Source organism: Podarcis gaigeae, assembly GCF_964106915.1.
Source record: "Podarcis gaigeae genome assembly, chromosome: 13".
Lineage (NCBI taxonomy): Eukaryota > Metazoa > Chordata > Lepidosauria > Squamata > Lacertidae > Podarcis > Podarcis gaigeae.
In genome coordinates, this window is record NC_139689.1 from 17,365,567 (window position 1) to 17,490,595 (window position 125,029).

General features: G+C 47.4%; 8 protein-coding genes and 1 long non-coding RNA gene across 13 annotated transcripts in view; 4 read left to right on the plus strand and 5 right to left on the minus strand.

Moving 5' to 3' along the window:
• MMP25 (matrix metallopeptidase 25) overlaps nucleotides 1-9,986 on the minus strand; it is a 21,871-nt gene extending 11,885 nt beyond the window's left edge. The window contains exon 1 of one of the 2 annotated variants that reach the window (XM_083707428.1): nucleotides 9,493-9,986. Coding sequence is in view for 1 of the 2 variants with exons in the window: in XM_083707427.1 (XP_083563553.1) it covers nucleotides 7,469-7,558 (90 nt within the window). In the remaining variant the exon portion in view is untranslated. Of the gene's footprint in view, nucleotides 1-7,468; nucleotides 7,639-9,492 lie in introns of those variants that run through there. The other variant, XM_083707427.1, reaches the window with a different exon arrangement.
• A 9,526-nt stretch (nucleotides 9,987-19,512) lies between these two features.
• Nucleotides 19,513-39,353, plus strand: BICDL2 (BICD family like cargo adaptor 2). The gene is made up of 9 exons (XM_083707444.1): nucleotides 19,513-20,349; nucleotides 24,875-25,090; nucleotides 28,373-28,489; nucleotides 29,385-29,531; nucleotides 30,034-30,216; nucleotides 32,120-32,296; nucleotides 32,392-32,522; nucleotides 34,975-35,095; nucleotides 36,048-39,353. Exons 1-9 carry the CDS (start codon nucleotides 20,041-20,043, stop codon nucleotides 36,219-36,221), a joined length of 1,575 nt encoding a protein of 524 aa, XP_083563570.1. The 5' UTR covers nucleotides 19,513-20,040; the 3' UTR covers nucleotides 36,222-39,353.
• A 2,884-nt stretch (nucleotides 39,354-42,237) lies between these two features.
• On the plus strand, nucleotides 42,238-57,508 carry LOC310829280 (ras-related protein Rab-35-like). Its single transcript, XM_083707577.1, has 6 exons — nucleotides 42,238-43,877; nucleotides 52,275-52,325; nucleotides 53,630-53,753; nucleotides 54,051-54,175; nucleotides 55,334-55,458; nucleotides 56,117-57,508. Exons 1-6 carry the CDS (start codon nucleotides 43,823-43,825, stop codon nucleotides 56,243-56,245), a joined length of 609 nt encoding a protein of 202 aa, XP_083563703.1. The 5' UTR covers nucleotides 42,238-43,822; the 3' UTR covers nucleotides 56,246-57,508.
• Nucleotides 57,502-61,992, minus strand: HCFC1R1 (host cell factor C1 regulator 1). Of its 2 annotated transcripts, none has more exons than XM_083707559.1 (6): nucleotides 61,867-61,992; nucleotides 60,280-60,473; nucleotides 59,173-59,223; nucleotides 58,595-58,759; nucleotides 58,336-58,509; nucleotides 57,502-58,248 (listed from the first exon to the last, which is right to left on the minus strand). In XM_083707559.1, exons 2-6 carry the CDS (start codon nucleotides 60,471-60,473, stop codon nucleotides 58,098-58,100), a joined length of 735 nt encoding a protein of 244 aa, XP_083563685.1. In that variant the 5' UTR covers nucleotides 61,867-61,992; the 3' UTR covers nucleotides 57,502-58,097. The 2 variants fall into 2 exon arrangements, with proteins under 2 accessions (XP_083563685.1, XP_083563686.1); XM_083707560.1 differs by lacking the exon at nucleotides 61,867-61,992 and adding an exon at nucleotides 60,578-61,481.
• Nucleotides 61,604-72,310, plus strand: THOC6 (THO complex subunit 6; the record flags this gene model as incomplete). 3 transcript variants are annotated; one of them, XM_083707486.1, is made up of 13 exons in its annotated part: nucleotides 61,604-61,750; nucleotides 64,132-64,247; nucleotides 64,343-64,407; nucleotides 66,526-66,629; nucleotides 66,724-66,761; nucleotides 66,858-66,906; nucleotides 66,992-67,063; nucleotides 67,449-67,551; nucleotides 68,558-68,607; nucleotides 69,337-69,399; nucleotides 69,936-70,046; nucleotides 70,493-70,621; nucleotides 71,879-72,310. In XM_083707486.1, 13 exons carry the CDS (start codon nucleotides 61,604-61,606, stop codon nucleotides 71,960-71,962), a joined length of 1,131 nt encoding a protein of 376 aa, XP_083563612.1. In that variant the 3' UTR covers nucleotides 71,963-72,310. The 3 variants fall into 3 exon arrangements, with proteins under 3 accessions (XP_083563612.1, XP_083563613.1, XP_083563614.1); XM_083707487.1 differs by having other exon boundaries at nucleotides 61,647-62,609; nucleotides 63,376-64,247; XM_083707488.1 differs by lacking the exon at nucleotides 61,604-61,750 and adding an exon at nucleotides 62,186-62,330.
• On the minus strand, nucleotides 72,184-78,168 carry LOC310829206 (uncharacterized protein). The gene is made up of 7 exons (XM_083707443.1): nucleotides 77,471-78,168; nucleotides 76,765-76,846; nucleotides 76,284-76,307; nucleotides 76,079-76,141; nucleotides 74,150-74,414; nucleotides 73,609-73,759; nucleotides 72,184-73,313 (listed from the first exon to the last, which is right to left on the minus strand). The coding sequence occupies exons 1-7, from the start codon at nucleotides 78,077-78,079 to the stop codon at nucleotides 72,900-72,902; spliced, it is 1,608 nt and encodes a 535-aa protein (XP_083563569.1). The 5' UTR covers nucleotides 78,080-78,168; the 3' UTR covers nucleotides 72,184-72,899.
• Nucleotides 78,169-79,047: 879 nt separating this feature from the next.
• LOC310829284 (zymogen granule membrane protein 16-like) lies at nucleotides 79,048-82,612 on the minus strand. The gene is made up of 4 exons (XM_083707584.1): nucleotides 82,349-82,612; nucleotides 81,562-81,627; nucleotides 80,948-81,080; nucleotides 79,048-79,814 (listed from the first exon to the last, which is right to left on the minus strand). The coding sequence occupies exons 2-4, from the start codon at nucleotides 81,617-81,619 to the stop codon at nucleotides 79,454-79,456; spliced, it is 552 nt and encodes a 183-aa protein (XP_083563710.1). The 5' UTR covers nucleotides 81,620-81,627; nucleotides 82,349-82,612; the 3' UTR covers nucleotides 79,048-79,453.
• Nucleotides 80,756-117,908, plus strand: LOC310829324. Its single transcript, XR_014557225.1, has 2 exons — nucleotides 80,756-80,796; nucleotides 117,707-117,908. It is a non-coding gene; the product is annotated as an uncharacterized lncRNA (long non-coding RNA).
• On the minus strand, nucleotides 94,729-100,541 carry TNFRSF12A (TNF receptor superfamily member 12A). The gene is made up of 5 exons (XM_083707612.1): nucleotides 100,345-100,541; nucleotides 97,872-97,973; nucleotides 96,849-96,983; nucleotides 96,677-96,731; nucleotides 94,729-95,578 (listed from the first exon to the last, which is right to left on the minus strand). The coding sequence occupies exons 1-4, from the start codon at nucleotides 100,421-100,423 to the stop codon at nucleotides 96,679-96,681; spliced, it is 369 nt and encodes a 122-aa protein (XP_083563738.1). The 5' UTR covers nucleotides 100,424-100,541; the 3' UTR covers nucleotides 94,729-95,578; nucleotides 96,677-96,678.
• Nucleotides 117,909-125,029: the final 7,121 nt, after the last annotated feature.

The window sequence follows — 125,029 nt, forward strand, 5'->3', positions numbered from 1 at the left end:
ACTGCCAGGAGATCCCAAACAGACAAAAGGACAGTTCTTCTTTCCCCAGGACATTATTATATTTACTATTTTTGGAACTTGCTGTCACAAGATTGTGGTGATGACCCCTTTCAAAGAGGACTAAACAAACTCACAGAAGATAGGTTTATAAATGGCTACTAGTCATGATGGCTAGGTACATGGGGCCAGCGTGGTGCCCAGAGGCACCCACGAGGCTCAGAGATAGTGTGACTCTGAGTATGAATTGCTGGGGCTTAACAGGGCAAGAGGCCTGCTCGCTTGCTTGTGGGGATACAGGATGCTGGGCTAGACGCTTTGCCCCCTTGTTGCACCTCCTTAGAGCACACACCGAAATTAATGGACTGAGGATAGTCATGCCCTTTGATTTAAATGGCCCTTCTCTGAGGAGAACTATAACACTGGGTACAACCCACAGTCTGCTCCAGCAAGGTTGTTCTTCAATTCTCAAAGAAAATTGTGGAAATGGCAGGCGTGAGACAGGGAGCTGGACACTTGACCAGCTTCCAAACTCTTGCAGCTTCCTAAAGGTAAAGGTAAAGGACCCCTGGACGGTTAAGTCCAGTCAAAGGTGACTCTGGGGTTGCGGCGATAATCTCGCTTTCAGGCTGAGGGGGCCAGCGTTTGTCAACAGACAGCTTTCAGGGACAAGTGGCCAGCATGACTAAACAGCTTCGGGAACAACGGAACACCGTGACGGAAACCAGAGCACACGGAAACGCCATTTACCTTCCCGCCACAGTGGTACCTATTTATCTACTTGCGCTGGCGTGCTTTCGAACTGCTGGGTTTTCAGGAGCTGGGACAGAGCAACGGGAGCTCACTCTGTTGTGGGGATTCGAACTGCCAACCTTCCGATCAGCAAGCTCAAGAGGCTCAGTGGTTTAGACCACAGCGCCACCCACGTCCCATGAAGCTTCCTAGGCTGTGTACACACTGTACCTATAAAGTACATTTGAGGTATGTTCTTTGTCCTCAAAGAATTCTGGGCACCTGTGGTTAACCCCTCGCAGCCTTGCAGTTCCCAGAAACCCTCAACAAACTACAGTGCCCACAATGCTTTGGGGGAAAGAATGTGCCTTAAAGGCATACACTTGTGTATGTAGCCTTTGTTCTGTGGTTTCCCTGAGGAAATGGAGGTCTCAAGGGGCTCTCAAGCCTCTATATGAATGCATGTGTATAAACTTAGTGAATGTGCCAAGAGTGTCCCTCGAGGAAGCTTTTCACTGCGGCTCTCAGAGTTCAAAACAAACTTTTAATCGCATAATTTGTCTCGTGGGCCTCTAAGAATGGATTTAGTTGAAGGTGTTGAGAGTATCTATTATGTTTTGCATGTTTATAGGGACTCTAATGCTTTGTATCCAAACTGGCTTTTGATGAAGTTTTCCTACAATGGGCTTCATGATCTGTCAAGCTTGTCTAAGTCTGTGCATACACACACACACACTCTGCTAGATACAGTATATATATAACAAGGAAAGGCTGGAGCCACACTGTAGTTTGTGTGGTTGCCAAACTCCATCACGATGGGAGAACGGCAGGCATGTGAGCGAGCGAACAGCATGGGTGGCAGATGGTCCAGGCAAGCTGTTTAATGGAGGGGAGAGGCACTTTGCAGAGCGCTTTGCCAAACCTCACTGTCGAGTGTGTCCCCTTCTCAGTTAAACGCTGCTGCCGTGAAGTTTAATGAAGGAGGGAGGTGCTTCAGAAAACCTGCTCTCTGAAAGTGGCTCTGCTCATCCTTAAAAAAGGCTCGAGGCCAGCAATATCAACATTCCATTGTCTTTCCTGGCATGGTCCTGAGCAGTTTCTCCCAGAAAACCTGCTCTTTAGCGCTAAATCGGAACAAACAGCAATCCATGGGAAACCCGTTTTGTTTCCATTCAGCGCTAAACCGCAGGTTTCCCAGGGAAAAGTAGCACGGCAAACAGGGATGTGGATAAGCCCATGGTATAAATTCAATACCTGACCCAGGTTTTCTGGGGCAAGTCTGCACAGAAAGCCTAAACTAATGGTGATGGCTTGCTGAACCCGTGCCCCTTGTTCACACAAGGAGCAAGTGATGTGATAACTGCTCTGGAATTGCACACCACTTCTGCCTGCTGTGGGACAGGGAGAGGATTCATGGATACACACAACAGAATGAAGCTTTCTTTTGTTTTCAGTTTGAAAGTTTGGGGGGGGGTTGTTTTTGTTTTTACTATATTGTGCATGCAAGGTTTATACAAGCTTTTGCTGCCTTTCAATATTAGCTGCCTACCCCATGGAAAGGTAATCTAGAAATATCGATATGCATAAACAAATCACAAGCAAGCAAACGCTGTCCTGTCCACAATGACATGCCCGCCAACATGTCATCGTGGAAAACCGGAATGCATGTCTCCTGGGATGTGCTCCTTGTGCAAGTCACGTGACCTGCGCAAGATTGTGGCCCCAAAACGGGATGTCCCAATTTAATCAGAGCAGTTGAGGGGTATGCAATGACTGGCAGTGGCTTTCTAGGGCAGGGGTCAGCAAACTAAGGCCCTGGGGCCGGATCCGGCCCAATCACCTTCTCAATCTGGCCCGCGGATGGCCTGGGAATCAGCGTGTTTTTACATGAGTAGAATGTGTCCTTTTATTTAAAATGCATCTCTGGGTTATTTGTGGGGCATAGGAATTGGTTCATTTCCCCCCTCAAAATATAGTCCGGCCCCCCACAAGGGCTGAGGGACAGTGGATCGGCCCCCTGCTCTAGGGTATCAGACTTGGGTCTCTCCTGGAGAAATCAGGGGTTGAACCTTGAATATTTTGCAAGGCTCTGTCACTGAGCTCCAGCCCTTGGAGGAAGAGTGATGGGAAAGGAAAGCCTTCTTCTCAACACTCTGCTGTCAGTCTGAGCTGACCGCACAAGGCTAAATGAATGGACAGCCTGCCTGGCTTGGTGTAAGGCTGTTTCCTACGTAGTCCTAGAAGGGGATGCTGCAAAGACTGAGTGCTGATCTCATGGGGGAGAGCTCCCAGCAACATCCTCTGGGCTGGAGGGTTGGCCTGAGTGAGCTTCACAGATTCCCGATTCACCACAGCCTCCTGCCCTCCTCAAAGGCCCCTTTGTTTCGTTCCCTGAAGGCTTCTGTGGAATCCAAGAGCCGCCCCCTAGTTTCTCTGGACCCCCATGACCTCCCCACAACCAGCCCTTTTGCACCAGTTTCCAGGATGGACCTTTCTCCTTCTGTGTATCTATCTATCTGCACAGAGGCGCGAACACACGCCCTGCTGTTTCCAGCTGGTGGGATATGGGTGAGTTGCCATTTTCTCTTAGAAAGGTCAAGCGGCTGGCGGAAATCATCTTCCCAGAGGAAGGACAAAATAGGTAGCCATGGGAACCAGTGGAAGGAGTCCAAACCGAGAGCGGCTAGATCCCCAGATCTACTAGTTGGAAGGGATCCCCCCTCTCCAAAGAAGTGGGGTGAGCATAAAAAAATGGTGCAAAGAGGAGGGAGGGTCTTATTGCCACATCCCACAACACCGCAAAACCGGCCTGAAAGTGTATTATGAATCATTTATAATAAAAGCGCTTTTGAAAATGTGCCGAACCCTCTGCAATATTAATTGTGTTCATCGTCACTAATGGAGCCCACAAGCAGGGAAAGGAGGAAATTGTTCCCCAGCAACTGGTACTGTTCAGTGGTAGACTGTCTCTGAACATGGATGCTCCATTGAGCCACAGCTGTTAGACCTGCCCTTTGCGAATTTTTCTGCTCCCCTTTTAAACCAGCAACCATCATCACATTTTGCAGCAGTTAATTTCACACGCCAATTATGCATTGTGTAAAGAAGCCAAAGAATCTTGGAGGAGGAAGAGAACAGAGCCCACCTAGTCTGTTTTGGTGTGTAAAGCTCTACCGCTAATCTAGAATATGATCCCACACAGCCAGAGATTATTGGAAGTGCAAACAGCAGAAATCATTCCGTTTGTGACTTAAGTGTTAATCCTATTGATGTTAAAGTCAAATGGTGTTGCTTAGCAACTATACAGGCATGATCCTTCCTGTATTCCGATTGGCTGTTTAGTTCTGAGGGAATTTTCCTCTATATTTGTTGTACAAGATCTGAACCAGGAAAGACAAAATCTCTTGTTCTTTTTATTATACACTATTTCTCTTTATTCTGCTCAGCAAACTGTTGTCAGGACTTTTCTCTCTAGACTGTTTGCATTATTTAAGTGGCTTTGCTAAGAGGGATTAGGCACACTGCAAAATGTAGTGGTCTGCAGGAAGGATAGCAGGAGGTTACTCAAGAAAGTGAGCCAAGCTGCATGTTGCAGGCATTAGCAGTAAAAACCCAGAGTCTCTAGCAAGTTTGATTTGGGGAAGATGGGGGAAGGGAAGTCTATTTCAATGGTCAGTTATGGCAATCACGCTCAGAACATGAGAGGCATGAGCATCCAACGGGTGCATTTTTATGTGGCCCTCAATTTTAGTTTCAGTTTTGAGTGTCTCGTGTGCTGCTTGAATGCCACAAAAAGTATTTTGAGAAAAGCACTCCTCCACAATCTGTTTAATGTGGTTTGTTCACCTGATTCATAGATGCAGGAAACCTAAATGTTGTTTGGGGGAGTCTAAACGCACCAAGTATGCCAAAAGGAAATGAATGGATATGATGCACACAGCCCCAAGCCTCCCACTATTATTCTATTATTTATTTATAAATTTACAAACCGCCCTATACCCCACAGGTCTCGGGGAGGTTCACAGATAAGATCCAACATTAAAACCACAATATATATATATATATATAAAAAATCAAAATAAAAACAACAACCCAGTAACACCCCTCCCCCAGAAAAAAAAAGATGCCACTAGAATCTTAATGGTTCACAATCCTACAGATACAAGCTTGTCTGTGCACTTGGCTCCCACTGGGACTACTCTTGGAAAAGAGGCTGACGCAGGAGAAAGATATTAAGACGGCACTGGACTTCTGAACTGATCCTGGCAGCTAGAGCCACGGCTGAGATGTTTCCACTTCATTAAAAGCCACAGAGACTTTCAAGTTTATGTCCCCACTTTTCCTGGCGAGGATCTTGTATCTTTAACAATTTACTCTGTTGAAGAGTTCTGCCTGGCACCGATCTATTCAAAATGCAGGAGTCTGCCCCCCAAATTTTGGTGGCAAACCCTTTCAATGAGCTAAACCCTGGCAACACTGGGGGAAACTGGGCCCTGGCTTTCCGTTCCAGGAAGGACAGGTGTACAGAGTGATAGTGGTGCGTTCAGGGTAGGACTTTGGGGCACAGAGGCAATGAGCAGGAAGACACCTCCCAAATTGCAAATCTGGCTTGTATTTTGGAGTAGCTCCTGGGAAAGAGCCATAGCTTATTGGCAGAGCATCTGCCTCGCTGGGGGTTGAACTTCTGCTTGCATCTGCAGGTAGAGCTGCCTGAAACCCTGGGGAGCTTCTGCCAGTCGGAGTAGACAGTACTGAGCTAGATGGACCAATGAGATGACCCAGGATAAGACACCTTCCTGCATCCCTAAGTGACACTCAAAAAAGGATATGTCCTTGAAGTTCGGAGAGTGAACGGCAATCCCACTCATGCCTTAATAGCAGAAGAACAATTATTTGGCAGCACGAGGAGTCCTATGTCTGGAAGCAACACCCTAAGGCACATTACCAGCTAAAGGGAGACCCCCTGCTCCAAATAATAAGTGCATTGCTGAACTGCAGCCCTGGGTCACAATGGTATACTGATTCATTCTAAGCAAAGCCTTCTATCCTGGGAGCAGTTTATCTAAGACAGGGGTAGGCAACCTAAGGCCCTGGGGCCAGATGCAGCCCAAACGCCTTCTCAATCCGGCCTGTGGACAGTCCAAGAATCAGCATGTTTTTACATGAGTAGAATGTGTCCTTTTATTTAAAATGCATTTCTGGGTTATTTGTGGGGCATAGGAATTTGTTCATTCCCCCCCCCCCCAAAAAAAAATATAGTCCGGCCCACCACATGGTCTGAGGGACCACGGCTGAAAATGGTTGCTGACCCCTGATCTAAGAGGATGCTAGCATTTTCTAGTCAGGTTTCTTCCAGGTGTGGGCTTATTACTGTAAAAACAGGTCATTATAATATTGAAAACAGGTCATTTGCAAAAGAACTGGCTTTTAAAATAAAAGCTTGCCAGCTTTTTCCTGGAAAGGGTCAATCCAGATTGAATGAGGCTGGGCAGGAAGAGAGGCTGGCATTTCGATGCCAATGACCGTTGTGCATGGAGAAGCATCCATCCCATAATTACCACCCATCTGAAAGCAGCCTTGTGCAGAAGCCTCTTTCGATGTGTTAGCCTAGAAGAGTGCAGGTGTCTCTGACAGTTCCTCTATCTGACTATATTATCAATTGTGCAATCCCCCCCCCCCCGCTGGATTTAGGAGTGTGAAGGGTGGGTGGCGATATCCTACCCTGCAACAGGAGCAGCGACAAGGAAATGTGATGGGCAGCTTCAGCCACCAGGACCCCTTGACTTTGTTAAGTGAGCTGATCAAGTCACAGGGACTTGGGGGTGAATCTGTGGGATGCAAAGTTAGAAAAATCTGCAGGATCCCAATGCACAGACTTATTGAGACACAGTCTGAGCACAGCAAGTGTACAGGCTCAAAGCTACAGAGGATAGCTACTCTTTGAACTTGCCTTGCATATTCAGAAAATGATTCAAAAATAAGCATATTCCAGGGGTTTGTCCCCCCCACCCCCACCCCGGGCAAAGGATGGTATGGGGGGGGTAGGGACCACTCAAAAAGGACAATTAAAGGCATCAAATGAGAAAGGACAGACAGATGGTGGCAGATCTCTCAGTTTTTCTCCAACAGAGGGCAGAGGACAGAATATACCCTTTTCCCTGGCTATAGATAAGGGGTGGGGGGACAGGATACAGAGGTCAGATTGCACATTACCAAGAGGCGAAAAATTATCCCTAGAGAACTGAGGCAGGGGACAGGAGGGAGAAAACAGGGACTAACTAAAGGGATCAATTATTTCCCAACAGCAGGCAATTTGAAACATGAAACCTCAAGGAAATGGATCGATTTTATCCCTCTTTCAGGGGCAAGAGATGAAGAGATAGGAGCTCCTCCTTCACCCCACTCCCAGAGACTTTGGGACAGAGTCCAGCTCCCACTTATTGCAAACTCCTGGGCATATTTATTTTTCCCACAAGCATCGACAAGTCCTTCCACACCCCTCTCTAATTCCAGGCACCAGCTTCTTCCCAAGGGGCTCCTGGCCAGCAGAACTCCTCCCCACCCCTGAACCCTAATGATCTCCTAGAGAATCCGCTGTCCCATCTCCTCTCTCCCCATAAACACTAGATTCTCCCCCCCCCCCAAAAAAAAAACCCTCAGGAGTCCTGACTCCTAGACCCTTACCCTAAACTCCCAGACCCCGCTCTTTCCTGAGAAAACCCAGGCATCTTGGACTCACCAGCCCTCTGGTCATCTCCTGGGTGCTAGATGGTGCTGCCCTGGTCTGGGGGAAAGTCCACAGGCAGAGAGATGCCCAGAGGAGCAGCATCTTTGCTTTCCTGTTGAGGCACTGATGCCTCCAGCTGCAGCTCTGGCCCTATACAGCAGCTCCTCTTTCCCCCGCCCCCTTCCTCTCTCACTTCTATTTCTCCACTCCTGCTGAGAAAATCCATCCCAGTCACAGAGCATCCCAGTTTCCCCCCAGGGGAAGCAGATTCAGAGGGGGATATGGAGGGAGGGGAGACAGGAACTCCTGGGTTTCCTAGAAGGGGGAGCAGGATGGGAAGTGGGGCTCTGTGGTTCTTGCAAGGTGAGTGTAGGCTACTCGGAAGAGTTACAGCAGCACAGGGTTGGAGTTAAGCAACTCTGCAGTCCTAAATACTCTGGGTCAAGGGCATAGTTGTCACCCCACTGGGAACAAGCCCCACTGAAATCAATAGGAGTAGGCATGGTTACGATTGCAATGTCCATCTTCTGCGGGTCTTCCTTCCCAGTCAACAAAAAAATTCCTTCCAGTAGCACCTTAAAGACCAACTAAGTAAGTAACCACCTCTTTAAGGTGCTACTGGAAGGAATTTTTTTGTTTTGACTATGGCAGACCAACACGGCTACCTATCTGTAACTTCTCAGTCAACATGAGACTTGAGGCTTTTCCAGCCTGGTTTTGGGGGTTGTTGTTCACAGAGAGGTTTCTGCAACATATCATTGACACGGTAAAAGTGCATAAGTGCTGGGTTTATACTGGACTGTCTACACATCATTGTGCTTTACAGTATTACTTGTTCTGACAGCTGCATATTCCCTCATTGCAACTCTATGATTCCATGATCTAGGACAGGCACGTCCAACAGGTAGATCATGAACTACCAGTAGATCACCAGACCTTGTGGTAGATCACAGCTGGATCACTGGCTCAATAACTCCCCTAAAAAAATAGGCCTTCCTTGTTCCTAAAAACCTCAACAACATTGACCTTCACCCCTAAAAACAGGGCTTTCCTTCCTAAAAAAAGCTTGACAAATTTGACCTGAACCCCCAGAAAGGAGGTAGATCACTGCCAGTTTTTAACTCTGTGAGTAGATTGCAGTCTCTTGGGAGTTGGCCACCCCTGATCTAGGACTTTTGATGCTTCCCAAAAGATACAGCATTATTGCTGTCCAGAGGGGCAATCTTGTGCTTTAGCACAAAAAATGCAAAACACTCATGTGCACATCTGTGGTATGAAAGTTACAGGATTTCAGCAGAAAGCTATGGGGCATGCCCTAGTTTTGAAAACGATGCTATACCTCCGGTTTGAAACTTTTTGCTAGCGCAAAACAATATTGAAAGCAGGGGCATGATTTACTACATTTATACCCAAGCCCTTCCTCCTGAAGGAAAACAGAAACGACAAAACATTCAGCTGACCTGACACCACCCTGAGCACAAATAATCATAAATGCAGAATAATAACAACAATAATAAGCCTGGAGGGGGCCTTATACTAAATGCTGGTTTGGTTAAATAAAAGTCAGGACACCTGGGTTCTGTTGTAGAGGAGGGGAGGAAACCGTCTAGACCAGCCTTTCACCAACTGAGTCAGATAACCAATTCACAAATTCCTGATTTCTCCCCCCACCCTCGTTATCACGCCCCCTCCCCGGTTTCGCTTTGCATCGTTTTGCAGAGGAAACTAACACATCACACTCTCACCTCCCTTTGCTCAATTTCTTCCTAAACTCGCTGTTTAATTTCCTGCTTCACACCTGGCTACCTCCTGATGGGACTCTAGGTCATCCTAATGGAGATAAGCTCAGAGGTGGGGGAGGAAGGCCGGGTCTGCAAGAATGGAAGCTGCAAGGGGTGAATGGGTTCGTGTACAAACACCGGATTTGAAAGGCAGGTGAGTCAAAAGTTGCAGGAGTTTGATCCAGCATCAGCAACTGCCCTCCAGTGACAAATATATTTTAGCACAAAGCAAAAAGGTCTTTACAAAATACTCACGTGGAAGGTTGCAGGAGGAACATTTAGAAGAACCGATTTCACCCCAGAAACAGCCGCGTTGCACTATTTGGGGAGAGGGCTCCGTCTACACAGACGCCCCGCGGATTCACACGTGCATGCAAATCGTTTTATCTCAGGGGCCGAAAACGCATGAACGGCCCGCAGTGAGAAGTACTGCGGTCTTGGAAGTGATAGAAACGCCCAGTCTGTCACCTCCTTTGGCTCTTCCCCACATTTCACGTTGCCTCCCTCGTGTAATTGAACGTGTGCACGTGGGCCACTTTCCCTTCTAGTGGGTCCTGGTAAGGCAACCTTTTCCTGAAACGCTCTCGCCTCCGGAAGGGCTGCATACGTTGTCTGTTCTGCCCTTATAGGACTTCTCCCGTCCCACCCCCCACTCCCAGTTTCACATATTGGGGCTTAGCTTTAGAAGCTGGGAAAGAGATGATGAGAAGCATGTGCAAAGTGCATGAGGGCACCCCCCCCCCGCGTGGAATTATGGGGCAGGGCTCTCAAGAAAGCTCCATCTCCGGCTGCTTTGTTTTGACTTTGGATAGGCTGCAGCCTGACAGGTCAAGTGCAAGGAGGAGTAAGCTGACGTTGCTCGGGTTACGAGGCAAAGGGGAGCCAAGCCATGGCGTCTTAGTCAAACATTAACAATGGCATTAAAAAAAGAAAAGAAATCTAATCTTGACAAAGCAAGGCAAATGAGTAAGCTAACTGCTTCCTCTTGCTCGGATGAGCCTCTTGTGTTTCCCAGAAGACATTCAGCAGATGGCCTTGGTTGTTTGTTGTTTAGGCTCCTTAGCCCTATTCAGGCATTATTCTCTCCTCATGAAAATGCTGCTCTGGTGAGAGAGCATATGCTGGTCTTTCCCCTGTTTGGGACTCTCCTATAGAGATGTCTTCTGGGACAGCATGCCCTGTTCAAACTCTTTCCAGGGTTTGAAGGTGTGGTGGTGGCCCAGCTATTTTTGGCTTATAACAAAGGGACTCGTGACAAAGATGAGCCAATGACCGGCCTCTCTACTCTCTAATTGGCATAAGGGCAGCTGGGGAAATTCCCCACAATGCCCTGGAGCAACATTATGTCAGGGGCATTGTGGGAAATCAACATGGCAGCTCCCAGGCTCTGCCACCTCCGTATGCGCCAGTGGTCAGCTGAGCTTAATGGCTGAGTCCCTGCAGGACAAACTCAATGGGTGTTGCTTATTCTAGAAAGAGAAAGTTTCACTTGTTGAGCTTTTGCCTCACGAACCTGCAAAAGGCAAAAGGAGTTTTGACAGAACAGAAAAGGTCATCGTAACGCAGGAGCCTTTTCTTACAGTCCATCTCTCCAGAGGTGGGTTTAGGGGAGTGTAACCAATTCTGCCGTGCTGTAGGGGGAGCCACAAAAAGGCAGTAGAATGGAGCGTAAGAGGGGGCGCGTGCCAGATTTTTGCGTCGCACGGGTCACCGCTGAAATTTGAGAGCCCAACATCCACCACTGCTCTCACTTTGCCTGCTGCCAACCCAGGTGCCCTGCTGCCCCCTAATTTAGAAACAACTGCGTTTTGCTTCTGGGTTAGAACTAGTTCTGAGGTATTTTGCATAATTTCCTTCCAGTTAAAGCATTTCATTTCTGAAACCGGATGTGGGGGGGGGGGCAGGAAAACAGCGCCTGCTTTCCCCATCACCTGAAAAGCTATCGTGGTAGATGTTGCGGCAGCGTTCTGTGGAGTCGGATGCGATTGCAAAATGAATCAAATCCATGGTGATAATGCCATTGTCTACTTTGCCATAGTGCACTGCTCAAAACTGTCGCAGGCTTCGAATCCTACTTGGAAATGCTGAAGATTGAACCTGTGTGCAAGGCAGGTGAAGTACCATTGAGCTACAGCTGGCACAGTATGAAATCCAAAAGGCAACAAGTGGTGCAGCCAGCAGTGGTGATGCTATTGACTACTTCCCTGTAGCTGCGGGTTCTAACTATTGCTGTACAAACAACTGCATATTTGTTGCACTGTAAAATAGAGAAGCTCAGATACTTGTGTATAAAGTAAATATCTTCTTGTTGTATATAGAGGAGAAGCAGAAACAGGAAGGAGCTTATAGCGAATACCTAAATATGTGTATGATTAACCCACAAAAATATTGACTCCCTGACTTACCCGCATGCACCTGTTTTGTGTCCTACAAGGGAGAGAAAAACAACAACACCCAGTTTTTGTCACCACCCATCGCATGTTCGGTTGCTGATGTGACAGAGAGGGCAAGGCTCTTACAGCTTTTACTAGTTGTAGAAGAGGGAATTTCAGTGTGTCATGGAAGGTCCAGCTCCCTCTTCTATATAACTGGTAAGCTGCAGGAGACCTCGCCATATTGGCCAATGAGGCATCCTTCAGATGTTGTCGGACTACAACTCACACCATCTCTTACCATTGGCCATGCTGGCTGGGGCAGAAGAGAGCTGTAATCCAACATCATCTAGAGGGCACTGTGTTGGCTACCCCGACCTAGTCCTTTGGGGGGCAGGCCTCATTCACTATCTGCAACACCCCCAGGGCAGCAGTTCATCAATGTACTATAATTTTTGCTTGCTTCTGTATATAGCTGTTCAGACAGTTAAACTTTTTTTGGGGTGGGGGGTTGTATGCAGCCAAATTTTTCTTAGGGTTGACCTACTGAAATTAAAGGCCCTAACTTTGGCTGCATACGCACTATGCCTTTAAAGCATATTTCTCTGCCTCAAAGAATTCTGGGCTCTGTAGCCTGTTAAGGGTTGCTGGGACCTGCAGCTTTGTGAGAGACTACAATGCCCAGAATTCTTTGAGGGAAAGAATGTGTATGCAGCCTTGGTCATGTTCATTAATTTCAGTGGAGCTACTCGGAGTAAAACTTATTTAAACACCACCCTTTTGTGGGGGGAACCAAAAACTATTAAAAACAACAGTCTTCCCTGTTCCTGCCAATAGACAGACCATATGCCTCCAGTTCTTTTACAGATCTGAAAAGCGTATAGAATTATTTTCTGTTAAGTTTCCTTGATACCCCACCTTTCCCCAAAAGAACTCAAGGTGGCATGTGAGGTTCTCTCCCCTGCACAATTGCTGGACTGAGAAATGACTCTGGCTGAGGCAAGATCACCCAGTCAGCTTCATGGCTGAGAGGCAACTTGAGTGCTTGCGCTCCTAGGTGCTAGTCTAACGCTCTGTCCACTGCACCCTGCTGCCTTTCATTGCCAAGGAAAGCAGAGTGGCACTGTTAAGTTGTGGGTGAACATATCAGATGACACAGCAAATCTTCAAACAGCTCTTGTTTATTCACAGGCCAGAACAGAACTGAACTGAAGGGTTCAGCCAGCCTGATTCTATAGAGCTCCACTACAATGCAACTGTAACCATTTTCTGTAACTATCCAATCACTGAACGTCACTTTCAATCCCCTTTTTGCATATGTGGACCTGAGTGAAAACTATCTACAGTATCCCCCTGCTGGCCCAGGGTGAGAACTTCAGTACATAACAGGCACTGTGGCAAGTTGTTTATGGCAAGTGCACGTAGACTGCGGCCAGACCCTCCTCTGACTAAGATGATGCTCTCTGGCATTTGCTTGCCTGTCTTTCACCCTAAGGCCCTGGGTCCCAGAGCAGGTCACAACAATTTAAAATGCAGCATTAAAAAAAGAGTTTAAAACAAGTTGCAATCCCCAGAAGAGGGTGGCGACCAATGAAGTAGGGCTGGACCATTGAAAACTGGAGGCGCGTTGTTGAGAGGCCCTGGTTTAAACATCTGTAAAGTACTTTGTGCTCTTGTCTGTATTGCAGCAGATGAGTAAGATGGTCTCCGTCCGTACCTCCTACACACACATTTCGAAATATGTCTGTGTCAGAGACTTCCCAGTAGGCAATGTGAGTGGTGGGAATAGGGTCTAGGGAAAGGAACCAGCCCTCTTCCTGCATTGGAAAAACCTAATTGCTGAAGCAGGCCTTGTCTGGTCAATCAATGCAGCAGATTCCAGAGCTAGAGTTCCCCCTACAGGCTTATTAAGAAGCTACAGTTAGAACTGGATATGGAACAACTGATTGGTTCAAAATTGGGAAAGGAGTACAACAAGGCTGTATTTTGTCTCCCTCTTTATTTAACTTATATGCAGAATTCATCATGCAAAAGGCTGGGCTGGATGAATCCCTAGCCGGAATTAAGATTGCTGGAAGAAATATCAACAACCTCAGATATGCAGATGACACAACCTTGATGGCAGAAAGTGAGAAGGAATTAAATAACCTTTTAATGAGGGTGAAAGAGGAGAGAGCAAAATATGGTCTGAAGTTCAACATCAAAAAACGAAGATCATGGCCACTGGTCCCATCACCTCCTGGAAAATAGAAGGGGAAGAAATGAAGGCAGTAAGAGATTTTACTTTCTTGGGCTCCATGATCACTGCAGATGGTGACAGCAGCCACGAAATTAAGAGACGCCTGCTTCTTGGGAGGAAAGCAATGACAAACCTAGACAGCATCTTAAAAAGTAGAGACATCACCTTGCCAACAAAGGTCCGTATAGTAAAAGCTATGGTTTTCCCAGTAGTGATGTATGGAAGTGAGAGCTGGACCATAAAGAAGGCTGATCGCCGAAGAATGGATGCTTTTGAATTATGGTGCTGGAGGTGACTCTTGAGAGTCCCATGGACTGCAAGAAGATCAAACCTATCCATTCTTAAGGAAATCAGCCCTGAGTGCTCACTGGAAAGACAGATCCTGAAGCTGAGGCTCCAATACTTTGGCCACCTCATGAGAAGAGAAGACTCCCTGGAAAAGACCCTGATGTTGGGAAAGATGGAGGGCACAAGGAGAAGGGGACGACAGAGGATGAGATGGTTGGATAGTGTCTTCGAAGCTACAAACATGAGTCTGACCAAACTGCGGGAGGCAGTGGAAGACAGAAGTGCCTGGCGTGCTCTGGTCCATGGGGTCACGAAGAGTCGGACACGACTAAACGACTAAACAACAGCAACAAATATATATATACATACACACATACACACACACTGCATTATTTTTTAGCCTCTTATGTTAATTGTATTGTTGTACACCGCCTTGATATTTCATGTGAGTGGGCAGTTTATGAATATTTTTATTAATAAATAATGAGCAAACAGGCGGTTCTCCAGGCCTCTTCTCAAATACTTCCAGTATGGGATAATATGAATCTGGGAGAATTTGTTTGTTTGTTTTTTTTTAAAAAAACATTTATAACAATTTGTATGCAGGGAAACACGCCCATCCCCAGATTTGAGGGGAGAAAGTGTTGGTGTTTCACTGAGTGTGTGTTCTAGGATTGCCAGTTGATCAGAAAAGAATACGCATACCCTCCAACATTTCTCCGATGAAAATAGGGATGTCCCATTCCATAATGATAATTTTACTATTTATACCCCACACATCTTAATGGGTTGCCTCAGCATTCTGGTCAGCTTCCAACATATATAAAAACATAATAATACATTAAACATTTTTTTTAAACTTCCCTATACAAGATAGGGACTTCCTAAGGAAAAATGGGACATTCCAGGTTCAATTAAAAAAACCAGAATGGATTCTCTAAATCAGGGATGTCCCTGGAAAATAGGAACACTTGGAGGGTCTGGAATATGTTATGCCATTTTTTAATTTTTTTGCAGTTGGACGTGCAAAAATCAGGCAGTGTGGTGATTATCAGCATTTTACTTATGTACTTACTTACTTACTTACTTATTTACATATGTTGGTTGGCTTTGAATGTTGTCCTCTGCCACAGCTGCAGTCCCTGGTCAAAAAGTTGGCAACTCTAAGGTATTCCAGTATTAAGGAATATGAAATCACAAGAATTTATTTTTTCAAACATTGAAGGAGAGTGCTGCCCCTTCCTCAAAAATCCCACACATAAGAACAACACTTCAACCCAAAGTAGAAAATAATGTTGCCAACTTTTTTTTTTACCAGCCCTGCTCCTGTGCCTTTAATAACAGCTTGATCTCCAGACCTTAGCAGGTGTAAATGCCATGATTAAAATGTATTCTGTATTATTTAAACATAGTTCTAATTTGTTGGCAACCCTAATAAAGCAGAAGCACAAGGGACAACTTGTGTATTTGGCATCTTAGTGAGTCACTGCTTGTTAGAGACATTTAGGCTTGGGATATATCCGTCCTCAGGTGATAATGCTTATCTCCATGCCATAAAAAGGACTCACTAGCAGAAGAGGGGGCCCCTTTCCCCCCACCCTAGCCGGTTGGAAAACCCACAGGGGGAAGTAAGTTTACCAACATTTGTTGCCCTAGAAGAGAGCAGATCCCACTAAAATCCCTGCTTGCTGCCAAATTGATCTGAATAAAAAATTGGAAGGGCTTGTAAACATCTCGCACTGTGGCACGTATCTATCTTGTCAATGCATTCACGGAAATTATTTCTCTCATTCCCATCTTCTCCCTGGAGGAGGTGAAGTGGAAAGCCTGGAGCCATGACTATCGATCTATCTAGTGTGTGTTTTTACTGAGGTTTCCCCCCCCCCTTTTTTTAATACATCTTACATCTTGTTAAAGCTCTGGTGCCTTGAGCAAAATGGAAGGCCTGATGGAAATGTGCATTTTGCCTCTAGGGGGCGCTGTGCCATGCGGGGGTGGGGGCAGAGCAGGTGCTTTTATTCCAGAGGTCAGCAGACTTTTTCAGCAGGGGGCCAGTCCACTGTCTCTCAGACCTTGTGGGGAGCTGGACTATATTGTGGGGGGGGGGGGATGAATGAGTTCCTATGCTCCACAAATAACCCAGAGATGAATTTAAATAATAGGACACATTCTGCTCATGTAAAAACACGCTGATTCCCAGGCCGTGCGCATGTCGGATTGAGAAGGCAACTGGGCCGGATCCGGTCCCCAGGCCTTAGTTTGCCTTGTTGTTGTTGTTTAGTCGTTTAGTCGTGTCCGACTCTTCGTGACCCCATGGACCAGAGAACGCCAGGCACCTCTGTCCTCCACTGCCTCCCGCAGTTTGGTCAAACTCATGCTGGTAGTTTTATTCCATATGCACTATAAGCCGGACCTCCTGTCATAAGGGGAGCAAGGGTGTGATTGCCGGCACAAGGCTAAGCCTGTTTGCACTTGCTAGAAAATGTGCTTTTGTCTGTAAACGTAGGCTGCAATCCGATGCACACTTCCTAGGAATTTAACACAGTAGGGCTTACTCTAAAGTAAACATGCACAGGATTGCGCTGTTCGTGAGTTAGGAAAAGAACAGTGGTTGCTGGTTTCTCTGGGAAGGAAGTGAGAACTAGTGGGCTATGCATTTATTTTATTCACTCATTAATTCACGATCCGAACAAATATAATGCCCAAAACATTCTATGGCCTTTTCAGTGTGTTTGTGGGAGCAGAGGGATATTATTGGTTTGTTTTCATTTTGTATTTTGTGTTATTACTATGTATTTCAAGGTTGTGAACTGTCCTGTGATCTTCGGTGTACAAATAAAATAAGTAAAAAGCTCAGAGCCACTTCCTGAGTGCTGGCAGAGGGTGGGAATCAGCAAGGTTTGCTGTTGGATGTGGTCAAGATTAGATAGCCTCTTAAAAAGGATTTGCTGTGGCTGACTTTGAATAGCTCCAGTGATGTGTTCAACACAGGCCAGCCCTTCACGCATGCACACGCACACATTTTTTTTTAATCCAAAGGATTTGTGCCTTGCCGAGAAGTAATAGCACCTCTCTGTTCTGTGGTTGTCCACTTCTGGTTTCCATATCACCCTGATACTGAGAGAGGAGAGCGATTTGGATAGTGACAGATCTGGAAGCCAGCTCCTATGAGGAATGGCTTCAAGGAGCTGGGTATGTTTAGACTGGAGATTAAGGGGAAACATTATCGCCATATTGAAATACCTGAAGAGCTGTCGTGCGGAAGAAGCGGGCAGGCTGGTGCTCTGCTGCTACAGAAGGCAGAACCAATTTTGGTGGAAATGGCAGGGAAGCAGGTTTTTGCTAAACACCAGGAGAAACTTCCTAGCGGTTAATCACTGTTGGGCAGTGGAACAGATTGGCTAGGGAGCTGGTGGGCTGTCCTTCGTTGGTGGTATTTAAGCTGCAGGGGGCATGGGGTGTTAGGGGAGGGGTAGTATCTCTGGTGGGGGGCACATTGTGCTCTTTCTGGGGTGATTTGTCCACCTTTGGTCCCCACCCTGCACTCAGCTCTCTCACCTGTGGCTCCTCCAAGCTGTCGGCATGCGGCAGTGGCCACACCCTGGAAACAGTTTCGACTGGCCGGCTAAACCAGGTGAGGGCGGCCGATGGGTCTCAAGTTAGGGATTTCCCCTGCACTCAAAGACCGGCTCCAGTGGATCGGGCGGACAAGACCGATAGTGGGTCTAACAGCCAAGAAGGCGGTTTCTGCACATGCTGTAGAGGGAAATAAGGGGCAGATGGAGCTCACCAGCCTGGGAAAGTAGCCCATCTAGGAAAAGGAAAACTCTAATCCTACACCTCTGCTGCCTTGCAAGATATCTTTGGGAGAAGAAAGGGCTATGGAGTAAGCTCTACAATACAAATCAGGAGTGGAGTCCCTAGGATGGTTGAATGGCACCTTATATGCCTCCTTCTGGCAACTCCTGCAGCCAAACGTGTTGCTCTCCTTTCCTTTGGACCACATCAGTGACTACGACTCCCATGCTTCATGGCTATTGGCCACGCTTGCTGGGGTTGATGGGAGTTGTGGTTCAGCCACAATCTGGGGGGCCATAGGTTTTTCCCCAAACCTGCTCCAGAGGAAGAATGGCATGTGGTCTGAAACCTGAGGGAGATGCTCCTAGGCTCCGGGGTTCTGCAGAGACTTCTGTGCAGTTCTTGGCTGAATTAAATATATAGCATTTGTCTGCTGTTTGGGGCTGAAGGTCTGTTCCTCGTCCCTGATGACTGAGCTTCTGTTCTAGTGGCATCACATTGTCCCAGCACTCAAGCAACCATGTTTTTGTATCTTATCTGGGGAAAATGCAACCGTATTTTCCCACGCAGGATATTTTTATTTATTTATTATATTTATCCCTTCATCAAAAGACCTCAGAGCAGTTCACAAGATAAAGTATTCCTTGAGATTGCTGGAATGAGGAGACAGGTGTAGCTGCCCAAGTATCACAGGTGTTTTTTATTTCCCTCTTCTTCTTTTAAAACATATTTAGTTATGAACAATGGAACTCTTCCCCTTCAGCCTGGCTGATCACCCGTGTGTGTGTGTGAGAGAGAGAGATTTTGCCCACTTTATTTTTTCACTCAGGAAAAAACTATTCCAAGGCTATGCATTTATTTATTTTTTTCAACCTGCTTTATTATTATTATTGTATCTTAAATAGGGAAGGGTTTTTTGGGAAAGGGAAAATTTGAAGCTGGGATTGCTGGGTTTATACAGAAGACAATAAAGCTGGCTTGTTTTGAGAGCCAAAGTAGTCAACCTCAGTGGCGTAGCGTGGGTTGTCAGCACCCGGGGCAAGGCAAGTAATTTGTGCCCCCTAACCCGTGGATTTGCACCCCCTAACCCTAACCCCCAGATGTTGCGCCCGGTGCGGCTGGCCCCCCCTGCACCCCCCACGCTACGCCACTGATCAACCTCACAAGCCCTTTAGCCTCAGAGTTCAAATCCTAGTTTTGCTGTAAATATACAGGTGCCCTGAAGCATTCGCTTAAATTCTCTCATCCTCAGCCTCCATCCTGAAGCATAAAACTAGTAATGCTGCTCTCCCTTGCAGGGCTGCTGTAAGGATCACAGTCCCCCGGGATTTCCGAGAGGGTTTTCTCTCAGCCCCTCCTGGAGATGCCAAGGATTGAACCAGGAACCTTCTGCATGCCAAGCAGGTGCTCTGACAGCCACAGAGCAGAATAGTGAGACAATCCAATAATCTGATTCAGAGCAAGCTAACTTTGTAACGTTCATTTGTGATGGTGGGTGATCACTTAGGAAACAGGCTATATAAAGACACTGAGGCTTTCTCTTCTTTGTATCTGACTGGGAAGGGTTTGTAAGGGAGGCAGGAGGATTCCTGGACCAGGTCCCTGCTGGCCCTGTAAGCACAAGTCACTGAGTAGTTGGAAATTTCCCAGAGCGGAGGAGGAGGAGGAGGGAACAGGAGCGACAGGTGAGGGCGTGAATGAGAGGAGGAGGAGCCAGCCGAGTGGAAAACCTCACCTGTCACAACCTCTGGGAGGGTGGAGGCAGGAATCGGGAAATAAACAGCGAAACCCAACCGGGAGTCGAAGAAGAAGAAGCGGAGAACCCAGGGCAAGCTTGTTGCTTCTTCACTTCCCTCAGGAGCAGTTCAGGTTGCCTCTTCACACCTGGATACCTGGAGGAAACGACCTACCTGCTTCTCCCCCTCCCTCAGAAGGCATCTTCTCTCATGGGAGAAACTGGGCCCTAGTGCCCTGGTTGCTGACTGCCTTTCTCCCCTTCCTCGAAGCCACAGCCCTGCCAGCCAAGGTTTGCATCCTGGCTCCCCACTTCTCCCCACTCTAACCCTCTGCCCCCCTTTCCCTCCTCTTTCTCCCCAGCCCCACTCCATGGCAACCACCACAGCTCCCTCCATGTTCCCCGAGGAGGAGGCTGCCCTCCGGACCCCTTTCCCTCTGACCCCACCTGCCCTGGGGGACAAGTTCTATCCCTTTGGGGGCGAGCGGCAACAGACTTTTGGGGGCGATGTGGCTGCTGGGGACGGGGACCCCGAAGAGGCGGACTTGGGGGTACTGCTGCAGAGGAAGGAGCAGGACCTGCTGCTGGCAGCTGAGCTGGGAAAGATGCTCCTGGAACGCAATGAGGAGCTGGAAAGGCGCTTTGAGGAAGTGGCCAAGGAGCACATGGAGACCAAAGAGGTAAGGGGGCACAGCGGAGGGTGTGGTTTGGTGGGGAGAATGTCAGGCCTGGGCCGGGGAGTCCCTTCTCGGTCAGAAACCTTCCTGTGTGGTCTTGGGCCCCTCTCTTTTACTCAACTTAGCCTACCTTCAGGGTTGTTGTAAGGGCAAAATTGGATTGCCGTTGTTTCTGTCACTGCAAGTTCTCTAGAAGGAAGGTGGGGCAATACAGTGGTACCTCAGGTTAAGTACTTAATTCGTTCTGGAGGTCCGTACTTAACCTGAAACTGTTCTTAACCTGAAGCACCATTTTAGCTAATGGGGCCTCCTGCTGCCGCTGCACCACCGGAACACGATTTCTGTTCTCAGCCTGAAGCAAAGTTCTTAACCTGAAGCACTATTTCTGGGTTAGCGGAGTCTGTAACCTGAAGCGTATGTAAGCTGAGGTACCACTGTAGTGGCACCTGAGGTTGCAACAGCTGGCAGCTGTTGAACTCCAGCAGCTCTCTGCCCAAAGTAGTTCTGGCTTTCATTTTTTCTGTGGGTGTCCTGTCCTCTTTCCAAAGCAACACTGCTGCTGTTATAACATCCCTCGAAACCCAAACTCTGGGTTTCCTGACTCCCTTGCTTTACACATCACACACTGTTGGCCCGTGTAGGAAATCTCACATATCTCCTCTAGAGCATGGGGACAATCCTACATGCATGTGGGGACTGCTGTTGTGTGAACCTGCAACAGCATGCTGTTTATTACATAGAAGCTCTTTCGTAACATGTGAACCCTAGGGACAGAGGAAGCAGACTTGTACCGGGTTGGGCCATGGCACCATGTAGTTCTGTGTTGCACACACTGACTGGCAGCAGCTCTCCAAAGTTTCAGGCAGGGGGCCTTCCCATTCCTACCTGCCAGGGACTGAGCCTGAGACCTTCTCTGCCAGAGATCCTTCCGTTCTCTGTATTGCTGAGAAATTCCAGAGTTCAGTTTCATCCACCTCGCTCTAAACCCGTTTCGCCTCTCAAGTAATCCCCAAGGTCCTGGCCTAGGGTGAAGTTGGCACAGGCAACCTCTGGGCATGATACTTGTGGCAGCTAGTCGAACCAGTCTGGCACAGAGCAGGAGGGCACTGAGGAGGCGAGGTGGAGTTTGTGGTGACAGAGTGGGTATAATTAGCCAGCTAGAGGGAAGGAAGAACAGAGAGTGACCAAATGGAACTGAGGAGGAGGAGGAGGAATAGAAAGCGCCCAGCATGAATCACCCACAAAGAACCTCACCCACCAGCTGTACCCTCCCGAGGCCCATATATTTCTGTGTTGCTTACAGAAACTGGGTGGAAGGATGCCAGCCACTTGCATTATTTATTTATTTTGCCTCAAGGGTGGAGGCCCAGGGTTGAAATTGGGCAATTGGGCTGAAAAGCGAAGCCAGAAATTGTCCCAAGCCTGTTAACACGACCCTGTCATTAATAAGAGTTGCCATCCATATCCGCAGCGGAATCCAAGGTGTGTCCAAATGGAAAAGCTTTCTCTTTTTTGGGTGTAGGCACCTGTCACTGGGGGCACTTTCTCTAGGAACTTTCTGAAGCAGGACTGGCTTGCTCCAGGAGGGGAGTTTACGCACAGGGCTTGTGGATTGTGAACATGTGAATTGCCTTGGCTTTCTGGATCAGACCAGACTGTTCTGTTTACAGTATCAATCTGCAAGAGGTCTCTGGGTTCCCTCAAGCAAGATATGCAGGTGCCTTCCCCTGGTGCCCAGAGGTAGACTGCACCTGAACATTGAAGCTCCATTTAGTTACCTTGACCAATAGCCTTTTGCATCAAGGATTAGGGTCTGAGGTTTGAGGTCAGAGGGGTGTGGATTCCAGGAAGCCGTGAGCCTAGGCAACACTCTTTTCTTAAGACTTTACTGTGTCATCTGTTCATGCATATGACTGTAGGTGTCCTTATGTCTTATATGGATAGCTTTTGGATATTGAGGGAAATGCAATTAAGGATTTGGATCATCAGGTAGACAATATGCAAGAGATGAAATAATAGTTATACTTTCCTTCATAATAGGCAGCTCGGGGGTGGGAATGGTGGCATACAATTTTATTTGCATGTGGATGTTACAGAAGCAAATAAGCTGGAGCAGAATAGTTACCACCAGAACCAGGAGTTTCAAAAAGGGACTTGAAATCATTGGAGGGGGCCTGCACACTGTCTCAATCAATATCCACCTAGGTAAATGCAGAGCTAGATGGTCTACCAGTAGTGGCTGCATCCAGTTGTTGGTCCCTTCTAAGGGACACTATTTGTGACTCACATCTTGGCTGGTGGTGGAGAGATGGTTTTGCATGGAAGGGGGGCTTCCAGTTCATTTTTATTGTTCAGCCATCACGGCATACAATGCATCACAAATTTCTTCTTCTTCTACTACTACTTCTGGAATTTCTAATCCAGATTTATATTTTAGCCATTAGCTACAATACAGCACTCCTGCCAACCTAGCAGTTTGAAAGCAAGTGCAAGTAGATAAATAGGTACCGCTCTGGCGGGAAGGTAAACGGCATTTCTGTGTGCTGCTCTGGTTTGCCAGAAGCAGCTTAGTCATGCTGGCCACATGACCCAGAAGCTGTACGCTGGCTCCCTCGGCCAATAAAGTGAGATGAGCACCGCAACCCCAGAGTCAGTCATGACTGGACCTAATGGTCAGGGTTCCCTTTACCTTTACCTGACAATACAGCATAAAGTTGCTGTTATGTAATTTAAAATATTGTTGCAGGCCACCCCCATCTCCAAGCCACATTCCAGGGGTTCCGTGCACTTATCCAGGGTTTGTGTTTCATTTGAGAATGAGGCACAGTGGAGACTGTGGTGTTTTTATGATATGCGGTTTATTTCCGCATATATAGAACCTGAGCCTACAATGGAGGGGCCCACAGCATCAACACCCCAAAAGGGTCTTGTTACTGCCATGGCCTTGGATTCAAGCAGAAATCAAACAGCATGTTCTCTCTCTGCTTTTTCCAACCTACAACCTTTTCCCCCTAGGTCACAACACAGCCAACCCTAAAAACTCTGGCTTTTGTCCTTCCAACTATCTTAAGAGCTGAAGGAGGGGCCCCACCCTCTCTTTGCTTTCTTAACGGCTCATCGCCTTTCATTTGTTTTCTTAATGGCTCCTCTCCCAGGCGATTACCTGAGGGTGAAACTAGCCCGGTTCAGCTTTTAACACTTGTTGGGTCCAGGAATTTTGGGGAGTTCTGGACCCACCAACCCATATAGATATCTTTAGACTACCTTCAAGGGCCCAAGTCCTCTCGAGGAGGCTTACAAGATAAAAAACAGAGTACGGTATAGCACAATGTATTTTATAAATAAAACCAGCGATAAAGTATGAAGCAACAATCGGTCCCAAAATGTTAAACCCAGTAACAAGATATGCCTATCAATCCAACAAGTACACTCTGTGAGAAGGCCAAAGAAAAAAGAAGTATCTTCAGAGCTTTCCAAAAAGTCCTGCACTGAAGGGGTCTGTGGGACCCCAAAACCACCTCCAGACACCAGTTCAAGTGCTTTCCTGGGATTAGCAGAAGGAAAAGCAAAGTAAAGCTGAGTGTCCTCTGGATTAGTGACTTCAGCTAAAGTCCTGGGTAACTTTCCTTAGCCTTTTCATGCAAAAAAAAGCATATGGAACAAGAAAGAACCTCGTGACACTCCAAAGTATTGGCTTTATATTGGCCAATCACCCCCCTAAAAGTAGAACACACTAAATTTCTATATCACCACTTATATAATGTGATGGCAAGCAAATAAAGCCTCAGTTAAATATATTGCTAAAGCCAGGAGAAATAAAGCCAACTTTATGAGTTACGTCAATGTTACTGCTAGCAATTAAAAATGTTATAAAGGTAAATCAGTATTTTTAGTTCTTCAGTTTGCTTGGGAGAGATCCCTCCCTCTCCTTCCATGACCGGTGGAGCAAGGGAGGTTTTCAGTTGATGGTTACCACAAGAGCAGAAGTGAGGCTTCTCTGGTATCTTTCAAAACTTGGCTTTCTAACCAAAGATAGCATCAGTTGCCATCGAGTCAAGAAGGGTGGAGGAACCTGTCTGTTTCAAGTTCTTTCCATTTCTCATCCCTGCCACAATCTTAAATTCAGTTCTTCTCATGTCTACATTAAAAAATCAAAATCAAATGAAAATTCACCTGAATTTTACATGTGACCTGAAGAAGGATTGGTTGTGAAACCACTCTGGGAATTGTAGCTCTGTGAGGAAAATAGGGGTTCCCCCAAAAAACTCTCAGCATCCTTAACAAACTACAATTCCCAGGATCCTTTGGAGGAAGCCGTGACTGTTTAAAGTGGTGTGATACTGCTTTAAATGTACAATTTAGCTGTGGCCACTGTGTTTTTATTGCATATGAATAATTTTATCCCTGCTTTTTGGACGCTGCCCTGGGGCCCTTGCATGAAAGGCATTTTAGAAATGTTTGCACTCAATAATGAATTCACAGCTCCCTGTTATATTTGGCCCTGACTCTTTTCTCTGGCCTCTCCCAGCGACTGGAGCAAGAGAAGCACGAACTCCGCCTGCACCTTGAATCCAGAAGTGCTGAATTTGAGACTCGCGTGGCGGAGCTGGAGACTGACCTGGCCACAGTCCGCGCCCAGCTGGGGCAGAAGCGCATGGAGCAGCAGGACACTAGCCGGGAGAGTTCACAGGCCGTCCTGGACCTCTCGGAGCAGAACCAGCGCCTGGTGGAGCAGCTCAGTCAGGTAAGGGGAAAGGAGACGCAGCTCACAGAGATTCCTCAAGTCTGTGAGGGGAAGAGAGGCAAGAGGGATCAGCTGGGAAGTCGGCCGGTACTTCCCCTTTTCCTTACCTAAGGGAAACCGGTGCTTTTTAGCATTTGTGTGACGGGCAGGAATTCCGCAGGTGTAGCTCTCGTCAACTGCTTCTCCATGCTGGGAAGTGCTGTGTTTGTTGAATTCACATAGCATACCCTGCAACATTTCTCCGATGAAAATAGGGATATCCTATTCCATACTACTACTACTAATAATTTTATTATTTAAACCCCACCCATCTGACCTCCACATGCAACTGCTGGGTGACCTTGGGCTAGTCACACTTCTCTGAAGTCTCTCAGCCTCACTCACCTCACACAGTGTTTGTTGTGGGGGAGGAAGGGAAAGGAGATTGTTAGCCGCTTTGAGACTCCTTCGGGTAGTGATAAAGCGGGATAACAAATCCAAACTCCTCTTCCTCCTCCTCCTCCTCCTCCTTCTGTGTTGCCCCAGTCACTCTGGGTGGCTTCCAACATATATAAAAACATAATTAAACATTAGGGAAAAAACGTCCTTATACAAGGCTGCTTTCAGGTGTCTTCTAAAGGTTTTCTAGTTACTTATCTCCTTGGCTTGGGGGTCGCATAACTCCATACCCTCCAACATTAATACATTAATCCAAAGAAAATAGGGATGTCCTCCTCGAGATGGGGTGAGCTCCCATTGCTTGGTCCCTGCTCCTGCCAACCTAGCAGTTCGAAAGCACATCAAAGTGCAAGTAGATAAATAGGTACCACTCCAGCGGGAAGGTAAACGGTGTTTCTGTGTGCTGTTCTGGTTTGCCAGAAGTGGCTTAGTCATGCTGGCCACATGACCTGGAAGTTGTATGCTGGCTCCCTCCGCCAATAAAGCGAGATGAGCGCCGCAATCCCAGAGTCGGCCACGACTGGACCTAATGGTCAGGGGTCCCTTTACCTTTACCTAAGGAAAAGCAGGACATTCTGGGATCAAATCAGAAACTGGGGCAGCTTCTGTAAATCCGGGGCTGCCCCTGGGAAATAGGGACACTTGGAGGGTCTGACATTGCACAGCATACCTTAGCCAACCTGGTGCCTTCTGGATGTTTTGGAACAGGACTTCCATGGGAGCCCTTGTTCAAGACACCTGCAGGGCACTGGGTTAGAAGACGCTAATTTGGCAGTTACGTTGAATGCTTCACCCAACATGCCACTGATAAAAGCTTGGGAACATGGTCACCAGTCCAGATTTATGGCTGCAGTTTGTGTGGGCGTGGTCTTGTATGCAAATTACTAGTGGGGATTGAAGCCAAATATTTGTGGGGGCCTGGAATATGTTTGAGTGTGTGGGGTGGTGGTCCTGTGAAAAGCTGGGGCAGACAGGAGGCTGGATTGCCATCTTGTGTACATTCAGAAAAAAGCATGTGTCACAGCCTTACCGGGAGCTGCACAATCTCAGCATGCAGGCAGGTGTTTGTGTGTGGTGCAGATTGGACACTTCTGCAAAACCAATGACTCCCTTCCTGCAGAGATCTAGTCTGCGAGGAAGAAGTGGTCTGTCTTAGCGTTGTACGCTTCCTGCTATTGCTGATGTTCTGTGAGCAGAGAGGGGTTCTTTTGTTATTGTTTCGGAGGGGGTGAGAATATAAGGCAGCTTCCTGCTTCCATGCAAATACTAGCTCACCAGCGCCACGGAAGGAGGGACAGAGGCACACGCCATGCTTGAACTCCGAAAATAGAACAAGGAATTCATTGAGTCAAACAAGCCATGTGGGCTGAGATCACAGTGCCATAGCATCATCACCCAGACTGGCAGGTTTCCAGGAATGTAGGAAACTAACTGCAGGGAGGAGCTGCTAATGAGGTCAAATAAATTAGACAAACCTTACGAAGTGTTCCATTTGCTGCAAAAGTCGGATACGTGCATAATAATGAATCCAGATTAGACTTTTTAAAAGTCACTGGGTCTGTTCCCTAAAAGGATGTTCCCTTATGGGCTCTGGATTGGTCACTCTCTTGACTTTGATGCTTACTGGAACTTGCAGAACCAGTTAGGGCACCTACAGACAGGTGTTTGTGGTGGGGTGTCTGTTCCTCAGGTATGCGGGGCTATTTTCCCCCCATGGTCCACATGACTTAATTGGCACCAAAACACCTCACCCCCAGCCCCCAGTTAATTTACTATTGAACCAAGTTGTATTAATTTACAAAACCCTGAACAATTTGGGTCCAGGGTACCTCAGGGACCAAATGAACTCTTTCACACCAGCTTAATGCCTGATGCAGACAGGACTAATCTGGATTGACCACTGGTCTGACTCAGCGTGAGGCAGCTTCTGGCGTTCTATTTCCTGTTGTGTGAAACAAACAATTAAAAGCACAATACTAACTATGTCTGATCAGAAGTTAGTCCAATTGAATGCAACCGAGGCTTATTCCCAGCTGTGTAGGGTTAGGAAAGCAGCCTACATTGTTCTGGCAACTGGCTCCCAGGAAACATCATCACCAAATCTGGTAGCTCTTCTTTGTTTTTAAAGGTATAGGCTACGTTTCTCATACCCTCCAACACTTTGAAGCCCAAATCCCTGACTCCATCTTCCTGGACACCATCTTCCGTTTTTTATCATGAGAGCACAGCTGCCATTTTGGTTGCTGTGATCTCACATGATTTCGGGCCACAGTTTCCCCTTTTAAAAGGTGCTTTTTGGGGGCACTGCAACCAAAATAATGCATTTTGGAGCAGTGTACAATAAAAAAAGGGATGTCTCAGTTTTCCCCAGGACACTTGTGGGGTATGGTTTTTTGCCATTATTGGTATCTAAGGCAGCTTGCAAAATACAAGAAAACTTCATTATAATAAAATACATTTCTACAACTTCAAGGATGTGTTTTCCTTTAAACTTCAGGTCTCTCATCCTCAGCACGCTTAGGGGAACCTGGGCAGAGGAGAATATAGTGCACAGGTCACAGAGGTGTGGGGCTTTGCTGCAAACTTCATACCAGAAGAAAAAGAGCTCTTAGCCCGAAGGGAAGGCACTCTGCATATGTTCAGTGGCATTCTCTTCTCTCATGTCACTGTATACATACCACTCAGACTGAATATTTGGTGGTGAAGGTGAATGTGTGCCATACATAGGCTCAGATGCAGATTCTACTTCATCACAGCCGAGGACTGAGGTCTAGTGCCGAAAAACAGGTTGAAGTGTCAGTTTTTTGCCAAACCAAAACCTAACACCTGTCAACCACTCCACAGATCACACACCTGGAGCAGCAGCTGCAGGAAGAACTGGGCTTGTTACGCGGGGAGCATCGGACTTTGTCCCTTAGCAGCGCTGAACACGCGGCCCAGGCACAAAGCCTGCAGGCAGAGGTAAGACAGGAGATCTTCAAACTGGCAGATGGGGCAAGGAAGGCACTGGGGAACAGGGAAATACTATGTTTTCCCCTCTAGCCCTCTTCAAGAAGCTGTCTCTGAAGCTGACTTGTGGCTTTACCATGGAATAAGACAATGGTGACCAAATTCCCAGTCCTTAGTTTTTGAAGTGATGCTGGGCCTTGTTGTTCACAGAAGCCCTCCTCGATTTCCCACACCTGAGTCCTAGTTGTGCAGGGGGCTAGCTGTGGCTGCTTGTGGCTACCTGGGTCACCTGAGCAAAAGGACGTTCTGCATACACTCACAGAAAGCGGGTGGCATCCAATTATTGACCCATTGAAACTAATGGGCAGTTACCTCCACTTGTTTCAATGGATCTGCTCAGCATACCATTAATGTTGGAGGCAACCCCTTGCTTTGGAGTTACATGCTGCCACCCAGCCTCACCCTGCCATTAGGATAGCAAAATGGCTGCCTTGAGATGTGGGCCATTTTGTGTGCCATTAAGGGTGGGCATTTATATGATTTGCTGTTATTATGTGTTTTTTTCTAAGGATAGGGAATGGGATGGATAGATAGCTCAGTTGGTAAAACATGAAACCCTTAATCCCAGAGTTGTGGGTTCAAGCCCCTCGTTGGGTGAAAGATTCCCTCATTGCAGGCAGCTAGACTAGATGACCCTTGTGGTCCCTCCCAGCTCCACAAATCTTTTATTTTTATATCCCTTCTTTGGCAGGAAAATGCCCTGCTTACCTGGCCCAACAGAAAAGGACACGGGAACCCCCTGGGAGGTGCTAGCTCTGAACCACAACCACTTGATGGATCTGGGAATGAAGATCGGGGGCATAGCTCCAACCATTTATTTGCTTTCATGCACATTCCTTTCCCCTAGAACCTTATGTTACAAGATCGGAAGCGAGATCTGGAGAAGCAGACCCATCAGCTGCGGGAGGAGAACGAATCGATCCAGGCGCTGGTAGACACACTGCACAACAACCTCCTCCTCCTTCGTAACGAGAGCCGAGAGAAGGAGCTGCGGGTAACTACTAAGCAAGGGGCTCATTGAGGCTCAAGGGTGAAAATGGGAGATGTGGGGCAGGGGTGGCCCCTGGAATTCTCCTCCAACCACACCCTGATGGTTTCCACCCTATGCTTGCCCTGGTAATGCCTCTCCCTTGTCTGGATGGAGGCTAGAGTGAGTGTGAGTGTGAGCTGAAAAAATCCTAGTGCACAAAGGTTGACGTAGACATTCATTGCCCCACTGACTTTTGCTCCAGGCCCCTTGTCCTCCACTGGCCTGTGGCCCTCAGGAGATTGCCTAAAAAGGAAAGGCGGCTCTCTGGCTGGGGAAATTTCCTCCCCCTTGGGGTCAACTGAAAACAAAGACGAGGGACACGTGGCTTGTGTGTAAGAGAATGAGGAAGGCGTTTTTGTGGTTAATGCAGAGAATGAGGAAGGGAAGGACTCATTGGTAGGTGCCCCTCACAGAAGCACATTGTTTTCGTGCTCCTCCGTACCCACTTCCTGTTTCTCCTCCCAAGATGCAGCAGGTTGAAGTGGAAGCTGAGGAGCTCCGGGCCTCCAACCGTCGCCTCCAGCATCAGGTCAAGGAGATGAAGGAGGAGATCCGCCTGCACGATTTGGACACTTCCGTCACCTCCATCCAGTCTGAGATCGAAAGTAGCTTGGAGGATGCCCCTGGAGCGCCTGGGAAGGCCCCTAAGGTACGGGAGGAAGGAAGCGGTGGTGGAGGGGCATCTAAGTTCACCTGTTTGTGTCACGGGCAAAGTTTCCAATGCCAAAAGAAGATTGCTGTCCATGTGCCAATTTGGGAAATGTACACTGCTGGGCATACCTGATTCTCCACCAGTCTTTCCCACACAGTGCAAATTCAAAAATATGTATTTTTGGAAAGACTGAAGCATACTATCTTTTCTCTTTTTTGTACTAAGTTGGGGGGGGGGGATAATGCTTGCAATCCAGAACGAAGCTGAGTTGTTGTTTTTTAAGTGGGTGGGAGGAGGAATTCACATTTAAGTGCAAATTATATCCTCCCCCTCCACTCCAAAATGCTTAATTAAGGATGCTGTTAGATTTATAAGTGGGGAGGAAGGCTGTGTTTTCGTAGCATGATAATACACAGTTTATGGGCTCAGTGGAACGTGTACAGAATTACATTGCGTAATATCTTTTTAAAAAACAACGAGAGTTGTAGCTAATGCTGGTTCTCCTCAAAGTAGACCCATTAAAACCAATGACTCTAAGTTAGCCATGTTCATTAACTTGTGTTCTAGTAGGACTAGAACTGGATATAGCCCTATCCCTCTGAATACTAGTTTCTGGAAACTGCAGGAGGGGAGAGAGAGCTCTCTTGTGCTCAAGTCCTGCTTATGGCTACTGTGAGCTCAGGATTTTGGACTAAATGAGCCTTTGGTCTGATCTAGCGGAGCTGTTCTTGTGTTCTTAAACAAATCTCCCACTTCACAGCTCCCTTCTAGCCAGTGATCCTTGGCTTAGCTTTAGGTCCAACCTGTAGGGGTTGTGGTTTGTTGAGCCAAGAACAAACTTTGGCTTCAGACTGTGGTTTGTTTCAAGCAAAACAAACCATGAAACCAGCACCTCCCCCGCCTTGGTTTGGACATAGAGGTAAGCCAATAATTATGGCTTGCTGCTCCCACTCACTGCTGGAGAAGAGTATTTATAGTACACCTTTATGTCTTACCACAAGTAGGGATGTAAGCGCTGTTTCTTTTTCACTGCAGTTCGACTTCCAACAAAACCCAGGTTATTCATCTTGCTGTTGGCTATGGCAGAATTTTGCATAATGGATTACTTTATTTTTACGTTATTCCACACCATTCCTTTCAGGGCAAAGGAAATGCATCACATGGGGGGGGAGTGTTTTCAATTGCATATAGTTTGTGGATTGAAAACAACAGCCAGTGGTCTTCACTGAATTCATTTCTGTTGTGGACATGGGATGAATGAGCAAACATTGGCAATTTCTGCTCCCATTTCTGCCAGAATTCTCTGACATTCCTCACTATGACACAAGACTACAAGCAATATGTAAAGTTTATCTCATGGCTGGAAAAATTGAAAAAAACTAAAAAAGAAGGTGTTTTTTTTAAAAAAAACCCACAAATGTGTAAAAGCATTGTGTTCATGAATCAGTTCACCAGTGATTTAAGGGTACAAACCTATGCACACTTACCTGGGAGTAAGTCCTGTTGAATTCAATGAGATTGAATTCAATGAATAGACGTGTATAGAACTGTGCTGCACAATGCACTTCAAAAACATTTCTCAATTCTAAATATGTACATGGCTTCTGTTTTGCAGTGCTGCAATTAAGCTCAGTTACACTGCAATCCACTGAACATGTGTACAACTTACTCTCAGTGAAACCTGCATAGGTTTTCAACCTTAAGTCACATGTCCAGAGTCACACAGATGGGAGGTTTGTGCTATATGAAGAATTTCCATGAAAATATGTTCTGGGCATTTGAAGACTTACTGTCCTGCATAAGCAACTGCTGTGACTCACCTTAGAGTCAGCTGCGTCTTAGTGTCATTGAGATCTCGTTGGTTTATGGGTATGTGTTTGGCTTTCTTTGTCTGCTTTAGCTGATGGCCAACGGCACCTGCAATGGCTCCTGTCATATCCCCACAGCAGCAAAACACCCCTCAAAGAGGCTGGAAGAGGAAGGAATTGACTATGCCAAACGGGTGTCAGCCTTGAATCACCAGGAACAGGATCTGCTGAGGCAGAAAGAAGCAGAGATCATGAAACTTCAGGATCAGGTAGCTGTGCTTTCTCCACCAGAGGATGCTACATTGTGGAGTGGCATGATTTTCCTTCTAAAAAGCATTTTTTAAATTTCTTTCCCCATTTTCAGATTACACTACAGTATGTAGAACTCTGCAATTTAAAGACTGAGATCGAGAGGCAGAGGCGCCTGTATCAAGAGAGCAACCGGGACGAAGTACTGAAATTAGCCATAGTAGATCGAGATGAGGCTATAATAAAGTGAGTTGATTGCATATTTATTCTCTCTGTGTGTGTATAAATGTATATATGGACACACACATATACATGCCTACTAGGCGCTGTACCCCTGCTCACTTTGCCCCTCATCCTGCCCCACTTGCCAATCTCCCCCATCTCTTAAATCTTGCCAAAACCACCTCCCTCCATTTATGCCTGCTTGCTTCCATCTCCCTCCATCACGGGCCTGGCAACTCTCAGAAGTCTGTCATCAGATCGCAGTGCTACCTGTTGGCAGACACGTGAACTGCCACGTGATGACAGCCTTACCTTTTTATTATATGTAAGATATATATTTATCTCTGCTGCTTTTTTGAACCACAGTACCAGCCACAGAACATCTTATTCATAATGGCTTCTTCCTTCATCAGTGATCAAATTACTCTCCAGTTTCTGTCAGATTGTCTCTCCCAAACACTCAGTTCTCTTCTAAAAACCTTTAAAGGGATGGTCACAAAAAATAAGAAAACCGGACAAGTTACCCTATAATTCAAAGTAGCATAGGAAGCTGTTTTCTATTGAGTCAGACCACAGGCTCATCTAGTTCAGTATCATCTACTTCAGGGCCTCCAGCTGTTTTTGGACTACAACTCCCATCATCCCTAGTTAGCAGGACCAGTGGTCAGGGATGATAGGAATTGTAGTCCTAAAACAGCTGGAGACCCAAATTTGGGAAACCTTGGTCTACTATGACTGTCAGAAGCCCTCTGTCTAGAGGAATTAGATATTGCCTTCTGCACACAAGGCAGATCCTCAGTCTTTCAAGCACCGCCACCTGTTTTTTGGGCAGTGTAATTCAGGGCGTTTCCAGACTGGTGCTATTGATTTGGTGCTCTTGCATAGCAAACCTGCTTCGCTATAAATTTGGATTTTTTTTGTGATAAAGGAAGTGATGGGAAATTGCACTCGAAAGTGTGGGATAATAACACAACATCACATAACCTCCTTGCAAACAAATCAGAGCAAATGCTCAAAAAGCAGCAGTTTCGGTCCCGGAGTAAACCTGACGCCTTCGTTAAATATCCTCAAAATACCTACTGTTGTTTGAGAGGCTGCAATGTTTACTCCCGCAGGTTAATGAGTAACCTTAAAGGCAGGGAATTAACTCAAATGATCTTAATCAGTTCACAGCTGTATGCATTTCTCTTCTGCAGTGTTTTAAAGCGAATGTTCTAGCTCCAGGAAACCCTTTCTGCATTGAGCTGTCTTCAGAGGAAAACCCTGTATGTCTGCCAGTGGCGTAGCATGGGGGGTGCAGGGGGGGCCGGCCGCACTGGGCGCAACATCTGGGGGGGGGGCGCTCGCACTGGCTCACTCAGGGTTAGGGGGTGCAAATTACTTGCCTTGCCCCGGGTGCTGACAACCCACGCTACGCCACTGATGTCTGCTATTGTAACCCCTGTGAGCCAGAGAGGATTCTGGGAACCTCCTAGAACACTCATTCCGATTATGCAGGGTCCCTCCATTCCTCGTGTAATTTGAGAATCTGCCTTGGAGCACTAAGAACACTCCTTTACAGCTGCCCAGTTTAAGGGCTGATCGTAAATGGCAGCAGAGTCAGGAAAGTCCAGTCTGGCAGCCATTGATGAAGGGCTCCATGGATTACCCCCACCCCCTCTGCAGGCAACAGGGAAGGGGGAAGTTTTTAAACCATGGAATTGTGACATCTTCAGGCTGAACTGGGAACTGCATGTAAAACTGTTCCTTAATTACTGAGCCTTCATCCTGATTTGCTTGCACAAAGCTTGCGTAGAGGTTCGATAGTATATCCAGTCCTTATTGAGCATTTATCCTGATTTGTTTATGGGGTGATTATTCGACAATGAACGTGCTTTCTGGTTTGCTTGTGGGATGTTTACACGTCTTCCTGTTAGTTGATCCTTCATTCATCCCACACTTCTCAGTGAATTTCTCTGTCACTTTCCAAACCGCAAAAAGTTTAATTCTTATTTTAAACTGGATTGCTTGTGCTGTGGGTGGCGAGGTCCTTTAACCCACTTTAGCTAGGCAGATGTATGGTATGTGCTTGAATCCCTCCCATGAAACAGTGCCAACCTGGAGGACCTTGTAATGTCTGTGATCCTAACCCCACTTACCTGGGAGTAAGGGCATTTCCAGACAGTCACTATTTTGGGGTGGGATTCAATCACTTAACTGGGAAATTCCAAGGTGATTGGAAGGGCTTGCACAACAAACTCACTTCCCGAAAATGTCAGGGCATTTGCAATCCGGTAAGCGAAGGGAAAATGAGCTGGAAATTGTGGGATAACACTTGCTGTGATGCAACATTGTCTAACCTCCCCCAAAACAAATCAGAATGAATGATAAGTAAACAGACCATCTGAAAGCACCCAGTGAATTCACTGAGTAGACGTGGTCAGGCTTGCAGCCTTATTTATCTTTTCGTGTATGTCTCTATCTGCTGCCTTATCAGGAAAGGCGAGATGGAGTTGGAACTGGCAAAAGTCTCCCTGGAACGGGATTCCATGAGCCAGCAGCTATTGCGTGTCATTCGCCAGAAGATGGCCCTTTCCCAGGAGCTGGAAGCTTGGCAAGTGAGTAAGAAAAAACACCAGAATATGTGTGTGTGTGTGTGTGTGAGAGAGAGAGAGAGAGAGAAATTTAACCCGGAACATTTTAAACTGCGCCAATTGTCATTTCAGTTTATATGCTGGAAGCCGAAGGAAGCAGCCAAAAGGGCCCAGGGAACTTCATAGTAGCAAACGCAACATTTTTTAAATCCCAAACTGCAAGTCAGACAACAGCTTTTTGGCTCCTGCCATGCTTAATAAATTCCAGATCTGCGCAGTGACACAAATGGGATGAGCGTGAGAATTTCTGATTCTCTCCCTGCATTCACAATTTGTTCCAAGTTTGCTTTATGGATTCATTCCAGTTCTGAACAGGGACCGAAAAGAAAGGAAGGGAAAGAGACCATGACAGGGTAAGATGAGGAGGAGAAGTAGCAGCAGCAGCAGCAGCAGCTGGGAGATGACGAATAAAAAGAAGAGGGTAGCAAACACAAAAATGTATTTATTTAATTGTTTATGGGGTCCTTGTCCCATTTTTTCAGACGATTGTCTCCCAAAGCAGCTCACATCAATTAAAAGAGGGGAAGAGCCTCTACTGTCATCAGGCTCACAAACCTGATCACCTCGCCTCGAAAAAGATATTGTAGAGCCGGAAAAGGGCAACCGAGAGGCTGAAGCTGCTGCCCCTATGAGGAAAAGTTAAAACGTATGGGGCTCTTTAAGCTTAGAAGAAAGGAGAGGCGTTTTTCTTCCTCTCTCATAATGTTAGAACTTGAGGCCATCTGATGAGGCTGCACAGTGGGAGATTCAGGGCAGGAAAAAAGGAAGCATTTCTTCATACAGCGCCTAGCGAAGCTGTGGAATGATGTAAGGAAGGCCACCAATTTGCATGGCTTTAAAAGAGGAATAGACAAATTCACAATTTAGGAGCACTGTTGTGGTTACATCCTCTTTTCTTTTCTTTCCTGCCACACAGGATGATATTCAGTATATCATTCACCAGCAACTGCTGCAGAAGCACCAGGAAGAGACCCACCCCATCGCTTCGTCGCCTAGAAGCCCGGCAGAAGGCAAGAACCCTCCTTTCTATCGCCGTGGCACCAGCATCCCCAACGGCACTGGCTTCTTCTCACTCTTCCGGAAAAGCTGAGGAGCTGAACAGGTGGTGGAGGGAATATCAACGCCAGAACTCCTTGGTGGCGGAAGTGGCAGCTGTTGATGAGACCAAGGCTTGAGGTGGCCAGGGCTGAAATGGCTTCTGGGCCTCTTAGCAGCTTGTCAACTAACTCCAGGCCAAAGGAATTTGTTCTCCGATTCCATTACATTGCTCATACCTGACCCACTGTTCATACTCTATACACACAGAGGATACTAGCACGTGTTGTAATAGGAGCAGAGCCACACTGCCGGTCCCAGTAGCAGAGCATTGAGCGCGGAGATCTGTGAGTGTACAGGAACCAGCATGCAAGACACACAGGGGTCCATGCTCCTTGCACGGATCTTGTGGGCAGGGCTAGCCCGGAACATGATGTCAGGGGTGGGCCCAGGAGTTTGGTTTACAAGCATGCACACTCGATGTGTGGATCCCACATGCGTATGGTTAGCCTGGGGCCACGATGTCAGGGGTAGGGTTGGGGGTCCCTTTGTACTGGAGATGCGCTTTACAGGTGAGAGAAAGGGAGAGAGAAAGACGGAGAGATTGGAATGTCCATTGCAGTAGGGCAGAAAGCCCTATGTACAGCCGCTTCAGGTTGTGTATTTTCGTGTTCCAGACCGCCGAAACCCAGAAGTACCGAAACAGGTTACTTCCAGGTTTCAGTGGTTGTGCATGTGCAGAAGCTCTAAATTGCGCTTTGCGCATGTGCAGAAGCACCAAATCGCAACCTGCACATGCGCAGACGCGAGCGTGGGTTGCGAGCATGCACCCCGCACGGATCACGTTCGCAACCCGAGCGTCCACTGTATTAGGAAGGAGGGGGAGAGAAAGAGAATAAGGAATATGGGAAGGGAGTAAGAAAGAAAGTTGGTAAGAGTAAGTTGATAAGAAGGAAGGGGTGGAAAGGAATAAAAGGTAATTAATAATGGCAAGAAGTTTGGGGTTCTGCTACACCCCACTTTTGCCCTTTGGGCATGCCCACTTTGACATGTGGCCCCTGGAATGCTGGCCTTTGGGCAATGTGGCCCTCAGCCAGAAAAAGGTCAGCTGCCTCTGTTTTACAGACTTCTGTGCTTGGTGCGCAGGCAGGAGGTACAGGATGTGATGCTGGGAGCTGGCCCAGCGGTGCAACTCTGTTCCTATTGCAACACGTGAGTTGGGTTCCTAAGAACTTTGGAAGAGCTCTGCTGGATCAGGCCAAAGGCCCCTGTTGCCCAATGTTTTGTTTTCCCGACAGCCAGCCAGATGCCTGTGGGAAGGGTGCAAGTACTACTACTCTCCCTGCTTGAGGACGTGGTATTCAGAGGCCTCGTGTCTCCAGCAATGGAGGGAGGTTTCATGGCATTTCTCCGTCAGCGAGACTGACACACTGAGCTGTCCATCTGAGTTCTAATGATAGACCAATTCGAGCACTAATGTGACTAATGCGGTGACAAGATATTTCCTTGCATTTTAATAGTCTGCTTGGAACAACTGTGGGTTCCAAGTTACACCCTCAGATCAGCCGGTCCTGTCAGTCAGGGCCCCAAGTACCTAACAAAATGATTCATCTGAAATCGGGGCACTTGTATCCAACTGGCGATAAAAGTTACCACAGGCTACCACCACCGATTGGGGGCATCAGCTGGCCACATAGCTACAGTGGGGCAACTAAAAACAATCACATGGTTGGTGCAATTTCCAGTGCCAGTGGAATTACTCGCCATATAAATAAACTAGCTTATTTTGCACCTCTCTTCTTTTTTAAAAAATATACCTTTAGCCTTCCAATGCCAGCTGGCCTGTCTGTGTTCCAGCAAATGTTCCAAGTTTGCCCAGCAAGAGCCATGATTCAGCTAAGTGGATTTTTCTAGAGGATGTTGCAGATGCAAACCTGCAATGTCAACATCATCCAAATTTCCCCATAAAAAAAATAAAATAAATCACTGGTCTTTTACTCCCTTTCATACTGTGGGGCTGGCTAGAATAATCATCTTTCCCTCCGTAGTGAGTGGGGAAGAATTTATGCTGACTTCTTAGAAGTCTGGGGAGATATGGCTGACAAACTGTGAGCCACGGGAGATTAGCGGTACTGGAAGCTGCACATGCTCTAGCTGTACTACCACTTTACTTCCCTGCGAAAACCTGGTTTGCTGTTTTGGGAGCAGCTTCCCATGCTTTCCTGTGCACTGACAGCAAGTCCACACCCATCCCATACATTTAAAGCACATGGCAACCCCCCAAGAATCCTGGAATCTCAGTTTGTTAAGGGAGCTGGGTAGTATAGTTCTGCCTGTGGGTGGGCAAACTACAATACCCAGGATTCTTTGGGGGAAAGCTCAGTCAGTCAAGCTTAATCTCAGGGTCGTCTGTTCGAGTCCCACATTAGGCAAAAAATTCCTGCATTGCAGAGGGTTGGACTAAATGACCCTCTGGGGTGTCTTCTAACGCTACAGTTCTCTGTTTCTATAATTGTAATGTTCTTTAAATGTATATTCTGAACATGACTGAAAATGAGAGGTTCTGAAGGCGTGCCTTCCTCTGAGCTTGGGCTTTGCTAAATGGGGGGCACCCTCTGTATTGGGTAGTGGAGCCAGTTGCTATGAGGAGGAGGCATAAGGTGGAGCCTTGCAAATATTCCTCACGAACTTTGCACACCAGCAGGGGCAGAATGACCCCCTTCAGTAGGCGGCAGTATTACTACCCACCGAGCATTAGGGGCCTCGCTTTATCTAGATTTTCCTTGCTGTTCATTTTGCGGGGGGGGGGGGTGATGAATAATCTGTGCTCGGTAGTGGGTGACTTGTGTATACATTTATGCAAATGAACAATGATTACTTTGTCACATGGGCACCGCCAGCAGAGGGTACTGCCCTACTTTCATCTCCTTCCGCCCTTTCCCCTTACTGTTGCAAAAAAAGGGGGGAACCCCCAAAACCGATACTATTTTGCCAGTGTGTCACTTTTCAGCTGCTTAGGACAGGCAACAATTTACAAAGCCAAGCTGCTGGGAAGAGCCAAGAAAGAGAAAATATTTATCTACAAAGCTGAAGATGTATATTGTTATAGAATATTTTTGGTTGTATATTTTGTTAATACAGATTTAATACTATTCTGTTTATTAAATAAAGAAGTATGGTTCTTAAACCTCACGCCTCCCTCACTGTCTGCTCTTGGGAAGCAGGTTGTTTGGGAGGAAGGTTGCGGCCTACTCACACAGAGCAGGGAATGCTGGGAAGGCTGGGCACCTCTTAGTGGAACCAATAATTCTAGGAAATTCTAAGGAAACGGTGCTTAAGTTTGCAAAGCTTTGTCACAGCCAACTTGTAATCAGGGCCTTGGATGTTGCCTGGAAGCTGCACATGCTCAAAGTTGTGAGCTGGTGACACGCTGCAACATTTTGTTATGGGGGGGGGGGGGAGCCCTCACTTGTACCTTCTGAAAGCCATCCTGGAAAGATTAACAAAAATGCTGTTTCTGTTTTAATAGACAGGCTGCTTTTTCCACCATCCCTCAGCAGTGGAGGTGGGGAATAACTATATTTCCTGTTACCATCAGATCAAATTTTGAACCAATCTGATCAGAGTATTATTCTTTGGTGGTCACTCAAAGCCGAGAAAGATTGTCTTCCATGAACACGGTTTTAACAGTGAATCTGTAAGTGGTGGATCTACATGTCCTTCCACAGTGGAGACCTAGGTTTCCGGATCGGAGTTGATCATGGTGAGGGTTTGCTAAATGTGCCTCCCTCTTAGCACATTTCTCCCTTTCATCCTGAGTTTGAGTGTCCAAAGGCTATTCTCCAACTGGAGCGCTCGCACGCCAGTGTTTCCCAATTGTCGATGTTTTACTACATTTGCCTTGAGAGTGTCTTTAAATCTCTTTTATTGACCACCAGCATTACGCTTTCCATTTTAAAGTTTGGAATAGAGTAGTTGCTTTGGAAGATGGTAATTAGGCATCCGAACAACATGACCACTCCAACAAAGTTGATGTTGAAGAATCATTGCTTCTTCCAGTACACTGGCATTAGTTCGTCTATCTTCCCAGGGGATGTGTAAAATTTTTCGGAGACACTGATGGTGGAATGTTTCGAAGAGTTGGAGATGGCATTTATAAGTGGTCCGTGTTCCACAAGCATACAGTAAGGTTGGTAGTAGAATAACTTTGTAAACAAGCATTTTTTAAATTAAAATGTCCCGGTCTTCAAACACTCTGCACTTCAGTTGGGAAAAGGCTGCACTTGCAGAGCTCAGGCAATGCTGGATTTCGGCATCAATGTCGCTTTTGTGGAAAGATAACTGCCCAGGTAGGAGAAGTCATTGACACTTTCAAACGTTACAACATTGAGTTGGATTTGTGGCACTGCAGAGGGGTTGTTTTGATCAGAGTATACTTTCATTTTAATAGGACTTGAATCCTGGGTCATGAACTATTTTAATTTGCATTCACTTAAACTAACATGAGCAAAGTTTTTTTTTTTTTATTCTGCCAGGGAGAGATGGAGCCCCTTGTTCTAGCAAAGAGGATCCCTTGGCCTTTTCCGTTCATGCCCTCCCCACTGCACACCAGCCGTGCCCATCTGGGTGGCATTTTTCTACCCGCAAGTGGGCCTAACAAGAGAACAATATGAACATTTCTTGCAGCGCTGAGGGGGTGGCTGCAGTTGGCATCTCAACCTTGCAGAGAGGAATGCAGAACAGACAGATGAGGCAGATGGACAAAGTAAACAGAGGACGCAGCTGTCAATCTTCCAGCCTCCCCCCCCCCCCGGTGGAACAGCAGCTTACAAAGGAGTCCTGGGCCCTCTGAGAGGAGATGTGGTTAACTAGTGGGCAAGAAGAAGTGGCTGGAAGCTTAAGAGTCCTTCCAAGACCATTACTCCAAAAGAGCGGAGCACCTATCTCCCAGTCACTGCTCCCAAGATAGTGGAGAGAGTTGCATCACTACATCACCATGCAAGGAAAAGCTGAACCTGTTGAATTTCTGCCTGCTGTGCAGCTGCTTTTAAACACAGGGGCCTTGTAAGGAAAAGAGAAACCACAACAAGCAAACAGAAGCACCACCCCAATTGCAATCCTACTTTCCCATTGCTAACTGATGCCCCTCCTACTGGACTTCAAACCCTCCACACACACACACCCTTTATCCTCCTCACTGCGCTTTGTTTCCCATCAGCGCCGGCATTATTTAAGCCATATATTACCTGTATGGGACCGGCTTTATTTATACGCACAGGGTTGTTGCTGGTGTGAACATTAAATTTATTAGACTCGTTCGTTGCTTGTTACACGGAGGTCTCCCAGCTGCATATTACCAAATATTCGTCATAATTATGAATTGAATCATGAATTGTAATTAATTTAAATCACTGAGTTAATTATCATTAACTTAGTAATCGCCATCCCCCGTCTCCTTTGATCCTTAGTGCTAAATGCAGCACAGCTCTTGGCACTTTTCTGCTCGGAATTTAGCCCCCCCTGCTTCGTTAGGTCTTTATTTCCCGGGCGCGGGGCGGAGTTGAACGTGCTCATTCCCTGGCAAGCCGATCCTATGCCCGATCGGCGATTGCTAGAAATAAATATGCATTCCGCGGGATTTGCTTCCCCGAGTGCACCGGGATGCAGCCTTCACGGACTATTTTCAGGCGGTAATCCTGTTGGGGCACTCGCCTCCGCAGAAACGGGCCCTAATTAAATTACGCCCGGCTTACTCCCGAGTAAACCTGCTGAAGGCTCTCGGGTTGCTGCACTGACCCGCCCACGTATATTTACATTTCTGCTTTACGTCTAACTGCATATCAGCATAAATGTCCTTAACCCCGAGGACTGAGTTAAATTCTAATATAATAATGATAATAATAATAAATAATAATAAAGGTTGCTTAAATTGGCTTCGATGGAACTCAGATCCCCAGCCCCGCCCTGTCGCGTTTAAGCCCCGCCCATTCTTTATTGCCGCCTCGCCTCACTTGGAAGCCCCGCCCACCCACCGGACCGCCCATTATAAGTCGGGCCCCGCCCCCAGGCCCGCCCCCTCCCGGCTGATTCCAATCGCGCCTTGGCGTTCCATCGGCCCGAGCGGGCGCGAGAGGCGGCGGCTGCTGCGCCTGGGAAGGAGGCGGAGGAAGCGGCGGCAGCAGCAGCAGCAGGAGGGGAGAGGCAGGAAGGAAGCGGCCGCCTGCGAGCTCCGCGGTCATCTGATTCCAGCCCAGCGTCCGGCCGGGAGAGGGACGGAGGGCGACAGCCGCGAGACCCGCCTGGCCTCCCTCCCCTTGCAGATGCGCTCCGCGCCCCTTGCCCAGCCTGAGCCTCCCCTTCCCCCGATCCTTCATTGATTCCCGAGATCCGGGGTTTCCTCGTGCTTCCAGACCCGGCACATCTCTCCCTCTCCTCTCCCTCCTTTCCTCCTTCCCTTTCTCGCCTGTTTTCGTGGCTCTCCTCCTCCTCTCTCTACCCCGCCCCAGCGAATGTTAGGAAAAGAAAAGGCTGCCAGGTCATTTGGAGAGAAACTTTAAGGTCCTTCCGATTGGCTTAGATCCCTTAGGTGGGGGCGAAACTCCCTGCTTTATTTGACCCTCGTTCTCCCCCCCACCCCTTTCTCTTATTTCACTAACCTCCTCTCTCTTCTTCCCCACCCCAATTGAAAGTATCGGTCAATGTCTGGTTGTCACCCCTCTGTTTTACCATTTATTTTTGGATACAGGAAGGCTTTTGGAAGGACTTAAATTCCCCTTCTTTTCTGGATATATATATATTTAAATAATTTCTCTGGTCCTTAATCAGTTCGTTCCTTTTTCCTTTTTTTTGGCAAAACCACAAATTTTGGTCTGAGGATTCGTGTTTCCCCCTCTGTGTTTCCTTTTTTTAATTTTAAAAGCCACCTTTTGGAATAAATCTTCTGTCCTGTATTTTTTTCTGAAAGTTCTGAATTACTTATTTCCTTTGGAGACCTCAGCGTCAAGCTCTTTGTAAACTGCAACACCCTTTGGCACCCCGCTTCTGAATGTGGGAAAAACAGCTCCTTTGGAAAAATATATATATATTCTGTCATTTCCTGATGCTTTTTTCACCTTCCTAATCTTTTTGCTCTGTCCCATCCCATCAGAGGAAGCTTGAGGTCTTAATAAACTGTGGATCTGTGCTACATCTGTGGACTGCCCTCTCTTTTAAAAATCCAAAAACGGCGGATACGCTTTCGACACTGCATTCTACAGATTGTTGACATAGGAAGAAACTCTCTTGGCAGGCTCCAGCGGGTTCCTTTTTGTCATTTGACTTTAAGGAAGCAAAGATCTGGAAAGAGAAGTTTGTAACATCTGCGCTCCAGAAAAAAACAACCCTGGAGGGACTTTTGGCAGAAAGGCAGCCTTAAACTTTCTCATTTCCGAGGAAACAACTGCGTTTGTCAAATCGACCTGATCTTGCATTTGGAAGTTTTTCAGGATCTTCTGGACACGGGAGGAAAAGAGACTGGCATGCTCAACACCGTGTCCTGATTAACTGCAATGGGGCACTGAGGCAGAACAAATTTCCCACTGGAAAGTGTGGGAGTGAGTGGAGAATCCCTGCAGGGAGCGTGAAAGACACAGGAGGAGGAGCTGACCCAGCACATGAATGGCTGCCAAGGATTATGACCACTTGTTCAAACTACTCATCATTGGGGACTCTGGTAAGCATTGGCTGTTTTCCCCTTGTTCCCCAAGTCTTCCATTTTCTCTCTCTTCCCCCCAAACCCACTTTTTCATCTTATTATATTTGGCTGTTCTGTCTCCTGCTGTCTTTTTCATTCCTCTTAAACTATGCTCCTCTCTCTAAACTCATCTCATTCTTTTCAGTTTTCATTCCAGACTCTTAACACATTTCTTCTTATCTGATTTTTTAAATAGCCTTGGTTCCTTGCATCTTTTCCCTCCTTTGGTCTTCCACCTTGTTTCATATATTCCAATTGGTTATCGGTTCAGCATCCCCTCCGCCCCCACTTAAGCCTATTCCTTGTCATTCTTCCTCTTTGTACTCTTGTTTTTTGTTGTTATTCCCACAGCTCTTTCCTTGTTTCTCTTTCATACCTGCAAACATCCTCATGCAATATAAATGTGCACAAGGTAATAAAAAGGTTACTTTTTAATGAATTTGGAAGTAACTGTGATAGGACTGATAGCGCTCTCTTGCCTTGTAACTTTACCCCGTTAGTATCTGGATTTATATTGCCTTCTCTCACTGTTTTAGCATCCCATAATCCCATGGAGATTTATCTTGTGGGAAGCTTACTCACAGTGTACCAAGAGCTTATTCTGGCTGCATGGCAAGCGTGCAGAAGCAGTTTTTTCCACGAGTCTCCCTTGTGCTAATTTCTAGGATTCCCAGCATCCTTTGGGGCCTAGTTGCGCCAACCTGTGAGGGTTGCCACCTAGAAACATTCACACATAGTTTTTTTCGGGGGGGGGGGGGAGAGAAAAACAAGGTGTATGAGTTTGCCTGAGCTGCTACTTGGTAGGAGGAAATTATAGTACTTATACTAAAGCTAACCAAGAATGATACTTCTCAAAATGGCTTCCCAGAATGCTCCTGACTAAGTCATTCTATATACCTGGGTATGTTTCCAATACTGTTCACATTCATTCAAATTTAGCCTGCTATACTTCAGGCCCTGGTCAGCAACTTGCTCTCTTTGCATCTTTCTTAAGACATTCATACATTTAAAGCACTGTGATACCACTTTAAACAGTTATGGCTTCCCCCAGAGAATTCTGGGAGCGGTAGTTTGTTAAGCATGCTGAGAGCTACAAGTCCCAGAGTTCCATGGGAAGAGGCATTAAAACACTCCTGAGAATTATAGCCCTGGGAGGGGAATAGGGGGCCTCCTAACAACTCTCGGCGTGCTTAACAGAGACCCTCTATTCCAGGCACCCCCAACCTCCAGCCCTCCAGATGTTTTGGACTACAGTTCCCATCATCCTTGACCACTGGTCCTGTTAGCTAGGGATCATGGGAGTTGTAGGCCAAAAACATCTGGAGGGCCGCAGGTTGGGGATGCCTGCTCTATTCCCTGGGGGGGGTACAATTCTCAGAGTGGTTTAACAGGCAATACCTCTTCCCAAGGAACTCTGGGAATTTTAATTTGGGGGAGAGGAATAAAAGGTCTCCTAACAACTCTCAGCAGTCTTAAACTACAGATCCCAGAATTCTCTGGGGGAAGCCATGGCTGTTTAAAGTGGCATCACAGCCTTTTAAATGATAGACTCATAGAATTGGAAGGGACCACAAGGGTCATATAGTCCAACCCCCTACAATGCAGGAATCTTTCACCCAATGTGGGGCTTGAACCCACAACCCCGAGATTAAGAGTCTCATGCTCTGTCAACTGAGCTATTGCAGCCCAAGTTGGAATGCACCCCCATTAAAAGAATGGACCTCAGTTAGTCTTTCCATACTCTTAGTATACGACTGGATACAACCCTTAGTAGCTTGGTGCAGGGAGGGAGGGAGGGGAGGGCTCCTAGTTGCTAAGCCATTGTTTAAAATGGGGGTGGGAAGCCTGTGTCCTCCCCAGATATGGTTGGACTCCATCTCCCATAAGCCAGAGCTTTCATGGCCAATGGTCAGGAATGATGGGAGTTGTAGTCCAGCAACATATGAAGGCCCTCAGGTTAGCCAGCCATGGTTTTAAAGCAGTACCTATTCGCCAAATGCATACACAACATGGTTAAGAAAGTCTTTTGGACTTCAGTGCTACACCTACATATCTAGGAGTAAGCCCAACGTGATTCATGGGACTGACTTCTGAGAAATGTTACCTTAATTTTTAAATCTCCTCCAAAAAAATGTGGCAAACCATTCTGTTCAACCCATTGCAGTTCCCCTGCAGTGTTTTTGAGCCCTGATCTCCTGCCATCAGTTCCAAAAAAATAATTGGAACCAAAACTCATAAACTTTGCTACCGAGTCCTGTGTGTCTCATATCACATTTTTTGAGGCGGTCTTGTGAATGCCGACTTCTTCCACAGAAATAGAAACAGCTACTAGCAAATAATATCTACATTTCTAGTTCCCCAAGTGGCTTGCTGTCACTCAAATTCAACACACGAGGTTGCTTGTGGGTGTTTTGTACACAGATGAAAATGAGAGAGAAGCCCTGTCCTCGGGGTTACAAGACTTTGGTGAGGGAAGTGGAAGAAAAAGGTGGAAGAGGAAGGGGATCAGTTTGACAGTGAGCGAAGAGATGAATTACGATCAGGCTGGGGCTTGGCTGATTCCCCCCCCCCCCCCATTGACGGTATTCTTTGCTTGGAAAGGAGTTGTGCAGTCCTTGTTCCTTGAATGGGGTGAGGTGGAGAGGGCCCTTCCCCCTTTGCCTCTGCAGTCACAGGTCCACTGATAGCTGGAACAGAGCTCTTTCTGAGGCACTGGGTTGGGGGAAGAGAAGCCAGCTCCTTGCAGCTGTTCTCTGATGGCTGGAGCCAGGCCTGTCTCCTTGCTGTGGTGGTTTTCCTGCAAAGGGGTGGATGCAATTCTCTTCTCTCTCTCCCTTCTGATCTTGCCTCCCCAGCCTTCTCTCCTTCAGGTTGCACACAAAGAGCTCCGCCAATCATTCCTGTGCAGCTTCTTGGCATTTAAAGTCCTCTATTGCTTCCTGCCGCGAGGCCTTGTCTCGTTTGATATTTATCTTTGTTTCATTTTTCATGCAGTTCCAGACTGGATGTGAATACACATGTGGGAAGCTGCCTTTCCCTGCCTCTGAGCAGTGCTGGCTCTCAGTCAGTATTGGTTGCACTGGCTGGCAGCGGCTTTTTGGGGTTTCAGGCGGGAGCCCTTCCCAGCCCTGTGTGTTTCAGGGTTGAGCCTAGGGCTTCCCAAATTCCAAGCGCGTGCTGAGATTTAAAATGCATCAAAAGCCCAAAGTGGTTGAAGGAAAGAAGCAAGGAGGTGGCGGCTCTGGAATGAATCCTGTTGTTGTAGCAGTTTGCTGTGCAGAGGGGAAAAAGGATTTGCACGATTCCCTGCCCCAGCCTGCTTACAGTCACACGTGGCAATGAAACAGGAGGTAGAAGTGACTTGGAATTAAACCAGCACCTCTGTCTACTGGTTCGTTAAGGCAGACATAATTTACTAGCCATAGCATCTGGCTGTACAACTGGCAGGTCTGGTTGCTGGGGAGGGGGCTTCCCCCCATGGAATAAATTCGGAAATCAGGTGAAATTCTGGGGCTCAGAGATAGGGTTAAAAGGGGTTAGTGTGGCCCCTGCATTCTTGAGGCCTTTATGTCTCCTGCGTGCACCTGCTGATGTAATGAAATACCTGAAGGTAGTTAGAGCTTTCCCAGCTGATCAGGGCTGGCAGGCAGAAGGCCTGATTCGATCAGAAAGGGGGAAAGGGATTCACCAGCCAGGAGTGTTCCCATGTATGCGTGGTACTTCTGAGGTATCCTGATGGAACCAGAGAACTACAATTCCAATCCCTGGAAAATGTTCTGGATTTTTCCCGGAAGTCCCAAATTGCAATCTGGTTTAGTAAACAAAAGCCATGGGGCTCACCTGCAGAGAGCTATTCACAACACGGAAGCTGCCTTGGACTGGCGTTCTACCCCATTCCTTAGGCTCCTACTTTTTTTCTTTTTCAAGGAAACAATTATTTTAATTAACGACACTTTTCCGGGGACAGAAATACCTAATAGGTAATTTTCTACCCCACATGGTGATGTCAATATTGATGGACAACCGCCAAGGGGGGTTCAGGTGGAATACGCAACTTTTTGCCTCTAGCAAGAGCCTGGCTACTCTTATTATACAAATTGCATGAAAAGTAAGCCTGCTTTGGTTTGATCATGAGCATCTTTGAGAATCGCTTGGAGACATGCGGGGAAGGATGAAAGAGGGGGGGTAGTACAGCTTCCTTGTTTCCCATCTTCTACTGCTCCAAATCCCTAGGAAAATCCTCCTCCTCTGAAGGTGATGAGAATACAAGTGCATAGATGCTGAGCAGTGGCTCTGATCCCCTCCAGCTTTCTCTGGGGAACCTTTGGAGCTGCCTTTGGAGACACACAACTGGTAGCTACTTCTCTCTCCCCCTCCTCCTGCCCCAGTTTCCATTCCCTTCTACACATAGTCAGTGGGAGCACTGAGCATGCTCTGTCCCTATTGGGTTGCCTTTGTAGGTGTTTTCCCCTAAATGGCTGCTGTTCTAATTTTGGTACTTCTGCAAACTTTTGAATTCTCCTGTACCTGCTGATATATCATTTTTTAAATGGCCTTGTTTTGGCTACAGCCCTGTTGGCACCCACCAGCCAAGTTTGCCACTCAGTGATGCTTCCCAAGTGATCTCCATCACCTACTGATGCTAACCCTGGGTTAACTACGCATTCTACCCTTGCTCACCTCCATCTCCTCCTCCTTTCTCTGTGGCCACTTCTTTGCCAAGTTGCAAATTTTAAGCTTCTCTGGGCAGAGACTTCCTGTTTTGTGTTTCTTTGTAAAACCCTAGGTGCAGGGATGGCAGTATAACAAGCCCACCATGGAAGCCTTAAAAGGCTTAAAAGGCCGTCTCCTCCCATACAAGCCTGTTTATGGGTTAAGATAGGGATACCTTTAAAGCCCTAAATGGCCTCAGTCCAGTATACCTGAAGAAGCATCTCCACCCCCATCGTTCTGCCCGGACGCTGAGGTCCACTGCCAAGGGCCTTCTGGCGGTTCCCTCACTGCAAGAAGCCAAGTTACAGGGAACCAGGCAGAGGGCCTTCTTGGTAGTGGCACCCTCCCTGTGGAACGCCCTCCCACCAGATGTCAAAGAGAACAACAACTACCAGACTTTTAGAAGACATCTGAAGGCAGCCCTGTTCAGGGAAGTTTTTAATGTGTGACATTTTAATGTATTTTTTAATCTTTGTTGGAAGCCGCCCAGAGTAGCTGGGGAAATTCAGCCAGATGGGCGGGGTACAAATAATAATTATCTCCAGATCTTCTCTGTTTCATCTTTAGAGGTGCATTCAGTGGGACAATACTTTTAAAGCTCTCTTATACCACTTTGACAGTCATGGAGGATCCTGGGAACTGTAGTTTAAGGGTGCTCTGAATTGTAGGTCTCTGGGGGAAGCCATGACTGTAATGGTGTAAGAGTTTAAATGAATGGTGTGGATGTGACCTGATATTTTCATCTCATGAAGATCTTTTTGTAAAAAAAGAATTGGGAACCTTTTGGTTTTGGGCATTCCCTAATGGTTGGTGCAGAGTTTAGGGTTCTTGGGCTGTTTCTAGACAGGTGTTCCTTGTGGGATCAGTGCTCCTCATTGCAGCATCCATACATCAAAATGCCAGTCCGTATTTCCCCCCCTTTTAATCTGGATTAGAAAGGTTCAGAAAAGGGCAGTCAAAATGATGGGGGGGGGGGGCAGAATAGAACAACTCTCCAACAAATAAAGGTTGCAGCATTTCAGACTTTTTGGTTTAGAGAAACAGTGTGTAAGAGTTGACAGAAGTTGACGAAATTATGCATAGCATGAAGAAAAAGGATAGACAAATGTTTTTCTCAGTCTCTCCACGTTAGAATTTGTGGACATTCAGTGAAACTAATGTTGCAAGATTCCGGAAAGAGAAGAGAAAGCACTGAGTTGCTTTGTAAGACACAATGTGTATTTGTATGAGAGAAACAAAGGTAGGGATATATATTTTCTATATAAAAATGTGTAACATGTAACCAGGCACAAAATAGTTTAAAAGTTATTTGTATGCAGTAATGGCAGGCCAAAAAAAAAGAAAAGAAAAAAGACAGAACACCAGGTGCTAGAAGTAAGATTTACTCCAGGTCTGATGTATTTTGTAAAAAACAAAACCAAAAACCTTCCTCAGGAGCGCTGTAAATATATGAGTAACATAACACAGGAAATCGGCTATTAAGTACTGTACAAAATACTGTATAATAATGAGTTCCAGCTGATACAAATGGTTTGATATTGGGTTTGTTGGTTACTTTTGAGCCTCACTAATGGGAATTTTTGGTAGTTCTCAATATTTAGGAGTTGGCTCATTTGTATGTTTTCTGCTTTCAAAAAGGTTTTGTTATACGTTTTGTTTACATACCTTCAATTCCTCCACTAACTTTTTCTTTTTACAAGGGTTAGATTGAAAACTTTTGTCTGTCATATATTCTGTATGTGATTGTGTGAATGGAGGTCTCTTCAGGCATTCAGCTGAACATGGGAATGCCAAACTGTGTAGGGTGTGTGTGTGCGCGCACGTATGCATGCATGCATGCCAGGTCTGACTTTGGTTTGGTTGTTCTGGCTCTCCCCTTGCTCAGCCACCGTGTTCTGCTTTGTAAGTCGCTTTGAGCTGCTTTTGGGGGGGGGGGGGAAAGTTAAGTAAATTTAATTGATAATAATGTTTCATGGGGAAACTCTGCATAGGGATTTGATTTGCATTTGCTTAAACGCGAGGAAAACTGCGCGGTCGAGAACTCTGATAACGGCACCTGAACACACATAAGTGTTGGTTTTTTTAAAAGTAATATTTATTAAGGCTTTGAAAGATTGCAAAATTAAAGAAAAAGAAAAGAAAAAAAGAGCAAAAACACAGAGAAATAAAAACAATTAAGAGAAAAAAGAAAAAAACAAATCAATCCTTTCATAACTTATCTTTCATTTGCTTGTTTCCTTGACCTCCTCACACCTCCCTTTTTTGTATTCTAGTTCAATTAGCTATTTCAGCAAATCCTTTCCATCTTTGTTTTTATCCTAATAATTTATCTTAATATAATGTAACTTTACATTCTCACCAATTAACAATCTATTTTTACTTAATCTTTTATAACATTTCTGCTAAAACCACGTAACTTCATTCCAACATCCTTCTAACATTCCTTAATTTTACAATGTTTCTGTAGATAAACTTTAAATTTCTTCCAATCTTCTTCCACCGACTCTGAACACACATAAGTGTTACGTATTATATTTTGGACTTGCTATCCCTGGGCCTGGAATAAATTTCTGGCACTTGGGATTCTTTCTTCCCTTACTGCCTGCTGTTGGCGCCACCTGGCCTTTGCGCGTAGCAAAATGGCAACCGCGAGGGCGTCCTTCCATTTTGGAGTGGCGCAGGGAGGCCTCTGTATCTCCTTGAGGGCCCAAAGGCGTCACTCTGTGTACGAAGGGGGCCTGCTGAATTTGCAACCGCTTTGCAGGGAGGCCGGCGTGCATCAGGAGCTTTAAAGTATGGCTGTGACTCCGCTGAAGAAAGGGTGGCGGCGGAGTGGGCTTGCAAAGCTGAGTGGACAAGCCAGTGTGGTGTAGTGGTTAAGAGCGGTGAACTCGTAATCTGGTGAACCGGGTTCGCTTCCCCGCTCCTCCACATGCAGCTGCTGGGTGACCTTGGGCTAGTCACACTTCTCTGAAGTCTCTCAGCCCCATACACCTCACAGAGTGTTTGTTGTGGAGGAGGAAGGGAAAGGAGAATGTTAGCTGCTCTGAGACTCCTCAGGGTAGTGATAAAGCGGGATATCAAATCCAAACTCTTCTTCTTCTACCCTTTTGGGGTCATGTCAGCAGGTGACACCATGCATTAGAAGGGTTGGGTTTGTCAGGTGGAGGTGGCTCTGCCCAGTTATGCCACATGAGGTAATATTGACACGGCTACAACTGCAGCCTTGAGAGACGCCTCCCTGTCATTCAATTTCCTCCTCGGAGCACTCCCTCCCACTCCATATCCCAGTGTGCTCAGTGACTCCCCACAAATAAATTCACTTGTATATATCCCATTTTCTCTCTCTGCCCCACCTCCCCCCAATGCAGATTGTGTTCCCTGAAGTCATGTGACCTAATCCAGAGTCCTCATGCCTCCCCACCCCCCATAATCCCTTGCTGCTCTCTGCCCTTGAATGGGATACAATAGCTTTGGGTGGGAGTGGCCGTCTTGAGCAAATATGCTAGTTAGGTGTGTTTGCTTTGGGTGGGGAGCTGGCAACCTTTGCTGAGGTGATTATGTTTGCATCAGAGGCCATCGAAAACAAAGCTGGGAGGATGTTAAAGATCCATCCTATATAAAGTTTGTGCAACCTGTTTCTTTTTTTCTTTTCCTGTCCAGGGGTGGGGAAAAGCAGTCTTCTACTTCGCTTTGCGGACAACACCTTCTCTGGTAAGTGCTGCCCTTTGTTCTCACTCATTAGATAGCCGGGGTCGGACTCGGACCCAAGAGCGACCAGGGTTCGAATCCCCGCTCAGCTATGAAACTCACTGGGTCACTGTGGGCCAGTCACAGTCTCAGCCTAACCTACCTTTCAGGGTTCTTGGGTGAATAAAATGGGGAGGAAGAGAACCGCAGAGTGTTTGAAATTTGCCAGGCACATTTTGTGCCTGGCTATCGGCCACTTGCGACCAAGTGAAGATGCCCTGGCGCCAGGATGGCACCTGACATCTCCACCATCTGGAGGTGCATGACTAGGGATCCTTGGATATTGACTGTTTTCACACACCAGCAACATGTCCTGTAGAATTCTATCTGTTCTATTTTCATCTGCACCATCATAATGAATTTCAGGAGCCAAAAAGTCATATTGAAAAATAGGACTTTTGAACTGTCTGCCCCCAAAATGGCAACTTAGGCACTCCATTTTTGCGACTGTAACCCTGGTTTAAGCAGCCATTTGGCACCTAGCGTATAGATCTGAGTTTCTAATGCTGGAGCCACATATGCCGCCTTGAGCGCTTTGGAAGAGAATGGGATAAATAAAGAGCTGTTCTCAACACACAGATCAGGTAGGAGCCAAGACTGCCAACCTATCAAGCATATTGCAACAGCGGCCATATTCTCTCATTATTTCAACCCCTTCCTCAGGTCTTATGAAAGGGAGAGCAGGGACGAGCCCATTGCTCCCACTGCCTCTTGCACATTCCCATTCATGCAGCCCCTCTCCCATGTGTTGGGGGGCAGAATGTCGGCAGAAGGGGCTACTGGAAAAGGCTCCCCATGTAATGTAGAACCCAGATCTTCCTGCAGTCTTAAACCACGCAGAGAGTCTGCTTGAGTAGAGCAGAGTCCTCACTGCAGGTATTCAGATGAAGATGAGACACTTGCCCAAAGCCACCCTGTGAATCTGTTGCTAAAGGTGGGATTATCCCCTAGACCCAACCTGCATCTCATCCCAGTTTTATCCACTGTGATGACTGCAATGTCCTTTGGTGTTTCAGCCACCACAGTGTAAGTGCCCTTTGACTCCAAGAATTATGAGTTGCCTGTTTTATGGTCACCTGTTTCTATCTCTGTGTTGTACATATTTTTATCTTCCTGTTATCTGTAGTTCCCCATATAATTTTTTTTTTTTGGGGGGGTGATTTCCCACTGGAAAATTTCTAGTTTTGTTAAATCTCCGTGCCAGTATTTTTCTCCTCCTGTCCTCTGACCTCCTGCTCTAACTTTTCCCTTCCGCATGTCTCTCCCAGGCAGCTATATCACAACCATTGGGGTAGATTTCAAGATTCGGACGCTAGTGATAAATGGAGAGCGAGTGAAACTGCAGATCTGGGACACTGCTGGACAGGAACGGTTCCGAACCATCACTTCCACGTAAGCATGGCATAGATGTGGGGTATGCCTGGGTATTCTGGGGGCAGGATGGAGGGTGGAGGTTATTTTGAACTCTTTTTGAGGGATGTGGATTGGCTCTGATGCACGTATATGGGGAGCAAGCTGCCTTGAAACTTAGTTAACAGGTGGGATAAAATCCACAATGAAAAGATGTGGAAAGTTTGGGATTTCTGGTTTCAGAGCAAATAACCCTTTTTTAATGTTTTCTGGGAGAGGTGCAGAGGTTTATTCTAGGATAGGGAACCCATTTTATGATCTCTCTTTCTGCTGTGACAGGTATTACCGTAACACGCATGGTGTCATCATCGTCTATGATGTGACGAATGCGGAGTCTTTTGTCAATGTCAAGCGTTGGCTGCACGAGATTGGGCAGAACTGTGACAGCGTCTGCAAGATCTTGGGTGAGTGAATCAGAGTTGAAATCCTAGCTTCTCACATTCAGTCGTCTAGTGTTTAACGGACATGTGTTCACAGCATACTGAAACCTAGTTATCTAAGCTGAAGGCCAAAAGATTTTCCCAAGATGCAGTGCTCTTATTCATGCTGGGTCAGGTGGATGCATTAATACCCCAGATAAGTATGACTTGTATTTTAACTTTGGGATGTACCAGTAGGTTTGGGGAACAGGAAACCTAAGCCCTGAGGTTTAGGCTAGAATCACACATAGTGCATTCTGGTTAATATAGGAGCAAATATGCACTTCTGAGCCATCAGTGGAAGTTCTTTCTGGACTACTGTGGATTCATTTGTGGATGGAACAGGCTGTGGAGGTGATGATTTAACCCCCTTTAGAAATGTTAGAAATTACCTAACATTTTCTAAGTGTTGCACATATATTAAGAGGCAAGATGCTCTGCCCGCAGGCTCACAAGCAAATAGACATGACACAAAAGTGAAAGGAATGGAGATCAAAGCAAATGCTGGCGCAGCCAAAGGATGGTCTCCCCGCCCCCAATGTTCTTTCTGGGAGGCAGCAGAGGGTATAGCCTTCAAGCAGCCCTAAGTCACCTGGCTGGTGGTGCTCTATGTTCCTTCATGTCGGGAGAAGGGAAGCACTGCATCCTGTGTGCAGTTGCTTGGAGTGGGGTTCAGACCATGTGCACTTAATGGGTAGCAGGGTCTTGGGCAGATAATTTTTTCCCCATAACCTCCTTCCTGATCCTTTAAAAAAAAGAAAACCTTAAGGTACCAGGGCTTGACCTTGGACTTTCCATGTGGGAAGCATGTGCTGCACAACTGAGCTAAGGTCACAGGTGGCTTTAAAGCTTTTTCTAGGGAAAGTTGTTCCTAACAACTTAAATTGGTGCAATAAATGGCTCTCTGATCTAACTTGACAATCTGGTTTCTGTTGAGCGGTTGTACTGCCTCAGCTTGGTAGCTTATGGGGCAATTTTCCTTTGAATACTCTGGTTTGGGAATTCGCCGTACTCTTTTTGTCTACACCGCTGGTACTCTTACAGTATTTCCTCTGGTAATAATTAAGGCTGTTGGATCCCTCTTTGTTGCATTTGATTCCGCTTCTGATTCCTCCTCCTTCCTCTCCCCCAAATTGTCATCAGTGGGTAACAAATGCGAGGACCCATCGCGGAAGCAAGTGGAGACAGCCGACGCCCGGAGGTTCAGTGAGCAAATGGGAGTCCGCCTCTTTGAAACCAGCGCCAAGGAAAACCTCAATGTGGAAGAGGTATTGGACTGACTGTGTGTGTGTGTGTGTGTGTGTGGAGACGGGAAGAATGAAAACACACAGTACTTATACAACAGGGATGGGGAACCAATTTGGCCCCCAAATTACACCCCTTGCCCATCAGTGAGGTCAACTGATGGGTAGGAGGATAGGGTTTAATCCTGCATTGGTTGTGAACAGGACTGCGTAGCCTAGTCGGCAGGATTTAATTTTCAGTCATCAGTGAATTAAATATCGGAACCTTAAATGGGAAGTGGGGTGGGCCTCTTCCTTTTTACGTTCCTGATCTTGGGGACTTGAAAGAGAAGAGGGAGGTTTGCAAAAAGCCTTTGCAAGCCTCTTTGCTCCCCTTTCAGCTCCAGAGCTTGTTCCGATCTTGAGCGTGTGGGAGAAGAGGCTTGCAAAAGGGGTTTTGACTGGTGGGTGCCCCTGCTGCATGTCAGTCACGAGGCACAATAATGTGATTGACAGGTAGGTGCTCTCTCAGCCACCCATCCACTTTATCCTGCGAGGTAGATCCTGATAAGGATTTGGCCTGTGAGCCAAGAATACCCCCCACTCCCTATTAAAATGTCTCTGTGCCTAATGGGTGTGTGTGCGCGCGTGCATTGTTGGTAGGGAAAGGCAGGCCCATCACTCTATTTTTCCTCCGCTACAGATGTTCAATGCCATCACAGCCATGGTGCTCCGGACTAAACAGGAAAATCTGGCACGGCTCCAGCAGCAGAATGAGGTTGTCAAAATCAACAAGCCCAAAAAGAAACCGTCTGTCAAGAAATGCTGCTGAAGGGACACCCCCTGTGTTCTCCTCTTCCTCCCTGCCCCAAAATCCTGAGAATGACTGACTGGACTGTGGAAGGGCTGGGTGGGTGGGTAAAAATAGCTGCCGTTATGTGCGCATGTGTGGTGGGGGAGGGGGGTCCTGGAATCCTGGTGGGAGGGCACGGGCGTCTGTGTGAATGAATGCCCACAGCACTGGAATGGCACTCCCCTCCCGACAACCCTTGGAGAGGTTGAGTTGCTGGAATGGAAAAATCTATATACTGGCGCTGAAATCCCTTCTTGCATTGGGGATAGAGGCGGGGGAACATTGAAGAGCATTAAAAACAAACAATGCTGAAACAAATTGCATAAAGGTGATGAATAGGAGGATGAGGGGCATTCTCTACTTCCAGAAAACAAAAATGACCTCTGCAGTGTTGCCTATAAACTCTTCTCATGTATTTTACTTCTCGTCTTCCTCTGACCTCCATTCCCACCCTGTGTTGCCATGGCGCAGTGCAGCTCGAGTATCCATTGTTGGGTCACTGTGATACGTGTGTGTGTGTTGCGGGAGAAATATGTGTATTTCTTTTTAAGGGGGAGGACAATACAGTTGTACCTGTGACTAATGAGGGGTAGGATGAAACTGGGGGAATCCAGTGCCTCAATTCACAATACTTCACCTAGCAATAGTGGGGATTGCCCCAATTTTCTTCTTGGCTTGCGTTTGCTAAGAAATGTGGTCAGAATACTGTCCTGAGGCCTGGGTTAAAATCCAGGATGCAAACCTCTCCTACTTGGGTTTGGAATAGGATTGTTCATCTCTTCCCAATAACCCCTCTCCAGTCTCAGAGCAAATTGTCATGTATATTCATATTCAAAACAAGGTTGGGGTTGGAAAGGTCTCTTTGAAACCTCCCTGCCTTGTATTAGCAATTGGGGTACCATCCTGTCAGCCCAGCCTCCCTCCTGAAACTGAGGAACTAATCAGAAGGTGTGTATATGCCAAACTTGGAATATGAAACACTGTTTGGATCTGGGAGGTGGGTCTCCACCCCACAACTCCAAAATGGTGGGTACAACAGGGTTGAAATTGTATCTGCCCTCCCACCTCTGTCTTTAAATATGGGGACCTTCTGACTGTGCAATACGTCTGCTTCATGAATTATTTTATATACACAAAAATGAATTATGTACATAATTAAAACATCTTGTGTTAACCCACTGCTAATGGCATTAAACCTGTCAAGGAGACACCACTGTTCAATAAAGAAATTTAGATATGAAACCACCTCTTATTCTTTTATTTCTCCAAAATGTGGCTACCCATCCTTTGGTGGATTTTTTGGTCATATTTCCATCTGTTGATACCCTCTGGAATAACATCTTGTTTTCAGCTCTCTGGAAGTAAAAGGTCAAGATGCTGCTCCCGCAAGGAAAGAGAAAATGTTAGTTGATCTTCACACAAACATTTTTTTTTTGTAGGGTGGGGTATCAGCTCTCTGATAAAATAAAAAGGAGAAGTTCAGAAAGCTCATTTTGAAACTGCTTCTAAAAAGCAATATTAACATTCTAAGTCATAGCACCTTGAGACACCACAGTTGCACTTTTTCCTAAGTACTGGCATCTTCCCTATTGGAAAAGAAAATAGCAATATGCACACACACCAGAAAAGACCACACACACATTTTTACATCTAGTAGAGGGGAGAGGATCAGATTATTGCAGTCGGTTGAAAAATGATGGGTGTTCCTATGTTGCTGTAAAAAAAATTGCAATCAAATGTGTTGATGCTGGATAATGATGTCATTTGTTGAAAGTCTGACAGGCCAACCGGAAAAAAAGAGTTTTGGCTTTAGACCAAGATGGGTGAAAGCTCATATTTCCATTTCCTCTTGTATTGCCGCTGCTGCTTGCTGAGGCTGTGCAGGAGAGCTGAGGGCAGATGGGATAGCCATCAATGTCCGGATACTGTGAAAGCCTGAGTTACTAGGAGGGCTCCAAAGGACCACTTCTGTACAAGGATTCCTGTAAGAATGAAGGAGGATGCTAGTTACTGATGCAAATGATTTTGCTTTCTAGTGTTCCTCTTCCCAAGTCTTATGCTATACTTACAGAGAAAGAAATACCTCTTCAGGCACAAGGCTGACTTCTCCAACAGGCTCTTGTAGGAAGGATAGATGTGCCAGTATGGGGCAATCTGCCATAATGAATTCCCCATCCACAAGTACACTGTTGTGCTCATCCTCGTCTGAACTAGCTTCTTCACTTGCTCCATCTTGGGACAGCCTGAGAGAGAGAAAATCTCACACAATGAAGCCTTGTTATTCTGCTTCTCTGACTGCCCCCCTCACAAAGCAGTGGTCCCCAGTACCTCTGCTGCAGTTCTTTCAGGCGTGCATATGCTTCCTGCCACTTGGGATCTTCATCGTAGAGAGGGAAACCGTTGGAGCTGTAGACATGGTCATTGTCCAGGCTAAGAGAGTTGAAGCGGGCAGCCATCTTGTCCTCTGAGAGGAAGTGTTTGGAACTGGGTTCCCTGTTGGGGCACAGAGAGCAATGGCAAGGAGCCCAGGGTCCAGTGACACCAACCCTGTCCCGTACCAATTCATGCCAAGCACGCTTTCCCCACTCTGCCCTTCAGCATGGCCCATCATGCACTGCAGCACATTAAGGCAAACAGGAGAGCTTTCCAAATTCATTTGGCATTTTTAGTGTCGGATACAAAAAGCACACACTTACTTAAATGAAAATTGTATGTTCAATAGTTTATTCATTGTTCTCAGAAAACTACAATGGAATATATTTAATCAGCAAAAAAAAAGCTTTCAAGAAAACATGATGCAATTGTAACCTGTATATGGAAGAAGAAAGTGGAATATGAAGATAGAAGTTTCTAGCCCCACTCACTTCATGCACCAGCCATAACTCCTCATCTCACGTCACACTTACTGATCTCTATGCTCCAGATGGCGTTTGAAAGCGAAGGATGTTGACCGGCACCTAAAACAAAAAGCTACAGTTGTACTCGAGACCCAAAGATCTCCCCACGCTGGTTGCTCCTCTCCCACTGGTCCCTCTTTTACTGTAATTATAAAAGCTGTGCTTCTTCCTCTTCGCAGACCCCAAAGTCCATGGGTTTGCAGGGCCCCTCCTTCCTTCCCCACAGCACTGAATTAGGTTTTTTCTCTTCTCCCCACCCACACCCACTCAGGGCCATAGCTGGGGGGGGGGTGAGGTAGGGCCCTGTAAGGGGCGAAGGCAAGGAGTGGGCGCAAAATGGGTTAAAAACATGTACATAAATAGGTCTATAAATAAAAGTTTTTAAATATGAGTGTGAATTGAATTGGTTGGGGGGTAGAGTTGGAGGAGAGGCAGAAAGAAGAGCTAATTTGTCCGTGGCTAGGGGGCGCAATCTGGACGGTTCTGCCAGGGGCGCAAGATCACCTAGCTACGGCTCTGTACCCACCCCATATTCTTTAAAGCCCTTTACAGAACCAGAATGCTTGAAGGACTGCATACTTCTATTTATACTTTAAAATATTTAGCCAAGAATCTTCTACAAGTGTGCCAGCCATATGAGACAAGGTATGAGACAGCAGGAGTGAAATACCTCCCCCAGGGAGGCTTGCCTAGTGCCTACTTTGCTGGCAAGTAAATACATTTTACATGTTTTACACTGCTGAGTTTCACTGTCTTGTTACAGTTATTTTACCTAAATTGTGTGTGAACTGTATTGCAAAGTGCCTTCAGAATATATAAAGTCCTGTAATCAATTAAGTAAGTTCCCTGCAAGTTTATGACTGTTTCCCACTGTCTGCCCTTTTGCCTCTTTCCTCCAGAACTAAGCTGCAAAATAAAAAGCCCAACAAAATGGCTGCATTTTCCTTCCCTGGCATGTTTTTTAAACCTTCCAGCAGGTGGGTCACCTTTTTGCCTGTGAATAAATGCCAGAGAGGTGGGCGCTATCAAAATCCACTTTTCTCTCCCTCAACCCATCCTCAAAATGTATCCTTTCCTCTTCACCCAAGCAAAAAGCCTCATTGTAAACATGCTTACCGGGACTGTTGTATTTTATTGAAGTTCACCAAGCCCTGGCTTTGCCTTATCCATGGCATTCTGCGTGCTGTGTGCCGCTGCCTGCCGGAGGACATGGTGTGGCTCCAACCCCTGCTCCCAGCCAAGAAGGAGCAGCACGTAGATGGGCTGGATGGAATAATTGTTGGCGATTGCTGGCCAGTTGTCTCATCCATCTGTGAGGTAAAACATGAAGGAGGTTAAACTGAGACTCTCCTCTGTAGCACCAATCCTGCCCTGAAACACTGTTAGTGCAAGGGAGCTGTTGAATCACACTCACCTATGAAAAAGTTGTCTATTTTTAAAGGATTGTTCTGGAGCCTTCAGCCCAATGCAAAGTGGAGCTTGTATATTGATGGAAGTGGGTTATTGTGTGTTAGAAAGGATTTGAGAGAGCATCCTAGGTTTTATACTTGGTTCAGGCAGAACACTGACCAGGCCTGAAGAGCCTTCTCGTTACCCTGTATATGACTGAGCATGGCCGATGATCCTCTGAAGCTGTGCACTTTAGGGGGCAATTGATATGAGCAAGGAAGCTGGTCTCATGTGATCGTTTTATTAAGTGGGCCCTTTGCATACTGTTAAATCCTATTTGTTCCTATTTTGTCTGTAAGCCGCCTCAAGTCTCTGCCAGGGAAAAGGGGTGGTGCATAAATAAATAAAATCCTTCGGAAAAGCCACTGCATTAGATGTTGCATCTGTTGTCTTCAGGTGCTTTTCAAGCTGCTCATTTTGAGATGTAAGGCTGAGTCCCACATACAAAGCTCCTTCCTGTCTCTTATCAGGTAAGGTCTTATCAGATGCTGTTTAGGTTTCCAACACCTTAATCAAGCAAAGTGTTTCCATCAGATAGCGGTGGTCTTTATACTGGATAACTCTTGGAAGTTGTGCATAAATCTAGAACGCAGTGTGTCTGTTCAAAGTACGTAATACCTGATGTAAGGTTACCCTGGATTCATTGGAAAAAATCTGGTAACCTTAACCTGATGGTTGTGTAGGATTCAGCTCTACCATCCTTAAAAGTGTTATGTGTGTTTTTGATGTTGAGTTGCTAATGTGTTAGTGATAACTCTGCAACTGCCCCTTTTTGTCCTAAAGACTCATGATCTAAAAAGGGCAGCAGGTCCCTCTCCCGTGATCCTTAAGGCCACTTCAGGATAAAGGAAGTTTGCTTTGACCCGACTGGCGCTTAGCTCTGCCTGCCAAGGTTTGGGAATCCCAGCAGTCTTTGCGCTCACAGGCAGCCATTTAAAAACGCTCCCATGGTGCCTTGCTATAGGGCTAACCGAAATAACGGAATCCCAAGATGCTTTGCGCTCGCCTCAACCTGGTGGGCGTGTCCACTGCACAGGAAAGGGCGTGGTTATATTCAAGGTGGGGCTGGGTGCCCCTTGATTCTCTGAGGCACGTGCGGCTGCCGCTGTGCGGTGGAAGGAACGTGACGCCAGTAACGGTCGGTGTAGACAGGCACGCGCGAGGGGGGGCAGGTTAGAATGTGGGTCTGGAGATAGCGTCTGCGCATGCGCCGTTAATATAGCGGCAGGGGATTTAAAAATATATACCTCTTACCGTTCGGAAGTCTGTTCCTCACGCTGCTCTTCACGGCGGCGGCGCTTCTACAGCAGCCTGGGGAACCAGCAGGGTGTAAACCAGCGACCAAATTTCGTTTTCACGTGACGAGCGAGGAGGGGGGAACCCTCCGATACTCGCGCGAAGTGTGCCGGGAAACGTAGTTCCTTTTTACACTCTCGAGCCATGTTGCTTTGACCGCGGAGCTTCCGAATCCCGTCGTGCCTTGCGCTTTCTCGTCGCTCTGGCTCTTCGTAATCATAGAGACGAGACGAAGTCTCAAGGGTTCGTGCGCGCGCCCCCTAGTGTCCGACTTTGGCATTGGCCTCGTTAAGTGAAGGAAAAAGGAAAGCGCATCGCTTCTGCACGGAATGAATGGAGCGCGGGCGCCTCTGGCTTTCACTGACCGGGGCGGGTTTGGATGAGCAATTTAACATCGCGGTCGCTTGCGTGCTTACTCAGAAGTAAATCCCACTGTGTTCAATGGGTTTACTCCTCGGACAGTGTGCATAGGGAGTGCGCTTTGCCTGGACTAACGTTTGCTGCAATGCGGCTCCTCTTTTTGCTCCGCGCTCAGCATTATCAAGTGATTTCTTATTTTATTTTAAAAGGAACTCTGCATTTCTGTTAAGCTGTTTTTCTTATAAAATGAAACTCAAGGTAGCTTGATAGAGAAAAACATATAAGTATCGCAGCAAAATTAAAACTCAAAACCAAGGCAGCTTACCATCAGAATAGAAATCGTGACTGTCAGGGGTTCAGAAGGAGAGACACAGGAGGGGGAGCAAATGGAGAGTGAGGAGGAGGAGTACGAGGGGGGCGCAGGCAGTGACAGTGGCCAGAGTTATTCCACAAGCCTCTCTAGCGAATCGGAGGACTCACAGAAGGGAGCGCCGGTGGCCAGAGCGAAGGGGGGTCCAGGGGGGAAGCCCCAGGAGGAAGGGGCCAGCGGGGAGTCCCTGAGCAGCAGCTGGAGATCAGGACCAGCGTCTCCACCAGAGCGCAGTGGGGAGGGGGAGTCCCAGGAGTCGGGACCAGTGTCCTCACCACCAGAGGGAGGAGAGGAGTCAGGTTTGGCAACACCCACATCAGGAAGCGGGGAAACGGTCAGAAGGAAAGTCACCGGCTGGGCGCGCGCGCCAAGTTCAAATGTACAGGAGCGCGGCACAGCGGGGAGCCCGGGAAGGGAGCCAGGTCCTAAAGCCCGCCGGAGGGAGGGGCAAGACTCAGGAGGCTCAGCGTCAGAGGAGTCCAGGAAGGAGGGAACCCCAGAGGGCAGAAGGACCCAGTGCAGGAAAGAGCAGCGCAAGAGGTGGAGCCGGGCTAGAATCTTAAACTGGTGTGGGTGGAGCAGTGAGTCAGAGGGGACTTAGCCGGTCTAGCGTTAAGACGTGGGTCTGCGCGCCCAGAGCTTGGAAATGGAAACTAAACTTTAATAAAGACTTTTGTATATAACATCCACTGGGCGTTGGTCCTCTGTGAGCTGGGACCTAGCGGCAGTCCTGACAGTGACCAAATTCAACAAGCAGTAGCAAAACAAAAGCGTTATGTTGACCCATGGGGCATTTTAAAAACTCACATTAAATGCAGTGTTTCCATCTCCTTTTGAAGAGAGAGCCAGATGATTTGCAGCCTGCATTGTGTGGGTAGGGAACTGGTGGCCCTGCTGATGTTTCTGGACTACAACTCCCATCACCTCTGATCGTTGGCCATACTCGCTGGAGCTGATGGGAGCTGAAATACCCCCCCCCCCAAACATCTGGTGAGCCACAGGTTCCCTATTCCTGGTGTATCCTATTTTGCCTTGCTGGAAACTCCACGTGCTTTAGGATCATTTGTCACACCCCTGTGTGAGGCTCATTGGACATGGGGAGCATATAACATGGCAGCCTGTTCTGTGGTTCCATGTACTGCACTGGGATGCTGGTGAGACCAGTGTGTCATACTGGAGAGATCTTGCTCCCATCTTACCTATTGACATCCAAGGCCAGGCTGCCTAGATCTACGCTTTGGTATATTGCAGGAATTAGCAGAATTGGGCTGTACAAAAAATTGAGTTTGGTCAAGCTCCGCAGCAGGTAAATCAACTACATAGGTGGGATTTTGTTTTGCCAAGGACGGAATCTGCTTATACTGTAGTGCAATCAAGGCTTGGGGTGGGACATGCCTGGGCAAATAAAACAGTATTTCTTAGCAAAGCAAGAACCAGTGTCCATCCAGGCAGCACTTGCTGCCTTGACCTCTCCCGCTTGTTCCTCTTGCCAGATGGATATTCAGCGATCCCTGGAACTCTTGCACATGACTGTCTACTCCCAGAGCGTCTCACCATGTGGCAAGTACTTGGCAGCTGGGAACAACTATGGAGAGATTGCCATCTTCAGGTAATCTGGCGCCTCTTAACAAAGACTGTCCTCTATTGGGAGAGGGAGCAATTATCTCTGCATTTTCTCACACCTCTGTGTTTCTTCCTCTCCAGCCTTTCTGCAGCACTGAGTTCAGAGGCTAAGGAGGAGAGCAAGAAGCCTGTGGTGTCCTTTGTAGGTAGGTGAAAAACACAGCCTCTACTGGAATTGTTTTTAAGGTGCTTTTATTGTTATTGTCAGGACTGCCGCTAGGTCCCAGCTCACAGAGGACCAACGCCCAGTGGATGTTATATACAAAAGTCTTTATTAAAGTTTAGTTTCCATTTCCAAGCTCTGGGCGCGCAGACCCACGTCTTGACGCTAGACCGGCTAAGTCCCCTCTGACTCACTGCTCCACCCACACCAGTTTAAGATTCTAGCCCGGCTCCACCTCCTACGCTGTTCTTTCCTTCGCTGGGTCTTTCTGCCCTCTGGGGTTCCCTCCTTCCTGGACTCCTCTGACGCTGAGCCTCCTGAGTCTTGCCCCTCCCTCCGGCGGGCTTTAGGACCTGGCTCCCTTTCCGGGCTCCCTGCTGTGCCGCGCTCCTGTACATTTGAACTTGGCGCGCGCGCCCAGCCGGTGACTTTCCTTCTGACCGTTTCCCCGCTTCCTGATGTGGGCGTTGCCAAACCTGACTCCTCTCCTCCCTCTGGTGGTGAGGACACTGGTCCCGACTCCTGGGACTCCCCCTCCCCACTGCGCTCCAACTGCTGCTCAGGGACTCCCCGCTGGCCCCTTCCTCCTGGGGCTTCCCCCCTGGACCCCCCTTCGCTCTGGCCACCGACGCTCCCTTCTGTGAGTCCTCCGATTCACTAGAGAGGCTTGTGGAATAACTCTGGCCACTGTCACTGCCTGCGCCCCCCTCGTACTCCTCCTCCTCACTCTCCATTTGCTCCCCCTTCTGTGTCTCTCCTTCTGAACCCCTGACAGTTATGTTGCCTGTTGTTGCTGCCCTGGACTCCTTCGGGAAGGCTAATGGGATATAAACAAATAACAACATTTGTTTATATCCCATTAGCATTCATTCCCATGCCAACCTGCTTGTTTTTTACGGTTGGCCACTTGTGGCAATGCCAGGAGTTCCCATAAAGCAGAACCCCAGGCCCAGTGTCAGCATGCAGCATTGGCTGGGCTCCAGGAGAGCCTGCTGTGGCTCATGCTGGCGTCATTAAATAAACAAATTAAGGGCCTGGCCCTGAGATGAGAAGCACTGGGCTGGGTGGCTCCACCTTCCACCCAAAAAAAGCCCACAGCCTTTGGGCCCTTACATAGGGCCTCTCCATATTTATTGTGCATTCATGATTATTTGTCTTTGGTGGTATCGGATGGTTATTCGCAGTCCTGCTTTCAATAATAATAATAATAATAATAATAATTTATTATTTATACCCCACCCATCTGGCTAGGTTCCCCCAGCCACTCTGGGTGGCTTCCAACAGAATATTAAAAAACACAATAAACCATCAAACATTAAAAACTTTCCTAAATAAGACTGCCTTCAGATTTTTTTTTCTAAAAGTCAGACAGTTGTTTATTTCCTTGACATCTGAAGGGCGTTCCACAGGGGGGGCGCCAGTACCGAGAAGGCCCTCTGTCTAGTTCCCTGTAACTTCACGTCTCGCGGGAGGGAACTGCTAAAAGGCCCTCAGAGCTGAACCTCAGTGTCTGGGCTCGATGGGGCACGATGGGGGTGGAGACGCTCCTTCAGGTATACTGGGCTGAGGCCTTTTATACAGTATCATTGGGGGGGGGGCACAGAAGAACTAATAAAGCAGAATGATGTGTGGATGGTCGTATAAATCCACCACCGACACACTATTACTGTGCCAATGATGCATTGCAGGCTACACCTGAAAAAAGCCCAACACCTCAGTCTGGAGGGGCCACCTTAGTTGGGTGCCTGCGTGATGATTTGCCGTGTTGACATACCTAATATGACTCCTTTAATTTTAAGGGCCCTTCAATGAGTGGAGCAGTGGGCCAAGTGGTCACAGTGGCCTCGCCTTGTCACAGTCCTGCCCCTGCTGATTGATAAGCTAACCAAGGGAGGGGGCTCTTCCTGGACTGTCCTTGCCCCCAAGGCCCCCTTGAATCCGGCCACGGGCTTGCAAGCCCTCTGCAAATGAGATGGAAATAAAATGCGTTCCTGGCAAAGTTAAACTCCGGAACTTCAGGGTGGCAAGCTGGGGATTTCCCAGAATGCACTTCACTGCCATGCCAAAATCCATCCATTTCAGGTGTTTTTTCTTCCCACAGGTCACGAAGGTCCCGTCTATGCCCTGGTTTCCACAGACCGGCAGCTGCTCAGTGCTGGCAATGGGGAAGTCAAGGCCTGGAACTGGAGTGAGATTGTGAAGAAGGTAAGGGTGGTTGGCTCATCGGTTCCTCTCCCACGTTTCTCCCGACTTCCTTTTGACTGTGTTCCTCTTAACCTTCTTCTGCCTTCTGCCGTAGGGTTGCAAAGAAGCCTGGAGCAGGAGGCCGCCTTATGGGTATAACTTTGATTTCCACCTTTCACCATTACCATCTTTTCTTCCTCTTCATGCATGTACAGATGGCAAAAATTCTCTCTTTTCTTTTCTGCTCAGGAGCAGCTTAGAGGTGCCAGAAATCAACAGCCTTCAGCTGAACCTCAAGGTACAGGCGCAGCGCAATATGGGGAGGGTTCAGCATGGTTCACTCATCTGCCTCGGCCTCATTCTTGCTGCTTTTCCTCCTTCAGGATAATAGTCTTCTAATGGCTGGGGGAGACTGTTCCATTCACATGATGGATCTGGAATCTGGCACCTTCACGGTGAGTCCTGCCTCTAGCATCATGGGGCTGATGAAATGCGGGGAGAGAGGAGGTTTATTTAAGGCAGTTCCTTCTCATCTCCTACAGGGGCTTCTCCTCATTAGAGTATCCCCAAATTGTTATTATAAACGGGAAATAAATCCTCTTAATCTGTCAAGTTCTCAATTTCGTCAATCAATTTCCAGACTCCAAGGCTTTCTCCCTTGCCTATGGTTACTGAAAACTTAATAAAAATAGCTTTTCACGATTCTGTGTTGTTCTGCAACAGCAATAGAGTATCATAATATAATTTCTCAGTTATTCTGTAGCATATCTTCAACCTCCAGAATGTGTCCTACCTCCATCCATTGCAAGTCATAGTCTGTTTCATCTCTCTCTGTCACAGCATGAATATCAAGGCCACACCGATTATATCCACTGCCTGGCCCTTCGAGACCAGCTCAGAGAGTGCCTGTCAGGGAGTGAGGATGGCACCGTGCGCCTTTGGGGTGAGATCTGCAGCCCCCTTGCTGCCTGCTGTTTCTCTTCTGTACCTCCCTCAGACTCGCTACATGCATTTGTTTCTCTGAGAGATCGTCTCCCCATATAATCCCCGCCCTGTGCTTTAAAACCAGTTGGGCAGATCCTGCAGCATGTCCCGTCTCCGAAGGAAGCCAAATCTGAACCCTGTCAGGGTAGGGCCTTCTCAGTGGTGGTGACCCCGCAATCCTGAAAGAGGCTCCTTGATTCAAATATGACTGGCAACATCCACACCATACATTTAAAGCACTATGATACCTCTAACAGATATAAGAAACCCTGTGAACTGTAGTTGGTCAACAGTGCAGGAAACTGTATCTATGTGAAGTCAGCACTCTGAGCAAACCACAGTTCGCAGGATTCTCCATGACTGTTAAAAGTGGTATCATCCTGCTTTAAATGTATGCTGTGGATGTAACCCATCTTTGGGTATCAATCTGTGCCTTTTAAACTTCTGTTCTCTGTTATATGGCTAATGGTCATAAGGCTTGTTTTAACTCTTCTTGGATTATATCTTGGATTCCATATTTGTTTGCTCTTAGAAGTTTCTTGAAAAACAGAGTGGATGTCACTTATTTAAAGCTGATACAGAGAATATCTTCAGAATGTTTTGGGATGAGCCAATGCCACAGGGATCCCACTGCTCCATTTTCTTCCAATCTCTTTAGATGATCAGTTGCTGACACCCTCTTTGGCTTGTATTCTAGGACTGGGATGGTGTATATGCAACATAGGAAGCGGCCTATACTGAGGCCTGTGGTCCATCTAGCAACATGTTGTCTATAGTTAATGGCAGTGGCTCTGTGGGGTTTCAGGTGGGGTCCCTCCCATCCCTTACTGGAGATGATGAGGATTGAACCTGGGTCTTTCTGAATGCAAACAGATGTTCTGCCACTGAGCTACAGTTGACTAGACAAACTACGGACTTTATTTCTCTCTCTCTCTCTCTCTCTCTCTCTCTCTCTCTCTCTTCAGATTTACGTACTGGAGGTCAGGTTCAATCAATTGAAGTACATAAATATGAGGTAATGTAATCATCATCATCAACATCTTTATTGTTTGATGCCTTCTTACATTAAAAATAGTCATAAAGGAAAACAAACAATAAAAGATTAGTTAGTTATAATAAAGCAAAATTAAGTATAGGACTGGATATTTTCCTGAGGTTTGTCATTCCAAAACATCATAAACAAACTGTTGTTCCATAGATTAGGTTGACTGTTGTTATTTATGCATTCTCCTGTAATATGTCAGTTTAGATAATGGAGCTATTATATTCCATGTTTTATGAAACCACTCGGATAAATACTGTAGTGGTCTAATTGGCCACTATACTGATCTTAGCAGCAATGAGAAAGATTAATAGCCCATTTCCAAATCACCATCCAGGATTAAACCCTTTTAGATAACCTTATGAGGTATTGCAGTTTTATCCTATTTCCCTCTGCCCCAGGGAACAGTGCCTTCCTATCCCTCCCCATTCTTCCATTCTCCATCTATCCAGAACATATTTTTAAAATTTAAAATTTAAAAGTAGACATGCAAACTAAGCTGCTGTTATTGTCAAACTGTTTGCAACTCCTCAAAACTATAAACCCTAAGAAAAACTAGGAACTACACTTGCGATCTCATATTTTATTGAAGAGAAACCTTTGAGGAAATGGAGCCCTTACTCATTTCCGATAACTAGCTTCACCACTTAACCCTTGCTTCCTTCGGCCACCTTCCCCTAATGCTCCCCTCAACTCCCTTAGGAATGCAACAGGCCGCAGAACGGGAAGTGGATCCGTTGCCTGGCAACCGAGTCCGACTGGATGGTGAGTTCCTTGACTCTTGGCTGCAGAAAGAGAACAGCTTAAATATCCCAAGATGTATTAAGCTGGGGTGCAGCGGTCTGGGAGGGAAGGAGGTTGTTGTTCACTGAGCCTTGCTGTTCTCGGATGTCGCATGGGACGTCCAGAGACGTTGGCTTGCCCTTTCTTTGGAGCTCCCTGTTCTGCCCATATTTTCTGAAACTGGCCTTGGAAGCAAGGGGGGCTGCTGACATTTGCAACGGACAAGTGTTTGGTGCACCGGGTGAGCAAAAGAGCTCTTGCAGAGAGCTTTTGTCATCGGCAGGTTGTGGGTTCCCTAAGGCAGCTGTCTTCCACTTTTTCAGATCTGGGACGCCCCTTTAACGTGAATTTGAGGGACCCATTTCTTAATGTTTCCCTTAGGTTTGCATGGTGGCTGCATCCTGCTGTTGTGACTCACCTTAGACCAGGCCCTGGCCCTAGTTTGGAGGGCCCTGACTTGCCGGTTTAAGATCCCTCCCCTCAGGTGTCCACTCCTTTTCCTGTTTCTCCTTCCACAGGTGTGTGGTGGAGGCCCAGCGCTCACTCTGTGGCACCTGCGGTCCGTCACACCTACCACGATATTCCCCGTGCCCCAGTGTCAGCAACAAGTCATGTTCTACCAGGACTTGGTGAGTCATTCCCCCTGGGGGTTGGGGGGCACATAGCCTCCCATCTCGCTGGCTTCCTCATTCCCTTGATTCCTGCATTTCTTCCCCCTGCTCCTTTGTTGTTATTCCTTCACCCAACCAGTCTTATTTTCCCTTCCTTTGCTCTTCCCTTTTGCACCAAATTTTTTATTCTTCATAAAAATGGTTTCATTGCCACCCGCCATAGCTGTCAACTTTCAGATTTGAAAATAAGGGATCAGCATCCTCGAAAATAAGGGACCAGCAGCCTCACCTGTCCCGGGGACAGTCTACAGGATATCTAACAATCCGGGATAGCAGCAGGAAGCAGCGGGAAACGGTGCTGGAATAAGGGAATTTCCCACCAAAAAAGGGAAGGTTGACAGCTATGCAACCCGCCCTTTCGCTCAGCACCCTCTTTCCCCGCCCTGATGATCTGTCTTCCGCAGATTCTTTCGGCTGGCCACAGCCCCACCATTAACCATTTACAAATCAGTGGGGAAGTGAAGGCTCAAATCCCTTGCATCCCACGTTGCATCCACTCTCTTTCCATCAACGAACACTCACCAGAGCACAAGGTAAGCTGGGCGGCAGGAGGGTGGCTGGCCTGCAAAGGGAGGCGGCTGGAATTCTGCTTGGAAGGGGCAGGGCTTAGCTTTGGTAGGTAGGACGGTGGATGTGGGGGAGGGGGCTGAAATAAGAATGTGCCAAGCTTCCAAGGAGCAAGGCGGGCTTGGGGAATGAGAGGCGGGTTGTCACTTGGGGTTGGATGTAGTGAAGTAGTGAATTTGGGCTTCAGTTTGTAGAAACCCAGAGGTCTGGACAGGCAAATGGCGAGTTTGTATGACCCTTGCCCCCGGTAAATTAAAGCAACTATATCCCTATAAAGTGGAAATCTCTCAAGGTAGCCGACAAACCAAATTTAAAACACAGCTATGAGTAAACGGCGAATTATATTGGGAAAAGTATGTAAAAAACAAACCTGAAGCGATATCCGTGGCACAGAAGCGAAAACCGCACTGGAGAACCAGACAATAATAAGGGGGTGGGCCATAGGCCCATTGAACCTAAGAGGTTGAATGGAGGTGTTGAAATAGCAACAGAAAGGGAGCCATATGTGCCCCATAAGAGGCAGAATTCTTCAGTCTGGGTGCCACAACCCAGAAGGCCCTGCCCTGCATACTTGCTAGTTCTGCGTTCCTCAGCCTCCATCAGAGATCTGACTGGAGGTAGGCAGAGGCATGTGGGAGAAGATGGTCTTTTACTAGGACTGGGGTGGGGGTGGGAACCTTTTGCAATCCAGGGGTCCCTTCTAAGCAACATTCGGAGGGTCATATGCAGGGAGGGGCAGGACTAGAGAGAAAAAGTTGGGGTGGGAGGCAAGGAATGTAAACGTTAGCTTAGTACCCTAGGCTAGTTCCTACACACCCTCACACTCCCCTCCAGGCAAACGAGGCATTGTCAGAGTTCTAGGACGCATCCCAGCCAGGCAATAAAATAAAATAAATCACTCAAGGAAGAGTGCAAAGCATGACCACTGAGGGCATGGCCTGGGAAGGTGTGTGGCCCGGGGAGAATCCCAAGGTTCAGAGACCTGGAGGACTGGATGTGGTCCCTGGCCCTGAGGTTCCCCAGCCCTGGGCTTGAGTACTTGCTGTTTTCTGCTGGGCAGAGCAATGGTTTTGTTTCCGTGGCTGGTGATGGCGGGGAGCAAAGCAAGAGAGAAGGGGTGGGCAAGGTTAGAAGCAGAGCGGGTGGGGCAGTGGGTGGGCCTTCCGCTGCTCCATACCTGATAAACCTCTTCCCTCTCATCTTCCCTTCCTCTTCGCCATCAGGTGCTGACAGCTGCCGGAAGCAGCCACCGCATCGACGTCTTCACCAACTTTGGTTACCGGGCCTTTTCCCTCACCTTTTCTTAAGGCTCGGCTGATTCCGTTTCCATAAACTGGTGCTGTTCAAGGAGTGCCTGGGCAGACAGGCAGCCCCACTCGACAGGCTGCTACGTTCAGGGATGAGTGAGCCACGGCTAGCTGGACTGTCAGTTGGGAAAAGGAGGCTCTTCACTAAGAAAAAAGAAACCCCTGGACCTGCTTGGGCATGAACTTCATGGGTTTTAAAGTTGTGGTAAAAAAATGAAAGGAATTGGGAACTGTGTTTATAGTTAACTAGCAACCCCCAATTCCACAGTCAGGATAAACCTTACATCACAGGCAAGAAGCTGTTAAATTCAAGTTAAATGCATTAAAACAATTTTTTTTAGACTGAAATATGGATGCCCTCGGAATGTTTGTTGCTATGTCTTTGTCCTATCCTTCATTTGAGGAAGCATACGGAGTTCCCTTCTTGTTCTCTCAAACATCTTGTGTAAGGTAGGTGAATCCGAGAGGCGATGGCTGGCACAATGTTCAGCTTTGGGGCAGAACTTGAACTTGGGTCTCTCCAGTCCAGCACTCAAGCCTGGGTGACAGGGATAATTTAAGGGCCCTCCAGTCAGGTGGACTACAACTCCCATCATCCCTGACCATTGGCAGTGCTGGCCTGGAGTGCTGGAAGTTTTAGTCCCAAAGCATATTGAAGGCTATAGGTTCCTCATCCTGGCAAGCCATCACACTGCAGTGACTCATATGGAGCTGATGGGAGCCAGTGGGCAAAAATGTCAAGGAGCGGTTCAGATGTCCATCTTGTTTGACACCCTTCTGTGATCTTTCGTCTGACTTTGCCCAAATGCTATTCAGTTTTTTACCTCTGTGGTCATGAGGTCTGGAATTGTGGGAAAGCTATGGCAGAATGGACAGCTCCATGCCACGTGGAACAACGCTTTTCTGGATTTCTAGTCCTTCACACAGGACTCGGCCTTTACGTTTCGGATATTTCCACCTCCTCATACATATGCTCATCCTGCATCTTCTTCAGCTCCTTCAGATCTTCCTGGTGACTTTCTTTAAACTCCCGGAGAGCTGCCATCTTCTCCTCAAACTCTCCACTGGCACAGTGGTCCTGCCGTTCAGGATCCGGCAGAAGGTATCCCACGGGGTCGGCCAGCATCACTTCGACCTCACAGCACAGGACCTCCAAGGCCAAGGGGCCATAGGTGGAGCTGCTGGATTTGTAGCGCCTGCTGAAGAGGTTGACGGACTGCAGGAAGTAGTGCGGGAGGTTTCTCTTGGCGAGGGTGTGGCGGAGGAGCCTCAGGAGGGCTTCCAGGGAGGAGAGGAGAGTCTCCCACTGTTCCTTCTGCGGGTAGATTTCACAGCACCACAGCAAAATGGTCTGGAAGAGGAAGAGAGAAGGGAAATGTTAGGTATTTGTGGCTCTTAGAAGTTCAACAGCACGGGCAGTTCTGGTTGGGAAAAAGAAATGTGGAGGGCATCATATTGCTGACTCCTTGGCTACGTTTTCCTCCATTTTGACTAGAAGCAAATATAAGGGCCTTGATATCAGGTTCCAGGTGTGTGAAAGAGGCCCCTGAGGGGATGGTAAACACTGGCCTGGTGATAGATAACACTGCTTGCATTTTGGTTATTTTACCTCACCAGTCGGTGCAGCATTTAATTAGGAGGTTCACCTTGAGATGGTAGGAAGTCAAGATTTTGCCGTACTCTGGCGTCCATTTTGTCACGTTGACAAACTTAAGCAGTCTCAAAGCTGCCGCCCTCTGTCCGCCATCAGCGTCAACGTCCTCAAGAATCACAGTCTCGGCATGGCTGAAAGAGAGCCTGGGCCCAGAGAGAGATTGGCTCCATTAGAACACAGTGTTTATGGAAAAGCAAACAGTTCCTTAGTTGGATGAACTCTTAATAGCCCTCTTAGCTCCTGTTGTTACTGCAGGAGGCAAAAATGAGATGGTATTAAAAAGAAAGGTTTATATTAAAAAGAAAGGTTTGATATTTCAGTGGAAGCTTAACATATCTTGCCTTAATATAAAAGGTCTTTTTTGGGGGGAGGGAACCCCTTTTATTAAACTTCAGAAATAAAAATTGAGCCAACTGGTCAACTTTTGACTACTGAAAAAGTTGCCTGTCTGAATGCATGCCAAGTGCTGCTTTCCCACCAGAGGGTAACCCGTTGTTCCTTCTCGGCTGCTAAGTTTGTTTACTTTCTTTTACCTCCAAAATCCTCCCTTGGCTATCAGCTCTGGTCCAACTTCCTGAACGACGGCTGCTTTCCGGAGAAAGCTTTTCTTTTCGTTGGCCAGGTCCCCATCCCACCAGTCAGAAAGGTGGGCCAGGTCTTCTCTCAGCCACTGGTTGGAGAGCTTGAAGGCTCCCTGGATGGCAGGGACCAGCTTCACTGGGACAGTTTCCGTCCCTTCAAGGAAAACCAATTGGATGGCAGGACTCTCCAAATTCAGGGCCTCCAGTGTGATGTTCTCTGCATAGGGCATAGACAAAGCATGATTGCCCGCAGGAATCAAGGGGAAAGAACAATAAAGTTACTACATTTTTCATTTCTTCAGTGCCTTTCTTGAGGGGTTGTGGGAATACCTGCAGCAGTGTGCAGCCTATAAATCTTAATGGTACCAGTCATGGCATTACAGCAGTAATAATAATAATAATAATAATAATAATAATAATAATAATAATAATTTTATTTATACCCCGCCCTCCCCAGCCAAGGCCGGGCTCAGAGCGGCTTACAAGCAATAATAAAAACAAGATGAATGATTACAACTTAAAAACAAAAATAAAATACAACATTAAAATAATGGAACATTAAAATATTAAAATGTAGCCTCATCGCAGGAGGAGAAGGAAAAGAAAGAAAAAGAGAGAGGGAGGGAATCAAATTGGCTCCAAGCCAAAGGCCAGGCGGAACAACTCTGTCTTACAGGCCCTGCGGAAAGAAATCAGATCCTGCAGGGCCCTGGTCTCATGAGGCAGAGCGTTCCACCAGGCCGGAGCCAGAGTTGAAAAGGCCCTGGCTCTGGTTGAAGCCAATCTAACTTCCTTAGGGCCCGGGACCACTAGGATGTTGCTATTTATGGACCTTGAGGTTCTCCGTGGGGCATACCAGGAGAGGCGGTCCCGTAGGTACGAGGGTCCTAGGCCGTGAAGGGCTTTAAAGGTCAAAAGCAGCACCTTAAATCTGACCCTGTACTCCACCGGGAGCCAGAGCAGCTTGAAAAGCACTGGGTGAATATGCTCCCATGGCAGAGACCCCGTGAGGAGCCTCGCTGCAGCATTCTGTACCCGCTGGAGTTTCTGGGACAGCTTCAAGGGCAGCCCCGCATAGAGCGAATTACAGTAGTCAAGCCTGGAGATGACCGTCGCATGGATCACTGTGGCCAGGTCGGGGCGGGAAAGGTAAGGGACCAACTGCTTGATGCGGCGAAGGTGGAAAAATGTCGCCTTGGCTGTTGCTGCAACTTGCGCCTCCATGGAAAGGGAGGCATCAAGGATTGCACCCAAACTCTTAACGGAAGGCAATGGCACTAATTGGGCCCCCGCAAGAGAAGGGAGTTGGTCCCTCATCCCCATGCCATCCCGACCTAGCCATAGGACCTCTGTCTTCGAAGGATTTAGTTTCAATCGGCTCCACGAAACCATCCAGCCACAGCTTCCAAGCATCTGGTCAGTGTGTTCGGGGCCGAGTCAGTGTGGCCATCCATCAGCAGATAGAGCTGAGTGTCATCAGCATATTGGTGACAGCCCAGCCCAAAGCTCCGGATAATCGGCAAGGGGGCGCATAAAGATGTTAAAAAGTGTTAATAGAAACACAAGCAAACATAATAGCAAGGCAGTCCTGTTACTCTCCCAAGAATCTAAAAGGCTAGGTGATCAGAAATATCTTTATTTAAGTATAAAGTCTGTCCCTTATACAGAAGGATAGGTGGCAGATCTGTGATGTGGTTACCTGCCTCCACTCCAGAAAAGAGGTCATATTCTGTCCACAGAGCTCTTCCAATGCAATTTTAAAATATATTCATATCTGACCGATTAATTATTGAAGGAATGTGTTGGCAAGGACAGAACTCACTCTGATGTTTTTACATTTGAGGGAATGCAATAAACATACGTCTCAAAAAATAGACTCACGTCTCATCCAGTTGTCTATCTTGGGTACGCGGGAGCGGAAGAGTTTTTGCTGGAAAACAGGATCTAATTGTCAAGGGGGAAATTCAAGAAATGCTGCTAAGTTCAATTATATATTTGGAAATAAGCAACTGTAGGCCAAATCCAGCCCCCCTTCCAAACGGCTTCTCCCAATGGGAAAATAATTTCTACGTCTTTTTGGACTTACCATTTTGCCGGGGATGCGTGCACTCTGGGAAGGCAGGAAAGAAAAGTTTGAGAAAATGAGTTAATGGAGAATTGCGAATGGCCTGACATTCAGGCTCCCAAACCCCTACTCCACTGTTTCCTAAAAAGGATTGTTCTGCTTTTAATTACATGACAAGTGGAAATTCATTATAACAGGTGCAGCTTTTCTCAGCATGGTGATAAGCCTGTTGAATTTCCTTCTGTTGCATAAATATAGGGTACCTGTTCAGAACAAAGGTGGCAACCTGAATTTCTTTAGGATGGCTGCCAGGTTCCTTAGAGGAAAAGCACCAGGTATCTGAGGAATTGGATTGTGAGGTTTACAGAATAGCATGCTATAACGGGGGCAGGGTGTGTGTGTGTGACTAAATCCAAGTTTGGGAGTTCAATTTGCCCCTCTCTCAAGCAACCCTCAGACCAAAGGAAATGTTAGCACACCACCTGCGCTGACATGGCTGTACCTGGGTCCAAAGCGATTTCTATATGTCGGTGAAAGTCCTCCAAGATTTGGACAGGGTCCAGTTGGTGGTGGCTGAGGCTCTCCTAGACAAAGAGAAAACAAAGCGGGTCACTGGGTTTTGCATCCTCTTGAGTTGGAGAAAAGGAACCCCAGATCCACCAGGAGGATGCGGTGTGGATTCAGCGGGTCTTAGCTGAGCTGGGGCTACACCAGTGTAAAACCCACACGCCCTGGCTGTGCTCACACCAGCATAAAGCGCAACCTCAGACTATACCAGGCTAACTTAAGGGGGCATCATTTAAGACAGTGGAAATTTTACCAGCTTCCCATAGCTCGGATTGTTCTGCCTGTCTCTAGGTGGCTTCACAGTATAAAAGGCACAATACAAATAAATCAAGTTGAACAAATCAGAAAACTGACTTAAAATGTGCGGTGAACATTCAGGTCTCAGAAGTTCCACCAAGTTAATGATACCTGCATGATAGTAGTTCTAGTTTATTTTGATATTTAGGAGGATTTTACTTAATTGTTTTGTACCACTTGAAAATGCTTATTTTTAGTTCTCTCTTTTTTTGTATTTGTGTGTGATACTTTTATAATGTCGTAAACTGCTTTAAAGTCTTTTTTTAAGTAGAAGTAGTATATAAACTACTTAATCATCATCATCAAAACAACCATGGTGATGATGCCGCTCTGTCGAAATCTACCTTGCACTCATCTAAGAAATCCAGGTCTTCCTCGTCATCCTCGTCCGCCAGGCGCTCCGCTTGCCGGTGGCAGTGAACTTCCACGTACATCTCCCCGAAAGCCTCGAGGTCCACAAGGACTCTGGTGCCCCAGCGAAACACGGGCAGCCCTTGCTCACGGAAAATGTAGGTGGGCAGCTTCTTTTCATAGCTGCCAGGCTCCTTGGCGATGCCCCCACTTGCGAGCGCCAGCTTGGGGTTATACCTCGCGGGGATGAGGAAGTCGAAACCGTTGGAACTCCCTTCCACTTGAAGGTGCAGCCCTTCCCTGTGGCTGCCGACCGGGATGGGGTCGTTGGGGTAGAGCCCGGTGCTGGATTCATAGGCCCATTTTACCATCTTCTCCACCATGCTTTTTACCACGAAGAAATTCTTCCCGACCCTCCAGTCTTTGTCCCCGGACAGGAAGACCCTGTCGGCGTAGAACTGCTGCAGGATCGCCTCTCGCTGGCCGGAAGGATCCCCCTCCCCGCTCATTGCCATGGTGGATCCCTCTGAAATCCTCCTCCTGCTGCCTGCCTCTCCTCCCCTCTCAGCTTTCACTTTCCCTTCCTGCCGAGGTCTGTTCATTCACAAAGACTATTGCTCCTGGCTGTGTCAGAGATGGGAAGGGGGTGGGACGCAAAAACCAGCTTTTAAACTCTCCTGCAAAGTGAAAGTGAGCAGAGATCTCCCCTCCTCCTCCTCTTCCCCGATAAACATTTTATGCAGATATTATTAGCCGAGCCGCGCTCCCACTCATTTTCCTTCCTGGGAGGGGAAACGTCAAGCAGGAAGAATTAGAAGCCACAGCAAAATTTCCTGGCTGGAAGCGATTCTCTAACATAGGAACCAGGCATCATGCCAGTGGAGTTTCTACCCATTTTGCTGCCTGAGGTGACAGATTAGTTGATTCTTTCCCCTCTTCCCTCTCCCTGGCCCATTCCAGACTGGCAATGGGACAGCATGCCTGAGGGCAGCAGGCTCAGCTTAGGGGGCAGAGAGGGCAGGTTGTGCGGCACACAACAGCTCCATCATCATTCTGCCCCCCATCACCCCCCCCCCATTGCCCACTGAAGGCCTTCTGGTGGTTCCCTCATGGCAAGATGTGAAGTTGCAGGGAACCAGGCGGACGGCCTTCTCAGTAGTTGCTCCTGCCCTATGGGACGCCCTCCCAGCTGATGTCAAAGATCTGGAAGTGGGGGGCAGGGGGTGTTCCTGCTGCCCTCACAAAATGGGAGGAGAAACCCACCCGTGGCCGCCTGGCAAGTGAGACATCTTTTTTTTGCCCCTTGCCCTCATCCCACCTGGGCTCTGGTCTGCCATGTCAATCATGTTCAGTTACCCCCCCCCCCTCATGAGCTTGGAAATGCTCCTTCAGGTATACAGGGCCGAAGCTGTTTAAGGCTTCAAAGTTCAACACCAACACTTTGAGATTGTGCTTAGAAACGTACCGGGAGCCAATGGAGATCTTTCAGGACCGGTGTAATACGAAATATGAACCATCATAGCAAATCCAGACTTTAAGTAAAACCGCTAAAACAAAGGACACATTCTGCAAGCGTTGGCAATGTTTTATTGTGTACGTAGCTGATAAGGAACATGACTGGCAACCGCTATCAATGCATGGACACAATGGGATGAGACGAAAAACAGGAACCTTTATTTACCACAATATGCTCCAGAATGGATAGGATACTAATGTTGAATAATATAGTCCTGTTATAAGAAGGGAGAAATACCATATGTATTGTGGTCCCTCTCTTTCCTTCTTCCTTCTTGGTTGATGTGTTCTACACATTTATATAGATAGATATAGCATGAACCTCCCTGCCACTTCACTTCCAGTTCTCTTGACTTCCAGCTTTACCTTCTCCCATAATCCCTCCAAGGAAGGCAAGAAAACTCAGCTGCTTTTATTGATACCCAAGGAGACGTTGAAGGCAGATGGATCAGAATTCTGTCCTATGGGCTGTTATTCTTGGTGTGTGGAGAGCCAGTGGATCGGTCCCACCCTCCAATTCCTTCTTCTTTGTCCCAGTGGAAGCCGACAGCGCTGACCAAAGGCCCTGCGCGGCCGCTGATGTAGCGCAAGATGGTGTTTGGGAACAAAGGCTCAGCGTCGAAGGTGACCCCCAAACCAGAGCCAGCCCCATAGTCAAAGACACGGCCGAGGTTGGTGCGGAAGGCAATATACTCCACAAAGCTTCCAAAGCGGCCCAGGACTTGCACGATGCCTTCTCCAGGAAACAGCGGCATCACAGATTGGCTCCCCGAGGGGTTCCCTTCAATCCTGGACCACAGGCCACCGTAGCGAACCTGGATGCTGCAGTGACAAGGGATGGATTGTGGTTAGTGAAGGCCGCCACCTTCTGAGGGACAGTGTTTAACAGCTGTATTTCAGATAGAAACCAACGGACAACCACTTTTAATTACCACCCAGGTTTCGCCACCATATCAGGCAATTTGTACATCATCAGTTCTCAGTCAGCAGAGAAATCGCACAGAAATTTCTGGGCCCAGTTCCACTAGTTGAGAGCCAGGGGCTTGCATAGGTTTGTGTGTGGCACTTTGCAAATCCTGACAACCAGGTGAATGGGTCACCTGATGTCACTGTGATCTGATGCCAGGTGACTGACAGCTCGGTGGCCCCCCCCCCCCCGCAAGGAGGTGGGGGAGATAAGTGTTCCGCCCACTGGCCGGATGCAGTACCCCCAGGGCTTCAGGGAGTTATGAGAATCCTGATAATCTGATCTTCCAGGTGAGTTGAAACAGGTCTCCTGAAATCATTGTGATATCAAGCGATTGACAAGTCGGCAGCCCCAACCTCCCTGTAAAACGTGGCTGGATCAAATTCCCCATTCCTGCTGTTTGTGGCTTGGGTCCTCTGCCCAACCCAAATCTAGCAGCAAGAACTACTCCTATTCCCGTAAAGCCTTTGCCCTATCACCACCAACAACCCAAAGAACTGAGCCTGGGTCAGATATAAATATTTGCCAAAAGCTGTTGTATATCCTGTGGGTTTATCCATGTGGGTTTATCCACCCTTATCCAGCCAGCCAGCCATTAATTAATTAATTAATTGCTTGCTGTATACAGTGGTACCTGTATACAGTGGAACTTAATTCATTCCGGAGATCCGTTCTTAACCTGAAACTGTTCTAAACCTGAGGTACCACTTTAGCTAATGGGGCCTCCTGCTGCTGCCGCGAAATTTCTGTTCTCATCCTGAAGCAAAGTTCTTAACCTGAGGGTTAGTGGTTAAGTGGAGTCTGTAACCTGAAGCGTCTGTAACCTGAGGTACGACTGTATACAGATGATCCCTGATCCTACCCGTGCTATTTACTCAGAAATGTGCGCCACTGTTTTCAGTGACACTGTGGCTCCCCAGTCACTGAAGATCCCCTCTGCTAACCTGAATCTGCCACACACAGGTAGCACCCCAAAAGACATACAAACCTCAGTATATACTTGTTGTTTGCCTGTATCCTCAGAGCTGTTATGGGGCCATCCAGCTGATTCCTGGACTGGTCAAAATGTTCCCCACTGCTGCCGCCATATTCTCCGGAGTAAGATGAGGAACTTGCCTGGGCTGGATCCACAAAGGGGGGTGAGCAACGGGTTCACGAATTAAAAGGCAGGTTGATTTAATCCATTATCGACCCTTTTCTCTAAACTCAAAAGTCCCAGAAGCTACAACCTTTCACTTCATCCCCTGGATAAATTTGCTTGCCGTTTTCTGAATCTTTTCCAACCTAGCGGCACAGGCTGTTGCTTCTTTTAAGCTGTGTGCATGCTATCCCTTGGAAGCCCATTCTTTGCCTCAAAGAATTCTGGGCCTTGTAGTTTGTTAAGGGTTGCTTGGAATTGCATTGCTGTGAGGGATAAACTACAGGGCCCAGAATTCTTTGAGGGAAGAATGGGCTTCAAATGAGATTTAAAGGCATACGCACAGCCTTAGTCCAGCGTTGCAGCCATCTCTCTCTCTCTCTCTCTCTCTCTCTCTCTCTCTCTCTCTCTCTCTCTCTCCTCCTCCTCCTCCTTGCAAATTATCACAACATTTGTGACCTTACCTGGACTACCAGACACAACATCACGGAGGAGGAGACTCAGAAGAATGAATACTGGCATCTTGGAAGCTGAAAAGGGGAAGAGACAAGGTTACAGCTCACATGGGCTTATCAATTTTTAACCAGATAGCAAAATGACTCGGCTGTCACCTCTTCTCATGGCAATGGTAGCCTGTGAGAATCTGTGGCATGGAATATAGAATTTATGCAAGTCAAATCCAGATTTTTTTATTTTAGGGGAGGGGACGAGGCAGAAGCCATTGAAGGAGGGAATCATTCGCTCCAAGAATAGTATTGAAAATAGCAAATACAATCCTCCAAGGTGTTTTTTTTTTAAATGCTCTCAAGCCACACTGTTCTTTTAGAATCAAATTCTCTGTTTTCGGATGACTAAGCTCTGTATACAGCCTTGGGTGTATCTAACTTCTATTTTAGATGCAAATGTCAGAAGAGTTTTCAAAGAAAAAAAATCATCTGAAGCTAAAGAATAAAACGCCATGTTAACGACAATGTATTAAAACACACTTTTTTTAAAAAAAGCACCTAGGTTCTTTAGGCTGCAATCCTTACCTGGGAGCAAGTCCTACTGATGTTAATGGGACTTACTTTTGAGTAGAGCTGTATTGGCTTTCGCTGTTACTGTTTCGAGGGGAAAAATATGGGATAAATAAATATCTCTTTTTTAATGTATTTATTTATCCCATATTTTTTTCCCTCGAAAAATATTGAGAGATGCTGCATTATGTATAGCTTCAGCCTTGCAATTTGTCGCTTTGGTGAGTCTACTTACAGCAATACTCGTTTCTCCAGCAAAACTCCAGCAAATTACCTTGTTCAGGCAAGAGAAGTGGGGTGGACCCCTCCTTGTGCCTCTGCTACATTAACGCCAAGAAGGCATTACAAGTTCTTGAAACCTTCCACTCCTGCAGAAAATACAACCTTCTCTTTGAGAAAAGTGGTTCCTATTGGTTTGGCACCAGGTTATCTTACTCAGTGAGTTTCGTTTTACCTGCTTGTAGGCACCTGGGCTACCAAACAGTCCCTCTATTGTGATCTAATAGCGAAGCTGGATTCCAGAAATCAGAACAGAAATGTAACCAAAGGCTTCAACATTCTTTTTAAAAACTGCTGCAACAAATAAAGATATGGGCATCTCCTTGCTGCCTAGGGTTAAAAATAAAATCTATTGCCGTGACATATTAGAAAATAAAGAGTCTTAAGATTTCCATGCATGCAACTTAAATAGCAATGAAGGCAACATAAATAACGGCACTCATCTCTGAACTTTGGAAACAGAAGGAATAATTTGCATTGAAATTTGCCAAATCTAAGGTTACCAATTTATCAAGAAGAACAAAGTGGTCTGGCCTGTTTGTGTGCTTTTAACAGCAGTTTGGGGCAACACAAAACCAGTCGCTGGAAGTTTTTCAGGGCATGCAAAAATGCACTTAAGCCCTTCTTAACTACTGAACAGGTCCTTTTCCAGAGGGCGAGGATTTGAAAACTGGCACCAACATCTGGCATCTCTCCTCCAAATCTATAAAGACAAAACAAGCACAGTCTTCATCCGTGAAATGTCTCTGGGTCTGGTTCAGAGGCGTAGGAAGGTCAGGTGGTACCTGGTGCGGAAAATTTCTTGTCACCCCCGCCCCACATTGATTTTTTTATTATTATTTTGCCTGCAAAAATGGTGTTAGTTACTTCATATTTTCTTACAAAGGAATGTGGATTCTGGGCCTCTGGTAACAAGTAGGCGACTATGGAGAGATACTTAAATCTACAGGATAGATTGTGTTCCTGCCTTTCTACTACTTTAGCAACTCCTCCGCAAATATGGCAATATTTGGTCCTTTTAAAAAAATATTATTATTCAGTTTTTAGCAATATATAACAATACATAACAGCATAGCTCTGAGTAAGCAGCGTCAAGAGTCAATTTTAGTATATGTGCTGCCATATTTTCTGCTCTTTTTATTTTTATTCCTTTCTTTTCTTTTTTCATTTTTGTAACTTTTTTTGAAACTTTAATAAATATTTTTTTTTTAAAAAAGAAACAGTTCTGATTGCGATACAGTGGTACCTCGGGTTACATACGCTTCAGGTTACAGACTCCGCTAACCCAGAAATAGTGCTTCAGGTTAAGAACTTTGCTTCAGGTTGAGAACAGAAATTTCTGGCATGGCGGCAGCAGGAGGCCCTATTAGCTAAAGTGGTGCTTCAGGTTAAGAACAGTTTCAGGTTAAGTATAGACCTCCGGAATGAATTAAGTACTTAACTCGAGGTACCACTGTATTATAATCCTATAGAAATTTAAGTATCAACAAGAAAAGAAAACCTAAAGGGGGAGGAATAGTGGGGGAACGGGGAAGGGGATATGTTTTTTGAAAGCCTTACAACATTTCTTAGATACATCAATTAACAATATTTGAGTGGCAGTTTTCCAGCTATAAAAACTTAGCGACTCCAATGAGTGTGGATCAGGGATGATTATTAATAGATTAAAGGTCTCCCTGATCTGCCCATCAGGGAGGGGTCATGCCGCACCCAGGTTTGCAGTGTGAGAAGCTGAAGCAGGACCTTAGCCTCTCTTCAGGCTGGTGGAATTTGCAGTGTAGTAACCATCCCTCCCTAGAAGACTGTATATACAGCATTAAACCCAACACAGATCTCGGTGACACTTTTCTGCAGAGGCACAGAAATGCCACAAGGTGGCAGCAGACACTGCAGAGCTGCCATATAACCTGGGTGGCAGAGCCTGTGTCTATATTACCGGTATAGTTATATTAGCTACTTCATAGACATAATATCTGAATAGCAGCAGCCTTTTAAGAATTTGAAACGACCTTATGGTGACTTTACTACCACCACAACCCCATTGCTGATTTACATCACCTGGGTTGATTTACAGATAAGTCATCTTCTGCTGTAGGGGACGCAGGTGGCGCTGTGGGTTAAAGCCTCAGCGCCTAGGACTTGCCGATCGAAAGGTTGGCGTTTCGAATCCCTGCGGCGGGGTGCGCTCCCGCTGCTCGGTCCCAGCGCCTGCCAACCTAGCAGTTCGAAAGCACTTCCGGGTGCAAGTAGATAAATAGGGACCGCTTACCAGCGGGAAGGTAAACGGCGTTTCCGTGTGCGGCTCTGGCTCGCCAGAGCAGCGATGTCACGCTGGCCACGTGACCTGGAAGTGTCTCCGGACAGCGCTGGCCCCTGGCCTCTTGAGTGAGATGGGCGCACAACCCCAGAGTCTGTCAAGACCGGCCCGTACGGGCAGGGGTACCTTTACCTTTACCTTTACCATCTTCTGCTGTAGAAATGATCACAGTTCCCTCCAGACTGGAACGTTAACAGGTAATATTTGGCAATATTTTCATCCTGCCATTCCTTTAAGAAACTCAAGGTGCTTTTATCCTCACAAGGAGCCTGCGAGGTGCGGCAACCTGAGGCTGTGGAAACACACCATAAAGTTAAAGCACAAAAAATCCTGGGAACTGTAGTTTGCGAAGGGTGCTGGGAACTGTTGCTCACTACATTTCCCAGAATTCTTTGGGAAGAGGTGGAGGAAATGTGCCTTAAATTAGCTTTAAATGTATGAGTCCGCTAGGCCCCACCGACAGAGGAGGTGGACCACCAGCGGATGCTCTGCCCAGGGACTCCTCAAATCTAGAGCTGGTCCGGGAACAAGAATCTGAACCTGGGTCCAACATGTGGTGTAATCTGGGCTGCACCATGTGGGTTGTCCACATGAGCTGCTTTCCCCCAGGAGAATCATTCCCAGGGGTTGTGAAGGAAATAATTTCACCGGTTGAATTTCTGCCTCTTATGCACCAATACCGGCATCTTGCCAGAAGGAAATGTGACTTGGTCTGTAGCTGTTGTCTGTAAGAAAAAAAATGCCAACCTCATGAACACTATGTGCATTTCCTCATTTTAAACCACACAGAGAAGCATGTTCTGTGACGTCGCTAGAGGACAGGGAGAGGGGAATCACAGAGTGTTTTGGCTTTGAACGGAGGTCCCCTGGGAAATCATAGAGTCTGCGCCATAGAGAGGGAGTTATGAAACAAAATCTGGTCAGTAGGCTGGATCCTGACCTCTCCCATCCCCTGCAGGTTGTTTTGACCAGTGTGTAGTATAGGGATTCCCAAACCTAGCTTCATCCAGGCGGTCTGTGGCATGTTTGCAAAAATGCAATTAAAAATAATCCAGCACATTACAATTGCTACAGTAAGCAGAAAACAATAAATGCTCTGCCGTGACTCCCAGCAATTTTAAAATGTTCTGTGTGGGGCAAAAGTTTGGGAATCAGTGAAAGAAAAGGAGCACGACTGTAGCAGTTAATGCTGCCAACTGACCTCTGGCTTTGATTTTAGGTTTGCTTTTCAACACAGGAAAAAGCAGATCAAGCTTTTTTTGTAGCAGTCACCTTCTAACCTGCAGGTGAATATGATACAGCACAGGAGTAGGGTGCAGTAAAAAAGTTGGTGCTAATGCTCTTATGGGGAAAAGCCATTGGGGAGTAGCAGTCTGTGTTCTTTTAAAATACGAGACCATCCCTTCTGTGTCTTCTCCCTTTGCCTCTTTACCTGTGAAGCAGAACTGCGCTTTTAAAAGTGTAGTGTTTTTTTGTGTGAAACTGGAGTTGCTGAAAAGTATCCTTGCCATCATCAGGGACGCGGGTGGCGCTGTGGGTAAAAGCCTCAGCGCCTAGGGCTTGCCGATCGAAAGGTCGGTGGTTCGAATCCCCGCGGCGGGGTGCGCTCCCGTTGCTCGGTCCCAGCGCCTGCCAACCTAGCAGTTCGAAAGCACCTCCGGGTGCAAGTAGATAAATAGGGACCGCTTACCAGCGGGAAGGTAAACGGCGTTTCCGTGTGCGGCTCTGGCTCTTAAGTGAGATGGGCGCACAACCCCAGAGTCTGGCAAGACTGGCCCGTACGGGCAGGGGTACCTTTACCTTTACCTTTTATCCTTGCCATCACTTTTTCTGCCGGGACTCCCATGCCTCCAGCCTTTGTGCAGCAGGCAAAACACAAAACAAAATGTGCATATTTTCTTCCTGGCATGGAGGCACAGAGCTAAGAAACTCTTAACTAGCTGAGTATTTCCCTTTTTCAGGCAGTTCCCTGAGGGTGCAAGTGCCCTGCCAGGAAATAAAAGGGGCAATCTTTGTAGCTTTCTGAACTTCCAAGAAATGAAATCAGAGCAACGAAACAGTTGTTGTTAGTTTTTTTTCTTTAGGCGCTGCTTGTCATATTATCAAGCAGATTCTCACAACAGCCTTGCAAAATAGGTCTTTGTTGCTAGTTAAAGATAAAAAGGGATGCAGGTGGTGCTGTGGTCTATAACCACCGAGCCTCTTGGGCTTGCCGATCGGAAGGTCAGCGGTTCAAATCCCTGCAACGGCGTGAGCTCCTGTTGTTCTGTCCCAGCTTCTGCCAACCTAGCAGTTCAAAAGCATGCCAGTGCAAGTAGATAAATAGGTACCACTGCGGCGGGAAGGTAAACGGTATTTCCATGCGCTCTGGCTTCTGTCACGGTGTCCCGTTGCACCAGAAGCGGTTTAGTCCTGCTGGCCACGTGACCCGGAAAGCCGGCTCCCTCGGCCTGAAAAGCGAGATGAGCGCCGCAACCCCAGAGTCGCCTTTGACTGGGGTCCTTTACCTTTTTACCTTTACCTTGTTGCTACTGACAGGGGTGCGGTGAAGCTGAGAGACACACACAGGCTTACTTGTTGGCGAACCAAGCTTAGCACTATCTGTAAGGGGAGGAAGCTTCACCTGTGAATTTCTGCCTGCAGCGCAACAGTTAAGGCCACAGGAGCATTGCAGGATTAAAAGCCCCCCTCCCCACCCTGCTTCCTCCGGAACTGGACCGCCTGACTCATCCACCTCTTCAAAGGAGCCTCGCTCCCTTTCTTTCTTTTTGGCTGGAGTTCCTCTGGAATGTCTGAAATTAATTATTTTGACTAGCAAGTGGCACCACGGGGACTGGCTTGAGTGAGATGGGACCACCAGCACTCCTGAGACAGCCTGGGAGGGGAAAGCGGACCAGCCCCCCTACCCAAAAAGGGGCGATAGGCTAGGCAGGGAGGGTCCCACACCAGAACACGTGGACTCCCAGCCCGATCTCCTGGGTTCCCTCTGTGTGTGAGAGAGAGAGGGAGGGAGAGTCATTTGTTCCCTCCAACTTCCTGCCGACTCTCCTCCTTTCAATCTGTGATTCATTCTGTTGTTCCGGCTGGCTAGCTCCGATCTCCCAGCGCGCACACACACAGCCCCACACATTCCTTCCCCATGAGTTTATCCCGTCTGAGCTTTCTCCTCCTCTTCTGCAATTTCCATCTCTTTAATCTTCTCGTGGTTGCCTCTCCCGATTTTTAAATGCAATTTAAAATTATGGTCCTTAAAAAAAAAAAAGGAAGAAGAAGAGGAGGATTTCCCATATTTGACGCATGTGTTTCTTGTCCTTCCTTGGTGGTTTTTAAGCAGAGGCTGGCTGGCCATCTGCCACGGATGCTTTAGCTGAGATTCCTGCATTGCAGCTGGTTGGACTAGGTGTCCCTTCCAATTCTACAGTTCTATGGTTCTTTGAGGATAGCAACCCTCACACAACAGTCCGTGAGCGTGTGTTTATTCGGAAGTGAGGCCCATTGTAATGATCAGTGGGGTCTTACTTTCTGTTGCCACCTTATTAAGTCTATATTAAGCCTTGGTCTAAATAATAATAATAATAATAATAATAATAATAATAATAATAATAATAATAAAATTTATACCCCACCCATCTGGCTGGGCTTCCCCAGCAGAATGAGGGGATCAGAGTTCTGAGGCGGCAGAAGGGATAGTCTCTCATTCATATATATATATAATTATTTGGTTTTTCAGATTAAAAATTTGTAGTCACATATCCATAGAAACAAGATTCCAAAGAACCTCCAAAGAACCTTCCCTCCTCCCCTTTGTGGGTCCTATTGTTAATCATTTCCTCCTGTATCTGTTATAATAATCCAAATCTTTTACCCCTTCACTGTGTCCAAAATTCACCATTAAACTGGCAGAATGGATAGTCTCATTTCACGGCGGAGGGGGGCTTTTCTTTTGTTTATGCTTATAAGTTTTTGGTTTTTTTAACCCACTTTCTACAGATTATATATCATATAAGAAAGACTGAAGAAGTATCTGAAGAAGTGTGCATGCACACGAAAGCTCATACCTAGAACTAACTTAGTTGGTCTTTAAGGTGCTACTGGAAGGAATTTTTTTTATTTTGATTAGAAAGACGGACAGCCAGACAGGTGCATGCACACACATCTAGCAGTGCAGGAAGTGGCCAGAGACAAAACCATTCTCCTCAAATGCAGTGGCCATTTAGATGTTGATGGACTACAACTCCCATCATCCGTCACCACTGATCACATGAGCTGAGGATGATGGGAGCTGGAGTTCAACAAAATCTGGAAGGCCAGCACATGAATGATCAAGGCTACTTTTCCTCCATTCTGGTACCATCCTGATGTTTGGACTCATCAGCCTGGGAAAGCATGGCCAATGGTTAGGGCTGATGGGCAGGATGACCAAAGACTCATCCAGGCTTGAGAATGGCCACTCGGTGCTGGCAAGTAGGAGCTGACTCCAGGCAAACAAGGTTGGGAAAAGTTTGCAAACTTTATGCTTTGACTCATGCTCTGGTATGAATAACAGGATGGTTTCTTGGTCTTTAAGTGATGGGCTGCACCAACTGCACCACTTGGAAATAAATACTTTTTTTAAAAAGTGGAGTACCATTTTGCAGGTTGAGGTAAGAGGTGCAAAGGCGGAAGACAGCTGGCTTAAGGTGATGAGTAAGTTCACAGTTATGATGATTCAATCTGTTCCAGACAGTCTGTTTATTGAGTGTTTATCCTGAGCTGTTTGCACAGAGACTAGATCGCACAGGCTGTTTGTTGAGAATTCCTTCTGATTTATTGGGGGAGAGGCTGGGAGAGAGCAAATTCCCCCCACAATTTTCAGTCCATTTCCCCAACAATTTCTTTAACCACTAAAAGTCAAATTTGGCGAGGAGGGAAGCAGGTTTGTTATGCAAGGCCTCCAAATCAACCTGATTTTTATTTATTTATTTAACTTTTATCAATGTGACAAAACACAGCTACAAAACTGTCCCACCATAGGCACATGTAAAAATAAGCATAAACCACTTCTAAAAAAACCCAACTTCTTTGCCCTGCCACACGCAAACTCTTAATGACAGCATTTGATTTAACCCTGGGTCTATTATGCCCAGTTATTTTTCAATGCAATTTACTCCAGCCACCTGTTTCAACATTTCTTCTCTGATAATTTTATAGAGGTGCATCGTAACGGTTAATTTTATTTTCTCCAATTGCTCCCAGGTTTTCCTGATTAATCCTATTCGTAGTAGTGCTCTCTTTCCATGTTTTAGCATAGTATATGCTTCCTTGCAATGGTTGCTGCATGTTAGACTTGTGTTTGGTATTTCACAACCCTCTCCTGTCCTGAATTTTTGGTATGTGATTGAATCTATTCCAGAAATAGCGACAGTCTGGAAGCGCCTTTAGTAATCAGCCAGTCATGGGAATTATCCCCGTATCTGTAAACACAGTGGGGTTAGATGTTGGACAGTATCTTCTTGAATACTGGGAGCAATCTGTCCCTATTTGGATAGGGATGTCAATTGTGGGGTGATTGGCCCCCACATTTTTGCCTTGGCCAAAATAATGCATGAAAAGGGTTTACTTCCCAGGCAGAGGGCAGCAGAACCCAGCTCACTTGACACTTCAACCCAGAAATTTTGGGAGTTGGATGTACAGTGGACGCTCGGGTTGCGAACGTGATCCGTGTGGGAGGCGCGTTCGTAACCCACAGCATTCGCAACCCACAGTGCTGCGTCTGTGCACACACGGGTTGCGATTCGGTGCTTCTGCACATGCGCAAAGTGCGATTTAGTGCTTCTGTGCATGTGCAACTGCCAAAACCCGGAAGTAACCCGTTCCGGTACTTCCGGGTTTCGGCACGTCCGTAACCCGAAAAAACACAACCTGAAGCATCTGTAACCCGAGGTATGACAGTATGTTGGAGAATGCTGAACCATCTCTCTTACCATACATTTAAAACACTGAGATGCCACTTTTAACACTCATTAAATCATTCTAGCAACTGTAGTTTGTTAGGGGTGCTGAGAGGTTTGAGGAGACCAGTATTCCCCTCACAGAGCTACAATTTCTAAAGTTCCCCACAAAGACAGAGTGATTGTTCAACCACTCTGTATCCATCAGTGGGGACACAGGTGGAGCTGTGGTCTAAACCACTGAGCCTCTTGGGCTTGCCGATTGGAAGGTCAGCAGTTTGAATCCCCATGACGAGGTGAGCTCCCATTGCTCTGTTTCAGCTCCTGCCAAGCCAGCAGTTTGAAAGCATGCCAGTGTGAGTAGATAAATAGGTACCACTGTGGCGGGAAGGTAAATGGTGTTTCCGTGCACTCTGGTTTCCATCCTGGTGTCCCGGCCACATGACCCGAAAAGCTGACGGGGGACAAACACCGGCTCCCTTGGCCTGAAAGCAACCCCATGGTCACCTTTGACTGGACTTAACCATCCAGGGGTCTGTTACCTTTACCTGTCTTCTTACCTGTTTCCCATAATTCAACCTGATCAAAGTGGTCCTTTACCCACATTACTAAGGGCAGTTTCAGACTGCTGCTATTTTGGGGTGAGATTCAACCACACACTGGCAAATTCAGGTTGCACCATTACAATGGAAAGTTTTTGCCCAGCAATGACCTGACAGTTTGCAATAAGGAAAGTGATGGGGAAAGAGACTGGAAAATGTGGGATAATGACATTTAACCTCCCCACAAACAAATCAGGATGAAAAGTGCCAATGTAGCCTCACCAACATGTAAACAACTCAGGATCATGTATGCTCAATAAGCAGGCCATCTGGAAGCAGCCAAGAACTGAGAATTAAGCAATCTTTTTTATCCAGTCCACAAAAACGAGTTTCATCTATTTCAGGTGTTTGAACCCCATGATGCTTTAAAGTAACCGGTGACCAACACCCCGCCCCTTCTTATTCCCAGAGAGACCAGGGCTAGCTAGGGCCAGTTGTGGCTTCATTTTCTTTTTTAAGACACTCTTAAGATTTTGCTTTTTTAAATTCTTCTTGCCTCTTCAAGTTCTTTGCTGCTGAGGTTCTGAGCTCCGCCGCTATGAAGTTACACTTGTCGATCCCTGAGCTATATTAAGCTCTCTTACAATACAGAACAGACGTTCTCTCAGTGGATCAACATCACCTCATTTTTATTTTATTTTTTAAAATCTCACACACCTTAAGGGTTTAAATAGAGTTGGTTTGATCTGCTTCACAGACAACATCTCTGTGGGGGGTGGGGTGGGAACTAGACTGATTGAAGGGGTTTTTGTAGCAGACTTTGGACTGATCTCTGCAGTTGGAGGGATTCTCAGGTGTGGAGAGCTTTCTCTGCCCCCCTCCCAAGTCGTGCTCTCCCTCCCTCTCTGGCTCAAGCTGCCCCACCACCTTCAGATGACTCACTGGGTGGTGTCAGCGGACAGGCTGGTATGAACTAAGGGGACAGGAATGTGGAGCCAGCCAGGCCATAAGGGCAAGTGCAAGGAAAAGAGAGGGAGAGGGTGAGTCACAGGGAGAGGTGGGGGGGGGGGAGAGAGAGGAGAAAGGAAATTATGGGGGAGGAGGGGAGGACCCAGCCAAAGGCTTTTAAAGGACAGAAATCGGGAAGTGAAGAATAAAATTAAAGAAGAGAGGAGCCGGGGGAGAGAAGGGAGATTGCAGAAGCATTTAATGGTTATGTGGCTTAGTTAATAAGCATTTCCTTACCTACAGGGCCTCCCCCTGCCGCAACTTGGCCGTCTTCCAAGTGATCCCAACATCAGAATAAAGGAAGAACAAGTGAAAGCAGAGCATTAGGAGACACAGCGTGGTTAATAATAATAATAATAATAATAATAATAATAATAATAATAGAATTGTATGGTTGGAAGGGACTCCGAGGGTCATCTAGTCCAACCCCCTGCAATGCAGCTGTCCCATACGGAGATCGAACCTGCAAGCTTGGCGTTATCAGCAGTACACTCTAAGCAACCGAGCTGAGAGATGAGCATCGGGAGAAAATTAAACTGAGGCGGCAGTCCTATATATGCAAGCAGGCTTTGTATGTATGATAGCCACCATGTGTACAGACCCTCATAATAATAGTAATAATTGGAGAAGCTGTAATAAGAAGCAACCGGAGCAAAGACACCACTGCTCAGGGAATCAGAACAAGTTGCTGCCTGGTGTGCAAACACTAATCTTGCGGAAGCTGCTGAGCCAATGTTACTGGGCAAGAAAGCGCCACCAAAGATGAGGTGCCACCACTACTATGGCCCTGCTGGCTGCCATTACCTGCCTGACATTTAAAGGTGCAGCTACCCAGAGCAGGGCCTCTGTTGACCTTTGAAAAGAACAGGCAGGTACATTTGGGAGACTGTAGCCTTCCAGGTACACAAGGGGGGATGGGAAACCTGGAAGAGGTCCTGTGATGAGAGCTGGGGAGTTGGGAGGGGGCCCAGCCACATGTAAGAAGCCACTGGGTGAGATACGCCCCAGAAAGGTAATGGGGTGCAAGCACAATTTCCATGAGTGCAGGTAGTCATCCATTAGACGCTGTGCTTTGTCTGCGGAGGAAGCTAATTAAAGGCAATTACAACATCCAGCCCCAGCCTTTCAAAGTGCCGACAGCTCACGCCGTCTCCCATCTGAGCAGCGGCCAAGTTGAGGCCTGCTCCGTTCCTAAGGAGAGAGCTACATCAAGGTGCCTTCAGGCTACACTCTGGAAGTAAAGGAAGACAGGAAACCACCCAAACAGCTGCATTCCCAACCATGCCCTCCCTTCCCATCCAAAGGGAAGGAAGCTTCAGTCATTTCAAGTGATTTGATTCTGCACTGCGTATCTGGGACCACTCAAGGCTTTTTACAGGAGTGTCCATGATCAGGGGTGGGTCTACTGTGAAGCTAAAGCTTCAAGGCCTCTAATCCCAGAGGGACCCCAAAAGCGACTTATAAAATGATGGGTCTAGTAGACCCAATTTGAGTCGCACGACTCAAACGAATTGTTTTTGTTGTTCTCTCTACAGCGGTACCTCTAGTTAAGAACTTAATTCGTTCTGGAGGTCCATTCTTAACCTGAAACTGTTCTTAACCTGAGGTACCACTTTAGCTAATGGGGTGTTTCTGTTCTCATCCTGAAGCAAAGTTCTTAACCTGAGGTACTGTTTCTGGGTTAGCGGAGTCTGTAACCTGAAGCGTCTGTAACCCAAGGTACCACTGTATTTCAACAACCCCAAAGTTTGGGAGTCAGTTGTGGTGATCTGTCATGGAACAACCCCCTTGAAGGAGGTAACATGCGTTACTCAGACCTCGTTGCTGGTTGCGAAGGGGCCCACATAGCAGTTCAAGCTTCAGGACTCCAAAAACTGGCTTTGCCAGTTGAGCTATGCTGCCTTCTGGTTCCCCCTCCTAGTCCAAGGAATGGGGACAATTCAGGCAAGTCAGACCTGCAGCCCCCCTGCCTGCAAAGTCCTCCTCATTCTCACCCACCTGACGGCAAGGGACAGGGAACCCAATGGCCTTCTAGGTGTTCCTAGATGACATCTCTTGTCATCCTTGACCCATTGGCCTCACTGGCTGGGACTGATGGGAGTTGGAGGGCCACAGACCGCCCACTTCTGCTGTAAGGATTCCTCATTCATGAGATACATAATGCTCTGAACACTCAAAATAATAATAATTCAGGCAGCTTCCCATTCATGCAGGGGTTACGTTCCAAGGCACCACACGTTTAAGTGAAATTGTGTATATGGCGGACACCATTGAAAAAGCCCGCAAACACCCTCTAAACCTGTAGAAACCCTTCTTAAAGGAAACCCTTTAAGAAAACAGCAGCACTCTTGGGATTGGACTTGCAAAGGCTCGTGGGATTGCTAGACGCTGTTTGTGCACCATTTTTGTTTGCCCCCTTAAGTGCCACTTCCGGGTTTGGGGTGACACACGTGTGTAAATGGGGAGTTGCCCGCATAAATCGCTGTCGAGTATTCAGTCCTGCTGCCACGCTTTTGTAACCGAAATAAAGCACCCCTCGTTTCATCGATAATTAATTCTATTTTTTATTTTAATCCACAAACTCTGGTTCATGAAACGACATGCTGTTCCCCACCCCCCTCCCCGTGCCTGAAAATCACACCCATAAAATTAAACGTTAGAGATATAAATAGCAGTGTCTCTCTGCTTGAGCACCAAGGGCAGAGGAGAAACAGGAAGAACTGAAGGTAGTGGGGGGTCTTGTGGCTCCTTGCGTCGTGGCCCAGCCACCGCGCAAGAGGCTCAGCTGAAAAGACAGTCCCTGCTGCTCTCCGGGAGAGCCTTAGCACCCAAATAAGACTTCTCTATATACAGATAATCTAAGAATCACATTCATTGTTAGCCCTAAGATGCTCCGCAGCGGGAAACGGCACAGGCGATGCCGTGACCTTCCTAGCAAAAAGTGACCTAGCTGGGAAGACTTGGCAGCTGAAAAGCTCTCTCTGCAGCTGACTCCCCAGCATGAAATTTCATCTCCCCAATATGGGGCATTAAGATCGTGGGGCACCGGAGGGAAAAAGAGAGACATTTCCCCCCCACCCACCCATTTTGCTCCTCCCCTAACACTGAAAAATTTAGAGGGAGACGGATGTGCCGTTCCAAAGGGGGAAAACAAATACTTTTCTTTTCCTTTCCCGAAATGTACAGAAGGTTAAGAAGGCGGAAGACCTCCCCACACACCACGTTGCCCCCCCCAAGTGTGAGTGAGTGAGTTGGCATGTGTGCAAAAGTGTAAGGCCCCCGCAGGGCCAAAGGAAAATGTCCTGTCCGGATTCTTCAGGAAAAATCAGAGGTAATGAAGAGGCTGGATTGATCTCTTCTCTTGCGCTTGAAATGTCGACCAAGATGATCTGTGGGGCGGGAGAGAAAAGAATGAATGTAAAAAATTGATTGTCAAAGGCATGGAGACAAAGTGGGGTGTAGGCAGAGCGCTGCTTCCATGTAAAAATACGTATTGTTAGAAGCTGAGGCTCCAATACTTTGGCCACCTCATGAGAAGAGAAGACTCCCTGGAAAAGACCCTGATGTTGGGAAAGATGGAGGGCAGAGGGAGAAGGGGACGACAGAGGACGAGATGGTTGGACAGTGTTCTCAAAGCTACAAACATGAGGCAGTGGAAGACAGGAGTGCCTGGCGTGCTCTGGTCCATGGGGTCACGAGAAGTTGGACACGACTAAACAACAACAACAAGAAGAAGCAGGATTCAAACCCGTGCCTCCAGGTGAAAGCTGCAACTTGAGCCTAGCGCCTTAGGCCGCTCAGTCATCCTGGCTGTAAGACTCCCATCATATCTAGGTTGGGGAAGGTGGGCTTAAGAGTGACCCAGGTCCAAAGCATACTGGGTAATTTTGGGCCAGACACCATCTTTCAGGGTATCCTATTTCCCAGAGCTGTTGTGAGGGTTAGAGACAAAGACAACAGGTTAGAGAGCAGAGAGCTCCATTTACGCTGCTCTGAGAAAGGGCAGGATTTATTTACTTCTCAAATAAAAAGACCCCGCCCCAAGGGTTGAGATTTGAGAAACAACCACCCAGCTTGGCCAGAAGAGCTGGACACTGAGAGGCTGGGAGCCATCTGTCATAGATGCTTCAGTTCATATTCCTGCATGGTAGAGCGCTGAACTAGATCACCGTCAGAATCTCTTCCAACTCTATGATTCTATGATCCCCACAACTGAATCTATGCCTTGTTAAAGAAAACCCTATTTGCAACCATCAGTCCTGCTAATTTAATAAATACTCCTGCAAACGAACATTGTCATTTTCTCAAACCCAGTTTTGGGATTATGGGAATGGAGGAAGAGGAAAAGCCTGGAGACATTACCCAGCTTTCTCCCTACAGCTCTTGAGGACTATAAACTTGGCGAAAGATGCTAAGTTAATGCAACTGGGAGAAGTGAGCGGGGTAGGATGGAGCTGTGGTTACAGACTGGAAGCATCCGTTCTTACCTTCAGTGTATCAGCGATTCCTGAGCTGAATGACCTCCAGTCTCTTCAATTGGTGCTGGAAATAGAGAAGGCAAAGTTTAGCAATAAGTGGGGGGGGGGAGGGTTCTGCTGTTGAGATGCTCCCAGGAAAGACTCCAGTTTAGGGTTAGATAATGGGAAAGGAGCGACTTACTAGTGAATTTCTCCCGCCGTCGGCAGCGGGCGTAGATTATGATGCCACCTATCAAAACCGCCAGAGTTAAGGCGCCCAGAGATGCTCCCACCATAAGCCACATGTTGAAGTTGTCTGGGAGTTGAGGGTCTCCGCCTGCCAGAGAGAAGAGAGAGGGAAGGGTTAAACTCAGCGGAGCTTCCCAAAAGCCTGATCCGCTTCTGATCCCAGCACTTCCTCCTGGGGCTCCCCTCAGACGAGAGTCTCTTAACAATCTGAACCAGACTTGTCTTCAACAACATCCCCTTTTCCTTCCTGCTGAACCATTTCCCACAAGGCCAGTCGGTTGACCCACGGCTGGAAGAGGAACGAAATGGTGCCAAAAATAAAAAGTTGCAAATCTCAGCTTCGAATTCAGGCTGGGGGATGTTGCTGATCTTTTTCTTTTCAAGCCGCAGGCTTTTTGGGGACCAGATTTCAGCACACACTTATGTCAGCTGGGAGGAGCAGGGGGTGCAGGGAGAAGAGAAGCAAAACAAAACCCCAAACGGAAAAAATAATGTTTTTCAAATTCTGTTTAATTTGATGAAGATCTCTTTCCATGTACATTTGATATTTGGTCCTCCTCTCCCTGGATTCATGCCAGCTTCTCTATACCCACCATGCACAGAGTCCTGCAGCCTTCAGTGTCAGTGCGGTGTAGTGAGTAGAGAATGTTAGATTAGGACCTGGGTTCGAATCTCCATTCAGCCATAAAGCTTGCCAGGTGGAGGGGTGACACCCAGGCCCATCACTATCTTATAGCCTGGCTTAAAGGGCTGTTGTGAAGGCAATGGAAGGAGGGGCATGAAATCGAGAGGGGTTCAGTGCACCCTTGCAGGTGGAAAGCTACCATTCCTGGTTTCCAGCCCTCAATCCCCCCCCCCCAAAATCCCAGTTCTACTCTCACAAATGGCTTGTCGATATAAGAAGTCAAGGCAGCTGGAGCAACCCAAGGTTCCCGCCCCAGTGCATGGTGGGTAAGGGTTGGTGTCAGCCACTCACATGTGGTGCAAAAGTCATTCTTGTTTTGACGCTGGCAGACAGAGCAGTCCATGCATTTCTCCAGGTCGGGGCTCCAAGACTGGCCTCCTGGGCACACGGAAGCTGGTGGGGCGGGGGGAAGAAAAGGAAGATTTAGGCAGGAGGCTCTTGGCTGTGGAAGCACTGACATCTGTATCAGCCTAAACTTTCTCACAGGGTTGTTGTGAGGATAAAATGGGGAGAGCTACATATACCACTTTGAGCTACTTAGAGGAAAAGGTTGTTGTTGTTGAAAGGTTGCTGCTGTTGTTGAAAGGTGGTTGTTGTTGTTGTTATGGCTATTATTATTATATTATTATGGCTGGGTTTCCCAGCCACTCTGGGTGGCTTACATCATATATAAAAACATAATGAAACATCAAACTTGAAAAACATGAATGTTGCTAGTACATACAGGTGTTTTGGTAAGTCACATCCAGGTTTATACTGTACCACTGTAAGAGTCTTGACTCCCTCAGCACAAGAATCCTGGGAACTGTAGTTTACCCACATACAGAGAGCTACAATTCCAAACAGCCTTAGCTATGGTTCCCAGCAAAGGTGCCAACTTGAATAAAATATGGGGGGGGGGAGGGGGCAGGTAAGCCCTGCCCCACATAACTGATCACATGATGCGACACACACACCATTTGAATGGAAATGCCCATCAACTTTCTTGGGGGGGGGGAATGGCCCCCTCAAATATTTTAGGGGGGGCGAAAGGACCTCAGCCCCTAGGAGTTGGCTCTATGTTCCGTGGGGGGAAGCCATGAGAGTTAAAGTGGTATGAATGTGCTTTAAATGGATTGTGTGGATGTGACATCCGTGTTGGCTGGCTCTCAAAAACCAGGGAGAAATGAAGGGCTTGGGGGGGGGGGGCTGGGATTCTCAAGCAGGCTTCTTGGAAGCCAGGCCCGCTGGGCTCATTGCAGCCTCTGGACTCCAGAGCAAATCGCGGCTTAGGAGGAGCGCGCTGTAAAACGAGCCGGGGTGGGAGGGAGAGAAAGACGATTAGGAAGAAGCTGAATGAATGAAAGCAACCAAGCGACAAGTCAGAACATGAAGACGCTTAACAGCTGAATGAAAAAGAAGAAAAAGATCCATACACGAGGCTCTCCTGTCCCTCCCTCCCTCCTTCCCTCCCTCCCTCCCATGACATGAGGGTCTATTTCCAGAGGGGTAACGTCAGTAGGGAAAGGGGTGTCGTGTTTCGCCCCGAAACCTGAACCAGCCCAGAGCAGCAGCAGGAGAGCATCGGGGGGTCAAGACTGAGAGCATCACGTGGCGAAGTTGTGGCGCGGGGGAGGACGAGGACCCCCCTCCCCCCTTTCAAGTGACTTCATTGATAAAATATGCCCCGTGCAAGCGAGCAAACAGATGGCGCCGGGCCCAGAAGTAGAACGAAAGAGACGGCGGGGCGGAGCCGGTGGGTGAGTCATCATGTGGGTCGCCTGATGCAGCGGACGTCAGATTTCTCTCCCCCCCCCCCCAGGCCCCCAATTGTCCGCTGCCCGGATCCTGCTCTCCTGTCCCAGTTTTCTCACTTATGACTCGCGGGGACAAGAAACTTTCACCCGCAAGGCAGCCAATGGGGAGGCGGCGCTGGCCGAGGGGGCGTGGCACCGAACTCATGGAAATTCCAACGCGGACCAGACTCGCTTCTGCCATTGATCTTATTTTCGCGGGGGGCGGGGCTCCGCGCCATTAACTCGCGGAAATCGTGCGTGTCGAAAGCGCCTCTGGGCATGGGCAGACGGCCTTCTCTTTCCTAGGCGGAACCCCGCCCCCTCTCCCCATCGCCTCTGCTGTGGATTAAGCCAGGCTGGGGGGATCCGTTCCAAACATTGGACTCGTCACTTTCCCTGTCCCCGCAGCTATGTGTCGTTAGCAGCTCCGCTACAGGCAAACATTCAACAGGTCGAGCCCTCTCTCAGACGCGAATGGTTTATAAGGTTGCACCTGTTGAAATTCTGCCCGGAGAGCAACTGTTAGAGCAGCACAAGAGAGGGCGACAGCTTTACACCCACGCAGAGGAAGGGATGGCAACGCCGCTACGTCTAGACACAGGGCTGTTGAACGGAGTTCTGTGTGATTCGAAAGCTGACATACTCGCTTGGCCCGCTTCGTATCTGCTAACCTGGGCTGCTTTGCCATTTCGCGTTCTCGGGGGGGGGGGGGGAGCCCAACAGCCCCCATCCCTAGCCCACCCCGTCGTCAAAGATCCAGTATTCTCAGGTAGGGCTGGGACGCCGGAGAGCCCCTACACTGTCAGTGTAGACAGTAGTAAGCTCGATGGACTAGCAGGCGGCAGAGGAAGTTCAACTGGTGCAGCCTCCCCATCTCCATGCCCGGGAGAAGAAGTTTCACCTCCTTGGCTTTATAGCTGTGAAGGCGGCTGGGTGAGACGACACCACTCCAAACCATCCCACCCCGCCGCTTCCGGAGACCCCTTTACCTGGAACCGGCTCTCCCGAGGCTATCCGGCACAGGAAGGGGAAAAGCCCCACCAGGACGGCTCCCAAAGGCAGCAGCATCTCTCGACCGCTCTCCTTGCCTCCGAGGATGAGGAAAAGGAGCGACTGAACCGCTGATCTGTCTGTGACTCAACTCCAAAGACTTTCCTCGGCTCACTATAGAGACGCCCACGCAGATCCGGAAGGCCAGGATTGGCGGGCAAGGAGCCAGGACTCCTGGGTTCCATCCTTTGATCTGGGAAGGGGGCGAGGGAGGCGGGGGGGGGGGCTGTCTAGCAAGTTAAAGCAGGAAAAGCTCAGAGCGAGAAATTGTGGATTTTCTGGGCAGGGCAACGAGTCGCCTGGATTTAACCGGGGACTGGGAGGCGGGAGAGCTGGGTGCCAGGACGCCTGGGTTCCCCAGAAGGAGGGTCCCGATGAGGTTTTTGGTTTTTCCTTTAACCCACAAAAACAAACCCTACAGCCTGTTTCATGCTGCTCCTTGATTTTGTGGCTTTTAAGTTTATTATGCTTAGGGGTTTTCTTTCAATAGGTACACTTTGCTTTATTCCTTTTGGAAGCCGCCCGGGGAATATGATCGAAGGGCGGTATAAAAATATTTCTAATAAATAGACGTTAGATCAAAGGGGATATGTCAGAAGCCGAAAGCTGCTCTGAAATGACTGCGGTTGTTTGTTTTAATAAGGTTACTTTAAAAGCGTGGGGAGGGGAGCGCTGCATAGAGAATGAATGAATATAAAGAGCTCCTGTAGGAAACGGCAGGGGGAAGGAGATTGGGAGGGGATGGTATTGGTTTAAAGGAAATAACTGGGGCTTCTGAGTTCTTTGGAAAACTCCGTCTCCGGGACTGTCTGGTCTGAGAGGTTTAGTCAGTCGCTAAACGAATGGAACCACTCTCGTTAGAAGCACGACTGCTGCTTCTTGTTTTTACCCCAACGCAAGTGGAAACAAATTGAAGGAGATATTTCAGAGAAGCCACCTAGAGGAGCCTTGTGGTTACTGGGTGGCGATGAAAAGACATTCTGTACATGCTTAAGAGGCACCCTCGTCTTCATTCATTCAGATTTTCCTCTGCTGGATTCTGGGAACTCTGAGCAGGTTCGGGTGTGTGTGTGTGTGTGTGTGTGTGTGTGTGTGTGTGGTTTCCAGCCTTCCTAAATTCTCTGGAAATCGGGAAAAAGAACCCACTTGGTTAGAACATCCTGGCTTTCAACACTCAAAACACTCCTTTCAACACTCCTTTCAACACACTTCAACACTCCTTTCTTCATTACACGTTGGTGTCACTTTATCAAAATTAAAAATACCAAAGTAGGAGAGTATGTATGTAACTTTGAAACTCTCACATTTCTGGGTTCAGAGATGCATATTTGCCTCTCCGCATTCCAAAGGAAATAACTGGTACATGTGTTTTACATTAAGCAAATTTCTTTTTTTAAAATAAAGTGGAAGCCATTTCCCTGGCTGTTCCACTAGTGCCAAAGGTGCCCCCACCAACTCATGTTTGAAATCCTGACTTTGCCATGCACAGTTTCTCCCAACACCCCCCAGGAAAGACACATCTATGCTTTAGGTGTCCTAAAAGTGTACATTTTAGGTTGCCACACAACATCTCACTTCCACAGTGCAGAAATGCCCTGGATTTCAATAGGCAGGAGACTCTGGCGAGATGGTTGTGCAATCCAGGAATTCCCCAGGGAAAGAGGACAAGGTGGGGGTGGGGATGTCTGCCTGCCAAAGAGCTGCTGCAACCTGCAGGCAAGTCCAGTTCTTGGTATACCCTTCACTTAGTGCATATGAACAGCCAGAGCTTAATTGGATGAAAGCCCAAGAGCCATTTTAAAATGTAGAGGTGGGGTATGCGAATTAAAACTTTTGCTATGCTGCTGCTAAATAACCACAGCTCTCCCCAGGTTATGCCTTCATAGGATGCTAGCCTGAGGGCATGTTTACCAGCACCTGTACTGACTACTCCAAGGATGGGAGAAATTACCTTCCAGGTGTTCCTGGACTCAGTGCCGGGATTTATGTATAAGCTAAACAAGCTACAGCTTAGGGCCCCACTCTCTTGGGGGCCCCCAAAAAATTTAAAGGGAAAAAACACCTGGATGTACATTTCCAAAATATAAGACAAAGAACAAATAAAATAAAACCTACATACAGCAATAGTGTTTTGTGTTGTGTAGGCTCCTATGGTGTAAGCCACGGGTAGACAAACTAAGGCCCGAGGGCCGGATCAGGCCCAATTGCCGTCTCAAATGGCCCATGGGCAGTCCGGGAATCAGCGTGTTTTTACATGAGTAGAATATGTGCTGTTATGTAAAATGCATCTCTGGGTTATTTGTGGGGCATTTCCCCCTTCCAAAATACAGTCCAGTCCCCCACAAGGTCTGAGGGACAGTGGACCGGCCCCCTGCTGAAAAAGTTTGCTGACCCCTGGTGTAAGTAATGGCCTGCTAGCCTGCTCCCTAAAATATCACTGGTTAGATACCCATTAGATCCATAAATTACCATATAGCATATATTCCACACAAAAAACAGTGACAATTTGTTGTTGACCAAGGTCAGCTGGACATATTAAGGGCCCCATTACCTTCAGTAGCTTAGGGCCTCATCAAACCTAAATCCGGCCCTAAACTGTGTATTTTTTCCTAATTTTGATCAAGGTAATGTGGATCTTTTATGTGAACAGTTAATGGTATATCCCTTGGTAGCCTCTCGATTAGTAATCTTCAGGGCTGAAAAGATACATCCTGTTGTTATAAGAATTAAGGTCTCAGATATATAAATTAAATGTACAAGGCAAACACATACATAAATATATACACCACATGTATGAAACAGTACAGGAAGACAGTCCTGAAACCATTTTGACTCTCCCAAACGGACCAAATGTTTCTCTGCAAGGAGGGAGGAAAACCTCCCTATTGTTTCTGTCCTCAACAATCCTGCCTTAAGGGCACATTTAAGATATGAATAGGGTGAGACTGTGAGCTGGATTCAGGAATTAAGTAGCTGTAATAACAAAAGAATGGCCAGTCTGGCCCAGTGATCCAATTAGTGATCATTGACAGGTTTTCTGCCAGACAGGATTTTGCTGGAAATCACCTTTCTATGATGTATGTTTGATGTTTCTGGGGGTGGTCTGGAGTTTGAGGGTGGGCAATTTCAAAAGTCCACATAAGGGCGAGCACACCTTTGTTCTGGGTCCTCCTCCATCCTCCTGCGTGTGAGGGGAGCACCCTGTTGCATCAGCTTTAATAAAGATCAGGCTTACTAGCTGCTTTGCTTCTCAATATTCTCTGGTTGTTCTCTGTTCTTTTCTCCTACCGATAGAAAACCTACAAAAGGACTCTATGGGCTCTTGGGTTAGGGTTAGGGTTAGGGTTTTTTCTCTCATAACACTGCTATACCCTAGGTCTTCACCTGGTGAGTTGCAGCCTGACCCAAGGAGCACTAGGTAAAGGGACCCCTGACCATTAGGTCCAGTCGTGGCCGACTCTGGGGTTGCGGCGCTCATCTTGCTTTACTTGCCGAGGGAGCCGGCGTACAGCTTTCGGGTCATGTGGCCAGCATGACAAGGCCGCTTCTGGCGAACCAGAGCAGCACACAGAAACGCCGTTTACTTTCCCGCTGGAGCAGTACCTATTTATCTACTTGTACTTTGAGGTGCTTTTGAACTGCTAGGTTGGCAGGAGCAGGGACCGAGCAACAGGAGCTCACCCCATCGCAGGGATTCGAACCACCGACCTTCTGATTGGCAAGCCCTAGGCTCTGTGGTTTAACCCACAGCGCCACCCGCGTCCCTTTTACTTCTGGGTTAGTGGAGTCTGTAACCTGAAGTGTATGCAGCCCGAGGTACCACTGTACTGCCCCTCAATGAGGCGAAACTTAGATTCACAAAATGTTTAGGGGTATGTGTACCCATGCATCTCCCCCCCAGAAAAAAAGCACTGAAAAGCTCCATGGTCGTCGTGCCAGCCATCCCAGAGCCAGTTGCCTTGGCAAGGATGTTGAAGTGTCCCCCCAAACCAGCAGTCTAGGAGTCCTCCACACCACCTTTGAGACCAGCTCTGTCAGCTCAGGGAGAGAGACTGCTGGCCAGCAAGGTGGGCAATAGAGCTGCAAAATCCCAAATGTGTCCTAATTGCCTCATGCCAGGAGCATCAGGGACGCGGGTGGCGCTGTGGGTAAAAGCCTCAGCGCCTAGGGCTTGCCGATCGAAAGGTCGGCAGTTCGAATCCCCGCGGCGGGGTGGGCTCCCGTTGCTCGGTCCCAGCACCTGCCAACCTAGCAGTTCGAAAGCACCTCCGGGTGCAAGTAGATAAATAGGGACCGCTTACTGGCAGGAAGGTAAACGGCGTTTCCGTGTGCAGCTCTGGCTCGCCAGAGCAGCGATGTCACGCTGGCCACGTGACCCGGAAGTGTCTCCGGACAGCGCTGGCCCCTGGCCTCTTAAGTGAGATGGGCGCACAACCCCAGAGTCTGTCAAGACTGGCCCGTACGGGCAGGGGTACCTTTACCTTTACCTTTAGGAGCATCAAGCCTTAAAGACTCCCACAACCAGGTGGGGGTGGAGAGATACATCATACACTAAGCGGATCACAAGCAAAAAGCATCATATCATCCAAAATATCTGGAGAGCACCAATTTGGCAAAGTCTAGATTTTGGGGGTACCCATGTCCGGTTTAGTATGTGTGGCCAGGCCTGCCTAGTACTCTTTGAACTGGACCGGATTGAACTGAGAAAGTCGCGTGCTTCTGGCTTGTCCTTTATTGGAGATCTCGGCTCCCCAAACTCAGCCTCCTGCAAATCCATTCATACCAAACTGGGCAATGGAAGTTATGGTGGGAGGGACTCAGAGTGGCAACGCCGTTCCCTATTGGCTCCTTTCACTGCCATTCACCCTTAATTCTGAGTCCTCTGGTACTTGCCATCGCCATTCACACGCTTCCCCCACCCACCCTGCTGGTGAGAGGTGTTTTGGCGCCACCTGCTGGTTAATATTTCAATTGCTCCTTGTTGCTTCCACACCTGCAGACTCCCGTGTGGAGAGTTAACCCAAGATGTGCAGGTAATAATAATAATAACAATAATAATAATAATAGGCAGGTGTGGGAGGACTAGTGATGATCAACGTGTGAAAATCAGTTCAAATGATGATTGCCTAGTTAGTAGGTCGGAAAACTAATCTGCAAAAGATTGTCACCAACAGTCACCAACATTAAAAAACAATCAACCATTGGGTTGTAAACAATAGCTTTAAAAAATCACATTTTTACATCTGTGCCTTCAAAATGGGAACCCATGTTGATGGTGTTCCTCCAAACATCTAGCTTTCAGAGCAGGGCCAGCTGTATCATGCAGTTAGATTAAATTTAGCAGAATGGATGCAGGTAGCAGAAATCGATGTCAGGACAGTGCAGTGAGGCTCTTTGAAACATTGGCTCCAGTGGCCAGAGGATTTGGTGCTCCACTTCAGGAAGGAAAATGTATTCTTTGATATATATGTGTGTGTGTATGTGTATATATAAATTTTTATTAAATTTTCTGTTTTACAATTTAGAATGCACATTTAAACATCCTTAAAATATCAATGACTTCCCTCCTTCTCTTTCCATGTGACCTTCATTCCAAGGAGACCAAAACTCTGCTATGAACCAAGACCTTGGTGATCTCTTCCTGCTTTGAGATTGGGGTGTGCTTAGCAGTATATAAATGCATCCAATAAGTAAAATAAATAAATAGCAGTTGAAAACAGCCTTAGCCTCTGTGGATCTGTCTGTGCCCCTTTAAAGTAATCACTGTTTGTCATCAGAGGGAGATTTACCCACTAGATTTCAGTCTCTTGCTGTACTGACTGAGCTACCAAGAGAAGGTTAAGGGTAGACATGATAGAGAAAGCAGAGGTGATTTCAAGGCTGTAATGGAGGTACCCGTATTTTTCGCTCTATAGGACACACCAGACCACAGGATGCACCGGACCATTGGAGGGGGAGAACAGGAAGAAAAAAAATCTCCCCCCCTCTGCTCAGCGCCCCTTCAGCGAAGCGGCAGGAGAAACGGAGCCCCTTTTCTCCTCCCGCTTTGCTGAAGAGGTGCTGCGCAGAGAGGGAAAACTGTGCATCGCCTCTCCAGCGAAGCGAAGCCTGGAGAGCAAGAGGGATCGGTGTGCACCGACCCCTCTCGCTCTCCAGGCTTCAGGCGGCTATCCACAAGCCTTCGGAGCGCAGCGGGAACTCCTGCTGCACTCCAAAGGCTTGCGGATAGCTGCCTGAAGCCTCCGGAGCGTGGGGGGAGCTCTCCCTCTGCACTTTGGAGGCTTCGCGTTGCTATTGCTGAAGCCAAGGAACCTGCATTCGCTCCATAAGACGCACACACATTTCCCCTTAATTTTTGAAGGGGAAAAAGTGCGTCTTATAGAGCAAAAAATATGGTATATGTATCTACTCACAGGGAAATGTATCCACATTGCAGCCAAAGCAACCTGTGTGTCTGATCACCCCTGGAAGTCCACACTGCTGTTGTAGCTGCTTCTAAGTTGCGGCAGGAAATTCTGTTATGTTCAGAATTTCTGAGTTGCGGAAGTTGGCGCTAATGCAAGAAACCCTATGCTATAGCACTTAGGGCTGAGTCCTGACTCAGAATAAACAGATTAAGCAGGCAGAAAACCAGCTTAATGTGTAATCCAATTTTGTGGAGCAAGACTGGAGCCCTGGAGGTTCCCAATCTGCTGGCTGGGACTTAGCACTTCAATTCACCGTTAGGGCAAATGCCACTGGAAAGAACGGATAAGCTTGGGATTCCAATCCCACCTGTGTTAGAGACGCAAGGCTCCTCTGTCTAACATTTTCTCTTGTCCCTCTTCGGCTACTAGCATTATTTTAACATGTCCTTGAAATCTAGCTGTGATTAGCCTGGAAACCAAGTCCCGTGAGAAGCAGCTGGAGAAGCAGGACAGTTTAGCCAGGTGAAGACAAAATGAAGAGGAGGAGCCACAGCATCCTTCAAATATTTGAAAGGGTCGTCACACAGAAGATGGGGCAGACTTATTCTCGGTTGCTCCAGCGATGGCTCTCAATTTGTGCAATGCTCTCCCCAGAGAAGCTCGCCTGGTGCCATTGATACATATCTTCAGCCACCAGACAAAAACATTCCTTTTTAACCAGGCCTTTGGCTTTTAACTATGGCCTATGGGTGGAATGTTTCAACGTATCCTCCCCATTTTTAATCTATGCATTATTATTTGGGGGCAAGCAATTTTCTAAGAGCTTTGAGCTGCCATACCAGGAAAAAGCGGCTAAGAAATTAATAAGTGATCCAAAGGCAACAACTGTTGGACAGCGGATCAGACTCTCTTTCTCCACCAGCAGGGATGCTGTGGCTGTTAAGTTTACTGCATTGAGCAGGGGTCACTAGATGATCTCCAAAGACTGTTCCAGCTCTAAAATCCTGTTCTTTGACTGACAAAGTCGCTGTTCAGGAGAGCAAGCAACTGGGTTCACGTTTGCTTCTTTTTAGAAGCGGTTCTGCTGCATCACAGTGGCAGAAACCTTTAATTCCCTTGAGTTGCGCAGCCCCATGTTTCCTGCAATGTGCTTCCTTCCTATCAAATACCATCTATCTAGAGACACCTGTATGCCTCGTTCCTTGATGAAAAGATTTTTAAAATTTGACCTGCTCCTCCCTGTTATCTCTATAGGCTATCTTGTGTTCAATTTCTTGGTAACGCCAGAGTGTGACATGACCTGGGGAAACTGGCTTTTGTTAAGTGGCATATCACAGGGTAGCGCAAGCAAGCAACAAGCAAGCAAACAGGTATATATCCCTGTGGTAAGGGGTGGGGAAAGACCTTCACTAAGGGGAGGACACAGGACAAGAGACCAAGGGAGGTCATACAGTTACATGCAGCCCAGTCTCAAACAGGTGAGAGAGTTCACGGGTGACAGCAGTTTTTTATTTTCTTGGAATAAAATTCATTGGAGGCTGTGGTGTCTTTTGTGTATATATGGCTTTATTTATACACATCTATACAGTCTGAACAGAGGGACGCGGGTGGCGCTGTGGGATAAACCACAGAGCCTAGGACTTGCCAATCAGAAGGTCAGCGGTTCGAATCCCCGCGACGGGGTGAGCTCCCGTTTCTCGGTCCCTGCTCCTGCCAACCTAGCAGTTCGAAAGCACCTCAAAGTGCAAGTAGATAAATAGGTACCACTCCAGCGGGAAGGTAAACGGCGTTTCCGTGCGCTGCTCTGGTTTGCCAGAAGCGGCTTAGTCATGCTGGCCACATGACCCGGAAGCTGTACTCCGGCTCCCTCGGCCAATAAAGCGAGATAAGCGCCGCAACCCCAGAGTCAGCCACGACTGGACCTAATGGCCAGGGATCCCTTTACCTTTACCTTTATACAGTCTGAACATAAGAGAGAAGGGCTCATTGCATTGGCACTCCAATAAATCTTGCTTTCCTGTTAAGTTTTCAGGGAGATCCTCCCCAAGCTATACTTTTGGTTGTAGCAAAGAGAGCAAATCAAGCTTCCCTGTCCTCCGTACTCTGGATGTGACTAGCCTGAACTAGGCCCTGGCCTATTGCTCTCCTTCCCCTGGAATTATATGGCAGACAACCGGGTGTGGAGGGAGGCCTGCCTACTCCTCCCGAAGGCACGGCTAGCTGGTTGTTTCTATGGCAACACATCTTTACCTGCCCAACTCTTTAGACATGTAAAAAAAGAGGCTTTGACAGGCTTAGCTGGGGCCATTAACTTCACCATGAGACTGGTCTCCCCACTACAGCAGCTCCTTCCACCACAGAATCCCACCCCACAGATACGAAGCCTCAGGCTTGGATGGGACCCACAGATATCATCCCAAATCATCACTGCCTCCTGCTCTATAGTAATGCAATCAAATGAGCGCAGTTAATATGTGGGGTTTGTGAAAGGATCACAGCACCGCTTAGCAGAGCACCTCATTTTTATGCAGGAAGTTCCTGGTGATGGGAAAGACTGACTACTGCCCTGGAGGTACCACATCAGAGTCGGCCATCTTGGTCTGACTCAGATAAGGCAGCACCACACATTCCTAGTTTCTTGAATCCTCGCCTTTGTTGGAACAACACAAGAGCCTTTGTTCTGGGCAGATTTATTTTGGTCATTCGCAGCCTACATGTGAAAAGAACGTGCCGGCTGGTGGGGGGATCTTTCCTCACATTTCTACTTCCCTTTTGGGAAAGGGCTGCAGCTCCCTCAGAAGAGCCTCTGACTTGTATGCAGAACGTCCCAGCTTCAATCTCCAGTTGAAGCTGGGAAATGTCCCTGCATGATGGTCCTGGAGAGCCATCATTGTATAGCTGGACAAGTGGCCTGACAGAGTTTAAGGCAGCTTCCTATGGACCATTTCCCCAAAGGCCCAGAAGTCCGTATTAACTTGTTCCTCTAATTCTCCAGGCCAGGGGTTTTCAACAGCTCACTGCATTCTTTCTGCGGCACCCCTGTGGGGCTCAGGAGCCCAGTTGCGTCACCCCTTGCCTGCAGAGCTGGCAGCCTTTTCCGAACACCCTCCCTTGGGGTCCTCCTTTCCTCTCTCTTCTCTCCTTGGGGGTCCTTTGGAGAGCTGCTGCTGCTGCAACAAACAGCTGTGCAAGCCTTTGGGAGGCAGAGACTTGAGAGGGCATCAGAGGAGGGAGGGAAGGAAAGAGGGACAGAGGCCAGTGTTGCCTGCAGCACCCCTGACCATCATTCAAGGCTCCCAAGGGTGCCACGGCACACGGGTTGAAAACCACTGCTCTAGGCCCAAGTCCCTTCTTGAATAAATCTCTCTCTCTCTCTCTCTTACACACACACACACACACACACACACACACACACACACACTCCATGCTTGTTTCCTCAGAAGTAAGTTCTACTGTGTTCAGTAGGGCTTCTTTGTAGGCAAGTGTGCTTAGAATCGCTGCCACAGCTTCTATGTTGAGGTGGGGAACCATTTTCCCAGCCCAAGGGCCACGTTTCCTTCTGGTAAACCTTCTGAGGGCCACACACCAGAGAAAAACACAGACGGAGCAGCAAATGTAAATTTTGCCTTTAGGGGTCATAGGGACAGAGGTCCCCTCAAAAGATGATAAAGTTGTTTATATATGTTACAAAGGAAGCTAGGATTCTCTGTGCACAAAAATGGAAATGAGCAGAGATACCCACTACAGAAGAATGGATAAGCGAGGCGATGGATTGCGCAGAATTGGCAAAGCTAACAGCTAAAATAAGAGAACGTAATGACGAAGAAGAAGAAGAAGAAGAGGAGGAGGAGGAGGAGGAGGAGGAGGAGGAGGAGTTGTTTGGACTTGATATCCCGCCTTTCACTCCCTTTAAGGAGTCTCAAAGCGGCTAACATTCTCCTTTCCCTTCCTCCCCCCCAACAAACACTCTGTGAGGTGAGTGGGGCTGAGAGACTTCAGAGAAGTGTGACTAGCTCAAGGTTACCCAGCAGCTGCATGTGGAGGAGCGGGGGAATCGAACCCGGTTCACCAGATTACGAGTCTACCACTCTTAACCACTATACCACGCTGGGTGGTTTTGTGGAAGAACGGAAACCCTTTTCAGATTATTAAAGAAGTATTATTATATGATGAACGTGCAAGCAGGATTTGAACTATGAGCAACAGAAGGGATCTAAGATTTCAGCAGTTTTGTTAAGGTTTATGTTATGTACTGAAGTTCTCACCTGGGCCAGCAGGGGGATACTATAGATAGTTTTCACTCAGGTCCACATATGCAAATAAGGAATTGAAAGTGACGTTCAGTGATTGGATAGTTACAGAAAGTTTTTACTGTTATGCTGTAGTGGAGCTCTATATAAGCAGGCTGGCTGAACCCTTCAATTCAGTTCTGTTCTGGCCTGTGAATAAACAAGAGCTGTTTGAAGAATCGCTGTGTCGTCTGATATGTTCACCCACAACTTAACAGTTTAGGAGATAGTAGGCAGAATGCAGCAGAGGGAGAGGAACAGGAACACCATGGAAAAGGGGATGGGAAGTTGGGGGAGAGTTTTTATTGAAATGTACGTGAAATTGGGGGGAGGGCTTCATTTTTATTTTATTTTTGCCTTTGGTCAGTAACCAAACTTTTACCCTCTTGCACCCCTGCTCTATTCTTGATCCAGGCAAGCAAGCGGCCTTATGAGAGTTCAGGGACACATTCCCAGCTGGGCAAACAACAATCAAGGAAGGGTGCCAAGCAGGGCCAATAAGGATGTAGCCTGGGAGAGTTCTGAGGGCCACATAGAGAGGGTTGGAGGCCCCTGTTTTGCCCCAAGTTTCCCACCTCTGCTCCATGAAGAGGAGCTTTTTTTGACTTCGGCTCCTCCACATGGAGGACTACAACTCCCATCGCCAAGGGCTAATGGGAACTGGAGTCCAAAACATCTGGAAGGCACCAGGTTGGCTGACGCAGAGAAGACGGCAGTCTAATTTGAGAAAGCAGAGGAAGTAAAAGCCAGAGGGTGGGGAGAAGGGTGGTCCATCAGGGGGATATTGAGGGCCCACATCCATGCAGCTGTGGGGGGGCGTTAGCTCTGGCAGCTATTCCCACATCTCTTGGGAGTTTCATTTCAGCTTTCCCTTTGTCTGCGGCCGGCCTGTTCCGTGCAAGGGACTTTCTGATAAAGTGGAACCAAAAAACAACCCCTTCCCCCCCCTATAAAGCAGAACACAAGAGGCAGAACAGATTCAAGAGGACGAAGGAGAAGACGGTGGACAAACAGAAGAACTGAAGTGTCAAGGTGACTCTAGAGGAGAAGGTAAAATTAAAGCAGGCAGCAACAGAGTTATATTTTATGCTTCTCAAGGGGCCTTTTTATCCTTGGACACAAAAGTGGATGTTTCCTCTCTGAACACTTGGGGAAGTGAGTGCAGGCGGGGGAACAAAAAGGCTGTCAAAGGCATTGTCTTGAGCATGGGGGGGGGGGGCTGAAAATGATGAGTGGTTGCTTAAACAGGGACTGTTAGGGGCCGTCCTCAAAGGGCAACCCAGGGAAGTGAGTGCGGTCCTCCCAAATGGCCACTGTCAGGGAGGCTCTTGCAGGACTAGTCTTGCTAACTTGCCTGCAACCCCTCAGCTCCACGGCCAAATCCTCAGTCCTTTGCAGCCCTTCTTCCTTCTTCCTAGAGAACCCAGGAGTCCGGCTTTCTACCTTAACCCTGTCCTCATACAGACTTCAGGAATCCAAAGACAGAACTGTTGTAACCCAATTCTGAAAAGGCACAGGCTTGGCTTAAATTTAGCCTAGGCTCAGCCCCAGAAGAACCTATTCTCTCTCTCTCTCTCTCTCTCTCTCTGTGTGTGTGCGCGCGTGTGTGTGTGTGTTCAGTGCCAGGGCTTAAGTCCTGGAACAAAATGAATGTGTGTGTGTTTTTGAGCATGTGTTGAGTGCTTTTTACTCCCTGCTGAATAACTGCAGCTAGACTTCTGGCAGGCTGCAATAGGATGAGAAGGGAAGAGCTGGAGTGTTTGTTGCAGATGATGATTTTGCATAAGACCCTGGAGTTTTCTGGGTCTTGTTTTATAGGGTAAAACCGGAGAGATATTTGGAACCAGGTTTACTGGATAAGGGTCTGTGTGTCTTATATAACATAATAGAATTGTTAGAAGTATGTGTCTGAACCCACATGCGTGTACATTGCTCACATGTATTCATACACACACTTTTAAAGAGTGTTTTAAAGCTCATACCAAGAACTAACTTAGTTGGTCTTTAAGGTGCTACTGGAAGGAATTTTTTTTGTTTTGACTATGGCAGACCAACACGGCTACCTATCTGTAACTTTTAAAGAGGTTTGTGATATTTTGTTGGAATTACAATGTGCATCTGTTTTTTGAATATGTGCGTCACCCTTAACCGTACGCCCACAAGAAATTCTTATACAAAGGAATAAAGAAAGCTTGTTTTATTCTATGAAATGAAAGCAACAGAATAACAAGAAAATTACAATTTAAGGAGGCAGCAAATCCCTCATCACAAACCTTGAACTAAAGAGGGGGAGAATCTCTACATATTCTCAAAAGCCTACAGAAGTGAGCATGAAAAATTTGTCCCAGAACTCACACTTCTTAATAAGTTAAGAAATGCCACTGACTACAAATCTTAGGGTTCCTTATAGCCTTTTCTTCATGGAGAAAGGAAAGGGCCCTTCGGATGAGCAATTCTATCGCCTTTTCCTTGCAATTCCTGCCCAGCTTCATCTCTCCCATCTTGCAAATTAATTGTGTTAAAGAAAACCACCTGGTGGGTGTTGGCTAAACCAGGCATCCTTTGTTTGCTTGCTGCCTTCAAACCATCTCACCTTTATCTTGATGGCCCCATTCAGGTGGTGAATAGACTACCTTGGCAACTAAATTTACAGGTGCTCACCTTTATGCAAGGTGTGAGGAACACAATATGTTTCCTGAATGCCTTCAGGACATGGTTTGAGACCAGGCTAGTATCAGGGTTGCAAAGGTTCATGACGGAGGGTCTCCTGTCATTTTAGAGTTACGTCAGTTTTCTTGCATGTGCCATGATCTAAACCACAGAATAAGTTCAGATTGACACACGATCCTATGTTTGAAGTGCTTTGAATAATATTTGGAGGATATCTGGCTGGTGTAGATACAGGCAGGAGAAACGGGGCAAAGTCCAAAGAAAGGTAAAACAGAGATTTAAAACATAAAGGTAAAGGTAAAAGGACCCCTGACTATTAGGTCCAGTCGTGGCCGACTCTGGGGTTGCGGCGCTCATCTCGCTTTACTGGCCGAGGGAGCCTGTGTACAGCTTCCGGGTCATGTGGCCAGCATGACTAAGCCGCTTCTGGCGAATCAGAGCAGCGCACGGAAACACCATTTACCTTCCTGCTGGAGCAGTACCTATTTATCTACTTGCACCTTGACGTGCTTTCGAACTGCTAGGTAGGCAGGAGCAGGGACTGAGAAACGGGAGCTCACCCCGTCGCGGGGATTCGACCGACCGACCTTCTGATTGGCAAGTCCTAGGCTCTGTGGTTTAACCCACAGCGCCACCTGCGTATTTAACACATAGATTATGATTAATAACAGTAAGATAATAATAGCCCAACCTACAGGTGAGATGCAGGGTCAATCTTGTTGGAAATCCTTCATTTTAAAGTGATGCCTCGATAACAATTTATCATCTAAAAGCCATAGAGCAGGTGTGGGAAACGTTTGGCCTTCCAGATGTTGCTGAACTACAACTCCCATCAGCCCTTCCCATTGGCCAGGCTTGCTGAGGTTGCAGGAGCTGTAGTTCACCATTATGTGGCGGGCGAATGGCTCCACACACCTGTCACAGAACAGGTGCTTAAAAGGACCAGGGCACTAAATAGTCTAAAGAAATTTCAGTAGTAAAGGGTGGGAGTGGATGATCCTGGAAAGAAGCTGGACCAAATTCTGTAGACCCACCACCCCAATGTGCCTGGAAAAATATCTGCCACCTCCCCCACCCCCCGTGCTTCTCATAGGAGTGGTACAGGCGCAAACCCTTTCCTAGCATAACGATGCTGTAATGGGGAAAACGTCATTTGAGGAATTTCTGTACAGTGGTACCTCAGGTTACATACGCTTCAGGTTACATACGCTTCAGGTTACAGACTCCGCTAACCCAGAAATAGTACCTCAGGTTAAGAACTTTGCTTCAGGATGAGAACAGAAATCGTGCTCCGGCGGCGCGGCGGCAGCAGGAGGCCCCATTAGCTAAAGTGGTGCTTCAGGTTAAGAACAGTTTCAGGTTAAGAACAGACCTTTGGAACGAATTAAGTACTTAAACTGAGGTACCACTATATTATGTATTTGTTGAATGCACAAAGGCCCTGAAAACCAGTTTTTAAAAATGTACATGTAAAAAAAGAAGAAGCAGTGCCCTCCATTCAAAACAAAACCAAAAGCCTATTTGGCATTCTTAACTCTCTCAGGCCTCTGAAGACCACAGAGCAACCAACTTTTGCACAATAATGTTTAGAAAGGAAACTCATCTTCCTCTCATCTCTTCTCTCAGCAGATGGCTGCTGTGGTCGCTGGCCTGGCTCGGCTCCTGCAGCCAGCCATGATGTTCCCTGGAGGTGAGCCAGGCTGCCGAGGCCTGGCCCCCTGGTATCTCCTTCTGGGGCTACGGCTGGTGGCCCTTTTCATCGCCGACGGGCCCTGGTCCTCTCCCAACCCCGACCTGGTCTGCAACTGGACCTCAGTGGAAGCGGACAGCCGGCCTTTCTGCAGCGCGCTCTGCTTCAATCGCCACTTTCCTTCCCCTGTCTCCTCTGCCTGGGGTTTTGCCTTTTTGGCTGCCCTGCTCCCAGTGGGGCTAATGGGGCTCATAAGGACAGGATCCAAGCATCAGAGAAAGGCGGCAAAGGAAGGAGACGAGGAGCTCACTGACATCACTAGTGTGAGCCACGACATGGCCGCCGGATCCAGCATGGCTCCCGGAACGATTCCTTTGCCCAAAATGGTTCCGTCGGAATCCAAGATGTCCCTCCGTTGCACCTGGCCCTCGGCGGCCTTCGTTTTCTGCGTGTTTCTCCTCCTGGCCATGGAGCTGGGCTTCTTCTGGGTGGTGATATTTCTGCAGATCCCATCAGTGCTTCGCACAACCTTCTTATGCCTTCCAGGAGCACACTCCTGCCCCGAAGCACTTGAATGTGCCCTTGCAGGCCAAGCCGACAAGCACATGGCACTGTGGACGTTGGCTTTCACAGCCATTGTCAACATGGCGGCTTGCCTGGCCTACCTTCTCCTGACTCTAGGGAGGGCTTCCCGATGCCACAGAGGAAAATAACAGAGCAAAGAAGAGAGCAGGGCCAGCCCACCCATGGGGCAAGGTGAGGTGACCGCCTCAGACAGCAGAATCCACAGGGGCAGGGGGTCACGATGCAGTTCTTTATTCCCGCATGTTCCTGGGGTAGATCTTCACTCATTTTTCCCTGGTGGGAATGGGAGCACCATTTTGTGGTTTGCCTTGGGTGGCAAAATTTATTGAGCTGGCCCTGGAGAAGAGAATGCAAGAAAGTGGACTGTGAAGGAGACCAATGACATATTCCGGAACTGCCCATCCACATGGATTATTAACACATCGGGGAACTTTTATCAGCATTTTAGTCTGAATTTCTACCAGTAAACATACGTTTGTATGCAGGTTTGACTTATGCACATGTTTTTGCAAGGTCATCATGCATATTTGTATGCCATTTTCACTAACATGTTCATTTTTGTAATGTATTTTGATAACCATTTGTTTACTGTTACAGATAGGTAGCCGTGTTGGTCTGCCATAGTCAAAACAAAAAAAAATCCTTCCAGTAGCACCTTAAAGACCAACTAAGTCAGTTCTTGGTATGAGCTTTCGTGTGCATGCAGGTATCTGAAGAAGTGTGCATGCACACGAAAGCTCATACCAAGAACTGACTTAGTTGGTCTTTAAGGTGCTACTGGAAGGATTTTTCATTTGTTTACTACATCCTAAAATATGGACGGTGCGAATTTCAAAGGTTGGCTGTCTTTCACTTCTCATGTTGTTATGGAAAGCGTGCATTTCATAGGCTTGCCTTTAAATCTGAATATAATTCCCCTCCCCCCCAATCCTTAGTGGTGGACACCGACCAGGAGAGCTTTAAAAGAGAGGCTTAAGACAAATGCATGCGGGGTAAAGCTATCAGCATCTTACAGCTACAATGGCTATGCTCTCCTTCCAGCCTCCATGGCAGGGATGCCTCTGAATGCCAGTTGCTGCGAATCGCAAGTGAGGAGAGTTGCTCTTGTCTTGCACTCAGGCCCTGTTTTCAGACTTCTGATGTAGTTGGCCGCTGTAAAGGAAATGAGGCTGGTCTAGATGGGTCACTGGCCTGAGCCAGGAGGCTCTTCCTATTTTATTATCTCTCTGTTACCCTCCTAGTTGCAATAAGTTTGCTTCTTTTCTGAAGTGGATTTGTTGCATCGAGGTGACAAAACCCTTTCATCCGTGGGGTTTGCAGCCAAATCACTAGCACAGGGCTAGTACACAGAGAGTTCTCAAATTTCCTAGAGAGGACCCTCTGTGTGGCCTCTTGCCCTGCCTCCTCTGGGTGGGAATTCTGTAACAAAGGAGATAATCCTTTATACAGTGATACCTCAGGTTAAGAACTAATTTGTTCTGGAGGTCCATTCTTAACCTGAAACTGTTTTTAACCTGAAGCACTACTTTAGCTAATGGGGCCTTCCGCTGCCGCTGCGCGATTTCTGTTCTCACCCTGAAGCAAAATTCTTAACCCGAGGTACTATTTCTGGGTTAGCGGAGTCTGTAACCTGAAGCGTCTGTAACCTGAAGCACCTGAGGTATTTCCTTCAGCCTCTGAGGAGGCTCTTCGCCGTCATGCTTCCAAACTGATCACATGTATGTCTGGGGTCTCCCACAGATGCACACGGCCCATTTTGAAGCCAACTGTTGTATTTTGTACCTGATAATTTTTCTTAGCTGTATCATATTTGCTGCTTGCATTAACATGTCGGCAAACCATTTTTGTTTATCTTTCTAAAACGTGTGGTTCGTTCTCTGCAACGGGGATGAAGAGGGGGAGGTCAGCCGACCACAAATAAAAGGGATAAAAAGGTGTGATTGCTTTATTCCTAAGATTTAGTAAGCTGCAAAACGTTTTAAGTGTTTTACGCTGCTAAAAAGGCTTTGCAGCCTGCTTACTTTTCGTCTTTCTCCCGCACACACGGGATAGGAGGCTAAAATTTTAATCTGCAGATTTAATCCTCCATCTCTGACATAATCCACTTTAACTGCACAAACCAACATTTCATAGACAGCACTTTAATCCTTCCTGTCAAACACCATCAGTCTGGAGCTGTCTTGAGTGCTCTCTTCCTCAGAGGAAAGCTCTTTAAAAGAATCACCTGCTCCAGGCCTGATAGCATCCCTCCTGCCAGCTTCATGGCCTTGTTTTCCATTCCTTGGTAGCGCCAGAATGTGACATAACCTGGGAAACTGGCTTTTGTCTGAGGACCAGAATCTGTGCTCCCTGCGCACATGGCATAATTCAGGCGGCCACTGTGAGAACAGGATGCTGGTCTAGACGGCCTGTTTTTATATTTTAAAAGAGAGGAATTACAATGCCCCCCTCAATCTTAATTAATTGTGAACCTTGGATGCCTCTGCAGGCATCCAGGGGAAAGATAAAGTGATGAGGGGTTATGCACACAACAGCTGCTGTAGGAACAGCGAAGCCTGGTGTGCTAAGGGGTTGTTATAACAATTTAAGGTCTCAAATATATAAATTAAATTTAAAAATTGTCCAGTAGCACCTTAGAGACCAACTAAGTTTGTTCTGGATATAAGCTTTCGTGTGCATGCACACTTCTTCAGATACACTGAAACAGAAGTCACCAGACCCTTATATATAGTGGAAGGGTGGGGTGGGGTTTTTCTCAGAAGGTAGTAGGAGATGGGTGATTGACGCAATGGGTATGGTAAACCTGTTGACGACTGTTGAAGAAGTGTGCATGCACACGAAAGCTTATACCCAGAACAAACTTAGTATCTAAGGTGCTACTGGACATTTTTTTTATTTATTTATTTATTTCGACTGTGTCAGACCAGCGCGGCTACCTACCTGAATAGAAATGAAATGTTCATAAATTTACAAGGCAAGACACATGCATATGTATATACACCACGTGTCTGAAATAGTACAGGAGTGCAATCCTGAAACCGTTTTGACTCTCCCAAATTGACCTCAAATGTTTCTCTGCAAGGAGGAAGGAAATGGGAAAACCTCTCCATTGTCTTTTGCTCACCTGTCTTTAGGACATCTTTGTGTATGAATAGGGTGAACCTGTGATCTGGATTCAGGAATTAAAGCATTTAATTTAATCACAAAAGATTGGCCGGGCTGCCCAAGTAAAGCAACCACTGGCCATTGTCAGGTATCCTAGCAGACAGGATTTCTGTTGTAGACCGCCCCCCTGTGATGTATTTCTGCCCCGCCTCCTTCTGTGATGTATGTATGATGTTTTTTGGGGTGGTCTTGAGCTACAGGGTGGGCAATATAAGTCTATATAAGAGTTTGCACAGCATTGTTCTGGGTTCCTCCTCCCTCCTGCGTGGGGTGAGTGAGCACCCTGTTGCAACAGCAGTAATAAAAATCAGGTTTAATAGCCACTTTGCTCTGACATGATCGTGGTTGATAGAGTTTCCTTCCTCTGACTGATAGGTAACCTTTTAGATTCTTATATGGGTTTCCCAGTAAGCCTCCTGCAGGCAGAGAAACAGGTCTACTGAATACCGTTTTCAGGGTGAATCAGGTGTTGCCCCAGCAACCTAAAGTCCGTCCCCCAGCCAGCCTCCCCCTGCCAGTCCATTAGGCTGGTATTGCTGCAATCTGAGACTGTGCCTGCATGTCTACCTTTGCTCCTCCCACTTCATGCCTCTCCTGGTCCTAGGAGACCAGAGGGGAGGGGAGCTTGCTGCAGCAGGAGAGGGTGACCCTTCTGGATCTTCACCAGCCTGACTCATCTCTGCCTCTGGGCCTCCCTCCTCTTCTGCTTCAGCTTCTGGGCTTTTCTCTGCCCCAGACTCTCCCAGCTTACTAAGCCCTGCTACCTCTTCAGCTTCTGACACCTCGTCCCCCTAGTCTGCTCCCCTCTGACCACTCATGGTTGTCCCACCACCACTCCCTGGGCTCTGAGCCTTCTTCCCTTGGGGACTCCTCAGCCGGTTCCTCCCACCATTCCTCTGCATCCAACCAGTCCCCGACACTGCATATATCTGTATCTGCAAAAGCCTACAAGCTGTATGTATCTATATTCATACTGGTTTGTTGAGCCTTATCTTCTGCAACAGTGAACTCACTGAACCTTTCTCTGTTTCCGTGCGATGACTGGCACTGGGAGAAACTATCACTGTGTGGGTATCTCCCCTGAGATTTGCAGCAGGTACTGCCTATCAGCTTCCTCTTCCTTCATCACAGACCTTGGCAGGGAAGAGGAAACATTTAGCGAATCTTAAGAAAAGCAAAACTCTGGCCTCAATCTGTGTATACAGTTAGGCACCTTATACCTCTTCTTCAGGGCTGAACGGAGAGAGCTATCAAAGCAGCACCGCAATGCAGTCTTCCCAGGAGCGCTGCCTATTTTTTTTCTTTTTTGCTATCCATGGCCACAGTTGCTTCATAGCATGCATATTATATCTTTAATCAAACCTAACGAAAGCTTGCCGAAACACATCCTGATGTATACAAGGTTCCCCCCCCTTCCAGCTCCTTTTGAAAACAGGTTATATCTCATAAGAAGATCAGATAGATACTGGGCTGGGCAGCCTTTCCACCTGCAAGGCTTGGTAAGAACTCTAAAAGCGCCACGTAGAGTGGCAATAAATGCAAAATCCTTTCAAGGTGCTGTCACCTTCACCATCATCTTCATCATCATTGGTCTTTGACAGCCGGGGCCGGCCCATTCTGTTTTGCTTCCTGCTGCAGACACAGCATTAAAAAACCAGTTTTTCCAGCTACGGCAACACAATGATGGTGGTGGTTTTTCCTACTGTGGTAATGCCCAGGTGGGGCTGCCTCAGATGCCACCTCACAGTGCCTCATTCTCGGAGCAACGTTGTATGTGGCCTTCCTCGCATCGTGGGGCGAGATCTAAGCTGCCAGCGGATGCACTTTGGGACTGGCAAGCCTATGACTGTCAGGGCCAACCTTGTAGATTTCTCAAAGAATTGTTGAGTTAGAAGGGAGCCTAGTTCAGCTCCCTGCAATGCCCACAGCCGTCCCTGGGTGGACTCGAACTACCACCTTCTGGCTCACAACCAGACACACTGACCCATTGTGCCACCGGAGCAGCTGTGCCAGGTATATGGGGCAGAAGGGGCTTCAGCCCCCTCAATATTTTGAGGCAGCTCGCAGCCCCAATATTGAAGGGGCTGCCATCCCCTGCCACCCCGGGGCAAACGCTGGCGTGCCAGGCGGGAGGCTTGGGGAGAGGGGCGTTTCTCGCCCTCCGCGCCACCTGCTGCGATCGCCAGAGCATCCCAGCAGGTGTGGCCCACCGCAGGGCATCGCGTGTGTGATGTCATGCATGCGTGACAGCCCCCCTAATGTGGGGCCCAAGTTGAGGCGCCTGTGCCGCAGGCCTATTCCAGCTTTGTCCCCATGCGCTCCCTGGATGAGTTCTACAAGAGGCATCACTGAGACTTAGGAGGATGAAGCGGGCAGCCACTACCCCCACCCCCTTGACTGGCTGTGAGCAAGAAAGCAGGCCGGGAGGGGCAACAAAGGCTTGTGGGGCATTTCCCCATTCGCGCCAGATTCCACTGCTTTGGCATGTGCCATCAGACCCCAAGTGGTCTTTGCCACTATGGCGAAGGAGCAGAAGTCCTCCTAGGGACTAGCGGCTGGCAATTCTTGCCTTGGGTTGCCTCCCTACCGCCTGCAATGGTTGTTTATTTGATTTTTGGCACTGCCGTAAATGCACAGACGTCTTAAGATGCAAAAAAGTGTCTCTTGTGTGCCTTTTATTTGGAGCGGTGCCTGGTACCCATTGGGATTGGTAGGGCAGAGGGCAGGGAGGTCAACAGTAGGTGGCGCTAAAGCCAAGTGCAGGCAGAGGTCAACTAATTCTCATGTCATCCCTAGCTAACAGGACCAGTGGTCCGGGATGATGGGAATTGTAGTCCCAAACATCTGGAGGGCCGGAGTTTGCCTATGCCTGCTTTGGAGTGAATGGGTGGTATTCCTCTAGGGCCCCAGATTTGGCTGCAGAATCTCTGTTGCCTGATCCCTGTAATAAACTGTGATGGCAATTAAAAGGAACAGCATTCTCATTTTAGGCATTGTAGATAAGACCTCATTAAAGGCGCTCATTTATGCAACAGGGTGTAATGTACATGGCTTTCCAGTAAATATTTCCTCAGTGCTTTCATTACATGCAAATGCCCAGAAGTAGTTGTGTCTGGCAAGGAGACATTTCTATGCTTTCCTCCACACCCCCTGCTTTAACAATCCCATTTCCTTTAATCCTCCTTGCATCCTCATGTACGCTTGAATTATTATGCATTATTGAACTGAATCATTAGGCTATTATGAACATTCATGTGGCTATTATGTCCATGAGTTATGATGTCTAAACAACCCCAGGTCAAAAACAGGGCTGCAGTCCAACAGACATGGCACAAAAAGAAAAAGCAATGGGAAGGGAAGAGGAAAACAAGCAGAGTCAGGCTTCATGTGTTTAAAAGCTGCATAGTTCTTATAATAGCCAGAGTTAACAGAAGCAGTTGAGGGAGAGGGAAGGAGCAAAACAGCAGCTGGTCTCTCAGCTGAGCTGATTCAGGGGAGTCATGCCGCTACGCTTCTCTCTTCTTTTCTGCAGCCTGATGGAATAACAGCAGCTAGCTCGATAGGCCCAATTTTCTGATGTTCTTCATTTATTTATTTTTATTTTTCGTCTTAAAAGAACACACACAAACAATCCCGAAACTTTTACATTACCAGCCTGATTCTAATTAGCCGGCAAAGTCAATCTGTCAGTCAGATTCTATCACTTAGGTGACTAATTAAAAATAACAAAAAATGCCAAGACTGCTTGTTATTCTGAAACACGGTAAATTGCTTACCGAGAACACAATTAAAATTGCATCCCTAATGACTGGATGGCAAAAAAAAATTAAGTAACAACAGCATTGGTTGAACTTTTCACAGTCCAAAGGAGCTTGGTGATGGTTCCTTTTTAAAATTATAGTCTGGGGATCTGGGATCTGTACCCTGGAAACAATATTTTTAAAAGCTGGTTTCACCTTCCACCCATCTTATTTGCACCCCGTCAGGTGCTCCCTCTGGCCGCAGCTCTGGGGCTGGGGCAGGTGTCCTGGGATGTGCTGAAAGGGCAGGTTTCTAACCCAGTGCATGAGCTGACAAAGCCTGGAGTAGCTTCTTTTTCCAGTTTCACTGCTGTTGTTATTCCTGCCCAAATGGCTACCGTGTGTTACTTACCCACAGAACTGGGTACCTCCAGGACCTCAAACAGGGACACCCTCCTGAAGATGGACCCTCTTCCAACAACACCTTTAAGCAAAGCTCTTTCCCAGTCTCCATCTTCATTGGAATCGTTCTTAAGACGTTTTATTGCTCGTGTGGTTCATCTCCCTGGGCTCCTTCGGGAGGAAGGGTGTGATGTAATAAATTCAAAATTGTAATCATAGCCAGGGTAATTAATAAGAGGAAGATACAGAGGTCATATTGAGAAGCATGACGGGGAGAATTCAAGGAAGGACTTACACAAGTACTTGACGTGAGTACATTAAGAAATTCCTCCATTCAATTGGGCAACATCAAGAAGACGAAGGGCTGGCCGGGATCAGCTAAACCAGTTTGTTGCTCTTTCTTGCGGTAAGAAAGATACAGGACGGAGATACAGGACGATGAAGACAAGAACGAGCCGTCTCAAGAACAGCTTCTTCTCCAGAGCGATCTCGGCCCTGAATGGGAAACCTGGACTTTGAAAGTCATCCAATCTTCCTTGCTGTATTATACTGTATTGTTTTAATTAGTTTTTTTATAGTTGTTCTGATTTTGAGTGGAGTGCCCTACCTGGGTGGATGGGGCAGCCAAGTAATTTCATTGTCCCCGAGAGGGGGCAATGACAATAAAGATATTATTATCATTATATTATATTATATTATATTATATTATATTATATTATAAGAGCTGCCAAGGGAGTTCTTTTGCCCAGCACCCTTGGGAGATCACTGGATCTGCTTGCACCCTGTGGCCTAGGCGCCAGCTCCTAGGGACCAGGTCGCTTCCACCACCACCACACACCCCCCCAGTTGATGGGCATCGCCCTTCAAATGGTGTCTTGTGGTTGATGATGCAGGGTGAGGCTTACCCAATACTTTATTCCAGTTGGCACCCCTGCCTTGGGATGAGTTGAGTTCATAGCTGTCCTAGCAGAACCTCGCTTCGCCTGCCTCTGGGCTGTGGACCACTGCTGCAAGATGCTGTCCAAGCTCTCTGCCAGAGACATGGTTTCCCCGGCCTTCCTAATCTCTGGAAATGCCCAAGGGACAGCAAGTATTTGCTTCAGCGCTGAGCCATGGGTCCCTCCCCGTGGACTAAGAATGACTAGAGGGATTCAAAGCAGCGATGTCCTCTGATGTTCTGAATTCCCAGACCAGGCTTGGCTCTTCATCCTCCTGGGCAGGTAGGAAGAAAGATCCTTCCTGTGGTCCACTCCAGCTCTCCAGCTCTCCAACAGTCCTCTGACGAAAATAGCGATATCCTCTTCCCCATCAGGAAACCTCTCCTGTGTGGGGGAGGCGAGCTATCACTTTGTTATCATGTCTGTATTTTAAGTTCAACTTGGCAGACCTTCTCTGGAAAGGCTAATGTATGGTGCACCTTGTCTGGGAAAATTAATGCCTAGATTCTATTTCACTGGAACTGAGAAAAAATGGCGTCTGCCGCCCGTGGAGAACTTTTGGATGGATTCGGCATAAATACCAGTGCATGAGGATTTATTGCAAACAAAAGACTTACCAGATATAAAAAAGGGAGAGTCATACAAAGTTCACACAGAAGCGTAATATTGTTTACCTTAACTCACCTGTGGAAACAACTCAGAGACTATTAAAGAAAGAAGGATAATAACAAGAAGATT

What these genes read in the sequence shown, in the direction of transcription:
- LOC310829284 (XM_083707584.1), bottom strand. Translation starts at nt 81,619, where the DNA reads ATGCCAGTATTCATTCTTCTGAGTCTCCTCCTCCGTGATGTTGTGTCT. An exon ending in TGTTGTGTCTGGTAGTCCAG is followed by an intron (nt 81,081 to 81,561) that starts GTAAGGTCACAA and finishes TTGTGGATCCAG; the next exon opens with CCCAGGCAAGTTCCTCATCT. An exon ending in AACAACAAGTATATACTGAG is followed by an intron (nt 79,815 to 80,947) that starts GTTTGTATGTCT and finishes TTGTCACTGCAG; the next exon opens with CATCCAGGTTCGCTACGGTG.
- LOC310829280 (XM_083707577.1), top strand. Translation starts at nt 43,823, where the DNA reads ATGGCTGCCAAGGATTATGACCACTTGTTCAAACTACTCATCATTGGG. An exon ending in ACTCATCATTGGGGACTCTG is followed by an intron (nt 43,878 to 52,274) that starts GTAAGCATTGGC and finishes TTTCCTGTCCAG; the next exon opens with GGGTGGGGAAAAGCAGTCTT. An exon ending in CAGCGTCTGCAAGATCTTGG is followed by an intron (nt 54,176 to 55,333) that starts GTGAGTGAATCA and finishes AATTGTCATCAG; the next exon opens with TGGGTAACAAATGCGAGGAC.
- TNFRSF12A (XM_083707612.1), bottom strand. Translation starts at nt 100,423, where the DNA reads ATGCTGCTGCCTTTGGGAGCCGTCCTGGTGGGGCTTTTCCCCTTCCTG. An exon ending in GAATGACTTTTGCACCACAT is followed by an intron (nt 96,984 to 97,871) that starts GTGAGTGGCTGA and finishes TCTCTCTGGCAG; the next exon opens with GCGGAGACCCTCAACTCCCA. An exon ending in ACGGCGGGAGAAATTCACTA is followed by an intron (nt 96,732 to 96,848) that starts GTAAGTCGCTCC and finishes CTCTATTTCCAG; the next exon opens with CACCAATTGAAGAGACTGGA.
- HCFC1R1 (XM_083707559.1), bottom strand. Translation starts at nt 60,473, where the DNA reads ATGGATGAGACAACTGGCCAGCAATCGCCAACAATTATTCCATCCAGC. An exon ending in CATCTGGAGCATAGAGATCA is followed by an intron (nt 58,760 to 59,172) that starts GTAAGTGTGACG and finishes GTGCCCCAACAG; the next exon opens with GGAACCCAGTTCCAAACACT. An exon ending in CTGAAAGAACTGCAGCAGAG is followed by an intron (nt 58,510 to 58,594) that starts GTACTGGGGACC and finishes TCTCTCTCTCAG; the next exon opens with GCTGTCCCAAGATGGAGCAA.
- BICDL2 (XM_083707444.1), top strand. Translation starts at nt 20,041, where the DNA reads ATGGCAACCACCACAGCTCCCTCCATGTTCCCCGAGGAGGAGGCTGCC. An exon ending in TGGTGGAGCAGCTCAGTCAG is followed by an intron (nt 25,091 to 28,372) that starts GTAAGGGGAAAG and finishes ACCACTCCACAG; the next exon opens with ATCACACACCTGGAGCAGCA. An exon ending in CGAGATGAGGCTATAATAAA is followed by an intron (nt 32,523 to 34,974) that starts GTGAGTTGATTG and finishes CTGCCTTATCAG; the next exon opens with GAAAGGCGAGATGGAGTTGG.
- LOC310829206 (XM_083707443.1), bottom strand. Translation starts at nt 78,079, where the DNA reads ATGAACAGACCTCGGCAGGAAGGGAAAGTGAAAGCTGAGAGGGGAGGA. An exon ending in ATTTCTTAGATGAGTGCAAG is followed by an intron (nt 76,847 to 77,470) that starts GTAGATTTCGAC and finishes CTCTTTGTCTAG; the next exon opens with GAGAGCCTCAGCCACCACCA. An exon ending in CACGCATCCCCGGCAAAATG is followed by an intron (nt 76,142 to 76,283) that starts GTAAGTCCAAAA and finishes CTTGACAATTAG; the next exon opens with ATCCTGTTTTCCAGCAAAAA.